Below are 128,840 nucleotides of genomic sequence, written 5' to 3' on the forward strand. Positions count from 1 at the left end.
GGAAAGTTTACTTCTCATACTTTTTCTACTTTTTCTCTCATCTTTCATATTTTGCCCATCTTTTATTCTTTATCCACATTTTCTTACTTTATCCACTTTTTCTTCTCTCTCTAACTTTAACAATTTCTTATTAAAACTCGTTCCGTCTACAAATAGGACCATTTTTTGTGGACGGAGAGGTAATAAATTAACAGTGAAATCATTTATCTTAACCATTTTTTATGCATTTAATCTCTTTATTTTTTGTGATATTTTTTTCATTTATTATTTTTTCTTGGCTTGTATTTTATTGTTAAATAACCAAAAATATATTCAATATTTTTTAAATATTTTATAAATGAATAATTTTATATTGAGAAAACATTAATCATTATCTCTTACAGTACTTGATTAAAATGGAGGGTGATTAAGTAAATTGAAAAATTCAATTTAAATATATAAATTTTACCTTTTTAATTAATGAAAAATTACAAAATTATCCCAGTTATACGTAGAACTACGTAAATTTATCGCAATCCTAAAAAAACTAATGAGTTGTACTTGTTTTTTATATATATATTGAATTTTCCAATGATAGATAGTCTAACATGGGTTAAAATTGTGCAGAGTTTGAAATTTAGAAAAAAAAATGAAGTCCGAAATTTGGAGCTTACTCCCTCCGTCTCTTAAATTTTGTCACATTTTTTCATTTCTGCATGTTCTACAAACATTTTACTTTTTATCATTTTTGGTAATAGGATCTCATATTTCACTAACTCATTCCAACTCACATTTTATTATAAAACTAATAGTATATAAAAATAGGACACACTTTCCAAATAACTTTTTCATCTCACTTCCATTATACTTCTTAAAATCCATACCCAATCAAAGTGTGACAAAATTTAAGGGACGGGAGGGAGGGAGTATTCGACAAAATATGTGGTCCGATTAATGAGATGACATCAAATTTCATAGCCTCAACTTGACTTACACTGGAACTGGAATTCAAACTCTTTATCTGTAACAATTAGGCCATCCACAACGCGGTCACTAAACAGTCCATTAACCATCCCTCATCAGCAGTGGGGCGCCCTAAGGCACGCCCTAAGGTGCGCCACGTCATCAGTTTTATCCTCCTTCCCCCCACCTGCAGTGGGGCGCCCTATGGCGCGCCACATCATCATTTTATTGTTTTGTTTAATTAATTTAAATGTTTTCAAATAACAAGTAACGAGTAAATAAAAAACGTCTAAATAACAAATGGCGATGCATTAATTAAAAAAATTACACCATTCAACTTACAAAAAAAAACAACTAAGTCAGTGCAATTCCCAACTTCCGACGCAGCTCATCGATTAACGCCCGGAGATATTCGGCTTCGTCGGGGTCGGTACACTTCTTGAGGGCCTTGTGCGTCTGCAATAACGTCCTCGCCATCGACGCTGTTGCCAACGACTCAAACGCGGTGGCCGTCTGGGTCGGGAGCGTTTCCGGGAACGGAGATGGGTTTGCAGCGGTCGAGGATGAGGTCGCGGCCGCCTTCCCCTCGGCCTTCGCAGCCTTGACGCCGGGAGGACACCGGTGTGCCGGAACTCCCTTCATCCACGTACGTCCGGTTGAGATCAACCGGGTGATTGCCGCTGCTCGTGTAATCACCAGCTTCGGTGGTCTTCGTCCTCTTCGGCGCACCAGTGTGCAGAATTCCACCTTGGAACTTCTGCTTGTCCCTCAAGAGCACCCAGATGGCCTCGTGCTTGAAGTCACCGTACATTGACCGCTACGACAACAGCGCTTTAGCGCGCACGTCGCTCAAGCTCTCGCCGCTCCCCTGTGCCCCCGTGAACTTCTCGAACTCCGCCGCGTACAAGTTCACTTGCTTCTTCACTTGATCCCAGTGCTGCGGAGTTGCTCACGTTTGCGCTTGTACGCGGTCGGCGGCTTGGCCTCATTGTAGAGGCCGGCGATGCACTCCCAGTACGCGACCTGCCTCTGGTTGTTCGCGAAAATCGGGTCTTCCGATATATCTACCCAACACCGGGCCAAAATGAGGGTTTCGTCGTCGGTGTAGTTCGTACAGCCGGGGGCGTACTCATCGCAATTTCCGGGAGGCGGCAACTTCTGCGCCCGCTGCCGGTTCCGCTTCTTTTTGGCTAGGGCGGAAGCGGTCGCGGCGGGTTCGGGATCTGCCGCTGCGGCGTCACGGCGGGAGGGAGCGCTTGGTCGGTTTGGAGACGGCTCCATGTCAGACAACCAGTACGATTCCGTACTGAAATCGGGATCGTACTGGGTGTCGGCGTCGAACGAACGATATTCGCCGGGTTCTGTACCCGGCCAACGCGCATCTCCGCTAAACATAGGACTATTGGGACTTGAATACATTTCGTAGTAATTATGTAAATGTAATAAGTTTCAAAAGTGAAATCGTGAAATGAAATTACAAATGAACTCTATTTATAAAAAAAGAAACCGCGTGCCATCGTCCGCGTAGCCCACAGTGGGCGGACGATGGCCTATCGTCCGCGGCCATCGTCCGCATAGGCCGCAATGGGGCGGACGATGGGCATCGTCCGCGCTATACTCCGCGCCCTTAATATAGGGCGCGACAATCGTCCGCGGCCTATGTCACGCACCCGCAATGGGGCCGACGATGGAGGGCACGGACGATGCACGCCATCGGGCGTGCCATCGTCCGCCCCATTGCGGATGGCCTAAATTACTATTCGCTGACCCCACTGTACTTTTTTACTTCATCCCTTAACTAAGGGACGGAACCTGCAACCCTCCGTCCCTTAACCGTCCCTTAAATTACTATTCATTAAATTTTATTTTTTATTTTTATTTCCAACCAAATTCAATTAAAAAAAACACACTTCATTAAAAATAAAATAAAATTACAACATAAAATAAAAATACAACTTAAAATTTAAAAAAATAAAAAAGACATAATTAAAATCCTAAAAAAATAAAAATGACATAATTTAAAATATAATTTTATAGAAAATTAAAAAAAACTACTTTGCCAGCGAATCATCCCCCGAAGGCGGTGGAGGTGCACTGAAGCCGTGAGGAGGCGGAATGCCAAGTTGTGCTGCCATAAACGTAATTTCGTTAAGTCAGGCTTGGTATTGGGTGGGCTTCATGCGGGAAGTGTCCGCCATTATGGTGGTCATGTACATGGCCATAGGGGAGTTGGGGAGTCCCCCCGAGCCCGAGCCCGCCTGGCTTGATTCGGCTCGGCCCCTCCTCGCTCTAGCCTCCTTCGCCGCATTTCTCCCTTGCGGCCGACGGCGCCCACGGGAGGATCCTCCGGCATTGTCTGCCGGGGTCTCAACCTCGTGCGAGGCAAACTCTTGTGGCCCACTGCCCGAACCGCCCTCTTCAGACGAGTATTGGCCACTCGCCGTGTGCTTCGTGCGCTTCGAGGCCGAGCCCGTGCTGGACCGTACAATGCCGGCCCACCTTTCCTCGTCCTTGACGACCTCCCAAACATCGACATATTTGAATTGTTTGCCGGTGTCGTCGAAGCAGACCCGCAAAGCCGACCTCAGAATGTCGGCTCCCGTGGCTCCGCTTTGGTAATGAGCCGCTTCATTCTTGTGGATGGCGCAGAATCGTTTGACCTCTCTGTTGACTCGGTCAGAGTGAGCGCGGATCATTTATATGTGCGGCGGCGGGACCCCTTCGGCTTAATCTGGTGGTAGGCCTCGGTGACCTTTTCCCAGAAGCACTTCCGGGATTGTTGATTCCCGACGATGGGATCGTACGAGACGCTGATCCAGGCGTTGTACACCGCCAGCGTTTCTTTGGGGCCGTACGGATGCCGGCCTAGATCCTCCTCCTCGTCTGCCTCCGCCTCCGCCTCCGCCCTGGAGCTTCCACCGCCTCGGCCTCCTCGTCCGCCTCAGCCTCCTTCCGGAGTGGGTTCAACGGAATAATTCTCCCGAATCTGGGATAATCCCTGCGAATAACGCAGGGCGGAGGGATGGGCGTATGCATCCACGTCAAAATTGGGTGGTTTGTACCCCCCGGCGTCGACAAACCCTGGGTGCCAGGCGTCGACGAACCGGAACCACCCAATGTGTTGTACATGCTCTCCCAGTCGCCGAACGCGTTGAGATCCCACCCGCTAGAGCCGCCACCGGCGGAGTTTCCGTCGTCGGACATTTTGTGATGAGATGTTAGATGAAAATTGGAGAGGAAATAAAGATGATTTGGGAAGAATAGATGTGTAGTTGTGTGTGAAATGAGGATGAATTAGGAGTATTTATAGAGTAAAAAAAATGGAAAACGGCTATAACCGGTAATATTACCGTTTTCCACTTTTTAATTTTTTTTATTCGAATTTTAAAAAAAATTATTGCGTCTGCGTGATGATGTCCACTCGCGGGCCGGCGAGTGGGCGTCACGCATGGCGCCGAGGCGCGCCACCTCGCCTCGGTGCGTGGCGAGACGTCTCGCCATTCGTCGCACCGTGACGGAACACGGAACGGACTGGGGACGAGACGGTGCGCCGTAATGCATCACGCCACCGTCTCGTTCGTTCGTGACGGAATATGGGCCACCCGCGTGACGCGTTGCGGGTGGCCTTAGAGCATCGGTAACGCTAGGGGCCGGGCCGCAAATCGCGAGTCCCGGCCCGTCCCATGCGTTACACGGAGGCGAGTCACGGCCCAGGCCGCTCCCGGGGCCGCGTTCCCGGCCTGGTGAGCATCCCGCGGCCCGGCCCGGCCTAGGGTTACACGGTGCGGGACGGGCCGCAAACCCCCAAAATGTATTTTTTTTTTATTTTTTTGTCCATTTATACCCATTTCTTCAATATTCTTCCACCAATTTCTCCATTTCTATCCTCTAAATTATTTCAATATTTTTTCTAGGACGTGTAATTTTTATTTTTTAGGATTTAATATTTTTTTTTAGGATTTGTAATTTTTTTTCTCTAGGATTTGTATTTTTTTTCTAGGATTTGTAATTTTCTTTTTTCGACTGAACAATGTATTTTCCCGGTTTGAATTGTTCAACGTATTGCATTTACGAATAAAATAGGTTGAAGTTGTGAATAGTGTCATTTATTAGTTGCGGCCCGGGCCGCAACCTGCAGGGTTACAGCAGTTGGGGCCTGGGCCGCAACTGTAGAGGAATGATGACGTGGAGGGGACTTGGGGCCGGAAATGGGGACGGGGTTAATGATGCCCTTACAACTGCAAAAGACACGCGGGTGGCCTGCAAAAGAGTTGATTCGTACTACTACTACTATATATATCTCTCACAATTGAATAAAAGTAATTTGTGGGGATGAGAAAGAGTAGAGTAGAGTAGAGTAGAGTAGAGTAGAGTAGAGTAGAGTAGAGTTGAGTAGAGTAGGTGGTGAATAACTCATGCAGTAAATGAGAACAACTCTGCACTGACCATTTCCTGATGTATTGAAATAACGGTATATCTTCAAAAATTCGTAAGTACACTATTACTCACAGCAATTATTTATGGATGCTCAGAATCAAATCAATTGAGTTATTTTTTGAGCTGTATAAGCAATTAATGATTGAATTGAATTCGTAAACTGAAATACTTAATCGCGTTTAGTTTAGTACTCACTACTCTGGATCGAGTGTATATTTTGGGTTTTTAATTGGTTGATTGCATTAATCCCGGAACTATTTCCAAAATGAACTTATATTAGTATTAAGTACATTTCGTCCACAAGAAATAACAAAATTAAATTTAAAACCATGGTTTGGTTATTAAACTGAAGTTGGCAACTTTTATGCTACTGGAAGGCATTATGTTATACTTGCTCTCTTTCTTTGTCATAGTTGAATCATTTTTTTTTATAAATCTCAGGCATGTCAAAATGAATATCTGGTATTGAATACCCTTATCTAAATCCAAAAAAGTCAGATAATTGAATATCCGAAATCCGATTTTTCGGGCATCGGATGGGGATCGGGTAGTGAGAATTTTGGATTATCGGGTATCGGGTTACCCGAATGATCCGATTTGTTTTCTAAAATTAATAAATTATGTTTTTATTATAATGAAATGTCTTAACTAAATTTTAATTAATACTTAATAGTTAGCTTATAAGATGTATAATTTAATTTTTAATTACATTTTAATTTCATTGACTTGTGATATTTAGAATCTTTGATGATGTTATTGTTAGATCTTGATTCTTATGAATTATTGAATTGTGATGTTTATAAGGGATGGATGTTTGAACTAATGAATTTTGATGGTCATTGACTTATTGTGGATGGATGAAAGATGTTCATATGTACTCCATCCGTCCCTGAAAATTTGTCACTTATTTCCATTTTCGTCCGTCCCTAAAAATTAGGGCTGGCAATTCTCGACACGACACGATAATCTGACACGAATCCGCACGAAATTATTGGATTGGGGTCAAGTCTTATTGGATCCGTGTCCTTATCGGGTTGACCCATTAAGAACCCGATAATTTCGGGTTGGGTTCGGGTCGGATGCGGGTTGGATACGGGTAACCCATTAAGTAATAATAATATTATTTTTATTATTATTTAAAAATATATATATATATATTACTTTAATTTTTTAATTTCTTATAAATTAGGTTTAAATAGTATAAAACGAATTTTAATTGCGTAAATTAGGTTAAAAATTAAGGTTTAATCGTGTAATATTAGGTTTTAATCGTGTAATATCAGGTTCGGGTTGTTATCGTGTCGTGTCAATCCATATTATATCGTGTCGATAACGGGTTCGTGTCGGGTGCGGGTCGTGTTCGAATTTGAAGGTAGCAGGTCGGGTTCGTGTTCGGATTTACAGTTTCCTTAACAGGTCGGGTTCAGGTTAGGCCTTATTGGGTTGGGTCATTATCAGGTTGACCTGATAACGACCCAATCCGCACGATTTGCCAGCCCTACTAAAAATTTGTCACCTTTCACTTTTACTATTTTTAGTAGTGGACCTCACATTCCACTAACTCATTCCCACTCACATTTTATTATAAAACTATATATAAAAGTAAGCCCCACATGCCACTAACTTTTTCAACCTACTTTTTATTACATTTCTTAAAACCCGTGCCGGGTCAAATAATGACGAATTATTAGGGACGGGGGAGTATAACTTATGAATTTTGTATTTTTAAAAGTTTGCAGCTATTTTCTTTTAAATTCGAATTACTATAAAAATTTTGTATTCCTAAAAGTTTGTAGTTATTTTCTCTTAAATTTGAACTACTACAAGAATTTTATATTTCTAAAAGCTTGTAGTTATTTTCTCTTGAATACTACTTCAACTTTGTATTAAAATTAAATTAAATAATATTAAATAAATTCTAAAAGTTTACAGTAAATTTCCAAAAATAAAAATAAAAAAAATAAAAATCACAATCGGGATTGGATACCCGTTTTTTGGGTACCCTAAATCAAATTCGGGCCGGGTATTGGATTTTGGGATCTGGTATCCATGGGTATCCAATTTGAAAGGCATAATAAATCTAATCAAATATATTAATCTATTATTTTTTTAAAATTTTCTTACTATTATTTATTTCTATAGTACTTTATTCTCACTCAACTTACTAAATATTTATTCCTTTAACTACATAGTAAAAAATGCCTTAAAACTAATAGGAAAGAGAAAATAATAAAATGAGAGATGGGTACGAATCCATCCATTCCTATGCAGTGCCTATAGGGCCTTATTTTTTTAGGTATTTATAAAGCCCAATAATCTTAAATCTGATTGCCCTTGGCAGATGTGTTTTCTTCAAATAATCAACAATCATGTTTCCACTGTGAAGGATTTGGACGGTGCATACAATCTTTTTTAAGTCTTATTTTGAAATACATTTCCATCTAAATAAGCAATATAATTCATTTAAGTTGGGATGTATTACATAAAAGGGAAATGCTATGCAGCCACATTATGGCTGGCCATAAAATGGTATTTTAGTAAATTTAGATAGTATGACTATTAATGTTTCAAGTAAGTCATTTAATGCTCAAATAATTTTACACTATTACCCTTTTACTTAATTCTAGTTATTTTTATTTCATTTCTCTAATCCTAATTTTACACTTTTATACGTATTTCTTTTATTAGATTCATTCATTTTTTTAATTTTATGTTTTCAATAATTTATTTTTACACTATTTTTTAATTTAAGATTAAAATTTTGTCCTTTAAAAAATGTTTTCCTATTATACCAAGTTGGAATCAATAAAGTTTTGTACTCGTTATGAAATAAATTTATTTGGAACTAATTTGATACATGCTCTGTAGTTTAGTGATCATTTATAATATTAACCCATGATTATTAATATAAATAAGTATATTGATCAAAGGTCAATTTTACTTATTTGTAAATATACAAACATTTAGAGTATTTTAAGTAAATATGAAAAATAAAAGTATTACCACGATGCGTTGGTATTATAAATATAAGAAATAATTAAATTAATTATCATGTAACCTTAATAAATATTAATTTTTATTTATATAAATTTCATGCAACATGAGTTAACTAATGATCCAATTGAATAAATTCTAGTCTCTTCATATTTATATTTCATAACTAAGGGTACAATTGTACAAATAAAATTGATACTTTTTAGAAGTATTGATTTCAATGAAATGGCATTAAATACACTATCTTTTATTATTTTTTTATTTTTATGGCTGACCATAATGTGGCCATTTAGCACTACTCTTACATAAATAGATACCTTTGCAGATTCAATCTTGTTGTCATGTTCTTAAATAATCAAATACCGATCCACCAATTCCTCTTTCAACAATTTTTAAAATTCTTACATTCTGGGATCTGCTATTAATTAACTATTTCCGGGGTCAACCCTTTATTTAATCCTTAGGGAAGCCAACTATTATGATCCTATGGTTAGCAGCTATAAAATACACCCAAATTGATTGGATTGTAATTATGTTCAACGCTTTTAACAAATTGTTGCAATAAATAATGACACCTATTTTTATTTTTATTTTGGCAAAATAACCAGTTGATTACATTTCTACCTTGTCATTTGAAATCCAGTTTCCATACGATGTCGTTTTTGTATCAGTGATATGTGGCCTATTCTGGTCATAAATAAATAAAATATTGCTATTATTGCAACATTTTATAGAATGAGTTGACAATCAAAATCAAGTCAAAGTTTTTTAATCGATTAACCCTAATCCTAAATAAAATACCTATAACAAAGCACCCAAATGCTAGCTAAGATTCCTGTTACAGGCCAGCATTTGACTTTGAACACAAGTTATTACAGCTAAAAAACTTAAGTATTGGACAAAGCAGATATCTAGGGATTCTCTGTTGATTGAGAATTTTCAATCCTATTTGACTAATGACAGGATTAAAAATATAATTGTTCTTAATCATCCCTGTCTTATTTCAGATGTCCAGTTTTTGGTACGCTTTATATTAATCAAAGAAGGTAAACATGGGAAGTTATTAATGATTGCATGATTCGCCGACCTTTTTCCTTCCATAAGTTGACCTAATTATTATAATCTTTATTAATTTTCTATCATGTCTGTGTGTGTATAAATACCAGATTTGGTTTGGATCAAGGCATAGTAAGCTCACATTTTCTTCTGATTTTGTTGTATAAATAGTAGATTTCCATTTGGGATTCACATTTGCAATGAATCCTTTGTCTTTCTGGGTTATTGGTGTTGTTATTGTTGGTGTTGCTTCATTGGCGTTTGTGATGAAAAATTGCAAAAGCAAAAATGAGAGGAAACTGCCTCCGGGGAAGATGGGTTGGCCTTGGGTAGGTGAAACCATAGATTTCTACAAAGCTCAAAAGAAAAATAGGCTTTACCAAGACTTCATCCAAGCCCGCATCCGAAAGCACGGCCTCACCTTCAAGACGAGGCTGATGGGCCACCCAACTGTGGTGGTGAGTGGGGCCGAGGCCAACAAGTTCTTCCTCTCCAACGAGTTCAAGCTAGTTGTGAGCTCGTGGCCCTCCTCCTCCGTGCAGTTGATGGGAGTGAACTCGATCATGGAGAAACAAGGGGAGGCGCACCGCTGCCTACGTGGCATCGTGGCCACCAGCCTCAGCTCGTCCGGCCTTGACAATCTGGTGCCTAGGATTTGCAACACTGTGACAATGCACTTGGAAAGATATTGGAGTGGTGGGGACAAAACTATTAGTCTCTATGGGCTAACAAAACTTTTGACATTCACTATTGTTGTAGAATGCTTGTTGGGGATTGAGGTGAAACCCGGGATGTTGGAGATGTTCGAGAAGGTTCTTGAAGGGGTGTTCGCGGTCCCTTTTAGCTTCCCAGGGTCCAAATTCTCGAGGGCGAAAAGGGTGAGGAAGGAGATAGAGGAGATGCTGGTGGAGATTATAAGGGATAGGAGAAGAGAAATGGAAGAAGAGAGTGATGGGGGAGGGATTCTCCTGTCCAAGTTTGTTGCTGCCCTGATTCGAGGTGAGATTACTGAGGCGGAGGTGGCTGATAACATTGTGTTGCTCGTGTTTGCAGCCCACGACACCACCTCCTTTGCCATTGCCATGACCTTCAGGATGCTGGCTCATCATCCAAACTGCTATGCTCTCCTTCAAAAAGGTATTTGCAAGTTTCAATTTTTATTTCAGTAATACTACGCCTTGCAATTAACTACATTTCAAACTTCTGCCTCACTTCTTTCTCTCACGTCATCATTCAAACACAAAACAGAACACGAAAATATCGTACCACGCGAAGCTCTCACGTACGAGGATGTGAAGAAGATGAACTACACATGGCAAGTGGCAAGCGAGAGCATCAGGATTTTCCCTCCAATTTTCGGCTCTTTTAGAAAAGCAATCCAAGATATTGAATTCGATGGATACACGATTCCCAAGGGCTGGAAGGTAACTAAATCCTGGAAACAACAAATAAAATAAAAATGAAAAACATCAACATTATGAATATCTCCTTACAAAGAATTCGTAATCTGCAGGTGTTGTGGACAGCATACGGAACACATTACGATTCCAACTACTTTGAAGATCCGTTGAGATTCGAACCAGGTAGGTTCGACGACCCGGTCCAGCCCTTCTCGTACGTTCCGTTTGGCGGAGGGCCTAGATTGTGTGCAGGATACCAATTAGCAAAGCTAAACATACTTATATTTGTACATTATGTTGTGACTAGGTATAATTGGACATTAGAGAATCTTGATGAGCCAATTACAGTAGATCCTCTCCCATTCCCTTTTCAAGGAATGCCAATTAGGATCTCTCCCAAGTCGCAATAACAGAGTATATACGTGATTTATTTCATCACTGCATTACTAAATTTAATTTGATTGATCACAATATGTCTCAGGCTTTTCAATTATTTCAAATCGATGCACATAGAACAAATCAATCAAGAAAATAGGATCCCACCATAACAACCAACGAGCAATTCAACTTCTTCATCCCTACAATTTCAATACACTACAATAGTTGATAATGGCAAAGTATATATCATACCCAAACAGCATTATCATCATGTAGTTTAACCTATCAACTGCAACAGTGCCTATATTCAAGAGAGAGAAAAAATCAATGCTTACCGAGCCCTATCACTTTTGATCCCAATCGAATCCTCGGGAGACCTTTGTACCCATCACGCCTTTAATCCCCTTTTCTTGAGTTCTGCCCAATCGATATACCTTATGTGAGGCACAATGAGATGCGGGATCGCCAAATGCTGGTCTTTCGACCAAATTTCATCGGCGCAAGCGATGTCTTCTGGTGCGGTATTGAGGTCACCGGAGATAGGAACGGCAACCGGAATAGCACCTACACGAATCGAGCTACTTGACAGAGAAGAGAGAGTAGAAGAAGAAATTTGCATTAAGTCATAATATGCGCATTACAAAGAATAAGATCAACTTATATAGCTGTGACTAAGCTAACAGCTCAGATTCCCAATCTAACAACCTCTAACCGCCTCCTACGGCTTCCTAACTTCTTAACTTCCAACACTCACACGTGTGTGACGATTTGTTCCTATCATTCCACGTGTGCATGCACCATTGCACACTCTTATTTAGCTCACCTTTCGCGTTTATTCTTTACTTCTCTCTTTCATGTACCAAATGAATCAGAACCTGTGTCGCCGGCCGATTACCCCTCTTCACTAAACGACGGTCAAGGATTTGCACCGGTTCAAGGAAGGTAGAGTTTCCCATGACAGGCAGAGTACCATGCTGTTGTGATAAGGGTCTTCTTCTTCAATTGGGACACATGAAAGACGGGGTGAATCTTGCTACTCGCCGGAAGCTGCAGCTTGTAGGCGACTTCTCCATACTTATCCACGACCTTAAAAGGTCCAAAATACCGAGGACTCAATTTTTGAAACTGGTGACCGCGTAGGGTGTTTTGCCGGTAGGGTTGCAGCTTTAAGTAAACCCAATCACCTATCGCGAACATCCACTCCGAGCGATGTTTATCGTGTTGTTGCTTCATACGGTGTTGTGCCTTACCCAAATGGTGTTTCAATACCTCCATCATAGCATCTCTAGCCATCAAGCTCTCATTCACATCATGCACAGCCGAATCACCTTTGAAGTAAGGAATGTGGATAGGAGCCGGGTAGCCAAACAAAGCCTCAAAAGGAGTCGATTCAATAGCCGAATGGAATGATGTGTTGTACCAAAATTCAGCCGAACTCAACCACTTGCTCCAGTTAGACGGTTGATCACCACACATGCACCTCAAGTAAGTTTCCAAGCATCGATTGACCACCTGAGTTTGGCCATCCCTTGCAATTTGAAAAAATCAGACCAAAAATTGCTGAGGAATACCCTGTCTCGATCACTTATAAATAGTTGGTAATTCATGCAATTTAAACACATGATCCAAGAACGATTGAGCAACTGTCAAGGCTGTGTAGGGATGAGTAAGGCTCATGAAGTGAGCATACTTGGTGAGTCTATCAACCACCACCAGTATAGTAGATTTACCATGGGACAAAGGAAGCCCTTCAATGAAATCAAGGCTGACCTGAGACCAAGCCTCCTCTGGAATTGGCAATGGCTGCAGTAGCCCAGGGTAGGCAGTGTGATCATATTTATATCTCTGGCAGATGTCACATTCTCTAATGTAGTTTATTGTCTGTTTTTCCATGTTAGGCCAATAGAACAAAGAGGATAATATTTTGTAAGTAGCTAGTGTCCCCCTGAGCTAGTGTTATGGAACAAATTGATGATCTTCAACCTGAAATCCTGATCATCACCGACAACCAAACGACATTTTCTCCTTAGCTCCTCACCTGTCCATGAGTACTTAGATTTGGTGTTAAGGTTCTACTTCAACTCACTGATCAAGGTTTTCAGAGAAGAATCAGTATCCCAAGTTGCTTGTATCAGTGGGTAAATATCAGTGGAAACTGAGGTAATGGCCATACAAAAGTTCTCAGAAGAGTGCACTCTAGAAAGTGCATCCACAACCACATTTTCTACTCTTTTCTTGTAGGTGATCTCAAAATCAAAAGCCATTAGTTTAGATAACCATTTAAGCTGACAAGGGGTAGTTAACTTCTGTTTCATCAAATGAGCAAGAGTTTTGTGATCTGTCCTGACTTCAAAAGATTGATTCCCTAAGTAGTGGCCCCAGTGTGTAACAGCAAAGACAATAGCAAGAAGCTCTTTGTCATAAACATATAGACTCATATGCTTTGGTGATATAGATTTGCTAATAAAAGCCAAAGGGTGACTGTTCTGCATCAATACAACACCAATCTCATAGCTGAAAGCATCTATCTCCACAACTAAAGGCAAAGAGAAATTGAGTAGAGCCAATACAGGAGAGGACATCATAGCTTGTTTAAGCTCTACAAATGCCTTATCAGCTGCTTCATTCCAGATAAAAGCATCTTTTCTCAACAAATCAGTAAGAGGCTTGCAAATAATACCATAGTTTTTATGAACTTTCTGTAGTAGCAAGTGAGGCCTAAAAATCCCCTCAACTTAGATACATCAACCGGGACAGGCCAATCCTGCATTGCTTGCAGCTTTTTGGGATCAGTAGAAACCCCCCTCTCAGAGATAATATACCCCAGACATTCAATCTTATTCTGGGAAAATTCACACTTACTTCTTTTAGCAAAAAGTGAATTTTCTTGCAGCTTCTCAAAAACTAACTTCAGATGATTTAAGTGAGCATCCATATCACTGTTGTATATTAATATATCATCGAAGAAAATCAACACAAACTTCCTTAAGAAGGGCCTAAACACATCGTTCATCAATCCTTGAAAGGTTGTTGGAGCATTGGTGAGACCAAATGGCATCACTGCAAACTCATAGTGCCATCATGGGTCCTAAAAGCATTTTTGTGTATATCCTCAACTTCCATTCTGATTTGATGGTAGCTGGCTCTCAAATCAATTTTAGAAAAAATAGTAGCACACATTTTCTATGTTCCATCCTTTTTCTTCACTAACACCACTGGAGAGGAAAAAGGACTTGAGCTAGGTTGGATCAAACCTTGTTGTAGCAGATCATTGACTTGCTTTTCTATAATATTCTTTTGCATAGCATAATGCCTCTAAGGCTATGAGTTTAATGGGGAAGCACCATGAATCAGAGTGATTTTGTGGTTGTGTGATCCCATTGGAGGCAACGAACTAGGTTCTGCAAATACCATACTCTGGTCCTCCAAAAATTTCTGAATATTCTGGGGAATATCTAGCTCTTCTCCAGCAGCCTTCTCCATCAAGAGTAATTCAGAGCTACCTTCCCCATCCACTTTGATACAACAAAGTTGAACTCCATCACAGTGAGTGAGAAGTTTGTCCATTTCTTTTTCTGTAACAGTTTGAACCTTCTGCCCTTGTTGGCTTCCCCTCAGCATGTGCCTTCTTCCATCCAATGTAAAATTCATACTAAGGTTCTTAAAATCCCAGTGAATTACTCCCAAAGTTTCCAACCATTGAACCCCAACACCATATAACAATTCCCTAAAGGCAGTAGTAGCACATCAATTAAGAAGGTTGTGCCCCTCAACATCCATTTCAAGCTCTTGCACACATAATTGCATTCTAATCTGTTTCCATCTGCTACATCCACATATACAGGGTTCATAGGTGAAATATGAAGTCCCAAACGTTTTGCCACATGTAAGTCTAGGAAGTTGTGAGTACTTCCTGAATCAATAAGAATGTGTACAACTTTCTTTCCCACTTTTCCAGTTACTCTCATGGTTCTAAATCCTCTTGAAGATGAACCACTGATGGCATAAATTGATATAAGAGGATTTTCATCATCCACAAAATCATCCTCCTTACTTTCAGCATCAGGTTTAGGATCCTGATGCCCTCCATCATCAATTTCTAACAGATACAACTGCTTCCTTCCACAACGATGACCCCTATCAAACTTCTCATTACAGCCATAACATAATCCCTTAGCTCTTCTATCTGCCATGAAGAACTTCCTCAGTTAAAAGTCTACGAGATTTCACAGCAGGCATTATAGGAGTAGGCAGTAGAGGTGTAGTGTTATGAGATGGTTTAGATTCATTATTACTAAACCTCTTAGAGCCTTGCGAAAAGCCCTCCCTCCCTAACTGGAGTAGAAGACTCTTGCAATCTAGCTAAAGCATATGCATGTACTAGAGTTTGAGGCATCAACATCCTAACAGCCTTTTGCACAAACGGTCTCAGTTCATTAATGAAGTGATTGATAACATAAGATTCAGAGAGGCAAACACGACCTAGCAACAATTCAAATCGATCGTGGTATTCAGTGAATGAACCGGTTTGTTTCAGCGCCAGTAATTCAGTCATTGGATCACCCAACAATTGATCCCCAAATCTCCCTTCCAAAGCTTGCAGAAATAGAGGCCATAGAGTCGACCTCGCATGATCTTGATACTTCACCCAATTTTGAAACAACTGAAGTGCTCTGCCTTTGAAGTTAATCACCGCTAGACGCACTTTAGACTCCTCCGGTGTCAGATCCACCGTGAAGAAATGATCGCATCGAAGTATCCATCCGGCCAGATCCTCCCCAGCAAAAATAGGAAATCCGACCTTCGATTGTCTTGTTGCAAAGTACTGAGGCCGAGGCGGAGCACCGCCAGCCATTGCGCCTACATGTCCGCCGGAGTTCACCACAAAACGAGACATGATCACGTTCTGCTGCATCTGCAGAGCGAGGAGTTCCTCACGAAGCTCCTTCAGCGTTAGATCTCGCACTCCATCCGAGTGATCGCGCAGCTTATCCAGCTCTTCACGCCGACGATCAGGGTCATCGACCTTCGCTGTGAAGTCAGCCATGGCAGCGGCAAACATTTCCTGATTCCTCCGGTCGGCGCATATCACCAGAGCGGGTGTCCACCATTGCAGGCACCGGATCGGAGAGGCTGATACCACTTGGTGCGGTATTGAGGTCACCGGAGATAGGAACGACAACCAGAATAGCACCTACACGAATCGAGCTACTTGACGGAGAAGAGAGAGTGGAAGAAGAACTTTGCATTAAGTCATAATATGCGCATTACAAAGAATAAGATCAGCTTATATAGCTGTTCGTTCTTCTTTTATGGAGTATTCATAGCTGGTTTTTTATAAGCGGAAATCGGCAGCTTTCTTTTTGTGGAAACCGCGGTCAAGCTCACTTCCAGCTGTCCCCACCAACAGCTCTTTTCTGGAGTACTATAAATATCACTGCCAAGTGCAAAGCAAACACTTCAACACTACATTATCTTCCTTTCCTGTCTCACTTGAACAAGAAGAATCAACAATGGGTGCTGCATTTTGTGAATCGGCAATCCTTGTAGTCTCTATTCTGTTTGGTGGTGTTGTTCTGAGCTTACCGCGATGCGGAGATCAGGTGGTGGAAGGTGGGCGGCAGCTCACGCTCTCGCTAGACCAATACTCTGGCTCCGGTTTCCAATCGAAGAATGAATACTTATTTGGAAGATTCGATATGCAGATGAAGCTCGTCCCCGGAGTTGAAACTCCGCTGGAACCGTCACTACTTTCTTCGTAATTTGCTTTACCTTTTCTAATTCTAATTTGGAACTGCAGTTGTCGTCACAAGGAGCAGGACTTGGAATTTCTGGGGAATATACCTTTTCATTTATTATAAAATGTCTCATTAAAGTTCGATACAAATTTTAAAAAATTAATAAATTAGGAATATATATCTTACTTTTAAAAGTGAAATGAACATACTTATCAAAGTCTGGTATAATAATAATAAAATAAGATACTCCATATGGTAAGATTATAGTACATCAATAAACCGCACTGGAAAGCTTGAAAATAAGTAAATTTAATGAAACAATATGTAAAATTATTACCTTTTGAATATTTATATTTGCATAAATGAAAATTGTGATGAAGATTGATGAGCGATACCCTCGGCCTTTTAAATAGACAGCATTTCGTTTCTTGACTGAAAATTCCATAAACCCTACAATCTTCCGCACACCCAACGCAGGTTATATCATTTCTTTCTTGATATGTTTTCTCTTCACGGAATCAATCTGAGAACAAATTAAATCGTAAAATTCCGTTTTTCAATACGTCTTTTTTCTCTGTTTTTTTTGTTGTTGTGCAATTCCTCGATTTGAGCATCTGCTTGTTTTTTGGGATCAAATCTGTGTTATTATTATTTTCAATGCGTTCTATTTTTTTGTGTTTATAGGAATCTTCAATGGCGGACGAGCCGTCGTTCCACGAAGAATTCGCTGATGCTGACAATGCGGATTCCTATGAGATTGCGGAGCTCAATCAAAGGATCAATGATCTCGAGGAGGAGAACACTAAGAACGTTAAGGAAATAGATGAGCTGAAGGCATCTATTGAGAAATTGGAATCCGAGAATGCGGATTTGAAGAATCAAACGGAGAACGCGCAATCGGACAACAAGGCGTTTGGTGCTGTGGCTGCGCGCGCCGCGGATCTCGAAAGCGAGGTGTCGAGGCTGCATCACGGTTTGGCGACCGCGATGATCGATTTGCAGGAATTGCCTGGATTGAAGAGCGAATTGGAGGGGATGAAAGGGAGGGCGATGGAGAAAGATGTGAAACTGGATGCGGCGGAGAGGGAGAAGGCGTTGCTGGTGGTGGAACTGGATGCTAGGGATAAGCAAATCCAGGTTTTCAAGAAGAATGTGGAGGAATTGGAAGCTGTGGTGGGCAAGGGCAAGGGTTATGCGGAGAAGGATGGTTTGGCGATGAAGGTGGAGAAGATGAAGGCTGAAATCAGCGTTCTGCAAAGCTGTTTGGATGATAAGCAGATTTTGATCAAGGAGCTCGAGCGTGGTGGCATCTATGGCGATGATAGCCTTGGAAAGAGAGGGTTGATTTGTGGTCTGAGGCAAAGGGAGTGGATGATTGTGGGTGGCTCAGCCATTGCTACTGCTGCTGTAATGGTGGGGTACATACATGCTGCAAGAAAACATTGATTTGTGCTTATTCAATGCTAGCAGTAAGGTAGAGATTAGGAGGATTTCTATATTTCCTTTTCTTCTTGGCCGAATTGGGAGAGTTGTGGTTTAGTTTTGGATAATTGTTGCTTTTGGTTTGTGCTTGATGCTATAAGTTTTGGGGACTTAGTTGACAGATCGGTTAAGGCTAAATAATGCACTTATTGTTCTTTTATTATTATGAGAATATGTGTTACTCTTGATTCACATCATTTTCTTGATCATTTCTTTGATTGTTTTGAATCTTCATATGGCATTTATTCGTTTGTGATCTTGTACAGTTTTTATGTGCCAATATGAGCTTCTCTGCATGTAAGAAGTGTAGAGTGTCCGCCTATTTTTCCATTTCCAGCATTCTACAATTCCTTTCTAGGAGTATTATTGATACAATAATCAATTGTACCCAACATCTATCTACACAACATTTGTGTTCGAGTTCTTAGCATGGTATGGCTATGGCTATGTTCATCACTTGTAAATTTCTCCACTGATACTGACAAACCTCTTTATTTAATTTTCAATCAATAAAGTTTGCCCTTTTACGAAGCCCATTTCGTATAGGCCCATTATACCTTCTTGAGTCGAGGCAATATTTTAATAATTAATTGAGTCGAAACTTGAGAGCGAGTAAAAAAAGAGTGTGGTAAAAGTAAAAGGTATAGGGGCGCCACTTTTGAAGGCAGAAATTTAAGGCATTTTACCTCTGTTTTTAAAATTCTTCCTGTGTTGGCATTTCAGCTCCTCGTGATTCGTGCTATTTTCAACCAAAAGACCTCCCTCTCTCACACTCAGAGACAGACCAGTTACAATACAGAATACAGATGGTAGTGAACCCTGTTGCTCTCCAAACAACACAAAATAAAAGAGGAAAAGTGAATAAAGAGTCTGTCTCACTCTGAAAATCCCTTTGAACAAAATGCTGTTTTCCTACTTCCAACTCACTGCTCAGTGCTGTGCTGCATTTCCCCCCTCCCTCTCTCTCTCTGTGAACCAAACACCCCTTACGCTATTTGGGTTTTTCTTCAAACTAGTGTCTTTGCTCATGGCGGCAGTGGCACCACATTTTCTCGGAGCATGGCCTCTCCTCTCTAAAGGTCACTCTTTCTTTACTTCTTTCTTTCCTTACGCTATTTGGGTTTTCTTTTTTTAGCTGCCCTCGATTTGTTATTCATATTTTTTGTGTGTTCATACAGCTACATTTTCTTTACAAGTTGTGAGCATTTGCACTTACAATTTTGTCTATTTCTCTTTTTTGCTTTCTTTATTCTCTGTATTGTTTCATACTCCTACAATTTTGTCCATGGGAGATCAAATCTACAAGAAAACGTTGCTATTTAAGTTCCCATGAACTGATTATGCTAATAGAAATGTTGCTGCATGTGTATACAATTAGAGATTTTAGTGTGCATTCAGGAACTAGATGATGTATCGAATTAAAGCAATGTACTATGAATTAGTCTTTTAACCACAGTTAAAAAAAAGCCAAAGTTTGGGATTGTCACTAACCTTTTTTTGTTAACTCAACCCTCCCTCAATAAAGTAATTCAAATCTTGAGAACAGCATAAGGTTTCATTTGACCTTTGATGCCAATCTTGAATGTTGTAATACTCAGGTGTCCTCTGTTTCTGCTAATTGAGGCCCTCTTCGTTCACAAATGTCGAATTGAATTTGGCATAAAAGATGTACTATGAGGAAAAGTTGAACTTGATGAAAGTAGCCTAATCTCTGTATGGTGTTTGCAAATAAATCCAAGTTTTCTGTTTGTTTCCTCAAAGGTAACATAGCCTTTTCCATTGATGACAATGTTCAGATCGATGATAACTCTAGTTTCACATGGTCGTTGGCTGATACTCGATCCACAAAAACTTAAATTCAATTAAGGTGTTTGAATGTCTACAGATATCTACTAAGCACTAATCTGAGTTATAGCGCTTAACTAGTGTTGGTACTTGGTAGAGGGAGGGGAAACTTATTGGTCTTCTCATAATCTTCGGACATAAAGAATTATGATCCTGTGCAGATTTAAATTCTACACTGCTTGAGTTTGAAAAATCTTGCCTTTCTTGATTATGTTTTTCATCCCCATTAAAGACTTACATATCCAAAACTAGAAGCATTGTTCTGTTCCACATTGAATACAAGGCCAGAATAGTACTGTGTTGTGAGATAACACAGAAAAGTATACACAGAATGTTGCTGTCATAACATGAAGATTTTTGTTGCCTATGCTAAAAAGAACAATTAGTGATTGTTCTTTCTTGTTGCATTTCTTACTTTCTAATATTGCATTATGGACCGTTGATGTTTGTGTTGACTATGGAAGTTCGATTAGGTTTTCTTGTTTTTATACGACTTGTAAGGTTGATTGTTTCGACTTGTTTGTGCAGGTCTCGAAACAGCTGAGCGGATGCTCACTTCAGAGATCTGGAGGAGCAGATCACTACATTCGTTTAGTGAAGATGTAGATTGAGAAATTCACAGAGATCTAAGGTAGGGAATGAAGCCTTTGGTCCGCAAAATGCACAACAAATATTGTAACATGTTGATAATTCCAATAGTGTGATTCGAATGAAACGAATCATCTTTCATGTCTGAGATTTCTGCTATTCTAAAATTGTCCATTTTTTCAACTCTCACATTTGTTGTATCATTATCATATATGTACTCCTTCACTTGCTTGATTCGTATGCATTGTTAGTTTTTTGGTTTTACATCTAATGTGGGAAAGCTACGTATTAGGAGTAGTAGGACAAAGTAGAGGTAAACACTAGTAGAAATTTAGTCCCATTAATACTAATTCTATAACAATATATCCACTAAACAACAAAAAAAAGAGCATGAATGAAAGAATGAATATTAAGGGAAATTTAAAGGGTAAAAATGTGGAGCGGTTGAACTCGGGCGGAAATCGTTGAGCAAAGTGGTTAGAATGAGAGCAGTAGTTGTAGATCATATAGTTTTGCTGCACCCATCTTAGCAGCCTCTTTCTGCCATTCCTGCGTCTGCCACGTGGCCGCATTGTTGGCGGAATCACCAACGGCGGGCGGAGTTAATAATGTTGAAGTCGCGGTAGGCGGCGAGGAACGGCGCCTTGCTCCAATCCGCCTTCACACGGCCGCCCAGTCGTTGGCGTTCCACAAGCTGCAGTAAACTCTCATCGCCTGCGTTTTGTTGAACACTCTGATCGGAGTGTTGTCCACCATAAATCTGAACATTCAATTCAATTGCACCATTAATTTCACTCAACAATTCAAAAATCAAACTAATTAAGATCAACAATTTTAATTGGACTGCGTTGGGGATTCCAGACGATGGAATAGGTGTGGAAAGACGAAGTCGGATCGAATTGCTGTTCCTTATCGCCTTTGCCGCCGGCAAAAACGTTGGTGTGGACGGTGTAGGGCTCACCCGATGAATTCCCCAGAAATTCCAAGTCCTGCTCCTTGTGACGACAACTGCAGTTCCAAATTAGAATTAGAAAAGGTAAAGCAAATTACGAAGAAAGTAGTGACGGTTCCAGCGGAGTTTCAACTCCGGGGACGAGCTTCATCTGCATATCGAATCTTCCAAATAAGTATTCATTCTTCGATTGGAAACCGGAACCATAGTATTGGTCTAGCGAGAGCGTGAGCTGCCGCCCACCTTCCACCACCTGATCTCCGCATCGCGGTACCGGAACCGGAGCTCAGAACAACAGCACCAAACAGAATAGAGACTACGAGGATTGCCGATTCACAAAATGCAGCACCCATTGTTGATTGTTCTTGTTCAAGTGAGACAGGAAAGGAAGAGAGTGAAGTATAGTGTAGTGCAGTGTAGACGTGTAGTTTGATTGGGTAGGATTGAAGTTGTTGGAAGGAAAGATCTCACGATGGAAGGGAAGATTTCCCGCAGCTGATTTCCTGTGATCACAAATAATTAGAATTGATATTTACCTTGTATAGAAGATTAGGGTTAGGGAAATCAATCTTATCTTATTTGTATTCTTGGAGGCCTATAAAGAGGCATGTAAATCTTGTGATTATCAATGAGAAAGAGTGATATGAATTCCCCCAAACCTGTTTCAACATGGCATCAGAGCCTTGTTTAAACAAGGGCTCAGAATTACTTTCATCACTGCCCAAACCAATCTCGGCCAAAATAACCAAAAACCAGTGAGCAAACAAGATCCAAATCAGTATCCAAAATGTCAGACGACGAAAAGAAACCAACAACAGAACCGTCGTCAAGCAACAAGATTCGAGCAAGTAAGAATGTAACTGTTGCATTCAAACTTAATGGAGGAAATTACCCACTTTGGTCACGACTGATGAAAGTCGCGATAGGAAGTAAAGGAGGATACTCCCACATAACCGGGAAACCAGCACCATCGTTACCAGGGAGCAAGGAATACGATGACTGGGAGGAAACGAATTTAATCGTATTCTCATGGATCGTGGACAACATTGAGAACGGCATCATAGCCGATTTCGCCCATCATCAATCGGCCAAGGCGATATGGGATAGCCTAGCCACCTCATACGAGAGCGAAGCTGGCCTTTACCTTGTATACGACCTGGAAGACAAGGCAAACACAATCAAACAGATGAGTATGGATCTGGAGACATACTATCACAAAATCCACGGAATGTGGATCAATATCGACCGGTGTCAGAAACAACCGGTTGATTGTTGCGAAAAGGGAGTGAATCAATTCAGAGTATACACAAACACCAAGAGGCTGCTTCGATTTCTGGCAGGACTAAACGAAGAACACGAAGGTGTCCGACGTGATATCCTCAAAGAGGTAACACCTCCCCCACTGGAAACCGCATATGGGTGGATCAAAAAGGAGGCGGCCCGACGGAGATTAGGGCCACCGGAATCCTCAAACCCTATTACCCACGGCAGAACAGAGTCGCAAGGATCGGCCATGGACTTGCGGCTCAGGGGAAACGCCAAGGTAACCGGAGCGGAACCTGGCGTCAAGCCACCGCCGTTCACCGCCCGGGAAGCAAACCGATTGACAAATCCAAGCTTTGGTGTTCTCATTGTGGAATGCAAAAGCACACCCGAGAGACGTGCTTCCAGTTGCACGGGTATCCGGAATGGTGGGAGGAAATACAGACTGCAAAGGCCAAGAATGCCATGGGAGTCTCCGCCGGCAGCGAAGCGGCGAAAGCCATATTGGGCAATCGAGAAATGGTAACTGGTCGAGGAAAGCAAAAGGAAGAACCGGAAGCTTCCGGCATAAGCGGGAACGGCAGCGGGGTGGTAGGCGCCGGCAATTTCGCCGGCAAGATGTGGAATCAAAATGGGGGAGGCGGCGCACGGACTGACGGAGGTAAAGGGTTGGGGTGTATTAACCCTAACCCTATTTTTCATTTTACACCCCCATACTTTAATTACTCACAAAAACCCCCCTCCCAGAATTCCATTAAATACCGCCACACACCCCACTTATTGCATGATAGTCCTCAACCTGTTAATAAATTGCATCATGAACCCCAGCTTATACATTATTGTGACAAACCCCCAGATTTTCGGCCAAATACACAATTTAGTCCAATTCCACTAAAAAATCGTTTTGAGCCCTTGGACTGTATTTCCGCTGCATTTACTGTTAAGAGAGATAATGGTGGTGAAAAAAGGGGATGAATATTTGATTGTAGAGCTACCGACACCATGACCCCAAATAAAAATGATTTTATTAGTTTTAGTGATATTACTAAAACCTATATACAGACTACTAGTGGTGAATTGATTACTGTGGCCGGGGCAGGCACGATTGAGATATCCCCAACCTTGAGACTGTCAAACTGTCTTTATGTTCCAACTTTGTCCCAAAGATTGATGTCTATAAGCCATGTAACACTGTACCTTACTGATGCATCCGGACTTCTGTATTTTGCAGGATATTCGGACGAGGAAGATACTTGGGCGTGGCACTGAGAGCCAAGGACTCTACTACGTGGATGAGATAGCTCAACAAGGCAGTGTGATGCTGGCTCACGGGTCCACGGAACGGGAGACTTGGCTTTGGCACCAACGGCTGGGACACCCTTCCCCTGGTTATTTTAGTTTACTTTTTCCTAAACTACTATTCCAAAAGACTTTTATTGTGAGACATGTGTTTTGGCCAAGAGCCACAGACAATTATTCAAATCTACAAACACTCGTATGAATTCTATTTTTTCCCTTGTTCATGCTGATGTGTGGGGTCCTGCACCTATTGTTGGGGGTAATGAGTTAAGATACTTTGTGATTTTTGTAGATGATTGCACTAGGATGACATGGATATATTTTTTGAAACACAAGTCTGAGTTAGTTGACAAATTTATCCCTTTCTTTAATCTTATCCAAACCCAATTCCAGACCATAATAAAAACCCTTCGATCCGACAATAGGAGGGAATTCGTGAACCAGAAACTAACAGACTTCTTTACCCAGAAAGGCCTGATACATCAAACCTCCTGCCCTTACACACCAGAATCATCCTTGAAATTACCCGAGCCTTGATGCTAGAATCAAAAGTCCCAACCTACTTTTGGCCCGAAGCTGTTGCCACCTCTATTTACCTCATAAACCGACTCCCTACTAAAATCCTACACAAAAAACGCCTCTTGATACCCTCTCCAAACTCACCAAAATACCCGAACATCTCTATCTTAAACCCAAAGTTTTTGGATATACCGTATACGTCCATATCCCAAAGCATGAAAGAACTAAACCGTCACCTTGTGCTACCAAATGTGTGTTTGTAGGGTACGGGATTAACCAGAAAGGGTATAGGTGCTATGACCCAACCACAAAAAGGGTAGTAACCACAATGAATTGTAATTTTTTGGAAACCGAGTTTTATTACCAAACCAACCTTAGTAGTCAGGGGGAGAGTGAGTCATACAACACTTTGGACTACCTAAGTTGGTTTGTGCTGAGCCAAATCCCTCCAACGAGAACTCAACAGAAAAGGTTAGCACTGTCGCCGAGCATGTCTCAAACACTACAGAGTACTCTCAACCAAGCTCGAGTGTCTCTCCTCAGCCGGTATCCCAGGCACCTGAGGTAATTCCCGATTCACCTCAAGAAAATACTACTGCTACTGACTCTGCTGATGCAGAAATTACGGACGAGAGCACGACTCTCGATGAGAATACAGGTCGCTATATACTCCCACCACGAAGTAATCGTGGAATCCCTCCAAAGAGGTTCTCCCCAGAGAAATAAGGCAGAAAGAGTCAGTATGCGGTGGTAAACTTTGCGAAAGGAAACTTAGCCAAAATGGCTAGGGCATTCAAAGCTGCCCTATACGAAGAAGAAGATATCCCTTGTACAGCAGAAGAGACATGGAAAGTTAAACATTGGAGAGATGTTATGTTTGTAGAGATGGACGCTCTGTTGAAAAACAAGACTTGGGAAGTTAGCAAGCTACCCGAGGGAGCAACTATCGTGGGGTGTAGATGGGTGTTTACAATTAAAAGAAGGCCCAATGGATCCATTGACCGATATAAGGCGAGACTAGTTGCGAAGGGATATCCGCAAACTTATGGTGTTGACTATGCGGAGACCTTTTCTCCTGTCGCCAAGATCAATACAGTGAGAGTGTTATTTTCAGTGGCGGCTAACCGAGACTGGCCACTACATCAGTTTGACGTGACCAATGCTTTCCTACATAGAGAGCTGACCAAACCCGTCTATATGGTTCCCCCACCTGGGTTTACTGGAGATTTTCAGAATGGAGACGTCTGCAAGCTCAAGAAGACACTATATGGCCTCAAGCAATCTCCTAGAGCATGGTTCGGGAGATTCACTGAAGTGATGAAGAAGTATGACTATCATCAAAGCAACTCAGACCACACCCTGTTTCTCAAGGAAAGAAATGGTAAGATCACTTGTCTTATTATTTATGTTGATGATATGTGATAAGGCTAATTTCATGCATGGGTCTAGGGACTTAATTCGTGATTTTATTGGGGCTAACGCACGTTTTAAGCCAGGTGTGTGAAGGAATTCGCCAGATCCAGGAAAGAAGACCAAAAAATCACAGGGTCGAGGAAATGGCGATTTAGTGAACGATTATGAAGAGAATTGCTCGACGGAGGAAGCTCTAGAGTTTAAGGGTAGAATAGGGATTTCTACGAAGACTCGAGGGCTATGTCCGCATCTATAAAAGGCAGAAGCATGCAAGCTGGAGGGATCTTCTCGGTGGAGACCTCACCACAGCCTGTTGCTTAGTTCATTTTTCCATACACACACTTGGTACTAATTTACGGAGATTTCAGTTCACACGTCCGGGGTTTCATCTTAGCTTTCGATAGTGTGTAACACCGCTCTTATTTGGGGCGAAGAAACAATTTCTCTTTCGCTTTCCGGATTTTACTTACTCTGCCGAGCTTCGTTGTTCGAAGCTCGGTTCGCTGTTTTTACCGAAGAATCTCTGGTTTTAATGCAAGTTTGATTTTCTGTTATGGCAATTGTGTTGATTTCTAGTTTGATTGTTTCGTTGTTGAGATTTTGGTGTTTTAAATTGTCTGAGTTGGATGCGTTTCGCAGCTGTTTTTGAGTCATTGCAGGTTAATGGTCAGATCTGGGAGATTGGAGTTGGATTGTAGAGGAATCCGTGTTTGATCTGCTGAATTTGTTTGTTGTTGAGATCGGATGTCTTGGATCCGGAGTGGATCAAGTATTCAGGCGTGAATCTGAAGTAGTTTCGATCTGATTTTTATGCCTAGTTTACGTGTTTTTCTTTCATTCCGTCTAGTGTACGCAGATCTGATGTGTTTCCATTTTGTGGCAAGTTTCCGACGAGCAAATTTCTATATTCTATTCGAATCTCGCTTTGTGTTCTGTTTTGTTCATCTGCAAGTTTAATCCAGCTGAGAGGATGCATTGTGCTACGAGCTAGCGTCAAAGTTTGTTGTCTGCAGTCCTTTCTGTACTTGCCACTTTTTGAATGATGGTCCCCACTTTCAGTTATATTCTGTTTAGCTAGATTAGGTAGTTGTTTACATTGTCCAGGAAGTGGTTATGTTTCTTGCTGTCGAAGTCTGAATTTACAAGTTAACATGTCCTAGGTCTAGCATTTACATTTCCTGCCTAGGTCTAGAGTTAGTTTAAAATTCTCAACCCTTTTGCGTGGCAGCAGCCATTTGTTTGTCCAAAGCCTCTGAGCACTACTTTGCGAGTCCATCTCTGTGGGATCGACCCCACTTCCCTATACTAATTCATAGTATTCGGGTTGAGGGATTTATATTATTTTTTGAAAGGGGAGTTGAGAGTGTCCAACGACTAAAGCACTGTATGTTCTCTTGAGTTCCTGGACCCTGTGCTCCAGTGGACTTAAGAAGCATGGTGTCTTGACCGAGCGCTTGCATTGATCAATTTCTGTGCATACGTACGAAAGAGCGTCTCTCTGAATTTCTCTCCCCCCCCTTCCAATATGATTATCACGGGCGATGATGAAGAAGAAATAGATCAATTGAGGAAAAAGCTGTCCAAGGAATTCGAGATGAAAGATCTTGGCCTCTTAAAGTACTTTTTGGGGATAGAGGTACTTAGGTCAAAACAGGGGATCTTTATCAATCAAAGGAAGTATATACTCGATATTCTAGCAGAAACAGGGATGATGGATTGCAAGCCAGTAGACACCCTGATGGTCTAGAATCATGGACTACAGATCCGGGAAGGAGCCAAACTTGTTGATCGAGGAAGATACCAACGGCTGGTCGGGAAACTTATCTACTGATCTCACACCAGGCCAGATCTCGCCTACGCCGTTGGAGTAGTAAGTCAATTCATGCACGCACCACAAGAAGAACATTGGGACGCGGTATTGAGGATTGTACGATACTTGAAGAGTACACCGGGACATGGGGTGCTGTTTAAGAAGCATGGACACTTAGAAATACACGGTTACACTGATGCAGATTGGGCAGGAAATCCTAATGACAGAAAGTCTACATCGGGATATTTTACCCTTGTAGGAGGGAATCTGGTAACATGGAGAAGTAAGAAACAGAAGGTAGTTGCGCTATCAAGTGCCGAGGCAGAATTTCGAGGAATCAAGAGTGGATTAACAGAAATATTATGGCTCAGGAGACTCATGACAGAGCTTGATCTCAAGTCCACACAGCCGTGCCGATTGTTGTGCGATAATAAGGCGGCCATTAGTATCTCGGAGAATCCAGTTCAGCATGATCGAACCAAACATGTGGAGGTTGATCGACACTTCATAAAGGATACAATTGATGCAAGAATAGTTGAGTTGCCCTACGTCAAGTCAGAAGATCAACTGGCGGATATCTTGACAAAGGCAGTAAGTTCCCATTCATTTCGAGATGTATTGGAAAAGTTAAGTATCGGTGATCCCGTTACTTAACCTGAGGGGGAGTGTTGGAAGGAAAGATCTCACGATGGAAGGGAAGATTTCCCGCAGCTGATTTCCTGTGATCACAAATAATTAGAATTGATATTTACCTTGTATAGATGATTAGGGTTAGGGAAATCAATCTTACCTTATTTGTATTCTTGGAGGCCTATAAAGAGACATGTAAATCTTGTGATTATCAATGAGAAAGAGTGAAATGAGAAAGAGTGATATGAATTCCCAAAACCTGTTTCAATAGAAGTGTTTGCATTTTTTGTGATACTTATATAGTTAGTTTTGCAGATCCAACGGTGGGACAGCTGGAGTTGAGCTTGACCGCTGTTTCCTGAAGATGAAAGCTGTCTGATTTCCGCGTAAAACTTAAAAAACTACTCCAGCTATAAGTTTATAAAAAAGTAAAGCCAGACACTTTTATTTTGCCAGTTACTATAAGTTTAATTAATTGATCCACCGTCAATTAATTTCCCAGAAACTGAATCTAGTTGGCAATTGCAAGCTGCAAAAGTATCATGATAAAGCTAGAATGGCTTGAATTTCTTTAAGCATGAGGTCATCCGTATTCAAAATAAACTTCTCTTTTTATGAATTTAAAGACACCAAACTAGCATGGAACAGAAATAAAAGAGGATTCAAACTAGCATGGCAAATCGAAATTTACATATGATTGAGCTTGACCGTCTTACACCCAAATTTTATATACATGCTAATATGTTAAAAGAGATCTCCATTCCAAAATCAGCAGAAGCAGAAACTCATCTTTTACCAAAGTAAAAATGATGAGTAACATAAGTAAAAGGTAACATTAGCTAAGGGATTCACCACCAAAATAAGGTGATGCTATCAAACATGTTACAATCGTATTAGGGCTGCTCCAGCTGCCCTACAAGCCCCCCTGTTACTGTACACGACGGCCATCCCCTCGAGCAACAATAATATACTCGAATGTGTATTGCCTTAAATAAGTGTGCTAATACATCCTCGCCATGCCATACTGAACACTACCTACCTTTCTGTGTGCAGCTGCATTGGCGTTTGTAGCTGCGTGAGTCGGAGCTCTGGTCTGCTGAAGGTTCGTGCCAACCCCGACTCTGTCATGAGTGTGATCAACCTTCATCACTGCAGCCCGACTCACACAGAAAGGATTGCTTCCTGTGTTAACTGCTGTATCCGGAGCTAGTTTAGCAGCCATCCCACAGTTGGGCATTTGCTTCATCATCTGAGGTGGCAAGGTTTTCTGAGTCTCGGCTGCTGGCCTCTCCAGCCTGTCTTTGCTGCTTCTATAGTAACAACTTGTCGGTGGGATAGGGGGAGGAGCAACACCCGTTCGTGCCAGAGTTCTTCCCTCATAACCATCTCTTGTGGCATTCCCACTCTCGTATGGAAAAACTGGACCGACTACTTTACCTGGCTTAGCTGTGTAGGGTTTGAGATATTAGACATCAGTTCTTGAGAAAACGTATGGTAAATATGGAACGAGAGAGGTTTTTCGTCATATCGAACAACCTTGTAGGATCCTCTGCGGTGGCTGCAATGTTCTAGGCAAACTACTATGGATCCCATTGAAATCTCTTGAATTCCGGCCGCATGATTCTTCACCATTTTGCCGATCTTTGGGATGAACGGTAGCTTGTTCCTTAGGTGCTACTGCACCAGAATGTACAACGGTAGACCTGCATCATGCAAAAGATTGCTGGTGAGTGCACGAAATAGACTAATAGCCGATTGCCACAAATATCAATAATGATTAGCAAACATATAATCAAGAACACGAATATAGGGAATAACTTCGAATTACTAGCACGTAAATAATGGACTTTCACATCCAAAGTCGGAGACAGAAATTCATTAAATGCAGCCACGGTCAAGGTTGAATTTAATAGTACTACCTAGGAAGGGAGGCATGCTTTCTTTCGAGAGGAATCGCTGGTGAGCTTTTGCCAATATTTTCTTCCAAATGAGCAAATTGTTTCTTGAACTGATCAAGGGCACTGGGTAAAAGATAATTCCCACTATTAGCAACATGCATTTTGAAAAGTGAAGAGATTGAGTAAAAAGAATATCACCTCGGATAGACAAAGGTAGTTCTCTCGATTCCATTGATGTAGTCCTTCAACAGCTGAGGATGGTACTCTAGTATCTCGCGGAATATTAACTCCCGAATGTCCTCTTTTGTCACCTTCCGCCTCTCAAATTCAAATTCCATCTTCGAAATTGGCTGACAGGATGGTTCTCTGTCGACTTTGGCCAATCCCTTAAAGTACGGATCAGCTAGTGCCTAAAGGCAAACAAGAGAGATGCAGCATTTAATCATCCCGAGCTTTCAAATAATATCCGATCAGAAAGGGATTCAGGCCAAAGCAAACCTCTTGAGCTGTAGGCCGGTCCCTTGGATCAAAAGCAAGCAGCTTCTCCAAGAGCCGAAGGGCTAATGGATCAGCATTTGGAAATTTCTGTGAAAAAGGAACCGGCGGCTTCTTTCTCATGCTTGTGAGATATCTCCTAGCCTTATCATTACGCACCTAAAAAGAAGAATACAAGAAACATACTCCCAAAACTAAGTATGGTCTCATATGCAACAAGAACCCCTCAAATTTATTTAAAAAATGGCAAAAAATGCATACTCGAGAAATCGTATCCATTGAAGGAGTGCCGAGTAGATCGGTTATCATGTCCAGCTGATGAACAACATTCTTTCCAGCAAAAAGTGGTCTCCCCGTTAACACCTCAGCAAAAATGCAGCCGATACTCCATATGTCAATAGCTGGAGTATACTGAATTGTACAGTAAAAAATTCAAGATGGAACGACGGCCAAAAATGTTGATGCCATGGCACAAGAAGAACAAACTAAACCTATAAATGAGCTTCACACACCAATGCTCCCGATGAGGCATTGAAGAGAACCACACACGAGGCACTTCACCATTTGATGACACGTGTACGGATGTACCCAACTGTTATAAAACTCTCATGCCCTTATCATCCTATTCACAATCTCTCTATACGACAATATACCAAGCCAATATTGAGAATACAGCGACATGGAAACAATGAAGAGGGAGATAAACGCAAAAACATACCTTTGAGAAAAACGAGCCACACAATTCTGGAGCCCTGTACCATCTAGTAGCAACATAATCCTGTGTTTTATGACAAGAGTGCATACAACTCTCAGAAAGAGGCATAAATAAAAGCAGCTCTTCTAATTGTTTATAATCATAATGACAATAATACATGTTCATACCGTCCAAAATATAGTCGTCGGTGTGTCACTGAATGCAACTCTAGCCAATCCAAAATCACATATTTTCAGTTTACAATTTGCATTTGCCAGGATGTTCTTTGGTTTCAAATCACGGTGGTAAACATTAGCTGCAGCATATATACGTAATAATGATCAAATAAAAGATTTACTCTCTATCTGATTATACAAGTAGAAGGATTACCTGTGTGAATATATTTAAGGGCACGAAGCAATTGGTAAAGAAAAAATTGGTAATGTTCCCGTGTCAAGTCATCATTTGCTTTGATAACTTGATGTAGATCAGTCTCCATTAGCTCAAAAACTACGTAAATATCTTTGAATTCCCTCCTTGAAGGGGGAAGCATGATATGCTTGATCTCGACAACATCTGGATGCTGCAAAAGCCTGAGAAGCTTTACCTCTCGGAGAATCCGAGCAGCATCAGATATGTGCTCGAAGATGCCATGGATTTTCTTTATTGCAACCTTGTCACCAGTACGAGTGTCGATCGCAGAACAAACAACACCATAACTTCCTTTTCCTACAACCTCCTGGATTATATACCTGCTTGCCTCGCCATACTCAGAAAAGAAGTCCATTTCCTTTGAACCCTGATCCAATCAAAGAGATTTGATAAACAGTGTATGGAGCATATGATTTACAGTCACAATTTATTAAACAACGAAATAAACTGTAACTGCAGACAACAATTGCACTACATATACTACAGCACTACAACGAAAAAAAGGAGAGTAGGTACAGAGTTGCAGGAGATTGGCCACAGTATAAGAATGAAGATAGCTCATTTTCTCGACAAACAAGCACACAAACACAAAGAAACATCTATAGAAGACGTCATTTCACATATAATCCTAGTCAAGGAAATGCAACAATGTAACATTTTGAGTTAAGCTTCATTGGATCTTGATCAGTCATATAAAATAACTACATCGTTTTCGTTTCTTGAACTTGAACAAGATAACTCATGGTCAAGAACACTAACAAGCAAGAGCTTCTGCAGTAGACAAGTACCACTACACAACATTGTAAGCCATGTAAAGCTAACACTTGTTCAAATCATGGTTTTAAAGAATCAGACAAAATGAAACATAAAAATTGAGATAGAGAAGATAGTATCAGTTAGTTTAAGCGTTCAATCAGAGATGATGAGAAAATATGCAGTGTAACAAATATATCAAAAACATTCGGTTATTCATTTCTTTGAAAGAATCTACTGAATTCAAATGCAGAAATTCCAATCATCATCCATCCATCACCAGTCTAATCAAACATCAAAACTAGCCTTCAAACGTCTGATCAATCAATGTATTTCATAGTTTACCAAAATTGATGTATTTTAAACAAATCAAGAACAACCCGATTTGAAACTCGTCATAAAAGAAAAGTCTTTCTTTCTTTTTCTTTATTTCCTGAAGACGAATAGTACAAAACAAGTAAAACTGATAATCAAGAACAGCCAAATCTATAAGAAGAAATCTTCTTGTTTTTGTAATACGTAAATCATAAACCTCAAAAAAAACTTTTCTTTTTTCAATCACAATCGCGAGAGAGACAGAGAGAGGGAGAGGACGAGCTGACCTTCTTTTTTAGGTTATCAGACTGCATTGTTCCAAAACCCAAGAAAAGAATCTTCAGCAGCTCTCCAAATGCGAAAATTGAAATAAGCAATTCCCCCACGAATTTCAAGGAAATTTAAACAGAAAACGCAGCCGCATTTGGGCCATCCAAGTCGAAAGAGCAGTTCCACCTGGAATCACAGTAGAAAAAAGAGAAACCGATCCCTCATACTTATCTCCGTTTTCACCAGCAATCCTAGAACAAGCTTATTCACACGAGTGCGTGAATGTGTGGATCTTAAGGAACGTTGCGGTTGCTCTGACGATGGGGTTGCTTCTGACACCGACACTAACTGTAGGAGAGAGAATGTGTATATCTATATGTATAGAGACAAAGTGTTGTGTACTATATTAGAGCTGTACATCTCTGCTTCCGAGTTGTACCATTTCTAACTTTGTGGTTCGGATAAGATTATGTTGGGAAAAAATAATACTACTACTTTGTATTCATTAAATATATAATTGGGCTTGGTTGACGTGAATCTCATAATTTAGTTCTGGATGGATAATCATATAATAATTAGTCATTGCTAATTCTTTCTAATTAAAATAATTTCATAAACCAGTGATAAATTATACTCCCTCCGTCCCAGTTCAAGTAATTGATTTCTTTTTGGCAGTTGTTTTGCAACGATGATGATAAATAGTTAAAGTGAAGATAAAGTAAAGTAAGGGAGAATAATATAGAAGAGAATCATATCTACATTATTGTCTTACTTACTTTGTTTTTTCTCCAATTTAACCAAACACTACCCTAGTAGTCACATGGCATATTCGACGCATGGATTGCTAGAAAATCTTGAACACAATATCTCTCACAACAGTTAAAAGAGTACTCCCTCCGTCCCCAAAGAATATGAACTTTGGTTTCGGAACGAGTTTTAATGGAAAATTGATAAAGTAAGAGAGATGTTGAGAGAAAAAGTAATTAAAGTGTTATTAGTAAATAATGGGTCCCACCTCATTAGAGAGAAAATAGTTTCTAAAATTAGAAAATGCATATTTTTATGGAATCGACTAAAAAAAAGAATACATATTTTTGTGGAATGGGATGGAGTACCAGTTTAAGTTTTAATAGAATTTTCTGATTGCATTACTTGACAGATAGACATGAACATATAATGGGTATTTATGTTTGTACTTTGATTAATTATTTGACATGTTACATATAGATATACTATTAAAGTTTTATCATAAGAGATCATATTTCACTATGAGATACATAATGATTCAAATTAAAATTCTTATTACATTTTTTAATATTTATAGAATATAACACCCAATATCAAAATTTGATCCAAAACAAACAAATTTTTTTTGCCATGAGACAATCTCATGCAAGACTATATATACCAACAAATGTGCCGAAAGTACTATGTTTGTGCTTGACATTTAAAGAGTGCAATAATGTAGAACTTTGTAATAAAGAAAAAGTAGATTTAGTGTCATATCATCCAACAAAGCAGTTTCTTTGCTGGTAAGGATTGTTTGAACTTGAAAAACATACTGCTATAAATTTTCTGTCGTCTTTACCATTATTATTTGATGCCCTTAACATCTTTCCCCTTTTAATGTGTTTTCAAGTTACATCAACATAGTTTTACACTTTAAGTTATGAATAAAACAAGAGATAGCAATTCAATTACAAAATACATAAGAATAATAATAATGCTAGCTAGTTATATATACAGAACAAATATTAGTAGTATATAGTATGTACGTAGTAGTACTACTACTAGTTACACAATTCTTCTCTTGTCTCATAGCTCTTGTACTTGAGCAAATGATCTATTAATTGAAAAATCATTTGGCATGAATACACCCACACATGCATGAAAAAGATATAGTAGTAATTCATTGGTTTTGCATATTTTTAATATGTTTTTATATGGAGAGTACATAATCACATAACATTAATGCTTGTTGAGTTATGCGATCTATCGCTTGCAGTATTATTTTCATAATTTCATGTGTAAAAATTCCACAACACGGGGTCTTAATTAATTTTAAAATCTAGTAGAAAGAACACAAGATCAAGTTTGTAATAAAATATAGGTTACGTGCAAATTACAATATAGTTTTGAGGCCATCTATCACTATTATGAAAAAAGTTGTTTTAGTTGTGCGATGGAAAAAGTAGATGACTTATACTAGTAGTATATAATTACAATCATGCATATTTTACATAAATAATATTTAAACCACATATTTTTGTGATTAGGACCCATTGCATGTCTCGTGCTTTATATATAAACATATTGTCAATTCTGTGAACCACTCATTCTATAAATAAATATGTAAAGCAGGCAAGAAAATATTGTTGTAAAGCAAAATCTACGAAAAGAGGAACAAAAGACAAGTCGAATCGTCTCGATCTCTCATCTAATAATGCATTAATATATATTCCAACGTATATATATACCACTTCATCCTTTATTTATGTTTATTTATGTTGTGATTTCTTAACTGTTAGCACTAGCGATAGTATATGTGATAGCTGGATAGGAACAATTCTACTTTTGTTCTAGAGAATTAATGGAATTCCATTTTAATGAAGGAGATTATATTTATTCCGATTGGGGGAGTGACGCACAAGGGTTATGCGTCGTTATTATTGAACGACGCACAACCCTTATGCGTCGTTAAAAGACGCATAAGGGTTATACGTCTTACCCTAATGACGCATAACCCTTATGTGTCACACTGGTAAGCATTCCCGCCTGTCACCTTGGTGACTAGGGTTCGATCCCCGGCAACGGCGTATTTTTTTAAGTGATTAGTATTTGATAAAAATGAGTTATTCTAAATATTTGTTTTTGGCAAATAGATATTACTCTTATAAAAGAATTAATTAAAGAAGTTAAGAATAAATGCCCAATCTAATTGGTCTCCCAAAACGAATACATGTACATTGACAAATTAATTTATACTTCTATTATCTATGACCACTGTTTATTTTATTTTATATATTAAGTTTATTTTTGAATATCTTAAAAATTACTATTGTTTATGCCGTTAATGGTATAATAACATAAAAATCAAAACTTTATTCACTCATAGATTACGCTTATATAAAATACATGGCATAATATTATATACTATTAATTAAATAATCCAAGTCTTTATGTTATAAGAAAATAAAATAATGCTTATTATAAAATAATTTTCAAAAGTCTTTGCTGCAATATTGATTAATGAATGTTCTACCCACTATTATAAGAAAATAAAATAATGCTTATTATAATAGCGGTGACTATATTCTAATAAATAATAGTAATAATAATAGTAAAAATGAGCCGTTGCCAGGGATCAAACCCGGGTCACCCGGGTGACAGGCGGGAATGCTTACCAGTGTGACGCATAAGGGTTATGCGCCATTAGGGTAAGACGCATAACCCTTATGCGTCTTTTAACGACGCATAATCCTTGTGCGTCGTTACCCACGCATAAGGGTTGTGCGTCGGTCAATAATAACGACGCATAACCCTTGTGCGTCACTCCCCCAATCGGAATAAATCTAATCTCCTTCATTAAAATGGAATTCCATTAATTCTCTAGAACAAAAGTAGAATTGTCTCTAGCTGGATATAATATTGTGAAAGAGGAACAAAAGAGATGTCGGGAGCCTCTCTCATCTTAGTCATCTAATAATACATGTACGGTTCTGTTCGTTTAGCATGACTCATTATCATATGATTATCCATCTAAAATAAAATTATGGTATTATTTTAGTTGGAGATCTATCTAGAGTTAAGTTGTGAGACTATCTTATGAACCAAAGATAAGTACTCCATATTTAATCATGAAATATGTAAGCTGAACGACCCCGTAATTAACGTAAATATATATTCTTGTACTACGTAGCAATATATCATGTTTAGTAAGACTATAAGGAATGCAAAAATGTTTATTAGAAAACTAAAAACAGTCATAGTATTGATCTGGATTATTTGAATGTTATTGACCCGACAATATTATCAATTTGATTGAATTAAAAATTTATAATATTCTCATACGTTGTTGAACTGTGGAAGTTTGATCAATATAGCTTATCGATCTAATTAACTAAGTAGTTCTATAATCTTGAAGAATAAGATAAAACACAAACTTAAAATTGATAAAATAATTTATACTTGCTGGTAAAATTATAAGAGAGACTATTTGATTTATATATAAAGTAATTAATTATATTTTTGGCCTATAAATAAATAAAACACTACTCCTATAATATAAGCATGGATACACAGCATAAATCCAAATCTGCGAGATTCTACACTAGCGCCAAAAGCTGGGATTAGATCAACTATTTTTTATGAGAAAAGAAAATTGAACAAAAAAAAGTTACCAAAAAAGTTGAAATTCCACTCTAGCTAAATCGAGACATTGTGGAAGCTGATTGAACGAAAATTTGCCTGCCATTAAAGTATTAATGCTTTTGTTAAAAGGACTTATAATACTGTGTTCGGACGCTGAAATACATAAAAACGGCTAGAATTAAATTTAACACGAGAAAATAATATTTTTGTCCAGAAAAAGGTATTTTAAATTTCAATTTTAATTTTATCATGTTTACTTGATATTTTATTCAACAAAGAAAGTAATAGGAATTCATAAAACAAGAAAAGTTGTGCGACTTACCAGGTTTCTTCTTTCCTAGTTTTCTTAAGTAGATATATTTCTTAACTCTTACATATTCTTATATATGATATTTTTTTATTAAAATATGAATAATAGAACTACCTTCCTCTATCGATTGTTAGATAATATTTTTTTTTTCAAGATTTAAGAAAATGATGTTTAATTAATTATAAGAAAAAATTATTAATAAAATAGAGAGAATATAATATGAGTGAGAACAAAGTAAGAGTGTTGATTTTCTCTGGAAAAAGGAAATGATGAATCATTTAACAAGGAACAGAGCGACTAATAATTATAATAAAAATAACAATTATATTTATTAGTTATTTCTTCTTCTTCTTATTATTATTATTATTATTATTATTATCAAAAATATAACTATTAAATAAATCTTAATATAATTGTTGGAAATTTGAATGCACTTAATTTTTGAAATCATAATGTAACTTTTACTTGTGGATCATACTTAATTAATAACTATAAGAGCATCCACAACCGTGCTCTTGCCAGCGGCACGGTTGTGGGCCCGACCCCACTTTTTTTGCCTGCTCTCTGGCAAGAGCACAACACCCACAGTTGTGCTCTTCCGCAAGGACGAGCACAATTCAATTTAAAATTCAATTAAACAAAAACATTTCCATAATATGAAAATTCATTAAAAAACCAAAATAACATTACAAATTACAAATAAATTTAAAAAGACATAATTAAAAGCTTAAAAATTTAAAATTACATAATTAAAATCCTAAAAATTAAAATTTACATAATTAAAATCCTAAAATTTAAAAAACCACTACGCGTTGCCGAATTTCGCCCACATGTGTTTGATTAGGTCTTCTTGTAGCTCAATGTGGGTTCGGGTATCGCGCATTGTGTGTCTTGTCTCGATCCTCTGGCCCACCGTCGTATGCACACCTCGGCGTGGGGGAGACCTCGCGGTTGAGCTTCCGGCTTCATCCTCGTCGTAGAAGCTAGCTTCGTCGGCTATAATCATGTTGTGTAAGATAATACACGCGAACATGATGTCGGCGATATTATTGACGTACCACAGCCGAGCCGGGGCCTTCACAATGTTGAATCGGGCTTGAAGGACCCCGAAGGCTCTTTCGACGTCTTTCCGCGCGGACTCTTGACGCTGCGCAAAAAGAACCCGTCTCGGGTCGTGCGGGTTGCTGAGCGTCTTCACGAAAGTCGACCACCTTGGGTAGATACCATCGGCGAGATAGTAACACATGTGGTATACATTTCCGTTGACGGTGAAGTCGATCGCCGGTGTTACACCATTCATCATATCATTGAAGAGTGGTGAAGAATAGAGCACGTTCAAGTCGTTGTTGGATCTGGAAACACCGAAATATGCATGCCAAATCCATAGGAGGTAGTCGGCGACCGCCTCAAGGATAAGTGTTGGGCCGCCGCCTTTGTGACCGCTTAAGTGTTGCCCCCTCCAAGCAGTCGGGCAATTCTTCCACCTCCAATGCATGCAGTTAATGTTGCCAAGCATGCCGGGAAAGCCATGGACTGATTCGTGAAGATGAAGCAACCTTTGGCAATCATCGGTGGTGGGTACCCGAAGGAATTCATCACCGAAGGCAGAACGAATGCCATCGCAAAAAAATTTTAGACAAAGAATTCCAGTGGACTCACCGATATGCAAATACTCATCGAAGAGGTCGGCCGTTTGCCAGTAGCGAGTTGTCGGATGGCACACGTACACTACTGCAACGGCGTGATACTTTGTCGGCCGGTTGCATCTGGACCTGTTTGGAAGAATTCAACACGTGCGGACAATGTGTTGGCAGTTCGCATAAACAAGCGCTTTGACATGCGAAAACGGCGCCTGAAGTAATCTTCCGGAAACCGCGGCTGGTCGGCAAAATAGTCGGCAATGAGCCTTTTGTGGGCTCCCTCCCGGTCAACGAGCTATTTTTTATCATTTTTAAAAATTAAATACCATTTTTAATTAAAAAAAATTCAAAGGCAACGGCTATGCCTTTGCCCAATCGCGTGCCGCCACGTCGCCTGCTCGCTGGCACGGACGTGCTCTTCGCCGCGGGCATCGCCGTGCCAGCGGCGCGAGCGCAGCGGCGGTGGAGCTTGTCCGTGCCAGCAGCACGGACGGACGCCGTCCGTCCACTGCTGCGCATGCTCTAATACGTCCGTCCGTGCTGTGCATGCTCTAATACTTATACTAATTAAGTGCACATATGATAGGAAAGATAAACAAACAAAACATGATAATAACATACTACTCCCCCCGTCCCACATAATTTGGGACACTTTGACCGGGCACGGGTTTTAAGAAATGTAATGAAAAGTGAGTTGAAAAAGTGAGTGGAATGTGAGTCCTACTTTTATATATTAGTTTTATAATTAAATGTGAGTAGGAATGAGTTAGTGGAATGTGAGGTCCACTACCAAAAATGGTAAAAGTGAAATGGGTCAAATTATGTGGGACGTCCCGAAATGGAAAACTGGGTCAAATTATGTGGGACGGATGGAGTACTACATTTTAAGTTATTTTTAGTTATATAAATTTAACATCTATCCTACCAAACTGCCCTTGATTATAATTATTTATGTATTAGTTATTAGTTATTATTATTATTATTATTATTATTATTATTATTATTATTATTATTATTATTATTGCTTTTGTTATATCCTCGGTTCATAATTTATTAAGTAAATTTTGATGTAATATTTGAAATTACGGATCATATTGTATGTTGTACTATTTTAATTTGCAATTTAAAAGAGTAAAATTTGTAATATAATGGTCGGTTTTTTTACCCGAATCGGCTGTTGTTTTCCACTATAGCCCGCCACGCCTGACACCTAGCCCTGCACACCTTGACTCCCATGAAACCACTGGTTAAGTGGCAGACCCGTAACTAGATCGCCAGAATTGTTAAAACGTTCTGTTTGAACCTTCATATGTTAGTTCTGGTTGTGAATCGTAGTCGGCGATTCCAAACCAGTGGTCTGATTAAAACCACCCATCTTTATATGCATGTGGTAGAGTATAGGAGTTTTACGTGTATTACAGTGCAAAATGTATTGTATCAGGTATAATACTACTACCTCCGTCCCACATTTAGTGTGAGCACGTGTTTTAAGAAATATAAAGAAAAGTGGGTTGAATAAGTTAGTGGATTATGAGTCTCACTCATATATATTAGTTTTATAATAAAATGTCAATATAATTAGTTGGTGGAATGTGAGGTCTACTTACCATTTATGGTAAAAGTGAAATGTGACTCTTATTGTGGAACAGATCAAAATAGTAAAATATGATATTTATTGTGGGACAGAGGTAGCATATAGTACTAGTAAAAAATACATTGATTCCTTTTATCATGCTTTTGGTAAGGGGAATATAATTTTCTTGGTCACAGATATTTCAATTTCAACCAAGTCTTCTTTGCTTGTTTACATGGGTGTGTATAAATTTCAATAAAGTTGATGGAGCCATTAACATAAGTGGTTTTCCTTTTCCAACAATAGACTGAAAAGGAAGTATCAATGTTGATTTTATTTACTTTGCGACATTTTGAAAGCTAGCTAGTCTCTAAATAGCTTAAGATTTATTTATGGATTTCACAATAGAAAATATTTCCAATAGCAATAGGGCATTTTACAAATTACTAATGTTGTAGTAGTTGTTTCATTTCTTGTGATCGATGTCACTGATTATAGATTATAATTGTGGATATATTCACTCACTGTTCACATAATTAAGTGAAATACATGGCCTTAAGTTTTTTTTAACTCGTTATAAGGATATTGGCTACGTTTACGAGCACAACACAAATTACACAATAGTAATTTGTCCAACCACACCCATAAGCATGAAACACAATATATACACCAAGTACAATTTTAAAGTTTTAATTTTTTCTGATTCATTATTAATTCATTTAATTAGTAATTCTATTTTTTCACTAAATAAATATACGATATAACAAGGAAAATTACACATTTTAAATTCAAAAACCAATTAATTAAAATAAAAATTATATACTTAAAATCATAAAATTATTTAATAAAAATTGAAAAGTTACATAATTAAAATCCTAAATCTACTTAAATAAAATTAAATAAAAAAATGATTTCAAATTAAAATAAATAAATAAATGTACAAAAACGATGCCCAGTCATTGGCCGCAACACAAAAGTGGTGCGTGCACTCTTGTCCATGGGCGGGTGACGTGCGTGTGCGTGTGATCACAATGAATACTGCTAGGAGCATCTTCAAGGAAAAAATGTAAACTGAGAAGATATATTTCTCATTTACCTTCTCAAAAAAAGTAATTATACATTCTTAAAAAGTTACGGACTCCAAGGAAAGAAGGTAAATTGAAAAAACAAATTTTTTTTTTTACCTTTTGTCTTTTGTACCAATAAGAGGTAAAGATACTTTTTAAAAATAAAATAAGGTATAATACCTCCCCAAATACTTTTTCCATTGAAATATGAAATTTTATGAAAAATAGATAAATATGATAGTTATTCTCTTTACCTCTTAATTTACTCTCTCGAACATGCTCGGGTGGATGCGTAGATGGTTAACTCTTAAACTAATTCAATAAGATTTTGGGCTTCATTTGTTTTGTGGCAAAATATAAGGCGCAGAAACATGCAATAGAATAATTTTGGTTTCTTTGCTGGACTAGCGGACCCAAAAATGGTAAGGCCCAATTAGGATGGATAATAAGGTTGACCAATATAAAAATTACTAGTAATTCTTAAAAAAAATATGTGGTCTTGAATTTTATAATTATAGCAAATTTTGGTAATTAATATTAGTATATCCTTCATATAAATTGCAAGTAGAAAATATTATGAACTTTGTAACAAATTAATAATATTGGAATTATATTACTATTTGTTGATTCCAAATAAACAAAGACCTTAACCTTGATTAATTGGTTTGATTATCCTATATTGATAGATTTGAGGATTGATTCTTTTCGTAACTTGGATTTTGCGTATTATAGCATCATCTATAACGTGTTATACGTATAAAAATATTTATACACTATTATATCATCTTAAAACAACAAGTTCCTTCACTTTCTTACTCATCCTCTTCCACCACATTTTGCCTATTCTTTTCAAAAAAAAAAAATTCAGTAGACTACCTTAGATTTTCCTGCACTCCTGCTATACATTTTAAATATCCTCATGATTTCATCTGCGGTATACGAAACACAGAGATTGGGTTGGGAATCTCCGCTTTACCAAATATTTGTATAATTGCAGAAAAAAGGCGATTCCGTCGGCTTGGCAGCTCCCACACTTCGGCCCGACATTATATGGGGGGTTCAATCAGGGTATGCAGTAGCCCGTTAAGGGGAAGACCTTAACTCACTGGCTGCCAGAAGCCCATCTCCCAAGACCTCACACTTATGCCTGAGAGATAGAAGCAACTACACGACAGCAGTATGATTCAAACCAGGCTCATTGCAGCAAGATCTGCCCCTCCGTTGCCAACTGCGCTACGCCCCAGTGGGCACTAAATATTTGTATAATGTTAAGACATGTGGTAGACGACGAGCTGAGACAAGAAGAATATGAGTGTGTCAGTTGAGCCAACTCCAATATTTGACATATTGTTTGGGTCAAATACATAACTACTATTTAAATCTACTCATTGTCCTATACAATATGGAACATATTGCTGGAGGGACATATTGTAACGCCCCACTTTTTGGAACACTAATTTTCGAACCCTAAAGTACTTGCATTTAATGCTTTTAATGTCGCGAAGTCCAGGGATTTATTTGTCGAGTGGAACTGTTGTTGGATACTTTTCGTGACTTAATTTTTGAGTTGGAATTTTGACTGGGTCAACTTTGTTGAATATGTGACGTGGCTGATTTGAATAATTGATGTGGGGTGAAATTAAATGTTTGTGAATAATTGATAATTTATTAGAGCTAGAAATTGTGAAGTAAATCACAATGCGGATTTGAATAATTCCTTTCCGTGAGGAATATCTATTGGACTCGATTCCGTGTTGGATCCGATAAATCAAATAATATAAGAATCCAGTCCGTGATAAATAAATTGTGGGCTGCATAATTTAATTAAAATACAAAGAACCGTGAACTAAACAAATCAATCCTCTTCCTGTTGACTTGGTCACCAAGTCGATAATTCAATTTAATTAAAGATTTCTCGGAGATTTTCCTCCTCCGTGATGAGATATTCCTCCTCCGTGATCTGCAAATAAAATATTAAACAAATTCAATTTTAAAAAAAAGGAATTTCGAAATTTCCCCTCAATCCACGATGATATGAGGTCTTTCTTCTTTTGTGCTAAGAGAGTAATGGAATTCCAATTTAATGAAGGAGAATAGATTCATTCTAATTGAGGGAGTGACGCATAATGATTGTGCGTCGTTCTTAATGAAACGCATAACCATTATGCGTCGTTAAATAATGACGCATAAGGATTATGCGTCGCTTAACGACGCATAAGGGTTGTGCGTCGCTCATGAACGACGCACATTGGTTATGCGTCGTTAAGGCGGCTTTTATCTGCCTCCAGTCACACGCAGATCACAGAACGCACCTTCATACACTTTCAATTCCTCTATCTCGGCGATTTCCGGCGTTTTCTGGCAATTTCCGGCGATTTCTCCATAAGATCCGGTAATTTGTTCATCAATTTAGCTACATTCATCATTATTCATGTTTATTGTGCTTTCATTTGTTAGTTTTACCCAATTTATACAAATTAGGGCTTGTAGGAAAATGTCCATAATTGTCGTTGGTTTATATGTTTTTGATGCAGAAATCATGCAAGTATTTGTGAGTTTGTATTGGGGTGGTAGAGTAGTTCAACTACCACATATGGGTATTGGTTATGACCCACCTCGTGCGAGGAGCTCCATTATATTAAATTCATGTGTTTCCTATTATGAGTTGGTAGCAATGATTTGTGATGCGATGGGAATAGATATGAACCAACACACAATTGAATTATTATGGAGACAATGTATAGTCTATGGTTCCGGTATGAGTTATACATGTTCTGTGATTCGCAATGATGATAGTGTAATGTTTATGTTCAACAATGCTCAAAATTCAAGTGGGTGTATTGAATTATTTGTTGAGTATTCACCTGTGAGGAGTGAAGAAATCCCACCAGTTGTTGATTATGGTATTGGAGCATCTGCGAGGTTTGAACAAATGAGTTTTGAGTGTGGTATTGGATCATCTGCGAGGGTGGACCAAATGAATGAGCAGAGAGATGTTGTAGATGTTGTAGATGTTGTAGATGTTGCTGATGTTGGTGTTGGATTGAATGATGAGGTAGATGATGCAGATGATCTTGATGAGCCAAGGCCACTATCCGAGACAGAGCCAGACCCCGATCTCAGTGATGGTGATGGTGCTGATGATGTCGGTGCTAGTTCTGATGATGAGATAGTACCATGTAAACCTGTTATGCAAGGTGAACAACCACTTCCGGAATACAATCCTAATGGGTTTAGATTCTTTCGTGAATTACCAAGTCGTCCTTCTGGAGTATCGGATGATGTGGGAGGTAATGAACACAGCCTTTTGTATTGGAATGAGAATGAGCCGCATCGGATTGTGTTGGGAACAAAATTTGATTCCAAGCTACACGTGAAAACTGCTATAACTATGTGGAGTTTATGGAATGAAAAACAGTTTAAGGTTGTCGAGAGCAAATTAAGAAGGTGGCATGCTGTATGCAAATTTCCAGCAGGAACGACAGTCACAGGGGCAGGCATCATCAGCACCACCGATGCTGAAAAGGCGAGGGAATGTAAGTGGGAGGTTTCAGTTACACAAAGGTCGCATGACGATATGTGGGAAGTTAGGAAGTGGAAGAATCGACATACCTGTATAGGCCATCGTGCTAATAGAGATCATGCTAACTTTTCAGCCCCAATGATAGCTCTGTTGATTCGACATCATGTGCGACAATGTGCCGATTTCAAGGTCTTCTCAATAATAGCTGATATTCAAGACAGATTTGGTGTGTTAATCAGTTATAAGAAGGCGTGGTATGCAAAGAGAAAGGCTATAGAGTTTGTATACGGTGGATGGGAGGAGTCGTTTAGGCAGTTGCCAAGCTACATGTTTGAACTCCAGTCACAGAATATGGGCACAATTGTTGAGTGGAAGCATAACGATCTGTTGAGTCAGAGGCGTACAATGGTGTTCAACTATGTTTTCTGGGCATTTGGGCCTGCAATACATGCGTTCCAGAAGGCCGCACCGGTGTTAACAGTGGACGGGACTCACCTTCGAGGAAGATTTAAAGGTAAGTTGCTTGTTGCTTGTGGTTTTGATGCTAACAAGACATGCTTGCCTATTGCATATGCTGTGGTGGATGAAGAAACCAATGACAGTTGGTCGTGGTTTTTGGATCATGTCAGAACTCATGTAGTGAAATACGAGAGGGAGGTGTGCATTATATCAGATAGGCATAAAGGACTCTTGAATGCAATGGAGTCTGAAATCATGACTAGGGCCCCGCAGATACACCACAAATTTTGTTTGCTTCATGTGAGGGCAAATGTGTTGAAGAAGCACAAGGGCCCCAATGTGAAGGCCATTATATGGAAGTTGGGGGTCAGTTCTCAGGAACGTAAATTTGCCAGAAGACGTCGAGCACTATATGATGTCAACAGTGGTGCGGTTCGAATGCTGAATAGGATTACAAAAGAATGTTGGTCACTGTGCTACGATGGTGGACTTAGGTGGGGGGTGGCCACCACAAACATGTCGGAGTGCTACAATAACGTCTTGAGGGGTGTGAGAGAGTTGCCGATTAGAGCGTTGGTTGATTTGACATTTTGGAGGACGGTAAAATGGTGGGCGGAGAAGAAGACAACAATAGAACACACCGAAGGTGAATTAACCCCATGGGCGAGGGACAGACTTGCTAAGAATGACTCAAAGGGGCGAAAACATTACATCACTGTCATTGACCGAGATCTAGGGAAGTACCATGTCCGAACTCGAGGAAGAATCGTACAAGGAGTGTCAAAGGGCAACAATGTTCAAATAGTCAGGTATTTGGAATCGAGTTGCAGTTGTGGTAAGTGGCAGATGTGGAGAATCCCTTGTTCGCATGCTTGTGCGGTTGCTAGAGACAGAGGTCATGTTATGATTGACCTGATAGATGAGAAGTACTACCTAGGTACATGGAGATCACAGTACTATAGTGAAGTTTCATTTGATGCACCAAGACATGAAGAGTATTGGGTTGCACCTTCATGGAAATTGTGCATCACCCCTCAGCAGTTGATTCCTAGAACGCGTGGCCGAGTTAGAAGAAGGAGGATACTTAATCAAATGGATGTCCAGGAGGAGGATGAACCGAGAGCTCCCCGTCGTTGCAGAAATTGCGGGATAGAGGGGCATGACCGAAGAAATTGCTCAGCCGGTGCCGTTCAGTAAAGTCATGGTAGCCATTTGCATCTGAACTTGTGTATTTGAGATGTTATGTATGTATCAACATTTGTGAGATGTTGTCGACATTTATGATGTGTTTTATTATGTCTAGACTAAAAATTTTGTAACATTATGTGTTTCAAAAAGCCACACACAACCCGGAAAAAATGTTCAAAAATGTGAATTCAGTGTAGAAACGAAATTCACTTGGTGACGCATAAGCATTATGCGTCACCAATAAACGACGCATAACACTTATGCGTTACCAAGTAACGACGCATAAGAGTTATGCGTCACCAAATAGAGACGCATAATAGTTATGCGTCACAAAAGCAATTTCGTTCAGCACTGTTTAGTCCAGAAACTTCGCCCGGTCGGGCGATTTACGTGCCTAAAATGCCCGATCGGGCGATTTTATGATTCAAAATTTGTTATTTGTTTCATAATACGGTTTATATTTGGTATTCGTTTATATTTGTAACCGAATTTTATATCAAAATCATAATACTGATTTATCAAAATCATAATACTTCGCTCGGTCATATGTTGATATTCGTTTATATTTGTTTATCAAAATCATAATACTGTTCATTCAACCATAGCAAAATAATATTTGTTGATCCTATTTTTCATCACATAAAAAATAATCAACCACAACCTGTTTCAATAGACACAAATACTGACATATGCCCGAAATCTATCTAGATGGAGGCGTGAACTTTGTCGGAGCCTTCCCTTTGTTCTTCCTTGTTGAGAAGCCCCTGAATACATTCTGCATAGCCCGGCCAATCGTACTTGATGATCGTGAGGATCCCGCGGTCGGTGGTCGGAATATTACTTCGTCATGTTCCTCCCCGCCCTCTTCTTCCGGACCCTCTTCTTCCTGACCCTCTTCTTCCCCTCCCTCTTCTTCCGGACCCTCTTCTTCCTGACCCTCTTCTTCCCCCACACGATCCATAAATTGATAATTCTGAAAGTACGTGTCACGTCCTTGTTGAGATGCATCCCAATCAGACACACCTCCAAAGAATGAATCACATGACGCGCGTGCTCCCCATTGCGAGGGCTCAATGCTTGCACCACTCAACTGAGACCATCCTGGGGGATCGTACTCCGGACTCAAGGGCTCTGGTACCGCATACTCAGGTTGCGGTTGCTGCTGCTGCGCCAACCTATGCTGTCGTGTAATCCCGTGCCCACCCGTCCGGACACCCGGCAGTCCATGACGAAGAGAAGTTGGTGGGCGTGGCGGCACGACCACATTTTGCCGTTGAGAAGATGGATACTCCATCGCATCAGCATGGTTCATCGCACGAAGTGCCGAAGCAGCCATGTCTCGAATCTGAATGAACCGAGGGTCTGTGTCATGCTCAGAGGTCAAATGCCATATCCCCTGAAGGGTCTCAACCTAGATAACAAAAATACAAATGACATCATACCACTTGGAGCAATACAAACTTTAAACTAAACTAAAGACGTTTTTATATACAAAAACATCACATACCGCCAATAAATTAGAAGAGGCTGCCTCGTTCATCCCGTCAGTTGACTGTGTCCCAGGTTGAACTAGGTACGACACGGTGATCCTATTGTACCACGCCATATAACCCGGATTAATGCGACCACCTAGTGTCGCCGTTGCGTGGTCAAAAGTTGCTTGGAACCTGTCGTGGCGCAAGTCCCATTCATCAATGAAGAACTTATGTACCTTAGCCCAATCAGCGCCCTTCCTCCCACGGCGATGACTTTTACTCAAATGGCCGGAGCTATGTAGCATCCTATCACAGTACTGAGGAATACGCTGGTAGCGGTTAAATTGTCGACAAACGCGTCCAGCCTCGTGTGCCTCGACAAATGACCAGCACACCAAATAAGTATCGCACAAGTAGGATGCAGTCGAATCAATGCAGTACTCAGGGAGGATACAGTCTGCATAGGGTGTCCACAGAAACTACAAACAAATAAAATAAAAAACACAATTAATTTCATACTATAGTAAGTAAATTCATTAATTAAGACAACACAAATAAATTTCACCTGGCCAGGACGGATCAGTGATAACTGATCACGATAATGAGCTACTGAATGTCGGGGCGCATTTCCAATTTCAGTAACTCCGTGCCACCTATACATAATATTAATGTCAAAAGTTATCAACAAAACACATAATTATGTGAGTTAATTTAAACAAAAACATTACTTGGCTCCGCACGGGGTATACGGCGTGTGCATAGGCGATATCAAGAAGGCTGGCCTCAATGTAGGCATTCTTTCCCAGGCCCACAGCTGCAAGAGAACCATAGGTCCACCGACATCTCTTCTCTGTCTGCCTACAGAAGCCTCGCACAAATAATGATACAGGTATGCTAACGCAGCACTACCCCAACTGATATTAGCCACATCTTCCGGATCGTCTAAGGCATTTAACCACATAAAGGGGACCTTGCACCCTGTGGTGTCCGGTAAAATAAGCCCCCCTAACAGGATCAGAGCATGTATGCGTGCTCTTTGAATGTATGCATACACAGGCAGCCCATCACCCAACGGCATCGTCGCTTGGTGGATCAGAGACGTCATCAACAAACCACCGTGCTTCGTTTCGGTTTCTGAGTCAGGTATCCATCCCAACAAATCTCTACACTTGCTGGACCAATCTTCAAATCCAACAGGGTAGTCACGGCCAGTGAAAGCACGACCGTCTGCTCTCAAACCCCACAGGCTTTGCACATCCTGTAAGGTAACAGTAACTTCCCCAACTGGAAGGTGGAAACAGTGTGTCTCAGGCCTCCAGCGCTCGATCAAGGCAGTTATTAGCTCATTGTCCATCCTCATCGGTCTTCCACATTCAACCACGCCTCTGAACCCCCATACACCTAGCCAATACATCACATTTTCATGTATAGGCAATGCCCACACCTTACTCTCCGTCCTACGACTTCTCAACACATTTGTTGTGCCATTCGCCAACAACGAGCTTGAAATGTGTTCGCTCTGATGAAACAGTAGTGATGGATCCTCAGGTCCATAGCATAACTGTTGTTCGGAACTTGCAGATGCCATCTACTTCAAAACATTCACCCATGCTTCAAATTTTTTCATAACAACTCAACAATCAACAAGCTAACTAAATTGCAACTTAGGGGCACAATATATGCATAAAATCGCCCACCAAAAGGGGCACAATTACAAAAACTTAATCAATTGCTACTACCCATTCAATTATATGCATATGAAATACCCAAATTACGGAAAATCGACCAACAAATCCAACAATTTCATCATAAACGCTAATTTTGCTAAATTAAATCCAGATGAAATACACAAATTACGGAAAGTCGTCCAAAAATTCCATCAATTTCATCATAACCCATAATTTCATCATAATCGCTACTTATATGCAACAAAACAACACAAAAATACCAAAAATCCATCAATTTAATCAAAAACCCTACTTTTACTAAATAACGGAAAACCTGCCCAAATTAAACATTAAAGGATGTATTTAGCCAAATTGAAGAACAATTACCGGAAAATGGTTGCAAAATGGTGGTAATTCGCCGGATTTTGCTCGGATTCGTCGGAAATCGCCTGCCTCGCCTGCTTCGCCTCTTTCGTCGCGTTTCTGCCTGATTCTGCCTTCTGCCCGTTTTAAAACTCAACTAACGACGCATAAGTATTATGCGTCGCTAACTAAAGACGCATAAGAGTTATGCGTCGCTATTAAACGACGCATAAGTATTATGCGTCTCTAATAAACGACGCATAAGTGTTATGCGTCTCTAATAAACGACGCACAATGGTTATGCGTCATTAACTAACGACGCACAATGATTATGCGTCGTTTAATAGCGACGCATAAGGATTATGCGTCTTTTTGTTAGTGACGCATAAGAGTTATGCGTCACTCCCTGAAGCGGAATACGACTAATGCTCTTCATTAAAATGGAATTCCATTAAAATCCTTTACCAAAAAAAGAATTGATCCTCTATATCATTCACTCGAAGTCAGTTTCTTTCTCCTATTCGTTCTCTACATCAGGAAAACAAGCTTCAATCTTTCAAGGTAATCTCACAAACTTCTCTCCATGTCACGTGATTCGAAACCAACTCATTTAATTTTCTGGCAGAAATCGAGAACCAAATTCGAGAGAGGGAGATACCTGTTGTTCTTTCGAAATCTGTTCAAGGTATACTTCCTACCCAATTTTAAACGTGATTAAACGCATTATCAATAATTGAGTTTCTACCATACTTTAACAAGTGTTCATGAAGACTGCTCCGTAGCTTCGGTTGCCGACCAAATTCTCTCTTAGTTTAGGATAATGTAATTGCAGAACTTCACATAAAACGTAATCGAAGCAACCAAATTAAAGATCGAACCTGTAAAGAATTGAAATTAAGTTAAGAACTTACCTTGGGGTGTTCGGGCGAATCGGAGCTGACCGACGGGGACCGCTGACGAATCGGCGGAGAAGCCGACGACCGACGGCAGCAGAAATCAGTGGCGACGGTGGCAGCAGCCCGGCTCTGTGCAGCGGCGACAGCAACGTCTTCCCGACGAGACAGCAGCGGCGTCGCGTCTCCCAGCAGCGACGGCGGCGGATCCCAGCGACGAGCAGCAGCAGCGGCGGTTCAGGCGGAGCAGCCATGGCTGGTGGAACCGCGCCTTCCATCTCCCGGCTGTGGAATCATCGGACATTGCTGCCATGGTTGTGCAGTAATATTAGAGATGGAGACGGCGACGGAGAATTTTGGGGGAATTTCTTCAATTTCTGTCGAGATAGGGAGAATTAAAGAGTTGAGAGAGAAGAAGTTTGGGGCGTGAAGGAGGGAGGAGGATAAGTGGGCCTCTTTTGTTTTTTTTGAAATGGGCCTCACTAATTTAAATTGGGGTAATTTATTTAAGTTTGGGCTCCCTTTTATTTTTGTTTGGGCTTTAAGTTTTAATTGGAGATATAAGGTGGGGAAATAATTAAGCTTTGGGGCTTTTAAATAAATCTTTGGGGCCGATAATTAATCGTGATGAAATTATTTAATTAAATCCCAAATTAATTATGAAGTATGAATAATTTATCTCAAGCCCGGAATATATACATAATTTTCTTAACAAAGAGAAATGGTTGCAATAATCCAGTTATGCGCATAAATAAATTTTGGGAATTTATATGACATCGTGGTAGAAAGTACGAGGAGCCAACGGAGGAATTAGGGGCGTAAGTGGCCGCCGAATAATAAAAAAAACGGGAAAAAAACGAGATAAACAACTTTAATTAGGAAGCATGCATTTTTATTTGAAAAGTGTGTTGATTTATGTATTATCTAAATGTTAAAGGTGAATCATCGCAAGTGAAACGTGATACCAAGGGGAAGAAAGTGCTTGTGAATTAAGCAGTCGAGGTTGGCTTTCTTTTACTAAACTCTTTTACGTTTTCAAAAGTATGATTATGGTGGAATAAGGGTGGTTTAAATTGTTATGTCATGCCATGTTTGTTTTGATGATGAGATTGTTGCCTGATGCCTAGTTTGTGAGTTCGCTCCATTAGGCTATAGAGCTATGTTGAGATTGTTGCCTGATGCCTAGTTTGTGAGTTCGCTCCATTAGGCTATAGGGCTATGTTAAACGAATTCGGGTCTGAGTAGGGCCGCAAACCCTATCAGGCTAGTGTACACAGGTGAGATCGTGAGCCGTCCTTGCTAGTCGGCCGGTCTCGTGGGCGAATAGTGTGGCCACACTTTCGTCGCACCATGGAAAGAGGATGTGATTAAATGATGGAAAGAGGATGTGATTGAATGATTGATGAGAAAGTGGGGAGATTGTTTTGACTGGCCAGTCTATGAAATTGTTTGTGATACTCGATGATATTTCTTTTCTAAATGTAAAACTCGAGTTCACTATGGTATGGATGACATAACTTTCATCAAATGTTTTCGGCATGAGCCCACTGAGTATATTTCATAGTACTCAGCCCTGCATGTGTTTTCCCTATGTGCAGGTTGAGCGGCGACGAGGATGTGGTGGTGTTGAGCAAGTGAATTTAAGAGATTATTATTGTCTTTGAACCTTGAGTGCCGTTGTGTCTTCACACATGACGTCACTCTTTCTCTTGGTCGTTTCCGCAGTGTCGTTTCGTTTAATTATGTTATATTTGGGCCGACAACTTTAATTATTAGGATAATGGATATTCTTGGTTATTTATTGGGATATTAATTGTTGGTCCAACTTGTGATTGAAACCCTAATTCTTTTCGTCTGTTCATTTAATACTTTTAATCACGAGCGCCCGTATTTATTAACCCTAAAAGGGCGGTCGTGACACATATTGTTCATGACTTCATGAGAGTAGGAGAGTTCGACATGTTGACATTTGAAAAAAAAATTGAAGTCGGAAAAGAGAAATTGGAAGATAAATTTGAGAAGAACATGGAGAAAAAGAGATTCGGCGGTGCGAATGAAATGACAAGGGGAGGAAGAAGATAAGTTATAAAAGTGGTTGGAAAGAGGAGAAAAACGGTAACATGACCTTTCCCAATTGATACAACCAATTTTTATTTATTTATATTTTTTTAACTTTAATATAAAATAAATTAAATGTAAATTAAAGATTAGCAAAAGGACATGAGTGGGCACACAGAATGATTGATTGAGACAGCGCGCAACCATTTTCGGCCCACATGCCAAGTACACGATATTTCCCCCGACTTCTTTCGCTATATTGAGGGTCGCCAGTGGTAGCCCTCAAGTCGACATAATGGTTGCGGATGCTAATGGCGACCCTATGGAGGGCATAATAGGACACCGGATGCTCTAATGATCTCATAATATCGTAATATGATAATAATAACTTATTTATTGAACCCCTAACCCCATCCAAATTCCAAACAGAACTTACGAAATCAAATATTGAAAGCAATTATTTTCCAATCTTTCGCCATTGAATACTTTACAAAAGATCTAATAAACAATTACTGCTTGGAACCAGACAGTACGATACCCACCTTTTCCATCCAATCATTCTCCATTTCGTTCTCTCTCAAAATTGTTCCGTTTCTCTCTCTAAACGACTCCACTGGTTTCCCGGCGGGAGAGGAGGAAGTGAAAGAGTAGAAGAAAACAATTCATCTGCTTCTACGAAACTCTCACTCTGTCTCTCATACACACATCTTCTTTTTAGGCAGTTAGCAGTCTTGTTTGTGAGGTACTATCTTTCGTCTCTCTGTAAGATTTTCGGGAATTTGTCACTTATTGATGTGGGTTTTTATTCTATTGTGATTCTCTATTATTTTCGCGATTTAAGGTGTGAGCTTGTGCGCAAAATTTATAATTAGATTGATTTCTGGCAAAGCTTCCATTTTTATGTGGTTTACAGTACTAAACCTAGGATCCTTTATTCGATTCCATTAGGTTTTTGCATGTGGTGGAGTGGTAAGTCGTCAATTTCAAGGGGACTGCATGAATTGTTATTCTATGTTTTCGTGATTTGGGGAATTTATCATTTTTGCATATTTCCGTTTTGGGCTTTAATTTTACTGTACGGAGTTGATCTTCATGCATATTAGTTGCTTCAGTTTGATTTGTAAATGCTGTTAATCCCTGTTCAAAGAATTTAGTGTCTTGATCCAAGTGAAAATTTTAATTTGGCTGGGATCATAGTTTCATTTTTTCTTATTTTCTACTCCATATTTTTTTATTTTTTACTAAATTGTTTTTGAGTCGTCGATATAGTTGATAATTGATTTTCCTGCTTCCTGTTGTTATTTTTGTGTTTCGCTTAGTAGGTCATTGAATTTGCTTTATGTGCATGTGCTACTTTATTGCCTGCATGTTTGTCAAGTTTGTTTCTAAAACAAGTTTCTTTATTTGATTCTTATGTTAGTAGATTAAATGCAAAGTTTCGTTTTGATGTTTAGGTTTAAACAGATATCCATTACTTCTATTTTGGTTGGTGCACTTAGTGTGATTGACCATGTTGATCATTTCTAATTTCTATTTTGTTTATGGAAATTTCTAATCCAGAGCCGACACCATACTTTGTTTCCAGTTAGTTGTTTTTGCATAGAGTGAATTCAATGGAGCAATCCAAAAATCCTTTTGCTGGTAAGTGTAAAGTTATATGTATTTGATTTTAATGCATTCGTCCCACCATTGCTTCAATATTTATTTGTAGGCCCTTCTAAAACTCCTTTCGTGAGTGTTTCTGATAAAGAGAAAACTGCATGGAAACTTCCGAATGATACCAGAGCGTATCACACATCTACCGATGCTAGTTTGTTTTCTACCTCGTTGCCTGTCTTCCCACACATGAAATGTGAGCAAAAGCAATTATGTTGTTAACAAGTTGTGCCTTTTCAATTACTTTTGTAATAAGCTCTTAGCTTGGGCCTTTTGATCTTCAGTTAATTTTAGTGAATCTGAACGAGTAAGGTCCATTGATGATGCCTTCCCTAGCCTTACCAAAGGTCGTGTAGCTGATGAAATTAAGGATCCGCTTGAAGATATTGAACCACATACCATGGGCAATCTTCTTCCTGGTGATGAAGATGAACTTTTTGCTGGCATAATGGATGATTTCGATCTTAGTGGGTTACCAACTCAACTTGAGGAATTGGATGACGACTTTTTTGGAAGCGGAGGGGGTCTGGAAATTGAATCTGAAAGTCATGAGAATCTGGTTAATGGTATATCGAGGTTAAGCATGTCGGATGGTATTAGTGGAAGTGCCATTTCTCCTTTTGGTTTCACAAATGGTGTTGCAGCTGTTAGTGGCGAACACCCATATGGAGAGCACCCGTCAAGGACGTTATTTGTTCGCAATATCAACAGTAATGTGGAGGACTCTGAGCTGAAGTCTCTCTTTGAGGTATTGAATGCTAATCTTAAAGATTATTTATATGTGCTAGCACCCCATCTGTCTAAAATTGACACTGACCATTTTCATACTGTGCTTGCTTTTTGCCTAAGTTATTTTTCTGCTATATTCGCCCAGATATGTATCTTGTGTGCTGTTGTGTACTGCCTTTTACTTCTGTCATCTGGCTAATTAATAGAAGATCTAAATGGTAATTTGTATCGCTTATATGCATGGGAGAGCGTGACGCTCAAATCCTTTTATAGTAGCTGGTTGCCATCCAAAATACTTAAGATTTGTGGAGTTTTCATTTCGTACAGGTTTAAACGATAATGTCATGAAGGGTTTCAATTTCTAATACATCATGTAAATAAGATGATAGATAGTGTAGGAAAACATAATCAACAGCTTTTGGCCTATGGAGATGGGTGAAATATTTGTTTCTGGTAGTTTTTAAAAGAATTAGTTGAGTGGTCATCTATGGTAATTCTAAGTAGTATTAGATAATTCATAGAGCTCTCCAGTGCCTTTTTTTTGTGCTACTATTTATACCTTATGCTCCCATATAAATGAAAGAGCAACTCCTTCATAAATATAGTTGTTTATTTTACCATCATAATCTTGATGAAGGAGCTCTTAAATGTTTGAAGCTGCTGATAGCTATCAGCGCTCTCGTAAATACCATAATTGATTGAAAACTTTTGTTACTGATAAGACTGAAGCAGTCTTATCATTCCTGTTCCTGTTCCTGTTTCTGTTCCTGGTCCATCATTCCATGTTGCCCAATCATATTTCTGGATCCAACTTTGATACTTCTTCTTAATGTCCGAAGCACAAAATAACTACTTTCTATGAATCTTAATGCGCTACCGATTTAGCGCTATATATCTCAGTTTGATTGCTTTTTTTATCGGGGTTTCGACATTTAAGGTAGGTTTGCAGCCACTGTCGAGACAGATTTTACGAAATTAAGTGAAACCTTCCTGATTAGACCAATGTAGTTTGGCTCCTAATTTTATCTTTTACTTCTGTTCCAAGTTGTTTTTTATTTATTTTTGATTTACAATAGATTTCTTCTTTTCTTTTAAAATTCTTATTCATTTATGATATTGAATTTTCTTTATCTGTTATTCTGACATGTTACAACCTTTTCTTTTCTTTCTTTCTTGTTTTTCCTTTCCTTCAAATAGCAATTTGGAGATATCAGAACTCTTTACACTGCATGTAAACACAGGGGATTTGTGATGATATCATACTATGATATCAGAGCTGCCCGAACTGCAATGCGTGCACTACAGAGCAAGCCTTTGAGAAGAAGAAAACTTGATATTCATTTTTCGATTCCTAAGGTATGGATTTGAATACCATTTCATTTTATCAACGCAACACGTTGCTGAGCGAATATCCTTCTATCAACAATCATTTCCTGCTCTTTTCAGGATAACCCATCGGAAAAGGATGTTAATCAAGGCACTTTGGTGGTGTTCAATTTGGATGCATCCGTATCCAATGATGACCTTCGCCAAATATTTGGAGCTTATGGCGAAGTTAAGGAGGTACGACATTTCCAAGAAATTTCTGCTCTGCTTGAGCTCATTACATGTTTTTTTTTCCTCATGGGAGCTCCTCAACTTATGTTTACTGAACTATTCGTGTGTTGCATTAAATGCAGATAAGAGAGACGCCTCATAAATGGCACCATAAATTTATCGAGTTTTATGATGTTCGAGCTGCAGACGCAGCTCTGAAGGCTTTAAACAGAAGTGATATAGCTGGAAAACGCATAAAGCTTGAACCTAGCCGGCCTGGTGGTGCCAGACGGAGGTGCACCCTCTATTCATTAAGAAAAAAAGATACTATGAGTCATTAAAGAGTTTTGGATCTTTTAGTTTTTGTTAGCACTTATGGAAATCCATCACAATCTAGTAAAGGGGTACTGTTTCCTTTTTTTGCACAGCTTAATGCAGCAGCTTAGTCTGGAACAGGATCAAGATGAAGCCCGAGCTTTCCTTCACCAAGTCGGTTCTCCTTTAGCTGATTCTCCTCCAGGCATGTCTTTGGTGCACACACTCTGATCAATCTCTTGTTTCTTGTTTCCATCACCTTTTTTTTGTTTTGTGTGAATCAAATGATAAAAAAGATCTTTGCAGGTAGCTGGACCAATTATGGTAGTCCAGTCGAGCGAAATTCACTGCATGGTTATAGTACGACGCCAAAATTAGGAAGTCTGAGCCCTGTGGGGAGCAGCCACTTAACGGGGTTGGCTTCTATTCTCCCGTCCCATGCATCAAATCCCGTGAAAATTGCACCAATTGGTAAAGATCCAGGAAGGATGACCCAAAATCAGGTCGTCAATAAGGCTAGCAATGGTCAAGGAGTGGCTTTTCAGGATCATTATTCGATTCCTGATCCAACCTTAAGCACCAGTCCCGGGCCCGTCTCACCGTTTGACTATTCCAAGCCGTCTAGCATCGGTACACTTTCTGGTCCTCAGTTTCTCTGGGGAAGTCCCTCTGTCCAGTCCGAGCATGCCAATTCATCGGCATGGTCGTCTTCTTTGAAGGCCCATCCTTTTCAATCCAGTGGTCAGGGAATCGGTTTCCCCTATCCTAGTCAGCGTGGTTCGTTTCTTGGGTCACATCACCACGTTGGATCTGCTCCATCTGGTATTCAACTGGAAAGGCATCTTGGCTTTTTTCCCGATTCTCCAGAAACTTCATACATAAACCAGGCAGCTTTTGGAGTAACAAATTTTGGACGCAATGATGGGAGCCATGGCATGAATATCGGGGTCCCTGGGGCTGTGAACGTAGGAGTTACTTTTGCCAGAAACTACACTGATAGTGGTTCTCCTGGTTCCCGAGTGATGTCTATGACAAGAAATGGCCCTTTATATTACGGGAACAGTTCTTTCGGCGCCACCAGCAATGATGGGATGATTGATCGTGCTCGTAGTAGAAGGGTCGAGAGTGGAGGCCAGATGGATAACAAGAAGCAGTATCAACTAGATTTGGAGAAGATTATGAGTGGTGAAGATAGCCGAACTACATTGATGATTAAGAACATACCAAACAAGTAAGAACTTGAGATTTGTTCTTTGGTATGTCCGGCGTCTTTTTTCTTAATGTTTTCTTCTATCTGATCTTAGGTATACTTCGAAGATGCTACTGGCTGCTATTGATGAAACCCATAAGGGCACATACGATTTTCTCTATTTGCCAATCGATTTTAAGGTAATGTTGTGGTGGATTAGGGTTTTTCCCCCTATTTTAGTAATCTTGAAAATGGAAATTAATTTATTTTGTTTCAACCAGAATAAATGCAATGTTGGGTATGCCTTCATCAATATGGTATCGCCTTCACACATCATCACCTTTTATGAGGTTCGTGTTTGGTCTAATTGTTCCATGGTCACTTAATGGTGACATTTAATAGGGTGTGCCTAATTTCAAGTTGTTGATCATTGCAGGCATTCAACGGAAAGAAATGGGAAAAATTCAATAGTGAAAAGGTCGCATCTTTGGCGTATGCAAGAATTCAGGGAAAGATTGCTCTCGTGTCTCACTTTCAGAATTCGAGTTTGATGAATGAGGACAAGCGTTGCCGGCCCATCGTCTTCCAATCGGAGAGCCAAGGGACTGGTGATCTGGTACGTTACAACATCAACTTTGGTGCTTGATTTCTTTGAAGTTGCTATATCAAATCTATCCCAAACTATCACCATTTTTCCACATCTATCCCAAACTATTACCATTTTTCCAAATTGATCCCAAACTATCGACCTTGACCAATTAATACTCAAACTATGGAAAACTAATCAGATAGGTTTTTGGGTACTTGAAAGCCATGCAGAATAGCTGTGGATTTAAAGCAGTTGACACATAAATTATTGGAATTGAAATTTATTGGTGGTGAAAATTCTCAAGGGTCTTACTAAGTTATTAAACACTGAGAAATTCATTCTGGTGATAGATTTCCGTAGTTTCCAATACTTTTGAGTATCAGTTGGTAAAAGTCCATAGTCTGGGATAGATTTGAGAAATAGTGATAGTTTGGGATAGATTTGAATCTTTAGCCTTTTACAATTTTGTTTGCCCATCTTTTTGTGATATCTATTGCTTTTGCGAGAGCCTGATATAAAGTCGTGTTTGGGACGCTCAGGAACTGCTCCCGTCTGGCAATCTTAACATCTTTATCCGTCAGCCAGATGGATCCTACTTAGGAGATTCTCTCGACAGTCCGAGGGGAGATTCAGACATCTTCGGAAGCTGAACTGAGCTGTGAAGGTCACCAACTCCTGATAGGAATTCAGGGAAAATAGGCGCTAACTCTGTATATTTTTTAATATAAAACATGTTTCTATTGATAGTCAAGGTCAATTGTGCATATGACTACACTTCTACTAGGGCAGTGTCCTCTGATTTTTGCAGTGGATACTCGTTTTTTTTATCTCGTGGAAGAATATATTTAATGAGGCAGCACCACCATTTTGTCTGTATGTATTCCGGTAGCTGGAGGAAGACGAAGCAGTGCACGAGGATAGGCTCTGCTCTGCATTTCTTCATCCTTAAATATATTGTCTCTTCCCCTTTCTAGACTTTTAGCATTCTTTTCTTGTTTTTCTGCTCGATTTTCAACTGATTTCGTCATTGTATAGTAGTAGTTTAGAGAGTCGGAGGTATGTAGGCATGGTGCTGTTTCGACCAAGTGTACAGTAGGGGGCGTCAACGCTTTTCTTGTTTACTGTGGGCTTTAACTTATGCTTATAATGCACGCTTTTAATGATATTTTTGTATCGTCTTTGACGTTTTTTACAACAGCTGTTGTACTGTGTTTTTGTGTACTAATTGTCTATTAATGCATCAACTTTTACTCAGTTAAAAAGGGAATTTGCTTTGCTAAATTACATCACATGTTACATGTAATGCATTCTAAACACACAAATTATACACCAAACTAATTCTGTATATTTTAAACTAATTAGGCAGGTATTCCACAATCATGGGAAGAAAAACTAGGCAAAACTGACAACAGTAGAGCCAAGAATTGCAGTACATGTATACAAGAGTTAGGCAGGGCAGCTGCAGTAGGAGAGGGAGGGACTGGTCCAGCCCCGAAAACATGGGATCCAGTCGAGCTAGTTGTGTTCAACACCGATGAACTTGTGCTGCGAGTTTGATGTGTTAGCTTATGAGTATTTTCACATCTTAAAGAAAAAACAAGGAAAATAGTAGTAGAATTTCACCTTAAAGATGGATAGTGGCATGTCACATAACCTGCATTAGCATATCATCAAAGATTCAAAATCATCATTTTAAATTATACGTTTGTGTATTTATATAAATAAATGAATGTGGGTAGTGTGAGTGACTTGGATCAGTGCTTGTTGTAACAGCTGAGCCAGCGAAGTTGCAGCTGCTGGGGATTGGATTCCTCTGGTAGTAGGTGTTGAAGGCGTAGGAGGCGTGGTGGCGGAGGTTGATTGGGGCGAAGCAGCCTCCCCCGGGCTGGATGGGGGAGCAGTCTGCACCACCGTGGCCACAGGCATAGTCCAGTGCAGCCTGCAATGCTGCCGGTGTGGCGGATATGCTGGCGACACACCAGCTCCCTGCGGCCGTAGATGGAGGAGTGGTGATGGTGGGAGAATCTTGCTGTGGATCCAGCAATGGATTTAAAGATGAAGGATATCTCAAAGGAACTGTTGTCATTGGAGTTGTCACATCTTTTTGCTCTGCTGCTGCCTCTGTTTCTTGGACAATTGAACCTGCAAATTGAGAAGTAGAGTCTTGTTTATAGTATATGTTTTTGGAGAGAGAGAGAGAGGCACCTGAGCAGAGTAGAAGAACAAAGAGAAGGATGGATGGAAGGTTTGACAGAACATTTTTAGCCATTGTAGTGTTTTGGGGTTTGAAACTTTCTAGTAGCTAAATTGATGTGTCCTTATATTTAGGAGATTCAGCAGAAGTCTTATTGTGTGCTTGAAATAGAGGACAGCATGTTAATCCAAAGAAGCATCATTACTCTTTGAAAAGCATAAACTTTTATCATATTATATGCAAATGTATGAGAGAGGGACTGTGTGTTGTGTGTGTATGACAATTTGAGACATTCTTACTACTACATTATAAGGAAAATAATGAGTAAAACCAAACCCAAAAATGAATAAGTTCACATTCACTGTGATGGAGAAAGGTGGTGAAGAGGGAAAAGGTATGAGAAAAGAAATGTTTGGATTTTAACTTTTTGGTGTGCTGTGATCACTCTAATCATCTCTACACACACACACGAGTGCCTTTTTCTCTTTTTGAACTTTTGATCAATGGTTTTACATGCATCAGAGCTATTATGCTATTTTTATTAGTACTTAAATTTTCAGAAATGAAATTAAATTTAACATCGAATTTGAGTAGTTATATCTTCGACTTGGTCTTCAAATTTTATGGTGTTTCTAAAGTGCTACAAGTTCTTCATAATAGTAGTATTAGAGAATTCCTAGGATAATATTAGTAATTACTAGTAAGTAGATGCTTCATGTCACGTAACTTTGTAACAACAATACTGTCCACAAAATTTTTCTAATTGACCAAAGTATTGCTAAATTGTTTTTTGAAAGAACTAACGGCGTTCAGATATTGGCCTTTTTAGGTCCTAGGCCTAAATATTTCAATGCTATTTTAATTTATCCAAGAGAACAACATAAATTTACTAATTAACCATGATTTAGATAGCAAATCACTACTTCTATTATTGTAAAATGCAACACTTTTAACAAAATTGTCGGTAAACTTTGGAATTAAAAATAAAAAAGAGGGAAAATAGAGAGAAAAGGAACAATTATTTATTTAAAAAAGAGATTCTTGACAGATCTTAATAATTGCAGCTATACTTTATCTGAATAAAAGCCTAAGGACGTGTATTAACTTTGGTAAAAGCTACATTTGGTGACAATTAGATATTTCAAAATCCTAACCTAATTATGAACTTTTTGACTAATTGATGTAATAATTTCTACAAGCTAATTCTTCCAATGTTGTATTTTTTGTGCATTTGTTAATTGTTAGTATTATGCTTAGGGACAAAAGGTGATTCGCTCACCCCAGGCGCCCCCATAACCCGGCCCGACATCGCTATGGAGGGGTTCAAACACGGTACCTCAGCGGCCCATTAGGAGGGAGGAACTTACACTGGTAACCAGCACACAAGGAGCCACCACAGTGGTGAAACTCCCACACTGCGGCTGCCAGCATTCGATCCTGTCTGCTTAGGGACAATTTACCACCCAGGAACCAACTGAGTTAAGCCCGTGCGGGCATTGTTAGTATTATGCTTCTTTTTATGCTAGGGGATTAAAATGGGATCTTGACTTTTGGATCCACTTGGGATTTCAAATTGATAAAGCAAATGGTGCTAAAAAGAGACTTCAGAAATCAGAATATAAAAATTAATGGTGTTACTTAGTTTGAGATAAGATAGAAAAATAGCTTCTAATTTCCTTCACATTACCAGAATATATGCTGATAGTGTTTTAATTTACTTATGCCTTTTGATTTTATTATTCATCATCATCATCATCATCATCATCTCTTTGTATTTGAAATTTATAAGTGCAAAAATCTTATTTCAAAACATATAAATATTTTATTGCATCAGTACTTCCAAATACCCCATAGTTTTCATGACAATACACAGAATTCATTTGAAAGATCATTGATTTCTTGATTAGAACCCAAGCAAATTCCTCCAATCTCTGGTATGAAAATCAATACAAAGTTTATATCGGAAAAAGCTGCCTTTATTTACTATACTGTGTTATGCTGCTGATATGCTCACTAATTAATTATGATTGATTCTTGTGGTGGTAATGTTTTTGAATCTTGGATCATAATTGAGTTCGTCATATAGTTAGTGAATATCCCTGCAATTTTTCTTAAGCTGTATCTCGATGTTATGAATCCATTGAACAATTTAATCTTTCGATGGGCGAATTCAGTTAAGGCATGGATGGAATCAATTCACTTATGATGTAGCATATGCTCATTTAATAGTTGCAATTTCACTTGTAATTGGTTGATTGGTTTCATATCTGTTGAAAGGGAGGGATGTGTAGAAGAATCATTAGAGTAGGGAAAGAGTGAGGGAGTGTTGTCGTTTCTCTCTTGCTGTAGACTTCGAAAATGTACTTCTTTGTGAATTTTACGTTTATTCTGATGCTCTGTCACAGTGTAAGTTGTGATAAGTTCGTGTTTATGGGTAAATGTCTGCCTAATTGCTCAACTAGTCACATCTTCAATGTCTAAGAATTGGCTATCTTTTTCTGAAAGACTTTCAAGATAAGTAGACAGAGTAACCTTCTCTGATGATGATGGCTGCTTCCTGTTTGAGTTCATGAATTATGATGCTTTATTTTCTGCATTTACTTTTCATAATGTGGCAGCAATGAGCAATGATCCTAAGAAACAAGAAAGTCACCAACAGCAGTCGTGTAGGGATGTTTCGTTGGGTAATGAGTTATGGACGGATGGACTAATATGTGCTTTTGAGTTCATACGAGGTAATAAAAAACCTCATCATTCAGGGACTGGCTTGAAAGTCGAGTCTTCGCAAGCTAGTGCTGTCGACAAGTCACAGAATGGTATATACGGAGATACAGACGCTTATGATGTTGATGCTCTAGATGAGCAATCTCAGAGACACGAGCATCATTTAGGCTGTTTTCATGCGCGTGAGAGATCTTTTGGGAATTACTGGATACCAATCGGGTGGAAAAGGATATCTCAGCTACTTCAGACATTGCAAGTTGATGCTGTTTGGGCGTCCCAATCTGTTGAGCTAGATGATGAGGATGACGTGGCTGTAGCAGATGTTGCAACTCCTTACTGGGAGCGTCCTGTGGGCCCCACGTGGTGGTGCCATGTGGATGCAGGCTGCCCTTTTATCAGTTCATGGTTGAGCAACGCTCAGTGGCTGCATCCTGCGATCAGCACTGCATTGAGAGATGAAAGCAAGCTAATAAGCGAACGGATGAAGCACCTTTTATACGAGGTATTATTGGCTTACTTGCACACTGATCAATCACATATCCCTTTAATCGTCATTCATTTCTGTTTTTAAAATATGTTATGTTTCTGTGTGTAGTAGTACTAAATAATCTGGAAACTTACCTCAATTTTTTAGGTTCCTGTTAGAGTTGCCGGAGGGCTTCTGTTTGAGCTGTTAGGGCAGTCAGTCGGGGATCCTAATGCTGATGAAGATGACATCCCCGTTGTCATACGATCTTGGCAAGCACAGAACTTCTTGTTGACTGCATTGCATGTCAAAGGCTCGTCTTCAAACATTAACGTGTTGGGTGTTTCCGAAGTTCAGGTCTGTCTGTCAATGCTTCATTTCAATGTTAAAACTCCAACCTTCCCTGAATCATCTCATGGTTAAATGCTATTGTTGAATCAGGAACTCCTTGCAGCTGGAGGTAGCAACACACCACGAACGAGTCATGAAGTTATAGCTCTACTTGCTTGCCGCCTTGCTCGCTGGGATGACAGGTCGATGTCTTCTCCTTGTTGCTAAATGATGCCATCTTTACTTTTTATAATTTCAGCATCGCATGTACTTCTCTTATGGCTCAATCTTATATGGCTAGAGGTAAATGTGTTACATGTCTCGCTTTGATGATTGCAATATGTGTTGATCTTTCTAGATTGTTTCGCAAATACATTTTTGGGGCCGCCGATGAGATTGAATTGAAGTTCATGAATAGGTAATATCTTTATTTGATAGTGTAGCAAGATTTTGCTTTTACTTGGAAAGAACTACTTTTGGTAAAGAAGAAACACTGTCAATTTTTAACAGGAGAACTTATGAAGACATGCATATGTTCAGCATAATTCTAAACCAAGAAATTCGAAGACTTTCAACACAGGTATACTGCAGGCAACATGAAAATCCCCGTTGTACTATACTACTATCTTGATAAAAAATTTGGTCAAAAGAGATGACCAAATAACCTTAACAGGTAATCAGAGTAAAATGGTCTTTACATGCGAGGGAGGAGATTCTGTTCGAGCTTCTCCAACACATTTGTGGCAATGCTGCAACAACTTTGCTCGAGGGCATGAGAAAAAGCACAAGGCAAATGATTCAGGAACAAGAAGCAGTTCGGGGTCGTTTGTTTACAATACAAGATGTGATGCAGAGCACTGTTCGTGCATGTTTGCAGGTTCTAGTCTTTGAACTCAATATGAAGCCTTCAGATACATGATTAAGTTTATCCCTCATGGAAAAATATGCTATTGCAATGTTCTTCAAATATGATGATGAATTTTCAGGATCAGAGCCTCCACGTGCAGCATAACCTTGGAGTTTTCGGAGGCTGCGGCCTAGTTCTCAGCATCATCACCGGGCTGTTTGGAATAAATGTGGATGGAATTCCAGGATCTGGGGGTGCACCTTATGCATTTTCCGTGTTCTCTGGTGGTCTTGTCTTGTTAGGAGCGTTGCTGATAGGAATCGGGCTGATCTATCTGGGACTGAAACGGCCGTTGACTGAAGGTAAGGCAGAGGTGAGGAAGCTGGAGCTTCAAGAACTGGTAAAGATGTTTCAGAAGGAAGCTGAATCTCATGCTCAAGTGAGAAAGAACTCCAAAACATCTTCTACTGCTGCAGATATATTTGTTGATGGTGAGAATTTTGTTCTCCTTGACTAATAGTATGCATGCAAGGTCTCTCCTTAATGCATAGATTACATTTTTCTGGTGATGTTTCAGTTACTACATTATAATCGGAAAATGTGTTAAAAGAGATAAATTTTACCATGGGAGTGCAAATTCAAAGATTCAATTTTATCGAAAAAAAGAACAAACTGCAAATAAATACATCAGCGAAATGCTAGTGACTAAAAAGCTATATACATCCCCCAGGCACGAGCTTGCCAGAAGAGGAGCCGATGACATTCGAACAAAGGGATGTGGCCCGTCTCCCTGGGCCGTCGTAGGCAAGGTCGATGTTGATGAGCTTCACATTCTTGCACGGCATAGCCTTGCTGCATTGCAAATTCACCGCCACTTCTGTGCTTGACACCCCAAATATATTCTTGAATGTCACATCTTGTATTTGGACAGCTGAGCTCGAATGCCCCTACACACACAAATAAATAATCAAATACAAAATTGATTCTTTTTTTAAAAAAAAGAAGAGGAAATATAATTTAGGTTACCTGCAAATAGCAATGTGGTGAGGGGCAGTAATACTGATCAATAACAACTGGATTTTTGGTATTTTTCATAATAATATTTTCAAAAACTAAGCCAGAAGCCAAACTATATGAAGAGGGTGACCATGTTTTTATCCTAACACCATTATCGGAGCCAATAAAGGTGCAGTTTCTGACAGTTATCCCCTTGACATACTCATGCTCATGGCCTCTCCCCAAGCTCCCAATACTAATGCCATGGCCAGGCCCACAAGCGACGCCATTCACCTCAATAGATTGGCTGCCGGACACCATGGACACGCAGTCATCTCCCGTGCCAATGACGGACTTGGATATCTTGATGTTGCGCGAGGTCCCAATATGGATGCCATCGGTGTTGGGGCTGTCTGCAGGCGCCGAGAGCTTAACATGGCTTATGCTCATGTTTTCGCAGGCGAAAATGTTGAAATGGGAGCTCTTGCTGTTGATGGATTCGATGTTTTCAACCTTGGAGTTCCTCACAAAGTCGAATCTCAATGTCTGCACACAAACCCTAAACCCTAAATCAAGATAGATAACAAAATGGAGAGAGCAAAAGAGAGACTAACCACTGGGAGAGGCTTGCATTTAGAGTTGGTTTTGCAGTCGTTGTAATGCCACGCTGATTGGCCTTGGCCGTCAAGGGTGCCGCCACCTTTCACAATGAGGCCGGATACATACCGGAAGGCGATCCACGTGTCAGTGAAGAAGGAATCGGTGGGGGCCACGAGGGTCCCTTTGATCAGAAAGGCCATTGAGCCATTGCACGAGCCTTCAAATGAGGCCTTTCGTAGCAAGAATTTTCCATTTGGGATCCAAAACCTACTCCTTCCATTGTATGCACATGCATCTTTCCATGCTTTGAGAAATGCCTACAAACATTTCACACAATATTAAAACAATTGAAAAATCAATTTTGTTCAAGTAGCTAGATCGAACCTGAGAGTTGTCGGTGGTGCCATCGGAGATGGCACCGTAGCGAACGACGTTGAAGAATTTTGGCGGGACGGCTATTGCAATGCACGAGAACAAGAGAAACACTAGTGATGAAAAAATGTTGAAAATTGCCATTTTCAAGAGATATTGCAACAATGGAAAGTATGTGTCACTTTAGAATGTATATATGTATATGAGAAACGCAAATGAAAAGTCACTCATCAAACCTTAATGCATCTTAAATGTGGACAAAGGTTTGCTCATTTCCTTAGTTAGAATGATGATTTTCGATAGGTGTAAGGAGACTCGGAAAGACATCAATTTATTCCTTATGTGAATGTTGATGGAGTTAGTTTTATGTGGTGTTATTAATTATATTAATTTTTTTTCCTGTATAACGGAAGAAAAATACGGTTAAGATACTCGTGGTCAAAGTACCACTTAAAAAGAGTAGTTATTTTATATTTTCTAATTTAAAGCAATTATTAATAAATTTTGTTCATGAAAATTGATCCAGTAATATTTTTTAGAGGAAAATTCACTAACCTAAATGCATGGTGTTCGCAATAAAATTTTAATATTGTAGAAAATATTGAACTTTGATATGAGTAATATTTATAATTTTAGGGATTTATAGCATAGTAAATGGAGTATATATCAATAAATAATAGTTATAATTAATAAGATAACGCTTTTGTTAGACGTGGGCAGAAAGACTAATGCAAAAGTGTCCACTACAAAAACCGTTTATAAAATTCATGGAATGCTGGACTTCAAGAAATAATAAAATCCATTATTGAATTAAATATTTATTCGGGTAAAGGATTTTCTAGATACTCCATTGTGTCATCAAAATTGGTTGAATATCCGAAAAGCTTTTAATATCCACATAAATGAAAGGTATATTGTTACATTTGCTGTTGGAATACTTAGCTACTATATATATTATGGGACGATCCAATTAATATTTAATATTCACAACTAAGTTGTATCCTCTTGAAAACTATATAAACTAGTAAAATAATCAGAGTCCTATTATATTCATAAATATTTGTTTTTCTTCTGCATATATAAATAAAGAATTATAACTGTAATTATTATCATAATTTCGAGTTCCAAAACTCCTCAAGTTAATAAGAATTACATGCGTTCTCTAGTTAGACGTGGATGGAAAATATTAATGACCATATTAAGGATTTAATTAAATGTAATCAAATTGTAATTTATTAATAAGAGTATGCTTGACCATCTTCCTTCGAGGATAGACGCTATCAATTATACATTAATCGATTTACTTCAACTCAATTTGACGTATGCAAAATTTATAAAACCAAAATGTAGCAAACTTTTTAAAGTTGGAAAAGGATATATAATTCATACTAGTTTGGAGGACACTAGCTAGTTTAAGAGAACTTTATAATATAATTCATGATCAAATTCGATGTGTATCTATTATTGAACCTATAATTTCAATATACTAGTATTATTTTTAAAGTGAAATGTGTAAGAGTATTTACAGTAATCACTCTATTTCTAAAGTGAATTTTATGCTGTTATAAAGTATCATGTTCATATAATCATATTCAACATATACAATTTTTTAGTATTATGAAAAAGAAAATTAAAACCACTTAATTTGCCGGAGTTGGTGAACCGTTAACAGGCAATATATCCACAATAATTCCCAACCCCATTCTATCTTTTCGTAAGTAAATTTCCTTTCCTATCGTAATTAGAATTTAACTATTCTAAGTGCTTCTAATTAGGATGTGAACTCTATAAATACTAAATAGAGACTCTCAACAACAATTTATTATGAAAAAAATAAAATTTATCCTTCTCAAAGCCTAAACTCTTCAATTATTCTCCCCCTTTATTGATCGTGAATGTATGTCAATTATCCTTTAATTTGTATCAACAGCCTTTTCCGTTCCGATCAACCGATCAAATTATTTATGTAAATACAATACATTTATTTTGTGTTCAAACCTCTTCCAAACAAAATATCACGCGCTAAAGAATATTGTGTTGTGTTATTGGACATATATTCTAGTTGATATTAATTGGCCTCGAATTATTGTCTTTAAATAAAGAGAACCCAACAAAAAAAATCAGTGGTCAATATTGGATTGATTTGAATTGAAACATGTAGCATGCGCACTTTCAGTCTTCTTTTTTTGTTGTTCTTATCACTTTATTTTGAATTAATTTTTGTGGGATCGATTCTAGCGGATTTCTGATGAGATTGTTCCAAACATTTTACCCAAACGCAGCCCTTAGCGGAAACGAAGCTGTAATTGACTGATTTGATTGAGACAATTTAGCTGCCAGAATATATATATGCAACATTAAATTATATTCATGCCCACACAAAATATCGAGTATATAAGGTCAAGAATATCAAGCTCCTCGTACCAAAAAGGAAGCACGCTACATTACTCATCACATCATATTGTAGTGCAATCAATCATTCACCTAGGTTATTAATCTAAATTCCTGCAACCATATATAATTAAACCAATCTAAAGAAAGAAGAACTATAGTATCTTTCATGGTTATATGTCACAATAATTTTAAACTCAATTACACTTTTGCGCCTTTTCCATATAATTGTCGGGCCTAGCCAGAATATTATATTGGAATACATATTGGAGGGGATAAATAAGGATGATTTGATATCATTTTAGAGTTACAATTAATGTGTCAAAATCAATACATCATCAACACATAGTGTAATTGTTCATTACTAGTTAGCTAAAATTATCCCTAAAATAAAGAGTTATAGACCTTTTGCTTTTTGATTGCATATTCTATAATCTATAATTCGGATTATCAAATGAGAGTTAGGATTTTAAAATTGGGAAAAGAATTTTAGAAAATTAAACTAAAGGGAAATAATCATTTTTGAAATGATACGAATTTTAATATACAATTAGTAAATAAGAGAGATAAGGAGGAAAAAAAATACTATTGGAATATTACTAATAGAGAATGAGATCTACCTATAAAAATAAGTTTTCTAAAAATAGAATTGACTATGTTAAAAGGGCTAAGAAATGTTTTTGAAATAACTGAACTTAATAGTTAAATATGCTTGGGACTTATAGCTTGAAGAACAAAAAATAGTTGTTGCATGTGAATAGTTTACTTTTGGAGGAAATCTTTCAAGGATAAACCTGTTTTAGTGCATAGTATTCCCTTTGTCCCATAAAAATAATTCACTTTTATCCGTCCTTTTAACATAGTCAATTCTATTTTTAGAAAACTTATTTTTCTTGGTAGATCTCATTCTCTATTAGTAATATTTCAATATTTTTTTTCTCTTTATCTCTCTTATTTACTAATTGTAAATTAAAATTCGGATCATTTAAAAAATGTTCATTTTTATGTGACGAAGAGAGTATCATATAGTATAAAAAAAACAATATGGTACGAACACGAGCTCAATCTCTAAGTTTCGAAGAAATTTTGAACTTGATGATATACTCCACTCAAGTCTCAACAAATTAAGTAGCCCCACAAAGGTCTAATACTCCTTATTATGCTTTTAATGTTTAGCATGTGATTCCTTTGTAGAATGAAATCAAGAATTGAACTACTTTATTTCGTGATTTGTTCACGTAGACATGACATGAGGGACATAGCAGCAAACACATTTTTTTTGGAAAAGGTCGGTGGCAACTTATAGTATTTTGGATTGTTTAAATATACGATTCAAACATGTTACAACTTATGAGGTGTTATATTCAAGCTGAGCTGTCAAAAAAAATATTCAAGCTGAGCTGTCATATGGAGTAAAATAATTAAATTTTGACCAAGTCACCAAATCTATGAATACAAAGGCTTTCATCAACGTAATCAAGAACATACCCTCCAGCAAGAATCGTCGTCAATTAATTCATTAAATCCTTTGAAAAGAGGAAGCAAATTGACAAAATATAAATTTACAAATCGAGTCTACTATATGTCCATACCAACGAAACCGGTTTAAGCAAATTAATGAACAAGAAGTCAGAAATGGATACCTTAATTAACATAAAGCAAGAATAGAATGCCGTTGGTTTCCACTTAGTAATTAAGAAGACAATTAAAGTTTTGACTTACATACTAATCGTTTGGCAAGTTTACATTTGTATACATCCAAAACTCGATCATTCTCATTCCGAACTAGTAATCTTTTATTGAATTAGATATAGCCTATACACCTTTCATGTCCTAGCTAATTAATTAAATCGACGAAACGAATATAGAGAACGGGACACACAAACACACCTATAAGTACCCAATTGGAAATAACAAATCATATATTGTGATTTAATCTCCCTTGAAAAAAGAATTTTGCCATTAATTTATTTAGTGTAGGAAATCACAAAATTTTCTTAAACCAATCTATAGAGATAATTAACAGATAGAATACATTATATACACAAAAAGTTGCTTCAATAAATATCAAATAGTGTATAAAATCCAGCAACACATAAAATTAGGCAAGAAAAAGTACGTACAACCATTGATCTAGGGCTGTTGAAGAAAAGATGAATCCATGTTGAATTGATCAGCTAGAAATTGGGAATTGATCTCGAGCTGTGGAAAATTTGAATTATGATGGTGATTAATAGCAGTGAAGTGGTTTTCAGGGAAGCCATGGAATCCGAACTGCGGCTGCGACAGCAGAAGGGGAGCCGGCAGCGCGGTGGCTCTGCCCCGGAGAGTGGCGGGGCTGTGGTGGTTGTGTCTCCCCAAATAGGTGGTGATCACCATTGATGAATCTTCATATGATCTCTCAATAAGCTTCTTCACACCACACTTTTGGCTAGTGCACTTGTAGTAGCTCCTATATAGATTACATTTTACATCTATAAGTCCAAACTCCAACTCAAAATCCAATTAATCTTTTAGCATGATTGAGATCTTAATACTAATCACACATAATAAAAATGGCAGGCACTACATAATTATATTTCAAAATTGAATTACCTTGGAAAAGGGCTATTCTTCACAGCTTTCTGGCCATACTTTCTCCATCTATATCCATCTTCAAGATTATCTATCTCGCTTTTAGTCACAAAGGCAAATCGTGCTTCTCTTTCCTTTTTCTCCCCTTTCTTTTTCTCTTTGATGCTAAAAAATATTTGTAATCAAGTTAGCCCTCAATTTAATTATATTTTTGGCTAAATTTTAGATCTTTTACATTTTTTCTTCATATATATAGAGAATTAGGGTTTTCTTTCTCGTTTCCGACTAAGATTTCTAAAAATCTATACACACAAAATTATATTGCTCAACGACCTCAAGAAAGCCAAAATCTCTATTTTTCTATCTTTATATGTATGAATGATGTATAGCCTCAGCAAGCAATAGGAAAATACGAAAAAAAAATTAAAATTTTCCTATTTTGAAACAAGAAAACTACTATTGAGAAAACATAGAGTGGGGATCAAAACATAGAATTAAAGAATTAGTACAAAAACCTACACTTTTTTAGGCTTCAAACCTCCACCTTCACACACTTTCGCCTGCTTGCTTTTGCAAGAATCTGCTTCTTCAACTCCGGCCTCCATGGAAGGGAACGACACCGAAGAATTCTGAGCTGCTGCAGCGCTGGAGCTAGTCTCTCCAAGATCAAGATTATTGTTAGAAGAGCTATCACCAAAAACAGGTGCAGCATCAGATGATGAGTCAAAAGCTGGTGCTGATGGGGTGTTGTACCCTCCATGAAAGAAGCTCAGATCAAAGATTTCAGCAGGGTTTTGCATAGGCTGCTGCTGCTTCGGGTGGTTGTACACAAAAGGTGTGGGAGAATTGTGATCGGTTAAGAAGGAAAAGTGAAACCCTTGTTGTGATCCCATGTTGTAAGGATATGAGTTGTTGACTGCATCAGGCATGGGAGATGGATCTTGAATACAGACTGATAAAAGAGAATTGGGGTTTTTTTGTAGGAGAAAGTTGGAGAAAGATTAAATTAGGCTTCTTTTAATGTGTGATCGAGGATCTGAGGCATTCTTAGCTTGTGCTTTTTCACATACTCTTGTGCCCCCTTTAGAGAGAGAGAGAGGATCGGTCATATAAGTCATGATCATGAAAGTGATGTTTTCAATAAATACCACTCTATGGTTTGAATTATTTTTTGTTGTAGGCTTGAGATTGTATTTCAAACCATCTTTTTCTTCTCATTTTCGGATTTAAATTAAATCATACTCCGTATAGTATACTATATGTGAAACGCGTTTGAACGTGTGTGTTTTTTTGTACTCCCTCCGTCTCTCTGTAGTAGAGGCATTTCTTTTCGGCACAGAATTTAAGAAATTATGTTAAAAGTGAGTTAAGTGAATGGAGAATAAAGTAGAAAATGAAAAAGGTAGAAAGATGAAGAAAGAGTACAGTAAGAGAGAAGAAAAGTTAGGGCTTTTTGCCAAAATAGAAAATGACTCAGCTACAGTGAGATAACTAAAAAAAGAATACGATTCAGCTACATAGGGACGGAGGGAGTATAATACTTCTGTGTTACTATTATAGATATATCTAGGATCTTGATCTAAGAACAGTTTAATATGACTAGATTTATGTACTTTGCATTGCTTGTGTTCTTCACTAAATCTTAAAGTTATTGAAGTTTTCGGTCATCAGAAATTGTGCACTTTTTAAATTGAATTTACTTTTCAAAAAAATTACATAGAATGAGAGACATCATATATTTGAGTATGTTTTTTTAAATCTGTCACCTGTACGATTTAGAGATTTTAGTGATGATTTGAAGACTACCCTTAAAATGAGGCCTAATACAAGGAAAATAGTATATTGTACATATAGGGACTCGAAGTAAAGGAGATGGCATTATCCATTACATTGGTATGTTACATTATTATATAATTCAATTCTATCACGTGTAAGTATATACTAGTTGATTGCATTAAAACGTTGGTTTTAAACTAATCTCCTACAATTTCATTGGGGTGTGAATACGAAGCGGAAACCTTCATGATAAAAGAAGAGAAGAGAAGAAAAGAAAAGGAATAAATTCTAGTATATCTTGGAGTAGCTTTCACAATTTGATGGCAAAAAATAAAACCAATAAATTAAGATAAGGCGTTATTTAATTGTGTTTATCTAGCGGATTGTCAATATAGAGAATATGATCATGTGAAATTGGTTTTGGTTTCTTCTCTTTCATGGGTAATTAACATAATGTGACGCTATATAGTAATAGTTTCATTCAATATATACACGAATAAAAATCTTATACTCAAATGATCTAATACAGTAAAAAGTTAAATTAGCTGCTGATTGTGCACAAAGCACAGGATATGATCACATTATGCACACATGATTAACTAATTTGGACAGTACTATTATTTTTGAAGTACATCTAGCTAGACAATACATATCCGATTATTATCCCACCAATTATTTTCGGAACAGTTTTGCATTACTATTAATCTAATCTAATCTAATTGTATAATGAATTGAGCATAGTCTCATTTACTTTTCGTTAATGTGTTAAAACTGGACAAATAAGTGAACTGATGAAACTATTGATTCATGCATGATTTTAATCAGTCGGATCGATGAGACTAATAATCTTGTTGCTGAAACACAATGTATAGGTACTTCTTTTATAATCAATTTGATATACTGTGGAGTATAATTTTTGAAAAGTAAATTGCTAAAAAAAACTCGAAAATTTGACAAAAATTATCAACTAGTAGAACCAACTTTTCTAAACATTTTTTGAAAAATACAATTCGAGTTAGTAGAACCAACTAGCTAGTCCAATCTGATTTTTAAAACAATGCTTTTAATGTATACATAGTCAACTAAAAAAATTCAAATTTTCAGTCTTTAGAGTGATATCTGCTTTTTTATTTATTTATATTTAAATCAATCATTTACTAATATCGATCCGCGGGAAGAAGATATATGCCTAACTAATAGTAAGTGATTAAGATGTTTAGTTCAATATAATAAAAAAAATACAAGTAGAGTAGAAGAAACCATCATATACAAGTATTTGAATAAATATTTTGACGTTTTGATATTTGTTAGTGGCTAACTCATAGTAATAAAATTGCATGTGGCCATTAAAATGGGTTGTAGGAGAAATAAAGCCAAGATCACGGCCTTCTTTTTCGGAGAAAAAAAGGTCTCGTCGTGTCACGTGCACCGTCATCTGTCACTCGAATTGGCACGTGCCAGAAGTCCACATTACCGGCTTCGGAATTCTTCATTATTAAATTAAATTAAATTAAATTAAATTAAATTAAATTAAATTAAATTAAATTAAATTAAATTAAATTAAATTAAATTAAATTAAATTAAATTAAATTAAATTAAATTAAATTAAATTAAATTAAATTAAATTAAATTAAATTAAATTAAATTAAATATGTTAATTAACTACTATATTAATATATCAATTATCAACGTGCTAGATTAGTATCATGTATCGATGTTAATGGTACACCAGCCATATATATCTAGAATTTCACAAAGATTAATGTCAAACGGTGGTGATGTTTGTAATTGTGTATGCATTGAAACTCATGTAGTAATAACTAGTATTAGTTGAAGCTTAGCCTTAATTAGAAAAGTCCAGGCACCAGAATCTGTTTGAGTTAAATTATTTGGACCACGACATCAACGTGCAACCACAAGTTTTTTTTCAGCATTTATGGGTGGCACTGTAACTGGCACACGAAAAAGTCACCAAAATCAACAAGTTTGTTTGTGAAACTTTGACCTCTGAGACACCCAACATTTCGTGTAAATTGAATGCCCCAAACAATCCTAAAACAACTGGCTTCCACCATTAACAAAAGCTACAAAAATGAGTGGTCGAGGAAGAAATTTTGCGCTGATCAAGTTATATGAAAAAATAACCGACCGGGTGGATCAGTTTGCAAATGTCGTTGCGACTTGATCAAGGCGCTTCTCTCTCTCACAAAAATATTTATAACCCCCTAACATGCAACCTACTTTTACGGTAAAGCAGCAGGTACATGATCGATCCCACAGAGAAACTGGTGCGTTGAGTGTGTGTTTAGTGAACAGGATTTGGCTGCGGCCACGCTTTAAGTTGGAAGTTTTAAACTACTGGATTAAACTAGGCAGAATGTAACTATCTACTTGATCAAGGAACATATCATGCTGAAAACTGTAAACTGATCAGGTAGCGACAGACTGAAAATAAATAACTTAGCTACTTTAACATGCTACAAATCTACAAACACTTTTCCATTCAACATAATGCAAGCTCAAACTTTGGATCTGGGTATTTAAGACTAAACTAAGCTCAAACATTCAACAAGATTTCCGAAAACAAACAACTTTGATTTAAAACAGAACTCAGAACAGATCTTGGAAAATGTGGAATACAAAACAAAAGCGATCGTTTTCAACTACTTTAACAAACACGAAAGTTAACTAGGTAACTAGAACTGAAATAGAAGAAAACTATAAATCCGAGAGGTCCTCGGTCGGAACTGAAACGGTGGCGAACAGTCTGGATCTCTCTGTCGCGCTCCCTTCTACTACTCTCTAGCTAAACATTCTAACTCTCTACTGGAAAACGGAACTAAAAACTACTCATAAAAGAAAATAAAGGGGAGAAGAAAGAAAAAGCCGAAGAACCAGCGTCCCGAGCTATGGTGATGCGCCCTCTATTTATAGGCTTTTCGTAACAACCTCCAGCTGTGATAGCAAATTTGGCAACGAATCTTCGTCCTTGCTGGAATTGCGCGTCTCATCTGTCGATACATGTCCCCCTTTTCTGTTTCGCCGTGGTCCTTGGATAATTGATTGAGGATCGCTTTCCAGCGCATCAGCTATATGTGCCATCTTTCTGTTTTGCAGTGGTCCCCGGCTAACTGATTGACCACCAACTTGTTTAACCCACGCTGTTTGCCTTTTCTGCCTTTTGCGCCAGCATGATCAGTTTGACCTTGCTGCCCTTGGTCAAGCGGCATTCCTGTACAATTAACACTCGTTTTCTGCATAAAATTGATCAAGTAGCATATATTTTACCTTTTAAACCAATGCATAAAAAAGTCATTATCAATGAGCAAGCTGGTGTGGTATTAGCTATTAACAGCTACAAAAAGAATGATGGATACAACACAAACACATGGACATATATCTCTGTCTCTCAGTGTGGATTATCCAACCGTGGTTTCATATCCAAAGCCGCCGGCCGGTAAGGTAAAACTGATGATTTTGGCTTGAAATCAGCAAAATGCCGTAATTAAGAAACCCAGCATAACCAGCTAAAAATGCCAAGTGGAACCAAATTCGGAATCGCCGATCTTCGATTTAAATTAGAAACCACGATTTAGCTCGTTTGTCCAGTTACAGTTTCACTCCCTTTGAAACTGGAGCGGCAGCTCGTGTCTATTATTTTAAATTACTCCATAATATTGCATCTATATAGTATGTCTGATTCCAACCGAAAATCATGAAATAGAATATTTTTGACCTATAATTGGTGGCAATGATTTCACTTTGTATATGGTCTTTGTTTTTGTATATTCATACAGTACTTATTACATAATACCATACTAGTAATTTTCTTTAAATTTTTAAACGAATACTAGAGATACAAATCGATACAATGACTTATACCCTAAATAAATTCACCTATTTTATTGAGCTGGAAGGCATCGCTTTGTCAATTGTTCCATTAAAGTAGCATAACTTGTGTTAGAGCTAATGTTTGTGATTAATTCTAAAAATTAACAATCAACCATGTATTTATGTTTATAGTATATACATAAAACTGGATGTTGCATAGTAGGAGTAGTAGTTTTCTTTTAAAAAAGGCAAGGAAATAAAGCAAAAGGGGCGGGAAAAGGGTAGTTACAGTATGTGATATGCGACACTTCTTCGTCTCCTTCTACAAAGTGGAAATCTAATTCACAAGGCAGCCAAATGCCCATTCCACTTCGATTCACACACTTGAAAAGCGACCGATTTTCGAATTATTGCGCCTAAATTCCTTTCTTCCTTGCAGAGAAACCCAAGAAAAAGAGAAAAAGATTTGCCCCACTTCTTCATCAAAGCATCAATCCTTGTCGCCTTTGTATATATGGACTCTTTAATCAGAATGATGTTCAGCTGCAACCACAAGGATTCTGGAACCGGAGGCGATTTCTGGAGAACTGAGAGTGATAGAAAGGGGGGGAAATTGGAGGGTTTGCGGAGTACAAGTAGGGGAAGGGGAGTGGCGTTAGGAATAGCATGGCGAGTAGTAGTGGGACCAAGGGCGATATGGGCCCGCCGCGGTCGATGTCCAAGCGGCTCACGAGGGCTCTCACGGTGATGGACCCTTCCGACGAGAATTCCGCCGTGGACAGTGAGCTGGTGCCGTCGTCGCTGGCCTTCATTGCCCCAATTCTCCGTGTGGCTAATGAAATTGAGCAAGATAATCCCCGCGTTGCTTATTTGTGTAAGATTTTTAGTTAAAGCAATATCTCATTTTCATTTATTGCGAGTGTTGTTTTTGGCATGTTATGCTTCGTCTCTCTCTTTCCACTTTTGAAGCCAGTTTTTTCTCTACTTTTATCAGTTATCTCAGTTTTGCATCAAGTGTTTATTATGTTACCGTCAAGAATTCTCACCTCCTAGTTTCTTCATTGGGTCAATGAATCTTATCGAAGAAGTTAGAAGTAATAGTTTTAGAAATAAAAGACCTGGTCCAATGCTACAGCTCTGATATCCAGTTCCTCCTTGTTAAATTTGATGTTGTAGACCGATGTCATATCTAAATGAAAATATGGAATCTAAGCTTTTTTTATATAAGTTCTTCTGCTTTATTTTTTTCTTGTTGTGCTTCAGAGTTAGTAATTTGTTACTTTTGCTGTCTCTTTCTTTTCGGAAAAAATGGACCAGGCCGATTTCATGCATTCGAGCAAGCGCACAAGGCAGATCCAACATCCACTGGGCGTGGTGTTAGGCAATTTAAGACATACTTACTTCACAGACTTGTAAAGGTTGGCTTGTTGTGGATTTCAGTTTCCTAGAAATTTGTTTTGATATCTATAGGCATTATGTTCCATTGTTCCTGAGATTTTGGTCTTTGAGCTTTACCTCCTGACTCCTTACATCTTTGTTTAGTTTTTTGCTATATACCGTCTCCTAGATTTGTTCCTAGGTTCATTGTATGCTTGCCAAGAAATTAGAAACGGTAACGGACAGAGAGAGAGCAATATATAATAACTTACTGTGTGTACAATTCTTTAATTGTTAGTGTCAGCTGCTGGCATTTGTGACGCAGCCTAGGAACATGACAACTGAAGGTCAATGCGATTATTAGAGATGATTGTCGAATATACTATAGGATTGCAGAAAGAGGAAAAAGATTCTTTTACCTTTCATCACTGCTCACCAGTGTACCAAGAAAAAGATATGATTAATCAATGGTCCTTCTGCCATGAGCGCAGCGTTGTGTTGATAGAGGAAGATGCAGTGCTGTGTTCTAGACAAATACTTGAATTGTATCTAGTTTCCACAAGTAGCCACTTCTATTTAAACTTTTAAATGGATCATAACTCATAATCTGTTGCTTGCCTTGGTTTTTTATTAATCCAGTGCATCTAGTCTTGTTTGTGTTTAAAAATTAATGGTTGCAGGAAGAAGCAGAGACAGTACCTAAGCTTGCAGGTAACGATCCCAGAGAAATCCAGAAATATTATCAGATGTTCTATGAGCACAATATCAAAAGGGGGGAACATACAAAAACACCGTGAGGCTTAATCCCAAATCTTTGTTATTATTAGATCAATAAAATACAGAATTTACTTGATAGTTTAATGGTGTTAATTTTTCCTATAAGGGAGGAGATGGCAAAGATCTATCAGATTGCTACTGTCTTGTATGATGTGCTGAGGACGGTTGTGCCGACAGCAAAAGTTGATAGTGAGGTTTGGTTATGTTTCTTATACTAGTGAATTGTACTATCCTGGGGTAAAAGAATTTCTAATTCAATTATTATGATGTAATAAATGCAGACCCAGAAATATGCTAAAGATGTTCAAGAGAAAAAAGAACAATATGAGCACTTCAACATTCTTCCCTTGCATGCTGTTGGTGTTAAACCAGCAATTATGGAGCTCCCTGAGGTTATTATATATGCGATGTATCTATACTTGATTCATGTCCCCATGCATTCAGAACTTTTGTCTTCCCTCCACCTTATAGTGAATATTTCTTTATTAAATATTTTAGATCAAAGCAGCACTTCAAGCTATTCGTTATGTATATCATCTTCCAACATTTCAAATGCCTGAAGAAAGAGAGAGGCCAGTCAATGACATTCTTGAATGGCTTGCTTTACGTTTTGGATTTCAGGTATGCATACTACTTTGTGGGTGTTATTGTTGCTTTTGCTACTTGACTACTGCTAGTCCTATAGGGTAAATATTTATGTTGATTTTCCTTGGCTCCTTTGTGACACACACACACACACACACACACACACTTACACTTCGTTTGATTCGTTGACTGCATTGCAAATCCTTTCTTGTTTACTACTGTTATTTTCCTGAAATTTGATGCTTAATATTGCTCACCTCAATGTATTTGTATTCTTCTATGGTGTTGAAGAAAGGAAATGTTGCTAATCAGAGGGAACACTTGATATTGCTTCTTGCTAACATGGACATAAGAAACAAGAATCTTCAGACTTACACACATGTAAGTATGTCGTTTGTTCTCCATGGAAACAATCAGAGAATACAAAGTAAATCCATTTTTTCCTTGATCCCCTCTTTTAATAGACTAATGGTTTTGATGAAAAACTGTTATCCAGTTGGAAGGCAAGACGGTTCAGGATTTAATGGACATGATTTTTAAAAATTATCAGTCGTGGTGTAAATATCTACACCTTAAACAAAACCTGGAGTAAGTTGACTAAATTATGATTGCACTATTACCGAAATTTCCTTATTAGAATGTCATGTAGCTATCTCATTTTCATGCTTACAGCTGTCCACGGGATGAAAGGAAACAACAATTGCAGCTTCTGTACATTGGACTTTATCTCCTTATTTGGGGTGAAGCTTCCAACATTCGATTTATGCCAGAGTGCTTATGCTATATTTTTCACTGTGTACGTTCACTTCTATTATTTTATAACATCTTACTTGATATGCTATTATATGTGCTATTTGTTTTAGTATAAGAAAAAAAAGAAAGTTCTTCGTGTTTCTCTGTTTAGTGTTCAAGTACATCACTGATAATTATTCTTATATATGTATTCAAAAGAATAACTTGTTCTGTTTGGGAAAACAAGATGGCAAAGGAGATGCATGAAACTCTGTTCAATAATGCTCAACACGTTACTGGAGCTGCTACCCAACTAGTACCACTAGGTGAGGAATCATTTTTGAAGAAGATAGTGACCCCTATTTATGAAGTTCTGGAAAAGGTAAATCAGTCTTTGAATCTAGTATTTGATAGTTATTTAATTATTCATTTTATATTAACTCAGTTATCTTCTAAATAAAGGAAGCCAGGAGAAACAAAGAAGGAAAAGCAAGCCATTCAGCATGGAGAAACTATGATGATCTGAATGAATACTTTTGGTAACTCATTTATCATAACTCTATGTTTTATCATTAACTTTTCAGAACATTTAATGAACTTATCATAACACAGATTCTACATATTGAGACCTTCAAAAGATACTTTTATTGGTATAAATCTAATTTGGTGAAGTCACTGTTAAAATTATTCCTCTTGCACCTAAATGTTGAATTTTTTATGTATATTATTTGTTCATTTATGTACTAATTCTGTTTTTTTTTTTCGTTTGTTGACTTGCATTTCCTACCTTATCAGGACTAAGAGGTGTTTTAAGTTGAAATGGCCACTGGATCTAAAAGCTGATTTTTTTGTGCATTCGGAAGTGATAAAGTCCAGGCACAAGGTATTGAGTCCTATAACATGGTTATATCTACATTCATTGTGTTGATAAACACAAATATATGGACCTCTCTAGTCACACTTCTTTCTTGTTTATTCTGTGTAATAAGATAAATAATTCATCTCATAAGTCACTATTTCTTAAATTATTGCAAAGGTATATGCTTGAACCCAAGTTGCATTCCACTTGCAATGTGGGTTGGCTATCACTAACAAAGGGGAAACTGAGTCAGGTAAACCAAGATGAAATAGATGTTTCATTTTAAAATCCTTTTATCTAGAAAAGCAGATATGTTGGTGAAATATAAGTTAAACCATAAACAAAAAGGAAGAAGAAAGTAAAAGGAAAATACAGCCAAGGGATAGTCCTGAAGTCACTCTACTAACTCATTCATGAAGAAAATATTAAACTCACTGAAATTAGAGATGTTTGCTTGAAGTTGTGAACTGTAAATTTAATTGTCTTGTATGTACCCAGGTTTTCTAGAGGTATTTCTCAATTCATGTTTTTAACTAAGAAATATGGGTACTAAATCAGTTTTGTTGACAGAGAAATAACCAGACTGTTGGAAAGAGAAAGCCCAAGACTAATTTTGTAGAAGTGCGTACCTTTTGGCACCTTTACAGGAGTTTTGACAGAATGTGGATTTTCTTTATATTGGTGCTCCAGGTACTTCATTTATACTCACTTTGTTCTGTGATGTTCTGTATATATATTCATCTTGTGTTGTTTTATGGCTCTTATTAGAGTTGGAGGGTTTTCAGAAAATATTTATCTAGAAACAACATTTTAGAACCTCATGTGTCTTACATAAAATCAAATCTCAAAATGTGTCATCATTTTCTAATCATCTTATCTTAAGCCAATCCAAAAAGATTTTCAAGATTCATGCACTAGAATAGGAGGAGATTATGTGCATATTCTCGTGTTAGAATGGTAGTGACAATATACTGCTTATTAGTTATTACTTCGAACTGGCCCAAATTTAATGTCCAGATATACTGTCATATTTTAGTTTCAGTCTAGATATACTGCTATATCAATTAAATTTGACTCATGGTCGGCAACCTCGACAACCTTCTCTCTGCTCTCTGATACTATGATAGAAACCCAATTGGTTTTAGGATGGAGCCTTATGAATGTCTATCGTGGTATCAGAGTAGGTTGTCGACTCTGGGCCAAATTTAACTGACCCTATATCTGGACTGAAACTAAGAAAATGACTGATCCAGCTTATTCGGCCAGTTCGATAGTGGACTGGTCCAACCTGATTAAAAGAAGTCCAACCCTTCCAAGGTTCACCTTGAAGGGTTTGAGGGAGGGTGTTGGCAATTGAAACTAAAAGTAACATATAACTATCCCAATCGGTGTCAAAAGAGAACTGAAACCACTATATATGTCTCATGGGTCCTCCTATCACCAATTGGTTTTAGGGTGGAACCCCATGGATTTCTATCATTTATTGTTTAATTTTTTTGCACCTTTTCTTTTAACTATCTGTTCCTCGATATATATCAGGCTATGATTATAATTGCATGGCATCAACGTGTATCCTCAAATGTTCTTTTTGACGAGGATGTATTCAGAAGTGTTTTGAGCATTTTTATCACTGCTGCCATTTTGAATTTTTTGAGAGGTACCTGTTAGTCTTTTTTCTTTCTGTTTTCAAAATTGTATGTTTTTCTTTGTGCCGGTGTGGGCGTGTCAGTACATCATTTGCAGTATTCTCACAATTTTGTTACTCGAGGCAGAGCCTTGTTTTATATCATTCTTAATATAAAAATAACATGTCAACCATCCCTCTGTAGCTGTCCTCGACATTGTCCTCAGTTTCCATGCCTGGAGGAGCCTGAAAGTTACCCAGATACTCCGATATCTCCTGAAATTGGCAACTGCTACATTTTGGCTTATAGTCATGCCACTGACATATTCCAGATCTATTCAGAACCCAACTGGGATAATGAGATTAATTGACAATTTGGGAGCAGAATGGCAGAACCAAGACCTTTATTATTACTGCATTGCAATCTACTTTTTACCAAATATTCTAGCTTCCTTCCTCTTTCTGTTTCCTTTTATGCGGAGAGTCATGGAACGCTCAAATTGGCGCATTATTGTTCTTCTTATGTGGTGGGCTCAGGTTAGTTGATCTAAAGATGCATTTCTGACGTATATGATAATTATGGTTTAATGTATCCTTTTTCTGTTCCAGCCAAAGCTGTATGTTGGAAGAGGAATGCATGAAGATATGTTCTCCCTTTTCAAGTAAAATTTCGTTTTCACCATTAAAAAATGCATAAATCTGTGTATACTATATAAGAGAGCGATCAACTTAGTTCCCTTTTTACTGTTAGTACATTTTTCCACTACACCAAACATATAAAATTACTAAAAGGTTTAAGTTTCAGAGTTCAAAAGCTAATTATGAGCATGACATCTGATTTATTTCTTATATGAAATGATAATATCTCATTTTTTGGTCCCCATTTTGCTACTTGTCTCTAGTTCGATGTGATAAGTGTCTCAAATGAGTTACTAGAGTATCTCTTAGACCCTTCTTGGTATGATGGAATGGAATGAGAGTGGAATGGAATGAAGGTAGGAATGAATGAAGATAGGAATGGAATGGCAATTCCTTTGAATTTCCATTCCATTCTCTCCTCTGTGCCATTACATGAGCATTCCATTCCATTATACCAAGCAAAGGAATGGAAGTAGGAATCACCATTCCATTCGCTCCTCCATTCCATCATACCAAGAAGTAGTTTCTTACCTACTTTTTTTTTAACATTCTTTCCAGGTACACGCTTTTTTGGATTACCCTGCTAATAAGCAAGATAGCATTCAGCTACTATGTCGAGGTAACCTTGTTCTCTTTGACGAGAAATATATATGTATGTATGTATGGGACTATGGGTGTATGCATGTCTATTCGTCTTGGGGACTTTGAGGAAACACTTAAAGAGATATATGCTATAGAGTAACTATAGCATTCTAATCTGTTGTCACGGTGCATGATTTTGTGCTCTTCTGACAATAAGCTGCTGTGTCTGACAGAATGATCCCAAAAAGATATTAATTCATCTGGACATAACTATAGAAACTTGGTCTTTTATATTCAGTTTTTTCTATGATCATAGACGTGATTCCTCTATTTTTAAAAGTTTGGCGTATTTGCATGAGCTTTCTGCTCTCTAATAAATTCTCATATGACTTTAATTTTTGTCTTAAATCAGATATTGCCGTTAATTGAACCAACAAGGACGATCATGAATATCACTGTCAGTAATTATGATTGGCATGATTTCTTTCCAAATGGTAATATTTTCTCGATTTAACAGTTTGGGTTTTGTTCTAATTACTTCTGTGGTTGGCGATCTAACCATTATGCATATGGAATTCAGCAACTCATAACATGGGCGTGGTTATTTCTATCTGGGCTCCAGTCATTCTGGTACGTGACCAGATACACTCTTGCAATGAAATGTTTCTACCAATTTTCTTCTTAATATTCATGAAAAATTTATCTGCCTATAGGTATATTTCATGGACACACAAATATGGTATGCTATATATGGAACTATCATTGGTGGAATCTATGGTGCATTTAGCCACCTTGGAGAGGTTAGTGATTTTGACCCTGTCAAGTGGCGAGATAGTGACGTACGAAACCTTTTCAACTTGTGGGTGTGCTTAAGTAATATGTTTCAAGAATCTTTCCTGACCCATTATTTCCTTTTGTTAGATTAGAACCCTTGGCATGTTAAGGGCAAGGTTTGAAAATGTTCCTTTAGCATTCAGCAAGCGTCTTGTTCCATATTCCAAAGGGGAAGCCAAACGGCATAGAGGGGTACTACATCTCTTGATGATGATTTGACAGTTGGGAAACATTTTTCGAATATTCAAATGAACTATCATATTAAAATGTTTGCACACTTTACCGATGTATGTCTGAAAGCCTTTAGCATTCTTATTTCTCTGAACTGTTATGGCAGGATGACATGTATGATAGAATAAACATCGCAAAGTTCTCTCAGATGTGGAATGAGTTTATATCATCTCTCAGAAATGAGGACTTGATCAGTCACTGGTATCTCTCTCTCTTAGATGGGAAAGCATATGCTTTTCCTTCAGAGTTCGGTTGTCCTGATGACAGTAGTTTTTATCGATAAAATGATTATATGGGACCCATTTTCAGGGAGAGAGATCTGCTTCTTGTGCCTTACTCATCAAGTGATGTCCCTGTTGTCCAGTGGCCTCCTTTCTTGCTTGCCAGTAAGGTGATAACTTATCACATTTTTTAATTGCTATTAATATTCCTTCTTGAGTGAATGTCTTCATGTTGATATCAGATTCCAATAGTACTGGACATGGCAAAAGATTTCAAGGAAAACGATGATGCTGAACTCTTCAGGAAAATCAAGAGCGATGATTTCATGAAGTCTGCGGTAATTGAATGCTATGAGATATTGAAGCAAGTTCTAATTGGCCTTCTGCTAGATGAAGGAGATAAGGAGTAAGAGACCTATATCTGGCTTGTCATGCTGAGTTTATCTTAATTGCTAATTATGAAGAAAGAAGCAGATGTTGTTTCGTCTTACTATGTTACTGAGATGAGTTACTTCTTGAACTCTTGCTCCAACTTTCAGAATTATCAGGCAGATCTGCAACAAAGTTGACAGCAGCATACGTGATCGTAGATTCTTGAGGGAATTTGACATGACTGGGCTGCCTTTATTAAATGAAAAATTGGATAGATTTTTCAAACTTCTTGTAAGATCCAAATTTTGAATGTTCAGAATCTAACTCTTCAGTAAATCTAGATGTTGAATGTCTCTTGTGATATCAATATGGAGTTAGTTGTTGAATGACAGATGGAAGATTATGAAGACCTAGAGTTATACAAATCTCAGATCATAAACAAGCTCCAGGATATCATAGAGATTATCATTCAAGATGTAATGCTTGATGGCCATAAGTAAGTTTCGTATTGTTTGTAACAGCTAGGCTGTGATGTTATATTTTCAGTATTTTGAAATGTAACTTTTTCTCTTTTCTTCAGGATTTTGGAAAATTTCAATCAAGGAAACGAGAAAGAACAGCAGAAGTTTGAGAAGGTCAATATCAATCTCTTGGAGAGCAGCTCCTGGAAGGAAAAGGTATTGGAAACTTGAAAGTTTGTTAGATTTTGTCTTCTACTGTTCTACGTCCTCTCTATAACTGACCTAATGTTGTTAATCCTAAATTTAGTTTATTTTTCTATTGTGCAGGTCGTTCGACTTCATTTGCTTTTGACTGTGAAAGAGTCGGCAATTAATGTCCCAATGAATTTAGAAGCTCGGCGACGCATTACTTTCTTTGCCAACTCTTTATTTATGACAATGCCTCCTGCTCCTAAAGTCCGTAACATGCTGTCTTTTAGGTATGATCTAACGTTGAAAGTCTGGGGTTGCTTGTCTGCTGGCTCGTGGCTGTAGTTATGCTCATCTCACTTCCAAAAATAAATAAAAATATTTCCCATCTGGAAAGATATAAATTGAAAAGCGGACAGGAGCATATTCTAGTTCAACTCTGAAATCTTACCCTTTTGAAATCATTCCATTGATCATCGTAATCGAAAAACATGTAGCCAATGCTTCATTTCTTTTTGTTCCTCCCTCCCTTAAAAATGTTCCCAACTTTTCGGCACGAGTTTTAATAAATGTTAGGTAAGTGTTTAGAGATGACCACATTTATTATAGGGTATTGCACTTTATTGCAGATGTTAGGTAAGTGTTTAGATGAGCTGTGGGCGATGCTTGGTTTTGATGTAAATAAGTTGATATAGTGAGGGGAAAATTTAAGGGGTTTGTGGTGGGTAATTCCAAAGGTGGAATGGGAACACTTGTGAGGGACAAACTAAAATGGTAAAATGAGAACACTAATAAGGGACAGATGGAGTATTACTTTTTTTGTTACATGTTTTGTCTTTGCTAGCTTTTCTAAAATGGCTCTGTTTCTTATCTGTCTTGTCTATACTTTGCACGTTAATATGACCCCCAGGCATGATAGTTGAGCTGAGTCTCTTGCAACTCTATCGCAATTTTGAATCTGTTATATTTTTCAGCGTTTTGACGCCATACTATAGAGAAGATGTTCTATACTCACCGGAGGAGCTTAAAAAGGAAAATGAGGATGGCATTTCAACTTTATTTTACCTTCAGCAAATTTATCCAGGTGAGTTCTAAATCCATCTTGTATTGCAATTACTGTGATAATTCAGGCATTTATTAAACTGTCGCGCTGTTCTGTTTTTAAACAAAAAAGATGAATGGAATAATTATATGGAGCGGATCACAGACCCCAAACTCAGTTATTTCAAAAGAGACAATAATGAAATGGATCGTTATTGGGTATCTTACAGGGGGCAGACACTTGCTCGAACAGGTTAGATATACAAGCATATATTTGAGAAAATCAATGTGAATATACATTTCTGACGGACATTTCCTTTTTTTATTTTTCTTGCTGGGTATCCAGTGAGGGGTATGATGTATTACAGGGAGGCCCTAGAACTTCAATGCTTTCTGGACTTTGCTGATGATGATGGTTGGCCTCTCTCTTAATATTTCTCTCACACATACATTTCAATGCTTTTCTGTAGCAAATCACTTATCTTTATTTGGAGCTATCTGTTGATTTTGGCATTCAATGTTCCCCTTGCAGCTATATTTGGTGGCTATCGGGCCATTGATACGACTCACCATAACTACAAAACTCTTAAGGACAGAGCACAAGCTTTAGCAGATATGAAGTTCACTTATGTTGTGTCTTGCCAGGTCTATGGTGCACAAAAGATGTCTAGCGATCCTCGAGAGCGTGGCCACTATCTCAATATTCTGAGCCTCATGTTGGAGTAAGTGAAAGTAAGCACTTAGTTTTATAGATCGATCTTACACTGACTAAGTTCAAAATCTGTAATGGATCTTCCAGGCATCCAACGCTGCGTGTTGCTTATATTGATGAGAGGGAGGAGACAGTAGAAAAGAAAACTGAGAAGGTTTATTATTCTGTCTTGGTCAAGGGAGGGGATAAGCTGGACGAGGTACTAGAAAAGACTACCTCCGTGTTCTGTTGCAAATGATTCATACCTGATTTCTTCTTTTTGGCCTGTGATTGTTAATGACATCATTTTATTGCAACCCCAGGAAATATACCGTATCAAGCTTCCAGGTCCTCCAGCTAAAATCGGGGAGGGGAAACCCGAGAATCAAAACCATGCTATCATTTTTACCCGTGGAGAAGCCTTACAAACAATAGACATGAATCAGGTTTGTCTAAAATGTTCTCTATAAATTTCATCTTTGCTTGTTTTCATCATCATATTAATGGTTATTTTCCCTCAGGACAATTATTTTGAGGAAGCTTTCAAGATGCGCAATGTTTTGGAGGAATTCTTAAAACGTCAGCGGAGAAGACCGACAATTCTGGGATTAAGGGAGCATATCTTCACAGGAAGGTTTGTCATTCCATTTGAAGAGCTAACGGATACTATTATTATTTTTATTATTAGACAACTAATCTCCCATGATACAATGCTGTGCATTCACTGATCTTTTCTTTTCTATAATAGTGTCTCATCACTTGCTTGGTTCATGTCCAATCAAGAAACTAGTTTTGTGACTATTGGGCAAAGGATTTTGGCAAACCCTTTGAGGTAATGTTATCTTTCTGGTCTATCCTCCTATATTTTATGTGTCCTAATATCATGATGTGATGTTTCAAATTCTTCTATACTTACAGGGTAAGGTTCCACTACGGGCATCCTGATATTTTTGACAGAATCTTTCATTTGACAAGAGGTGGCTTGAGCAAAGCTTCAAAAACAATTAACTTAAGTGAAGATATATTTTCTGGTATAAATATCTAAAATCTCTTCAATAGTAATATTCTCTTATTCTTCATCTTATCTTTTGACTGAGTTAATACCTTCAGGATACAATTCAACACTGAGGAACGGCTATGTAACGCATAATGAATACATCCAAGTGGGTAAGGGACGGGATGTTGGTATGAATCAGATATCTCTGTTTGAGGCGAAGGTTGCAAATGGAAACGGAGAGCAGACTCTTAGCAGAGACGTCTATCGGCTTGGACGTAGGTTTGATTTCTACAGAATGCTGTCCTTCTACTTCACCACAGTCGGATTTTACTTCAGTAGCATGGTATGCGAGATTACACCTATTTCTTATACTTATAGTTTCTTTGCAAATTAGAAGAGTGGATAAGATGTTATTTGTCGCCAGGTTACCGTGCTTATCGTATACGTCTTCTTATACGGACGACTATACATGGTCTTGAGTGGTTTGGAAAAGCGAATTCTGGATGATCCTTATATTCGTCAGAGTAAAGCTCTTGAGGAGGCTTTGGCAACTCAATCTCTTTTTCAGCTAGGCCTGTTGCTGGTGCTACCAATGGTGATGGAAATCGGCCTTGAACGAGGCTTTCGAACTGCCATTGGCGATTTGATCATCATGCAGTTGCAGCTGGCATCTGTCTTCTTCACATTTCAGCTTGGAACAAAAGCTCACTATTATGGTAGAACACTGTTACATGGAGGGTCGAAATACCGAGCCACAGGTCGTGGTTTTGTCGTCTTTCATGCCAAGTTTGCCGATAACTACAGAATGTATTCTCGCAGTCACTTTGTCAAAGGTTTGGAGCTTTTGATGCTTTTGATCGTGTATGAGGTATATGGGCATTCCTACCGCAGTTCATCACTGTACTTCTTCATTACCTTTTCAATGTGGTTCCTTGTTGCTTCCTGGTTGTTTGCTCCTTTCGTTTTCAACCCATCCGGGTTTCACTGGCAAAAGACCGTGGATGATTGGACGGACTGGAAGAAGTGGATGGGAAACCGCGGAGGTATTGGGATTGCACAGGATAAAAGTTGGGAATCTTGGTGGAATGGAGAGCAGGAACACTTCAAATACACTAACTTAAGGGGTAGAGTTCTCGAGATCATCCTTGCATCTCGCTTTTTCATATACCAGTATGGCATTGTCTATCGCCTCAAAATATCACACGGAAGCAAGGATATCCTGGTACGCCCTAAAGCAACCATCTTTTTCTTTCACCATACCTTCATGTCACCACTCTTGCTCAAAATCATCCACCTTGTAGGTCTATGGCTTGTCTTGGTTCGTGATGCTCACAGTTCTTCTTGTCTTAAAGGTATAAATGTTCGGATTTCCCCTTATCTCTCTCTGCATATGGTCAATCTCATGATTGAGTTGTTTCCACCGCAGATGGTGTCGATGGGGAGACGAAAGTTTAGTACAGACTTTCAGCTCATGTTTAGGATTCTGAAAGCACTTCTATTCCTTGGGTTTGCATCAGTGATGACTGTGCTATTCGTCGTTGCTGGCCTTGCTGTCAGTGATATATTTGCTGCTACACTGGCCTTCTTGCCCACCGGGTGGGCCCTCATCCTCGTAAGCATTTGGGGTTTATCGTTTTTCTTCCTCCATTCTGTGGTATACATGTGTTGCTTCTTTATCTGAATAATACCACTAACTGGCAGATTGCCCAAGCATGCGCGCCTTGTTTGAAGGGAATTGGGCTTTGGGTGTCTGTGATGGAACTGTCCAGGGCCTATGAAGCCATAATGGGACTCGTGATCTTCATGCCCGTTGTTGTGCTGTCATGGTTCCCGTTCTTGTCTGAATTCCAGACTCGTCTTCTCTTCAACCAAGCCTTCAGTCGGGGCCTCCAGATATCGATGATTTTGTCCGGGAGGAAGGAGGAGAAGTCGTCAACCTCTTGAACCTCTTATTATACCGCAGCTGTTGCCAAATATAGGTTGCGTAGTTAGTGAAAACGAAGTAGCAAAAATAGCAAATGGTATTAACATCGTTTTCCATTGCAGTTGGATTGTCACACTTGTAGTAGCCTTTTGCTATACCATACATGTTGATTTATTTATATGAAATACATCATTTTGTAACATTTATAGCTTATTTTTAAAAATTTCTACGGTGTCCTTTTGGTATTGTGAAATTGTAATTATGTTGGAATTGGAATTGAAATGCTCTGAAATAGTGAAATTTAATTTGAAAGAATTGTATTCCAATTAATTTCATCGTTTGTCTAGTAAAAATTAGGTTGATAAGAAATCGCATTCTAATTCCAAATTCCATTCCTTATTTTATGGTATATCAAAAAATCAATCCAAATTTGACATTAACTTTTAGAGTGAACTACACAAATGGTCCCTGAACTATGACTTTTGCACACCAATGGTCCCTGAACTTTAAAAATATCGTGGGTAGTCCCTGAACTAATGTGTAATCACATTTATGGTACTTTTTCACTATTCATTACAATTTTACACCCAAAATACCCCCAAGGCATGAAGGGTATCTTAGGACTTTCGTATATAGGTACTGAATTTGATATTTTCTTTATCTCTTTCTCTAATACTGAATATGATATATTCGAGTACTAAATTTGATATTTTCTTTATCACTTTTTCAAACACCTTTCAAAAGTAAAAAAATTAAAACAAAAAAGTTTTAGATAAGCATCAAAATATACTCTGCTGAAACTGTACCAAATATTTGGGCCTATATTATTGTTTATCTTTCAAATAATTTTATTCAAATCAAATGGATTTGCAATTGTATCGTAATCGAAGTTTTATATTAATAAATTGTAATATAGTAATATTTTGGTTCTGTTCCAAAACCTTTTGTTTAATTAAATTAAGAATTGATAGTATAAAATTGTAATTCTAAACTTGAAAACAAAGGAAATATGTCATTTGAATTATTTTAAAGAGAATGAAAAATTACAAAAACTGTACTACATAAATTTAACAGTATAAAAGTGAAAAATATGAATTATTTCAAAAAACTAAAAACAAAAGTAGCTAGAAAAATAGAGTACGTAGTAGGGTTTCGAACGGGTAGCAAAATAGAGAGAATTATAATTTAATGTCTAATTATAAATATATTTATTTTTATAATTAATATATTTTAAGAATTTCATATTATTTTTTATAATTTAATGTCTAATTATAAATATATTTTAATGTCAAATGATATTTATTTTTATAATTATATTATTTTTTGTTTTAATTTTTTACTTTCTAAAAGTGTTTGAAAAAGTGATAAAGAAAATATCAAATTCAGTACGTAGATATGAAAGTCCCAAAATGCCCTTCATGCCTTGGGGGCATTTTGGGTGTAAAATTGTGATAAATAGTGAAAAAGTATCATAAATGTGATTACACCTTAGTTCAGGGACTACACACGATATTTTTAAAGTTCAGGGACCATTAGTGTGCAAAAGGCATAGTTCAGGGACCATTTGCGTAGTTCACTCTAACTTTTAATAGAATATTTGTTTTAATTTTTATTTATCTATATTATGTACCATGCTACACACAATACACACACTGGACACCCATACACAACACGCACACACTTCAAATACAAATACAAATACAAATACAAATACAAATACAAATACAAATACAAATACAAATACAAATACATTACATGCACATTGCATGTGTCGCACTCGCAAATAATACACGCTGCAAACACATATTCAGTGTGTATTGTGTGTGAACGCGCGTGTGTGCATGTGCTGTTTGCAATGTGGCGTTGTGTGTGTTGCGTTTCTTACCGTTAAATTATGTGTCCAATGTTGGAGTAGCAATCGAATTACATGTATTTTCTTCTTTTCTTATGTGCTATCATCGTTGTTTATTAGCACAACTTTAGATTATAAAAAAAATATGGAAGAAATTAAGCAAGAAGAAAAAAATATGGAAGAGAGGTAGACAGTTTTTTTGAATTTTGCAAAGAGGCAAATGTGCACATAGAATTTTTTGTCTAGTTTTTGCGAGGAGGCGGTTTGTGAGAGGAGAAGAAAAACCTGGAAGAGAGACAAAGATATAACATAAGAAAAACAAAAAAGAGAGGTGACGTGGAAGGGCGCTCACCTGTCGCTCCTTAGAGCATTCACTATGGGAATCCGATCAATTGATCGGCTCCCCCATCGGCTTCTCATTGTGGAAGAGTGGCCGATCATCGGCCTTTTCACCTTCACCCCAAAGAGCCGTTGTATCGGCTTTGGCTGATCCCATAGGGCATTTGTTCGGCCATTCCTTGTGGAGATATATATGGCCGATGATCGGCCATATCTTTTTTTTTTAAATTTTATTTTTAACCCTCTATATATACCTCCATACCCCATTATTCACATTTCCCCTCTTCTCACTCTATACTTCTTTTCATCTCTATACTTTTTTTTAAATGTAGGGTTTATTTTTTTAATTAAGTATATTTTCTATAATTTATTTGTCTTGAATTTATTCTTATTCACCATTTTATCGCATTTTAGTTGAGTGAAACAATTAAAATTGAAATATCCAAATATTGATGACGTGGAAATAAAATGGAAAGTGAGATGAACCCTTGATATGTCCTTCCATTGCAGAGAGATAAACTCTTAAGAATAAGTGAGATAAAATAATAATGTTGAAATAATAATAAAAAAAGAAGAACCCTCTGGGATGGCCTTCTATAATGAATGCTCTTAAAAGAACACTCATCATATCAAATCCATTTGGTAAACTAGTATTAAACGAGCCAATTTCCAATTAAAATAAAATTTTGGCTGGTCTGGCTGAATAGCACAACCCGTGTTATAAATCTATATATCATAGATTCATAGTGATATTATTTTGCACATATCTATGAAACTATACCAAACGTAATTAATGGAGTAGTATATATATATTCATTAGTTGTGGCAGTCGAGCATATGTCTAATCTGATTGCAGAAATATCTATAAATTGAATGAGATTAGATCATCCCTCTCCATATAGCATAGTTATATACTCCAAAATATAACTAATAAAAATGAAACGCAATAAATGTGAGCATAATGGAGTAAAATCTAGGACTGCCGAAAACACAAACCCCTCACTCCCTTTCCTTTCATTTATTGCAAGTATCGCCGCCAAAGTTGCCATTAATATTTTTAATCACGCTAATAACCTGAGGGGGTTAGGCATCAACTAAACTCCGTTTCTGTATTATAACTTGGATATCATACATATATGAATAATTAGAGAATTATATATTTCAGTAGACTCGATCGAAAAAGTAGTAATGAAATTCGAATTTGAAATATTTTGGTCTAACGTAAAGTATAATAATCTTTAAGATCACATTGCTAAATATTAAGGAATTTCGATAAAACAAAATAAAATAGCTAAAAGTATTAAGACAAATACGGAGTACTATAATTCTTGGCATATTACACACTAGTGTCACACATTTTTTACATGAGTACTTACAGCAGTTTACAGTAGTTGGGTTTATTGTCAACATTAGTTTTTCTGTTCGATTTTTTTTCTTAACCCAATCGAATTAAAAATAAATTAAATCAAACCGAATTATTATAAAAGCCATATTCGAAAAATCAAGATTTAAAGTACAGAAACTTCTGACTGAATAAACCCAAAGTCTACTATACTACTATATCTTAAAAGACCGGGAAAAAACGAACTTGAGTTTACATAAAAATATTCATACTATAACAACAAAGTGGAAATGAAACACCCCATCATAACATTCATATAAGTATTCATATACAAGCAAATATAAATAAGATTTGTTATAGGATATAATATTACAATTTGAACTGAATCCAAAAACTGAAACTTACCAAAAAAATTAAATCGCATCGAATCAAAATAAAAAAAAATCAAATTTTAAGAATATATTTATTATTTTACCTCTTTAGTAGTGAATTTTAAGAAAAGAAAGTAAATTGGAAAAATATATACTACAAAAATAACTAAATTTACCTACACGGAGAAGAAGTAAGTATATCTTCTCAAATTAAAAGAAGGTAATGTATATTTTTTATGTTAGAGAATAAATTTTATAAAAAAAATGTAAATATGATAATTATTTTTATTTATTTATGTATTTCCTTAGGTAGAACTAGTTCCAGCACCTATAGGTAAGTGTGCACAAACCGAACCGGACCGGCAGTTAACCGCCGGTTCGGAACCGCCGGTTTGTGAACCGGACCCGGAACCGGCGGTTCATGAACCGTGTGCAAGCCTACCTATAGACTAGTATAGGCATGAATTCAATTAATTTTGCCACACTATTTAGTGTTCTCCAAAAAACTTGCTCTTCATAATCATAACTAAACACACCTCTCAAATTGTAAAAAATGGGAAAGAGGAAATCAAATGGATCAAGTCCAACAAAATCATCCAAGCATGAAAAGATGTTGCAGCCAAAAGTGTACATCGCAGACACGTACAACTTCAAAAGCCTCGTCCAACAACTCACCGGAAACGGAAAATACCCTGCGCCGGAGAGTTTTCCGGCGGCAGGGTTGGAAGCTCCCTTGGTTGAGAGCGTGAGCTGCGGAAGCGTGGGTGCGTCGCCGGAGCTGGAAATTTATAAGGGTTTGGAGGCGATGCTGATGGAGATGGACTCGGATTCGTCTCATAATTTTGATATTGCATCTAATTGTCATCAGCAAGATCATCAGCATCAGGCGGCGTCTCTGTATGAGTATCACTATGATTTTAGTGGGATCATTTAATTAATTCAATCATTTCTGTAACAAATTCACGTCTCCTAATAATCTATGACATAATTCTGTTAATTAATATATTTTCAGAAAACATGCATATATCAAGATTATGAATTTTTCATCATCTCGGCAGTATGTGCATATATTCCTCGTCTCCTCCTTTTCCCATGAGTATACAAATAGTTAAAGCCAAGAACTGATGAACAATTTTATCAACAATGTTGGCAATCTATAAAATACAAAATCAACTAATATTAATTATGATCATATCAAATGATCAATAACGCAAAAGCTAGCAAAAGATAATACTCCATCAATATATGATCAATAATGCAAAAGCTAGCAAAAGATAATACTCCATCAACTAATGAATCTATACATCTATAAAAAGGCGAGTTTTGGCCTTAAATGTAAATATTTATGAGTTATAGGTATGAATTTGAATATTTATAAACTTTATGCAAGAATTCCAATAAATCTAAATATTTTATTAATTTTGATAGTTAAATACACTATTAATGCATTTATTACCAAAATTTGTAACCGGCACTAAAAGCATCTCCATCCGTGCTCTTGCCAACGAGCACGGATGTGGGCCCGGACCCACTTTTACTCCCTGCTCTTAGGCAAGAGCACAACACTCACATCCGTGCTCTTTCGAAAGGACAAACTCAAGGGTCCCACCATTTTATTATTCAATTTAAATAAAAACATTTCCACAAAATTAAAATGCATTAAAAATATCCGGAATACTATTACAAATTACAAAAAAATTAAAAATTACATAATTAAAATCCTAAAAATTTAAAATTACATAATTAAATTCATAAAATTTAAAAAACCCACTACTCGTTGCCGAATTTTGCCCAAATGTGTTTGATTAGGTCTTCTTGTAGCTCAATGTGGGCTCAGGTATCGCGCATTGTGTTCCTTGTTTCGATCCTCTCGCCCACCGTCGTATACATACCTCGACGTGGGGGAGACCTCGCGGTTGAGCTTCCGCCTTCATCCTCGTCGTAAAAGCTAGTCGCCATCGGTCCTTCGTCAGCTATAATCATGTTGTGCAAGATAATACACGTGTACATGATGTCGGCGATATTTTTCACGTACCACAGCCGAGACGGGGCCTTCACAATATTAAATCGGGCTTGAATGACCCCAAAAGCTCTTTCGACGTCTTTCCGAGCGGACTCTTGACGCTGCGCAAAAAGAACCCATCTCGGGTCTTGCGGGTTGCTGAGCGTCTTCATGAAAGTCGACCACCTTAGGTAGATACCATCGGCGAGATAGTAACCCATGTGGTATGCATTTCCGTTGACGGTGAAGTCGATCGCCGGTGCTACACCATTCAAAACATCATTGAAGAGTGGTGAGAAATAGAGCACGTTCAAGTCGTTGTTGGATCCGGCAATACCAAAATATGCATGCTAAATCCATAGGCGATAGTCGGCGACCGTTTCCGCAATGAGATTAGTGAAATCCATTTGAGAGGGTTTGAGTGAGGGATGAAGATGTAGATAAGTTGTATGAAAAAATATGAATGAGAGATGAATGAGAGATGATTTGATGTGAAAAATGGATGATAAATGTGTGTATTTATAGACGATTTTGGGAATAAAAAACTAAAAAAATAAAAAAAAATCCAGAAAAACGGTAAAAAATGGCCATATTTTTGGGAATCTGAATTTTTTTTTTATTTTTGGTATTATTTTTTATTTAAAAAAAAAATGAATATCCAACGGAAATACTGTTGGCTAATCAGAACGCGCCACGTCAGCTGCTTGCTGGCAGGAACGTGCAAGCGGCAAGAGCGCAGCGGCGAGCAGGCGGTGCCGCGCCGCTGGCACGGACGGACGGACGGGTGTCCACTCACCGCTGCGGATGCTCTAACGAGCACTCAATCTTCAAATTAGCCAATGACAACAATTTCTCCCATGTATGATTGAAATTAATGGCTAAATTTTTAAACCGGCTAATCTCACTAAATTTAATCAAGGATTGGTAAGAAAAAACAAAATCTCAATTAATACTCTTCACAAATAAATTTTGTAAATCAAAGTTCCAAAATTCCTTGACAACAATGGGGAATTGTAAAAAAGTTCACAAAAATGTCATTTTAGAACATCAAATGAATAATTAACTTATCTCTAATAATTAGAAAAGCGGTAACGTTTTTCTCCATAATTTAATCTAATTAAATAATAATTGAAATGTAATTCAATTGGATCGAAATTCTAACAGTTTTTTCGTGACAAAAATTTGTGAGACAATTTAATGTTAATTTAATTAATTATTATAAATTAAATTGTGCTCACTAAAAGTCAATAGAGAAGAATGTGAAAGGAGAAGAATACCAAAAGCTACCAAATCTTCTATAAATACCAATTCTATTAATCAAAAGTGTCATGAACGTGGTGGAAAAAAGAGTGTTGCCGGCGATGATTCTCATGTGTCAACCGTGTAGCATTCCGTACAACATGGCTATCGACAACTGAGTACACTACACATCATCCTAAATGTCTAGCATCCGTTGATGATAGTTCTACTGAAGTGGTAAAGGGAGACAGAGGAAATAGTCTGAGATCGTGCGAGATAGTGAAAGTTGAAGAGCGGACCGGAGGTGCTGGTAAATAGAGGCGCATAGCAAAAATCAACAAAAAAGCTTCAAAAGAGGAGTGTGAAAGAAAATAGAGAGCGCTAAACTCTTCTCAAGATTAGGGTTTACAGATGTAATAGAAATAGGAGATATATAAAATACATCTTTCTAAATTGTAAAAATATCCTGCCAATTGTATAAAAAAATATAAAAATACGCTATTTCATTGCATCCATATTATGCGTATGGTATAGATTTTCTAGGGTTCATTTATTACCCAAAATTTGTGCCAAGTAGATTATGAGATTGGTAAGTTACTTGAAGAACAATGGGGGAAATTGTTGCCATTTTAATTGTTTCATTAAGATGTAAAACTGCTGATTTGAAGATTGAGTGATCGTTAGTGTCAGTTACAAATTTTGTTATTAATCTATTCCATTGAAATCAATGGCTAAAATTTTAAACCAGCTAATTTCACTAAATGATGACTTAATTCATTTTAATTGTTATTATTAGCTGGATAAATGCATTTTCATTTGCATGATGTATGGTAAAACTTGAGAAGTTTTAAAAATTTTCATTATATTTTTATGGCGATATCATTGTCATCCTAAAATTTTTATTTGTATATTAAATCTTTTATATCAATTTTATATTGATAGGATTTTAATAGTAGTATTAAAGAGTGTATGTTGATAAGAACAATATTTTTCTGTTTTTAGTGATCTATATAAGTGTTGTAGTAATTAAAAGTTATTTTCATGTTGATTTAATTTCAAGCTTATTTAATTTTATATTATAATTATTCAACATATGTTTAGTATATACAGTACATTTTTTTATTATTTAAACATGATATTGTTGTTATTTATTTAATTAAATTTATTCACAATGTCATATTAACAGAATTAATTTATTTTAAGCTGCACATAGCGCATGAGTTAACACTAGTTATATTAAAAGCACACATAAATATCAGGTCCGCCTATCTTCTTTAACAAATATATCAATCTCACGTAACATATCCATCACCCACAACATATAACACAATCTCCTCAAACAAAGCAATCATAAAATACTCTGACAACCACAAAAATGTAGAATGACAACAACATGATATATAACTAACTAAACCACAACCCTAAATTGTGTCAATTAACCGTTTTCAATTATTTAAATACGACATATGTGGCACCAATCAAGAATTGAATGATAAGGAATTTAAAGTGACAAGTATTTAGCCAACTAGAGATATCATCTTATTTGGAGTGGACTAACTCTATAATTTAAGGAGACGGTGTAAAAACAAAATTTGAAAAATTAAATAAGGAGTATAAAAAATTAGTAAAATTCATTATATTAACTTTAAAATTAATTAAAATATAACCACATTGATTAAATAATAGTAGTAAGTAATTTGTAAATTAATTGTCGTTCAGCGGGGCAGACAGGGGAAATCCCCATCTGTGATAGGTATTTCACTTGATCAAAATATAAACAGGCAGTAGTAGATATAGTTGTTGAGAAAACTGGGTAATTTTCTCTCAAATAGTGAAATGAACCGATTTCAGAGTTAACCCAATGAGGTCTACTCGATAAAACTACTTCTCCAAATAAATTCTTTGGAAAGACTGGCGGGGACACTGTCTCTCTTAAATACCAGATTCCTAACAGAATTTATCAGTCGGTGTATTTATCACAATATAAAAACACCCAAAAGAACCGTACAAAACACTACTACCAAACCCACAAATAATATTGAATACAATATCCCAACAAAAAATAAACCCAAAAATAAATGCGGAACAAAATAAATAATAAAGAAAGAACACACCCGAAACTTTGATAACAGAGTTCGGCCAAATTGCCTACGTCTCCGAGCACCCTCTGCAGAGCCCGCTTATATATAGACGGAGAAGAGAATACAATATTTGGGGATAGATTACAAAATGGGGGGTGAGCTCCTTTTATAGGCAGCCAACCCCCCCCCCCCCCACCATATTTCCTACTTCCCACCGATGTGGGATGGCAAAATCTTGCCAATAACCAAAAGTCCACAATTGTGGGCTACAAATTAACAAATCTCCACCTTGGCAAAATTTCAAATCTCACTGAACACAAATCTTCCCCATCCAAACAAACGACTCGCAGTGCTTTCATATTGGCGCAGTCAAGCGCCACCTCCAAATCGCAGAATATTAACCAAGTCCAAACAATATTCAAACTTGACCCTTGTCACCACCTTGGTCAACATATCTGCAGGATTCTCCAAAGTCGGAACCTTTCGGATGATAATTTCCTCTTCTTCGAGAATTTCCAGCACAAAATGATATCGAACATCAATGTGCTTCGTCCTTGCATGAAAGACCTGATTCTTTGCTAAATGAATAGCACTCTGGCTGTCAGAATATACTTCAAGTTGTTTCTGACCAACACCCAATTCTTTCAGCAACCCATGAAGCCAAATTGCCTCATTCACAGCTTCAGTAATGGCCATGTACTCTGCCTCTGTCGTAGACAAAGCTACCGTTGACTGCAAGGTAGACTTCCACCTAATTGGCGCACTCGCTAAAGTGAACAAATAGCCCGTAGTAGATCTTCGCTTATCCAAATCACCAGCATAGTCGGAATCACAATATCCAACTGCAAAATGACCAAGTGATTTATCCTGCTTAAACAACAAACCAATATCTACAGTATCTTTGATATACCGTAGAATCCATTTCACAGCTTGCCAATGACCCTTTCCTGGATCATGCATGTATCTGCTCACAATACCAACGGCCTGTGAAATGTCTGGTTGTGTACACACCATTGCATACATCAAGCTTCCAACTGCGTTAGCATAGGGAACTTTTGCCATATATTCTCGCTCATCTTCCGTTTTTGAGATAACTGAGAACTAAGTTTCAAATGGGGAGCAAGTGGGGTACTTACAGATTTGGAATCATCATTCACACCAAAACGCTGTTGTACTTTGATCAAATACTGTTTCTGTGTCAGCCAAAGCTTGCCTCCCTTTCTATCCCTTGTAATCTCCATACCGAGAATCTTCTTGGCTTCCCCCAAATCCTTCATCTCGAACTCTTTACTCAATTGAGCCTTCAATCTGTCAATTTCAACTTGGCTCTTTGATGCTATCAGCATATCATCAACGTATAAGAGTAGGTAGATGTAGGAACCATCTTGAAGTCTACGCAAATACACACAGTGGTCGTATTTGCTTCTTGTGTACATCTGATCCTTCATAAACTTGTCAAACCGTTTGTACCACTGTCTTGAAGACTGCTTCAATCCGTACAACGATTTGTTCAACTTGCAAACCCAATTTTCTTTACCAGCAACCTTGAATCCCTCCGGTTGGGTCATATAGATTTCCTCCTTCAAATCACTGTGTAAAAACGCGGTCTTCACATCAAGTTGAGCTAGCTCCAAATTCAACTGCGCTACCAAAGCCAACAAAATTCTAATGGAGGAATGTTTAACAACATGAGAAAATACCTCATTGTAATCAATTCCCTCCTTCTGGGCGTAGCCTTTAGCTACCAATCTTGCTTTGTAGCGAACATCATCTTTGTTAGGAAATCCATCTTTCTTTGCAAAAACCCATTTACATCCAATTACCTTCCTGTCTTTCGGCAATGGCATCAGCTTCCACGTCTTGTTCTTCTGAAGAGATTGCATCTCTTCTTCCAAAGCACCTTTCCAACCATCGCTTTCTGAACTTTCAATAGCTTTCAAAAAGATACATGGAACATCATCAACAACTAGAAGCGTATATGCTACCATATCCGCAAATCGAGCAGGTTTCTTATTTTCCGGCCTCGTTCGCCTGACTGCAATTGGCTCTGATTGCTGCGAAGGTTCTTGGGGTGGAACCTCTTCATCATCTGACTCTTCTTCTTCCTTAGGAGAGTCATTTGTAGTGTTCGTAGTTGGGATCACAACTGCTTCTTCGAACTCCACCTGCTTCGGTGTATACTCCACCTGCTTCGTTGTATACTCCACTATTTGGATTTACCTTATTCAACATGGAAGATTCATCAAAGGTAACATCCCTACTTACAATCGTCTTCTTAGACTCCAAACACCATAACCGATATCCTTTAACACCAACACTAAAACCCATAAACAAAGCCTTCTTTGCACGTGTATCCAACTTTGATTCAGTCACATGATAATATGCAATAGAACCAAAAATATGCAAAGAATCATAATCAGTTGCAGGTTTACCAGACCATACCTCTAAAGGAGTCTTGCCATCAATGGCAGAACATGGCAAACGATTGACAATGTGTTGAGCGTATGTGATGGCCTCAGCCCAAAATTTTCTGTCTAGCCCAGCATTAGACAGCATACAATGAACTTTCTCCACTAGTGTTTGATTCATATGCTCTGACACTTCATTCTGCTGTGGTGTATTTCTCACTGTGAAGTGCCGAACTATGCCACACTCCTGGCATACATCTTGGAAAGGATCACTCTTGTATTCTCCACCGTTGTCAGATCGGAGAACCTTGATCTTCCTTTCCATCTGATTTTCAACTTGAGCTTTCCATTTCAGAAAAATCCCAAGGACTTCATTTTTGCTCTTCATAGTGTACACCCAAACTCTCCTGGAAAAATCATCAACAAAAGTGACAAAATAGTATCTACCTCCAAGTGACGGAGTCTTGGCAGGTCCCCACACATCCGAGTGCACGTAATCCAGAATTCCCTTCGTATTATGGATTGTAGTGCCAAATTTCACTCTTCGCTGTTTTCCCAGAACACAATGCTCGCAAAACTCTAATTTGTAAGACTTCGTACCTTTCAATAATCCTTGCTTTGCGAGAATTTGCAATGATCTCTCACCAGCATGTCCCAATCGCAAACGCCAAAGCTTCGTCGCCTCTGCATCCTTCTTGTTACTCGAAGTTGCAGTTGCTACTGTCCCAACAACTGTACTACCTTGATAGTAATACAAATTGTTCTTCCTCACGCCTTTCAACATCACCAATGCTCCTGAAGTTGCTTTAAGAATTCCATCTCGCATCATTACGACTAGGCCTTTAGATTCTAAGGCCCCCAATGAGATGAGATTCTTCTTCAACTGGGGCACGTACCGCACATCCTTCAAAATTCTGGTGGATCCATCCTGATTCCGTAGCTTGATTGAGCCTATCCCGACTGTCTTACATGGACTGTCGTTTCCCATGTAAACAAGTCTGCCATTGAGTTCTTCAAAATCAAAGAACCACTCCCTGATGGGACACATATGATAGGTGCAACCTAATTCCAATATCCACTCGTCTGGATGCGATGTTGAAGGTGAAACCGTCAAAGAACAATCTGACTCCGCATCATTTTTGCATTCAGCAACATTTGCATCTTGCGAAGCCTTTTCTTTCTTCTTCAACTTTGGGCAGTCTTTCTTCCAATGTCATTTCTCATAACAGAAAGCACACTCATCTTTGGCAACTCGCCTTTTCGATTTGGACCTTCCTCTTCTCTCCTTTGATCGGCCTTGTTGACGACCTCTTGCCACTAATGCTTCATCTGTAACTGCTTTGCCTTTCATTTTATCTGTCTTTAGCAATTCATGACTATACAAAGCAGAACATACAGTATCTAAAGACACATTCTCTTTACCGTGAAGTAATGTGGTCTCCAGATGTTCAAATTCATCAGGTAGAGACGACAACAACATCAATGCCAGATCCCCATCCTCAAATTTCACATCTAAATTTAGCAGGTCTGCTACTAATTGGTTAAACAAAGTAATGTGTTCATTCATAGTGGTACCTGGTCGGTATTCAAATCGGAACAACCTTTTCTTCATAAGGAGCTTATTCTAACCACTCTTCTTTAGAAATTTATCCTCCAGTGTCTTCCATAATCTCTGTGCAGAAGTCTCATTCTTGACAGCATACTTCTGCTCCCTGGACAGACACGAATGAATTGTTCCACAAGCTAACCGATTTATGGTACTCCAATCTTTATCATCTATATCTTCTGGTTTCTTTTCTTCAATGGCAATGTCAAGACCCTGCTGGAAAAGAGAGTCTAGAACCTCCCCCTGCCACATACAAAAATGGCCAGTACCGTCAAATATCTCCACCGTCAATTTCATATTTGACAGTAGAAACCTCGACCACGATGGCAAAGAACTAGCCTTGTTTTCTTGATCATTACCCGTCATTACAGACTCAAAATAAAGTATTCAATATTACAAACAAATAGAAACAAGGACGAACCTTGGCTCTGGTACCACTTGTTGAGAAAACCGGTTAATTTTCTCTCAAATAGTGAAATGAACCGATTCAGTAATTTCAGAGTTAACCCAATGGGGTCTACTCGATAAAACTACTTCTCCAAATAAATTATTTGGAAAGACTGGCGGGGACACTGTCCCTCTTAAATACCAGATTCCTAACAGAATTTATCAGTCGGTGTATTTATCACAGTATAAAAACACCCAAAAGAACCATACAAAACAATACTACCAAATCCTCAAATAATATTGAATACAATATCACAATAAAAAATAAACCCAGAAATAAATACGGAACAAAATAAATAATAAAAAAAAACACACCCGAAACTTTGATAACGGAGTTCGGCCAAATTGCTTACGTCTCCGAGCACCCTCTGCAGAGCCCACTTATATATAGACGGAGAAGTGAATATAATATTTGGGGATAGATTACAAAATGGGGGGTGAGCTCTTTTATAGGCAGCCAACCCCCATATTTCCTACTCCCCACCGATGTGGGATGGCAAAATCTTGCCGATAACCAAAAGTCCACTATTGTGGGCTACAAATTAACAATAGTAGTACATTGTTCAAATAGATACATATTGAAAACTGTATAACAAATGACTCTGTGGCCCAATGGATACGGAACCAGAGATTCATTCTGGGTTCGATATGAACGCATTTTTGCGAAGATATCGTCTCAAGAAGGTGAGAGGTTATACAAAGATTGAAGCTGCCTACTAATAAGCTTACTATTATTAATGGCCATCTCCACCTCCAAGTCATCGGACCACCACTGCTCCAGCCCATGCGCCTCCACAAAGCTCTGCTTCCCCTTGCTCCCCACAAACATCTTTGCTGCACCAGTACCACTCACCTCCGCCCCACCTCCATCACTACTATAATAGCAGCAAATATAGTCACTGTTGTTGACATACAAAAGTGGCATCCACACCTCCGTCTCCACCGATCTCGCCGCTTCAACATCCCCACCACCACCTCTCATCGGAATCACTGACTTAAGCATTCTCCACGCCACACCCGCCCTCTCCCCCACACTCTTCAAGCTCGAAGCCAACGAAACCGACGGCGGATTGAACAGATGCGCTTCCACACAAACCCCTCGCTTGGCCAACTCCTTCCCTACCTGCAGAGCAAATCCAGCACCCAACGAATGCCCCGCGATGACCACGTTAGCGGCGCCATGCTTTTGAGAGAGGCAAGTCAAAGCGGTGAGGGCTGTGGTGAATCTCACTGAGCCTTTCAAGCTCTCCCAAGCTAAGAAGCGGAGATCATCCTGGATGTCGCGCCTCATGGTGGGAGCCTTGAGGAGAGTGCCTCTGAGAGCAAGCACGGCCTTAGGCGCGCCGCTGGGCTTCATGAACACTAGGTCTTGGAGGGCGGCGGCTCGATCCCATTCGAAGACAGCGCCGAAGATGGAGGCGTCTCGGTCGTCTATAAGGGGTTGGACGAGTTTGTACTTGAAGGGCTTCCACCATTTGGGAGCGAGGGTTCTGTTTTCTTGGCGGTCGAGCTCCAGTAGGTACACTGCTTGTATGAAGCATGCCATCACTGTCCTCTTGTAGTTTGCATCCTTCCTGTTTGTCCATCAATTAGAAATACGTCACCCACCCCTTTAAAGCATTGGACAAGACAAGAGATAAAAATAGGTCGATCACCTCTTAAAGGCCTTTTATATAAATGAGATATGATCATCACGCGATGTTGGTTGGACAGATTTAAAGAGATTTATAACAAAGTAAGCAATGAAGTTAAAGGGATATTATGAGACAGAGACGGACCAGGTGGAGTTGATGAGGTCTCTCCAATTGATGGAAGGGACGTTGCGAGGGCCGGAGACGTTGAACGCATAAGGGTGCTGGATTTCATGCTCCACCGCCTGCGCCGCGACGTTTTTGGTCTCCACTGCGCCCCGCCGCCACATTTCTTCCAGAAATTAACAATTACAGTAATGGGGAGTGGAAATATTGGCGTGATGCTTTATGGGTGAAAGGAAGAATAAAGGGGGTGGGATGCCATTGTTTTTGCATCGGATTCCATGAGAACAAATTTAAGTGATTTCAGAGCGTAGGATTACGATAGAATAGATGTAATCAGCCGGAGACACCCATATGGGTTCTTTTTAAAAATATTATGGGTAGTGGCATGATCAGGAAAAAAAATATCACCTTTTCTAATATAATTATTTTTTACAATCAAATATGCATAACCATATTAGAAATCATATTATTTATATATATATATATATATATATATATATATATATATATATATATATATATAGTACTACCTCCATCTTTTAAAAATAGGAACTTTTGAAACGGCATGGATTTTAATGCAGAATTGATAAAATAAGAGAGAGAAGAAGATAAAATGTGGCGGGATTGGCAAAAATAAGAGAGAAGAAGATAAAATATGGTGGGAGTAGTGTTAGTGGATTATGAAGTCTACATTATTATAAATGGTGTTTTAAGGGTCTTGTAAATAAATTGATGTGTAGTAATAATATATAGATTAAAAATTTACTACAATAGAAAATTTCTATTTTTTTAAGGGACGAACCAAACTGAAAATAGTTTCTATTTTTAAGGAACGAGTTATTTTAATTAAATTTGTACAATGTAAGATTTTTTTATTCTATATTCCTGATTTTGACATTTTATTGTTACTTTCTCAGACTAATATTTACAATAAATTATCTTTATTTACTTCTCTAATTTTAGTCCCTGTTAACATTTGATAATTGGTTTTTATTCACGTCAGTTTAATGGCTAAGCGATTTTGGACAATTTTAATAAAATTAACAAAAAGAAAAGAACAATCAATAGGGAGTTAAGGTCATGTGTCCGCCCATATAGGCCGCGAATTTATCAAGAATATAGGTATTAAATAAAAATAAAATTCATAGTGTAACTATAATTGTTCTGTTATAGATTAACTGGCATATGAGCCCTGTGCTAATATGTTTATTTTCTTTTGTATGATTTAATTGATTCATAGTTTAATTAGCTATAACTATTCGACCTAGTTTGTTTTGCACGTTCCATCCATAAGTTTGTGCAGTGTGACAAACAATTGCATATTCATTTATGATATGAGACGTCGTGTCTGGTTATAATTTACAGAATAATGAAACCAAATCCAATATCAATGCAAATATGACTATGTTACTACTAAGAAAAAATCACATCTATCTATATCAGCAATGTTCGCTTGTTGTTTCTTTCTGCTGGGACGCCGGGATCATCTCTCGATCGCTGGTGCACCGGCTTATTCCCGAGTATTGCCCCTTGTTTGCGAATATAGTGCCATTTTTCTTGTAGGAGATAGACAAAGAGTGTGAGAGAGACCTGAATTGTGAAAAGGATTGTCCAAATCCTCACATTCTTTAAACTTCTCTTGTGGTAGGCTTTTAGGCCAGTGTATATGTTGATAACTCCCAGTAAAGATACAACTATTCCAACTAGCCAGTGACAAATAAACCAAATATTTCTGCTTTTGCTTCCCCTGCAATAAAAAAAATATCACAATAAGTTTGCATATTTATTGAGTGCATTTGAAGGTTAAATCTTTACCGGTGCGGCCTGCAGATGCCGGCCAGTGCTTGTAACCACATGATAACATAAAAGGCGAGGCCTATTCTCTGGTGATCGTTGTTGAACGAGTTGTCGAAGTATTTTAATGACATTACTGCTGCTGCTGAAGCGAGTAGGACCGAGACTACCTGGGTGACAAATATTAGTATTACTAGTTAAATTGTGATCAGAGTGAACAAAAATTGGTCTCATTACTTTGAACTCGTTAGGAGTACTTAATTAAAAGGGATTTGAGATTTATTTGTTATATTACATGATTGTTAGAATAGTTCAATACAAGCAACTTTGAACTGTTCAGTCATGTGAAAGAATTAATGAGTCTTTTCCTTTCCCCCCCAAGAATTCATAATGATTATTAGCACCAATTAAAGATCACAAATTTAGATTATCTTTGAGTCATTAAAGATGGTTGTGGGGTACCCTGCCAAGCTACCAAAATGATATTGTTGAGTTGATTTCATCACATAGGTAAATATAGGCAATTGTATCATTAATTAGTAGTAGTGGAAAAGATCAGAATAATGGGCTTGCCTGTGTAATAGCATGTATATAGAATATGATTCTCAGCCTCTTCCCTGATTCCTCTCTGTTAGTCATTCTCTTTACCAGTATGGCAGCCGGCATTAGCAAGCCGACTGAAGCCCAGAGGAGAAACCCGTGGAGCTTGATCTCGAATGACAGTTCACGAGTCACCTGACACATACACACACAGTTGGCTCCTGTTCTTGAAAATTAAACATGGATAAGATACAGGAAGATTCTATTACATGAAACATGTACTACCTTGTATCTGCTGCTAGAATCCATCGTTGGATGCTCTTGCAACGAGGCGATTGATGGTCGAAGATTGAGAATGTTGAGGCCTACGGGTAGAGCAAGGGCCACGAGCTTATGAGAAGAAGGCATTCTTCGAATGAAGAGGATTTCAACACCTAAAAAAAGTGAGAAAAAGCAGCATATATACATAATATATGTCATGCTATTGTGAAAGAGAAAGCCATCTATTGCTACTTAGATTTGTCACCACTACTTAGCAGGAAAGAAAAAGTAGTTGCTCATTTACTCTTTTTGTGTGTAAAAGAAAAGTTGGATGATTGTAACAAATTTGTTATGTGTATATATGTTTGAGGAATGGGGAAATTTGAATAGATTTTAGAATGGGGGTGGGGCCATTTAATGGAAGGAATGTAGAATTTAGGAGATGGATTTGGATTGTTAGTCAGAATTGGTATTGGTGGAGATTAGAAATTTGAGATATTGTATTTGTAGTGGTCTGCAAAAGTTTATGCTGTGACACTATCTTCTGCTACCCCCCACAATATATGTGCAGACAATTATAGAAACTATATACTATAAAGTAGAAGATGCTTTTTTAAAAGTTTACATGAGCTTTCATTATCTCTACGTGTTCATTCGTTATCATAAAAGGTTTCTATTTTCTAATTAAGATAGTAGTATAATCTATAGTATTAACTTTGAAAACGATAATTATTTAATTTCATATATATATGTGTTTGAAATACAACATGAATCAACGTATATATGTAGTTCCTACTTTCCCTCAAAATTATATTCAAACTATAATATGATGTGTTTTATTCGTCTTTGCTTTTTTATTTTTATTTTTATGATGAATGATTCAGTTATGGGTTCACTGTTATAATGGTTGCTAACAGAAACAGCTCACAAAAGCATAAATAAATTAAATGTAGAATTTGTGGAGACAGATGATGCAAACTTTAGTTGTGGGAAATCTAAGTAATTGATTGCATAAATTAAAAAAAGGTGAGGAAAATGGTCCCTCCCATTATCATATATAGAGCACTGCGCAGTTGGGTCTCGTTTGTCAACATGCAGAATTGGATTCGCATTATTCATGCATGAATTCATTTATTAGAACGTGTATAGTTTGATTAATTTGAAAACAACGTTACATAAATGCAAATATTCAAGAAGGGATAGCTTGATTTTGATGGAAAATGACTGTGAAAACATTCTAAGTTGGTTTATTGACATGTTTTGCATATCCATAAATCAAACAAGATTATGAATTTTGGCAGTCCAAATACTCTAATTTTAAATACAAAAAGGCAAATATTAGTATACTACTCCAAGAATAAATATCGTGCATTTCGAATTTTGGAAATGAAACATATATATGGCCCTGCATATTGTCCTAATTTCAAAATTAAAATGGGAGAAGCAAGATCATATGTCAAATATTTCAAATGACTTGACTTTTGGTCACATGGAAAGTGATGAATAAGCTCTAATTGTCAAGTAATAATAATGATGCCTAATTGACAATCTATTGGTAGCAGGTCTTTTCTTTTCATAACAACCAATTTTGTTTTAGGTAAACGACACAACTTTTAAGAAGTTATAAATGTGAATGAAAAAAAAGGTGATAATTAATTGGGTAATCAACTCATTTAAGTGTATGTGGATTGTAACTATTAAGTTTTGATTGAACTACTATAACAAATGTTTAATTTATTTTATACTCCAGTCGATTCATAATAAAATGTTAGTATAATTGAAAACTTAATAAAGTTGTGATTAATTTAAAATTACTCGAAAAAAGATTGTAAATGCCTTAACCCACAAAATAACGTCCTTTTAATAGGGAAATATATATATATTTACGTACACAAATTCAACATTGTGTCATTAATATATGGATGTAAATTTCTCTAGTTTGCAACTTGATTCAGCGACTGATTCAATTTTTGGTGCAAGTTATCCTATTAAAAAGAAACAATTTTTGGCAATCCCTTAGCTTCTTTTTTTGCAACCGTAATGTCATAAGTAATTAATCACCACTGACAAACGAAACTATTGATAAATACATGTGATTATTTAAATAGAACGTACGTAGACTAATAATTCAAAGACAAATGCCTAATAGATCCTTATCTAACAAATGGGAAAAAATATTTTCAAAATTATACTATCAATTTTTGAATTGAAAAAAAATCCAACTCTGCGTTTTATTTTAAAAAATATATTCTTCAATTGTTTTGACGTCGATACTGTCATCATATGTATCTTTAATTCATATTGCTCATTCTCAAATTATTTATCTTTCCCAGTTATGTACTGTTTATATCGGGACTATTTCGGGCGTTGTTAACACTAAAAATAAGCAACAATTGTTAATAATAGTAGCCCTCAAATATCAAAATCTCGGCCAACCATTGATTGCAAACTCCTCGATGCGAATATAAATATCCCCGACTACGAGCCTGAGCCAACACTTGCAGCTAAAATCCATAACTCTCTAAAGTCTAAACTCAGGGTGATTTCTTTGTCGTTGCCAGCCATAACCAGGGTAAAAAGGCTGTAATTAAATGCACTTCCTATTAGAAGATAAATGCTTTCTTCATAATGTAAGTAAAATTTTACTGAAATCTTCCTGCTTGAAAAGGGAATTGGAATCCTAAAACAATTGTAGGGATCAGATCACTTAGGTTCACTAATTACCGGGACCTCTTTTTATTAGGCAAGAGTTGAGATGGCTAATCTCAGAAGGAACAAGCCAGTTTACAGAACCAAATATTACAATCAAGAAATAACAGAGATCATTTGCAAGAATCACAGAAAACCCTAATCTATTGCAATGCCTCGACCGCTTGCAATAGCACCGGACTTCACACAGTAATTCACCTGCACACTCACAAGACTTGTTAGTAATAAAGGAAACAGATCCTAACGGATCTTAAGCAAGAATACACCACAAACAAGAAAACTTGGAACACCAAGAACAGAGGATGGCTCAGGTCGCACACACGACTTCACAAGGGCCAAATACCTCCTCTGTCTTATCCAACAAGTCACAAGGGAGCACCGTCGAAATAATCTAACCCCGAGCTAGGGTTACCCCATTACTACCACACAAAGTCACCCCACACGACCAATCACTCACAAACACAACCACAACCACAATGCCTCAAGAACCCTCGGAACTCACAGATCTATGAAATCCACCGAATATCTTCCCAGAAACAACAAGAGGACGAACTCAACCGTTTGAACTCACACAAATCTCCAGATCAACTCAGAGGTTGAGAGATATCACTTGATCCTCACTATAAAACAGAGAAAGGAGTCATCGGAGAAGAAAAAACGGCCGGAGTTTCAGAAAGAGAGAGAGAGGTTTCTAGAGAGAAGTCAGAGAATCGACTCAAGGAGAGAGAGAGAGTGTGCATTGGATAGAATTAAGAGAGTGAAGAGTCAAAGAGTTGCACATAGACTCAGAGGAAACACACCTCAAATCCAACGGCTCAGCGCCATGATCCGAGTGGAGGTGACACGTGGCAGCCATCGGGATAACTCTCATAAGTAATTGGCCAAGTCCAGAAAGAATCAAGGCACCAATGTAAATGGGCCCTCAGATTAAACAGCCCAGCTGAATTAATCAATAAGCCCAAATGGTTAGTCCATTATTCCACATACTCCACCTTGGACTACATTTGGTAAACAGAGGAGAGCCATGGTAATCGTGTTGCTTCATCACAGCCTACAAGGTTAGAACAAGACACCAAAGAGACAGAGCTCATAAGTCAAGAACTAACCAAGTTGCCTAACAAGACACCAAAGAGACAAAGCTCATTAGTCAAGTAGGTCTTTTGTCTTGCCTTGAGATTTCAGTAGACCAAGGTCTAGAGAATCAACAAGGTCTTCCCCCGGGACATGCATATGCACATGCTAACCACAATTAAAATGCAATCTTTTAATGCAAGTAAGCAGTTTATCAGCAGGCAAACACTTTGTTCCCATATCAGCAGGGTTATTATCAGTATGCACTTTATGCAACATAATTTCTTGTTTTTCAACCACATCTCTAAGAAAATGGAACCTAACATCTATATGCTTAGTTCTATCATGTAAAACAGGATTTTTGCATAATTGAATAGCAGACTGACTATCAGAATACAAAGCAGGAACATGTTTTAAGAATTTAAGTTCAGAAAGAACTCCCTTTGACCAAATTGCTTCCTTCATAGCCTCTGTGATGGCTATATATTCTGATTGTGTAGTGGAGAGAGCTACTATGTGCTGCAGTTGAGACTTCCAGCTTATACAAGAACCACAAACAGTAAACACATAAGAAGTGGTGGACTTTCTCTTGTCCCTATCATTTGCATAATTGGAATCCACAAAACCACATAGATTTATACCATCATCACTTTTCAAAAAACACAGACCATACTTAGAAGTATGTTTCAGATATCTCAAAAGCCATTTCAAGGCCTCCCAGTGCACAGGTCCAGGGTTTGACATGTATCTACTCAGGCAAGAGACAACATAAGCAATGTCTGGCCTAGTACTAACCATTAAGTACATCACAGAACCTATAGCATTGGTATAAGGAACCTTTTTCATAGCATGGATATCAGATTAAGACTATGGGCACAAATCCTTACTCAACAGAAAATGAGCAGCTAAAGGCACAGAGGCAGTTTTAGCAGCAGACATATTAAACTTATGCAAGACTTTAAGCACATATGGTTCTTGGTGAAGCACAAGTACAGAATCATTTCTGTTCCTATGGATATTAATACCCAAAATCTTTTGAGCATCACCAAGATCATTCATATCAAAGTTATCACATAAAACAGTTTGCACAGACTTGATGGATTTGAGGCATGGTCCCATAATCAGCATATCATCAACATATAGCAATAAGAACACAGGAACCTTGTCAAGATTTTTCACATACAGGCAAGCATCAAATGTACTTCTCACAAACCCAAGTTTTTGCATGCATGAATTAAACTTGATATTCCATTGTCTGGGAGATTGCTTCAAGCCATACAAAGCCTTTTTTAACAGGCAAACATGATTGGGATACTTGGGATCTACAAATCCTTCAGGCTGTTTCATATAGATAGGTTTATCTAAGTCACCATACAGGAAAGCAGTTTTTACATCCATCTGTTTCAGTTCCCAATCAAAGTGAGCACACAAAGCAAGCATAAGTCTAACAGTTATAAATTTCACCACAGGAGCAAATATTTTCGTATAATCTACCCCCTCTTGTTGAGTAAACCCTTTGGCCACAAGTCTGGCCTTATACATGAGTCCATCTACCTCATTCTTAATTTTATATAACCATCTGCAATCAACAACAGAAGCACCAGCAGGTAGAGAAACAAGTAACCAGGTACAGTTAACTTTCAAAGACAACATCTCATCTTCCATGGCTTGTTGCCATTCATTCCAAAACTTAGATTTTAAGGCCTGTTTGTAAGACTGGGGCTCATCACCATCAGATTCATGCACATTAAAAGCTAAGGCTATCAAGTTTACCAAACCAGAAGGTTCATTAATGTGCCTCCTGACTCTGTCTCTAGCCAGAAGATAATCACTCAAGTCTGGACTAGGGTTAACAACTTGATCATCATGATTGTCAGGTAAAACAGGTTCAGGCTCAGGCTCAGGCTCAGGCTCAGGGGTGATAGGATTTGGAATCCAGAATTGCTCCACCTCACTTGGAGTATCCTCAGATACCTCCACTTCAGTGAGATTATCAGTGGACTCCACCTCACTAGGAGGCTCATTGTCCACACTTAGAGGAGTGGGGTCAGGGGCAGGTCTAAGACAGGGAAATTCATCTTCATTGAAGATGACATCTCTGCTTATAATGACCCTGAAACCAGGCTCACTTCTATTCCAAATCTTATAGCCCTTGACACCCTCAGGGTATCCAAGAAACACCCCTTTCTATGATCTGGGGTCCAACTTGTCAGTTTTGGTATGGACAAAGGCACTACAGCCAAACACTCTTAGATGAGATAAAGACAATTTTCTACCAGTGAAAACAGACTCATGATACTTTCCCTTTAGAGGAACTAATGGAGATCTATTTACAAGGTAGGCTGAGGTCAGAAGGGCTTCACCCCAAAACTTTTTGGACAAACCGCTCTTTGACAAAAGACATCTTACTTTTTCTAGGAGGGTTCTGTTCATCCTTTCAGCAACTCCATTTTGCTGAGGGGTATAAGAGGTAGTCTTGTGTCTCTTAATCCCAAACTGAGAACACATGGAATCCATTTGGGAATTGCAAAACTCAAGACCATTGTCTGTCCTAATCACTTTAATAGATTTTCCAGTTTGATTTTCAATAAAAAAAATTCCATGCTGAAAACTTTTCACTGACCTCAGACTTATGTTTCATTAAAAAACACCAAACTTTTCTGGAAAAATCATCAATTATGGACAGAAAATAAACAGACCCTGAATGAGTTGAAACAGAGGCTGGACCCCACACATCCATATGCAGGTATTCAATCACACTGTGACTGATATTTTCAGTAACAGGTGTAGGGAAGGACACTCTATGTTGTTTGCCCAAAACACAAGTGTCACAGAAATGGAGGTTATTTTGAAAATCATTTTCAGAAAGCAACTCATTTTTCTTCAAAATATTTAGACCTTTCTCACTCATATGACCAAGTCTATTATGCCACAACATGACTTTATTAACCCTAACCAGGTTTGAGATATTATTCACACAGGCCACAGCTTGAGCAGAACACACATAGAGATTACACATTTTTTCAGCTTTAAACAAGCACATAGCACCCTTACAGATCTTCATAATTCTCTGCCCCCATTTACCCTCTAGCCCATCAAGCTCTAAACAGGTACATGAAAGTAAGTTGTAACACAGATCAGGCACATATCTCACATTGTTCAAGTTTAGCACATAGCCATTACTGAATTTCAAACACACAGTACCAATGTCAAGGATTTGGCACTTCTTATTATTTGCCATAGAAACAAAAGTATTTTCAACAGGTTTGAAATCAGAAAACACAGATTTGAAGGGAGATATGTGATAGGTGCATCCAGAATCAATTAGCCAATCATTCTTAGTAAAAGAGCAACCCAGGGAAGAGTTAACAGACAGAATATCATGGGTCATGAAGCAAACTCCTTCAGGATCATTATTCTTAGCTAGGTTAGCAATAGACTCCAGATTATTATTACCATGTTTCTGCTTCTTAGGGTTAGGACACTCCTTCTTGTAGTGACCAACCTCACCATAGTTAAAACACTTTCTATTGGCCTTAGGATTCTTACTGTTAGACCTAGATCTTCCCTTTCTCTTCTTCTTTCCATGATCATTGGATTTATTATTATCATTCCCCCTCTAGTTTGAGATCTGCCCCTAACATTAAGGGCCTTAGACTGAGCAGATTTAAAGGCATTATGTTCTTTAATTTCAATTTCCTTAGATTTTAAAGAGCTGATGATCAGGTCCAGAGGGGCACTATCCCTACCATACTTTATAGCAGCTTTAACATCATTATAGGAGTCAGGGATAGCATTTATCAAAGCAATACTAGTATATTCATCAATAGTTTTGTCTCCAGACCTTTTGATGTCTTGAACAAGTTTCTGAAAAATGTCAATGTTGTCATCAATGTCCTTTGAAAGATCAAGTTTAAATTTGAAATTTTTTTCAAGCAAATACATTCTGGAGGACATTGAAGTTTCAGTATACAAAGTATCAAGTTTTGCCCAAAGCTCAGAAGCAGACTCAATAGATCCAACTTTTCTAATCACAGAATCAGAAAGATTTAGAATAATAGTTGATATGGCCAATTCATTCATTTCAGCACTTTTATCAGCAGGTTCAGTATTAGGAATGGTTCCCTCTACAGCCTTGAAAACTTTTTGCTGAATCAAAATACATTTGAGTTTCTGTTTCCAGATAACAAAATCATTTTTCCCATTAAAGGGTACAATACCAACTGGTTGAGTCATTTTGAGAAAGATTTTGACACACACAATGACCCCAGCAACACAGAAGGCACATCACACAACCCTACTGTCACAGAGAGTGGGCTTAAACACCAACACTTTGAGAGTCCACTTAAAACAGATATGTAGGGATTTCTCATGCAGAGAACACAGATGCAAGAAAAAAAAACAGAACAAGGCACACACTCACAGGAAAGCAAACTTTACACAATTCAAAGTGATTCCAGACACAAGAATTGGACATAACCGAGTTCCTCCCTATCTGTCACGTGTACCCCGGCAGGAGGATTTCCCAGTTCGCAATCACCCATTGTATGGGGGCGCAGGGGGTCACTCAAGGCGGTTAAGGCACAGGGTGGATAGGTAATTCACTCAAGACACAGTGATCAAGCTCTGGAACACACACTTTGAACCAAACAAAGAAGAAGCAGTTTCAGAGAGAACAACGGAAGCAAGTTAAGCAGTAATTGCATCAAGAAACATATCATAAGACAAGAGCACATAGACCTAGGCCACGGCCAGTGGCAACTACCAGAAACAGCTGCCCAAACCTAGTCTAGAAAAGCAGTAAAAGTTTTAGGTTTCAGCCAATATACCAGAGCGGATACCCTTCGTTAAGGAATATCCGACTTACCTCAGGGCCTATACCGGAGGCCAAGCTTTACTCTGACGAGCCCACCTCATTAGGTTTAGCGACCCGGCGTGCCCAAGTGATCCCCCCGTGGCTCTGATACCACTGTAGGGATCAGATCACTTAGGTTCACTAATTACCGGGACCTCTTTTTATTAGGCAAGAGCTGAGATGGCTAATCTCAGAAGGAACAAGCCAGTTTACAAAACCAAATATTACAATCAAGAAATAACATAGATCACTTGCAAGAATCACAGAAAACCCTAATCTATTGCAATGCCTCAACCGCTTGCAATAGCACCGGACTTCACACAGTAATTCACCTGCACACTCACAAGACTTGTTAATAATAAAGGAAACAGATCCTAACGGATCTTAAACAAGAATACACCGTAAACAAGAAAACTTGGAACACCAAGAACAGAGGATGGCTCAGGTCGCACACACGACTTCACAAGGGCCAAAGACCTCCTTCGTCTTATCCAACAATTCACAAGGGAGCACCGTGGAAACAACCACAAAGTCCCCACACGACCAATCACTCACAAACACAACCACAATGCCTCAAGAACTCTCGGAACTCACGGATCTATGAAATCCACCGAATATCTTCCCAGAAACAACAAGAGGACGAACTCAACCGTTCGAACTCACACAAATCTCCAGATCAACTCAGAGGTTGAGAGATATCACTCGATCCTCACTATAAAATAGAGAAATGAGTCATCGGAGAAGAAAAAAACGGTCGGAGTTTCAGAGAGTGAGAGAGGTTTCTAGAGAGAAGTCAGAGAATCGACTCAAGGAGAGATAGAGAGTGTGCATTGGATAGAATTAAGAGAGTGAAGAGTCAAAGAGTCGCACATAGACTCAGAGGAAACACACCTCAAATCCAACGGCTCAGCGCCATGATCCGAGTGGAGGTGACACGTGGCAGCCATCGGGATAACTCTCATAAGTAATGGGCCAAGTCCAGAAAGAATCAAGGCACCAATGTAAATGGGCCCTCGGATTAAACAGCCTAGCTAAATTAATCAATAAGCCCAAATGGTTAGTCCATTATTCCACAACAATGATCTTTATTTTGAAAATAATCTTATCTGCTTGAAAATTTTCTTTCTAGAAAAGGACGACGCAAATTATAGGCATGGCCAGGGTTATGTGTGTAAAGGTATTCGCTGATTGAGTTAAACCATGATATGAGCCTTGAAATTAGGAATTATGTCAATTTTGTAACTACCACTTATTATTGCTCAAATGGACGTCAAATTATCGGCCAGTTTTTCCCTCACGGCGTCTAAAATATTAGTAAATGTCATAATATTTCAAATGGAATTTAATACCACCAAGTTTAGTCATTTTTTAGTCTATATGGCACCTTATCTGATTTGAACGAGAAATCACGTAAAATAGTCTTACAATGAATTTTGCAGAGCAAATGTGATGGTAAGTTAGACATACATTTGTATAATTTTGGTGATCTGGATGAATACTGCCATAAATGTGATTAACTTTTAAAAAGAGTAATAAAATAAAATAAGAAAAAGCAAAATAAAAACGATTATCACCATATTTTGTCTTTAATTTTAATAATAAAATGATGCGGTGCAATTGATTCAAAATAAGTTTGTGATTTAGTCTTTGAATTTATTAAATGCCCCATAAGCATTGATATGTCATATATCGTCATTTCTGATGCTAAATTTGTGTCATTTAACTTTTATTACTAATATACTGTATAGGGGTTGCATCGGCTACAAAAACTTCGATCCTACTATCAAATTGTGGAGTCCATAAGAAAAAATGTAGGCATTGCTGATGTGGCGAGTTAAGGATAAATTATCAGTAAAAGACTGATATTATGGAATACTCCTCCGTCCACGAAAAATATGACACATTGTGAATGACACGAGTTTTAATGTGGAATTGGTAAAGTAAGAGAGAAGTAGCGTTAGTTGAATGTAGGATCCATACTATTAGTAAGAGATAAGAGGAAAAAAATAAGAGAGGAGTAGTGTTAGTGGAATGTGAGGTCCATTTATTAGTAAGAGGGAAGGGGGAAAAATAAGAGAGAAGTTGTTGAAAACTTTCTTTTTTTAAATGTGCTCTATTTTTCATGGAAAAAGAAGTAGTATATAATTTCATTGTCAAAGTCATTCCTAGGGGTGGGGAATTATACCGAAATACCATAATACAGGACTTATCGTACCGAAAAAATACCGAAAATACCGATTTTTAGGTATATAGTAGTTTTCGATACTGAAAGATTTGGTACGGTAACGGTATTAGATTTCCTATACCGCGGTATACCAGTATAGCGAATCGTCGATATATACCTACGCTTCGGTATACCGATTGATTTTTACATATAGGGAGATGATCAAAACAAGAATGCATTTAAATCCAGAAATGCAGCTCAAATCTTGGCCCTAGGATTAGATGATCTAATGGTCAATAATTAACCAAAAACTCGGAAGGTTATAATTAAGTAATTTTAGTTCATATTATAAGATTTGGGTTTAATGTCATGTTAAGATCATGCTTTGTTAGCATGACCTAAAAATAAACTAACTATGACTGAAAAATGTCCTACGTATGATTTTGTTCTGCGTTTCTGTATTTAAATCTAGTTTTCATAGATCAAAACCACACACATATATATATATATATATATATATATATATATATATATATATATATGGATGTATTCATATCATTTTTCTATCTTTTGTTCTATTGTCCTTCTTAATCTCGGCCATTTAATTTCCAGATCTGATGGTTGATTTTGATGCCACTTGTAATTAGTTTAATTATTAAAAAAAACTGAAAAGGTCAAGAATGGAAGATAAATTTCACGCCAGTTATTCCCTTCCCATATTTCACGCTATATTTTTGTTTGTGGGATTTATTTTTCTTAATTACGACATATTCACGGCGATCACTTATGGGATCCATTCTGAGCTGATTCTGCAGTCTACGAATCAAGGTTCTCGGCAAGGGTATGTTGCCGGATAATCTCCCTGTAGTCGTCAAGGCCAAGCTCATCTCCAAAATGGCGGAGAAGATGATCAAGGAAGCCGACGGCGCGGTGCTTCTCACTGCTTAAGGTTATTGATTCTATTTCTGTTTTATTGTTTAACTTTTAGAAATATTCGAATTTCAGTGGTTTATGATCGAGTTTTGGACTTTTAGGGTTTTTGCGATCGATGGATGTTGTTGAATTGGTTTCCGTAATGATCTTCTTTAGTTTATTACTCTAGATCTGATCTGATTTACTTCCGTATCTAATAGTACTATTTGATTGATAGATTTAAAATTGTAGAATTGCATAACTGATCTAGGAGTATTAATTAGGATGAATCAATCCAAACGAAACGATCCTGAATGGTAAATGAACAATTTAAGTCATCCATCTAAGGTTTAGAAAGCATATCGGCCAGGTAGTAGTTTTTAACTGATACACATAATGTACATATTATATTATATTATATAATGGTTGTTTTAGGTTCTGTAATGGATGATTTGTGATATGTAATGTACATTTTTACTGACCAGTTTAATTTAAATTTGGCCGTGTTTGATAGATCGGTGCACGTTTCTTGTTTTCCCCAAGGGTTTATCAATCATTGGGGGTAGGGTATAGTATGTACTAAGTCTTCAAACCATCGCCAAAGTACACGAGTTTCAGTCATTCATCTAGGGTTTAGAAATCATATCGGGTAGGTAGTAGTTTTTTACTTATACACATAATGTACATATTATATTATATAATGGTTGTTTTAGTTTCTGTAATGCACGATTTGTGAACTGTAATGTACATTTTTACTGACCAGTTTAATTTAAGTTTGGCCGTGTTTGCTTGTTAGACACACGTTTCTTGTTTTCCCAAAGAGTTTAACAATCCTTGGGGCTAGGGTGTAGTATGTACTAAGTAACAAACTCATTACCAAAATTCCACTAGTTTCAGTCATTCAACGAGGGTTTAGATATCATCTCGGTTAGGTAGTAGTTTTAACTGATTTACATAATGTACATATTATACTAAATAATGGTTGTTTTAGTTTCAGTAATGGACGAGACATGAGGTGTAATGTATATGAACTCGGATGAGGTTCGTCGACAATATAGATGGTCGACCTTTCTTCCCCTGGGTTTCTTCTGCCCACCCTGTTCTGGAGCTGTACTTGGGCCGGCCTCGGCCAATCTTTCCCTAAATTTTTGGGTTGGTGCTACTGGAATAACATTATCGACTGCTTCATCAATCAAATAGTACTATTAGATAAGGAAGTAAATCAGATCAGATCCAGTTTTAGGTTCTGTAATGCATGATTTGTGATATGTAATGTACATTTTTACTGACCAGTTTAATTTAAATTTGGCCGTGTTTGATAGATCGGCGCACGTTTCTTGTTTTCCCAAAGGGTTTAACAATCCTTGGGGGTAAGGTGTAGTATGTACTAAGTTTCAAAGTCATTACCAAAGTCCACGCGTTTCAGTCATTCAACGAGGGTTTAGAAAGCATATCGGCTAGGTAGTAGTTTTTAACTGACACACATAATGTACATATTATATTATATAATGGTTGTTTTAGGTTCTATAATGCATGATTTGTGATCTGTAATGTACATTTTTACTGACCAGTTTAATTTAAATTTGGCCGTGTTTGATAGATCGGCGCACGTTTCATCTTTTCCCCAAGGGTTTAACAATCCTTGGGGGTAGGGTGTAGTATGTACTAAGTCTTAAAACCGTCGTCAAAGTACACAAGTTTCAGTCATTCATCTAGGGTTTAGAAATCATATCGGCTAGGTAGTAGTTTTTTACTAATACACATAATGTATATTTTATATTATATAATGGTTGTTTTAGGTTCTGTAATGCACGATTTGTGATCTGTAATGTACATTTTTGCTGACCAGTTTAATTTAAGTTTGGTCGTGTTTGCTTGTTCGGCGCACGTTTCTTGTTTTCCCCAAGGGTTTAACAATCCTTGGGGCTAGGTTGTAGTATGTAGTAAGTATTAATACCGTCGTCAAAGTACACGAGTTTCAGTCATTCATCTAGGGTTTACAAATCATATCGGCTAGGTAGTAGTTTTTAACTGATACACGTAATGTACATATAATATTCTGTAATGGTTATTTTATCTTCTGTAATGCACGATTTGTGATCTTTAAAGTAAATGTTTACTGGCCAGTTTAATTTAAGTTTGCCGTGCTACTAGGACTCTTAGACGGTGTAAGGCGTGCGATGAGATGGGCCATCACGACTTTAGAAATGCTTAAATAGATGGCGATGGAGAAAGAGACGCGGAGGGGCAAAAGGCCAGCTTGATGTATTTTGTTCCACACATCATTATTGGGTTTTTTCGGATTAGTCTTGTGCTTCACTTAGTTGTCTTAGTAGTATTAGTATTCTCACTGTCAACATTTAATACATGTTATTATTAATCTGTGTTCGTTCATTATCGTTAATGAAGTTGTACATTATTGGATACTAGCACTTCACTTACTCTATATAGTTGTTCCGTTACAGTTCATTATTGGACACAATATGTACATTATATGTTGCATTACGAAACTGATAATGTACATTGTTGGCCTTGAAGTTTACCATTATTATCCAAACGCACTTAATGGAGTATACATTATATTTTTGCATTAGTAATCTGGTCTGGTTCATTATCGTTAATGAAGTTTTACATTATTGGATAGTAGCACTTTACTCTCTACATATTTATTCCATTACAGTTCATTACAGTTCATTATTAGACAGATTATGTACATTATACATTGCATTACAAAACTGATAATGTACATTGTTGGCCTTGAAGTTTTTCATTATTAGGCACACGCAATTAATGGAATGTACATGAATAATATACTACAGTTTAGAAACTCAGACGAGGTTCGTCGACAATAGAGAAGGTCGACCTTTCTCCCCCTGGGTTTCTTTTGGTCACCCTCTTCTGGAGCTGTGCTTGGCCCGGCCTCAGCCAATCTTTCCCTGAATTTCTGCACTAGTGCAACTGGAATTACATCATCAACTGCTTCGTCGATGTCCAGTCTTAGCTGCTTCTCTGCTGTGGAATCATCAACATACATCAGAAAATTATTCTAACGAACAAAATAATGCATAATATTTGATATATAATGTATACTACTACTGATTAAAGAATGCACAGATTCATTCAAATAATGCACAAAGGAAAATTATACAAGCATATTTGTAGGTTGTGCTTTTCACCATTTCACCTATGTACTCAAGCAGTCCCATAATGCCTAATACCTGGTAAATAATGTAAACTACTAGCTACATAATGTACAGATTCAATCAAATAATGCACATAGGTATATTGCATTCACCATTTCACCCACATCACTCAGCAAGCAGTCAAATAATGGCAAAAACTTGACAAATAATGTATACTACCAGATATATAATGTACATATTCAATCAAATAATGTAAAATGTACGTGTAAGGTGTGGTATTCGCCATTTCACCCATGTACACAAGGAGTCCCATAATGCCTAATATCTGGTAAATAATATAAACCACTAGCTACACAACGTACAAATTCAATCAAATAATGCATATATGTATATTGCATTCACCATTTCACCCACATCACTCAGGAAGCCGTCAAATAATGTATACCACTACATAAATAATGTATACCACTACATAAATAATGGAAATAGATTCGTTACCTGCAGCCTGGGTAGGCTGAGATCTTGATGGTCGGCCTCATTTCATCATTGTTAATCTGCGAGACGAACAACAAATCAAATTTCGAAACCATTTCATCTAAATAATCGAACAATCCACCATCGTAAACCATTAACTAATTACGTGTTCCATATAAGACAAAACACTAACCAAGACAGAAACACATTTGTGATTACACAAAATCGCGACAAATGCCAGTTTAAAAACACTGAATTTTTGGATGAAAATCCCGGAATCGATTTCTAGACGGAGAATATCGGCGTTTAAAGGTTGCTATTCCAAAAAAAAATAACTCTTTTCAACCCTACCTTTTCGACGACTTCAAGAATATGGTCTCGCGCTACTGGAATTCGATGTACACAGTGAAATCGACGAAAAATGAGAGATTTCTGGAGATGCTGGGTTACTTCCCTTGGCGGTTAGAGTTTGGAGAGTGGGTGGAATGTGGGGAGACGATTTGCAGAGAGAAGTGAATTGTGGGATTGACGTTTGGAGTGAGAGAGAGTGAATAGATGGAAGGTTGTATCATATCCCGCTTGATTTTCGCCAAATCCGTTTTGGGCGGTTTTCCATTTAGTTGTTTTACTACTTTACCCTTATAATGCACAAAATCCACCATATAATGCAACACGGGATATAAAAAAAGAGATTTCATCCGGTCCCTCCATCCACCAAATCCAACGGCCCAAATTAAGAAGAAAGTTTAATCTTAGGGATCAAAAGGAGATTAATGCTCCCCTATATATATATATATTAATATATATATAGGGTTTTGATCTATGCAAAACTAGATTTAAATACAGAAACGCAGAACAATATCATAATTAGGTCACTTTTAGGTCATAATTAGGTAATTTTTAGGTCATGCTAACAAAGCATGACCTAAAACGATCTCAGCATGACATTAAACCCAAATATTATAATATGACCTAAAATTACTTAATTATGACCTTCCGTGTTTTTGGTTAATTATTGACCATTAGATCATCTAATCCTAGGGCCAAGATTTGGTCTGCATTTCTGGATTTAAACACATACTTATTTTGATCATCTCCCTATATATATATATATATATATATATATATATATATATATATATATATATATATATATATATATAGGGGGGTGATGTATTCATTTTCAACATGTAAAACACTTGTTATCTAATGGATATTGTGATCTAACTGTTAGATTAATGTCACGTGTCATCTAATAAAGTAGATTATTAGTATAATAATATAACTTAACTAATACTGTACTATTTTAGTAAAATAATGTAGCATTTCAGTGTAATAATGTAACTTGACTAATAATGTAGCATTTTAGTCTAATATGTAGCTTATCACAACCATCAAATCCAATGATCCAATGGATGTAATCTGTTTGATGCTTAACACTAAGGAGGTAGTAGGACCTTAACGTTCTCCATATATATATTTATGTTATATTTATACTAAAATTTAAAAAGAATTACTGTATGAACAAGATTTGATTGTGGTGAAGTTTAATTGTTTTGGACTTTTTGAAGTAGTTGAACACAAGAATTGTTTTTTAAAATATTTTGGGTAAAATAGATTTTTTTTCTGGTATAATAGGTATAACGGTATGTCATACCGCATTTTGATATACCGCAAAAGTACGGTATACCAAAAACACGGTATGGTAACGGTATAAAAAAACTACCTTCCCGAATTTCCGATATACCGAAAAATTCGCTACGGTATTGGTATGGTGTTTTGTCATACCAAAACTTTCAATACAGTATACAGTATGACACTCACAGTACAATATACCGTACCGAATCATCCCTAGTCATTCCCCCATCGAAAAAAATTGTACTATGTCGAATATACAGAAGCACTGGCACATTTATTTTACCGAGGAAATTATATTAGTAGTACTTATCATAGTATTTGGGCCAATTTCGGGCTTCAAATTCGTGTTTCTAGTTAAACGGATTCAGGCCCAACTGTATGGGCCAATTTCGGG

General features: G+C 37.7%; 12 protein-coding genes, 2 long non-coding RNA genes and 1 pseudogene across 16 annotated transcripts; 5 read left to right on the forward strand and 10 right to left on the reverse strand.

Annotated features, from left to right (window-relative positions):
- The first annotated feature begins 9,360 nt into the window (after window positions 1–9,360).
- Window positions 9,361–11,273, forward strand: LOC121803214 (cytochrome P450 716B1-like). The gene is made up of 3 exons (XM_042202910.1): window positions 9,361–10,566; window positions 10,678–10,853; window positions 10,943–11,273. Exons 1-3 carry the CDS (start codon window positions 9,630–9,632, stop codon window positions 11,237–11,239), a joined length of 1,410 nt encoding a protein of 469 aa, XP_042058844.1. The 5' UTR covers window positions 9,361–9,629; the 3' UTR covers window positions 11,240–11,273.
- Window positions 11,274–17,307: 6,034 nt separating this feature from the next.
- Window positions 17,308–18,624, forward strand: LOC121805163 (peroxisomal and mitochondrial division factor 2-like). Of its 2 annotated transcripts, none has more exons than XM_042204951.1 (2): window positions 17,308–17,486; window positions 17,630–18,624. In XM_042204951.1, the coding sequence occupies exon 2, from the start codon at window positions 17,639–17,641 to the stop codon at window positions 18,389–18,391; it is 753 nt and encodes a 250-aa protein (XP_042060885.1). In that variant the 5' UTR covers window positions 17,308–17,486; window positions 17,630–17,638; the 3' UTR covers window positions 18,392–18,624. The 2 variants fall into 2 exon arrangements, with proteins under 2 accessions (XP_042060885.1, XP_042060884.1); XM_042204950.1 differs by having other exon boundaries at window positions 17,308–17,422.
- Window positions 18,625–21,155: 2,531 nt separating this feature from the next.
- On the reverse strand, window positions 21,156–22,396 carry LOC121805164. The gene is made up of 2 exons (XR_006051308.1): window positions 21,911–22,396; window positions 21,156–21,620 (listed from the first exon to the last, which is right to left on the reverse strand). It is a non-coding gene; the product is annotated as an uncharacterized LOC121805164 (long non-coding RNA).
- A 7,018-nt stretch (window positions 22,397–29,414) lies between these two features.
- LOC121804584 (mitogen-activated protein kinase 20-like) lies at window positions 29,415–34,026 on the reverse strand. Its single transcript, XM_042204189.1, has 10 exons — window positions 33,621–34,026; window positions 32,224–32,632; window positions 32,022–32,149; window positions 31,858–31,917; window positions 31,401–31,550; window positions 31,143–31,298; window positions 30,843–31,054; window positions 30,666–30,767; window positions 30,283–30,449; window positions 29,415–30,192 (listed from the first exon to the last, which is right to left on the reverse strand). The coding sequence occupies exons 1-10, from the start codon at window positions 33,645–33,647 to the stop codon at window positions 29,747–29,749; spliced, it is 1,857 nt and encodes a 618-aa protein (XP_042060123.1). The 5' UTR covers window positions 33,648–34,026; the 3' UTR covers window positions 29,415–29,746.
- Window positions 34,027–46,025: 11,999 nt separating this feature from the next.
- On the reverse strand, window positions 46,026–46,410 carry LOC121802653. The gene is made up of 3 exons (XR_006050828.1): window positions 46,376–46,410; window positions 46,177–46,292; window positions 46,026–46,082 (listed from the first exon to the last, which is right to left on the reverse strand). It is a non-coding gene; the product is annotated as an uncharacterized LOC121802653 (long non-coding RNA).
- A 507-nt stretch (window positions 46,411–46,917) lies between these two features.
- On the reverse strand, window positions 46,918–49,971 carry LOC121802651 (serine/threonine-protein phosphatase 7 long form homolog). Its single transcript, XM_042202331.1, has 5 exons — window positions 49,938–49,971; window positions 49,775–49,862; window positions 49,242–49,688; window positions 48,908–49,145; window positions 46,918–47,054 (listed from the first exon to the last, which is right to left on the reverse strand). The coding sequence occupies exons 1-5, from the start codon at window positions 49,967–49,969 to the stop codon at window positions 47,023–47,025; spliced, it is 837 nt and encodes a 278-aa protein (XP_042058265.1). The 5' UTR covers window positions 49,970–49,971; the 3' UTR covers window positions 46,918–47,022.
- A 4,659-nt stretch (window positions 49,972–54,630) lies between these two features.
- On the forward strand, window positions 54,631–61,177 carry LOC121804585 (protein MEI2-like 2). Its single transcript, XM_042204190.1, has 13 exons — window positions 54,631–54,932; window positions 55,751–55,831; window positions 55,902–56,042; window positions 56,131–56,594; window positions 57,773–57,931; window positions 58,022–58,138; window positions 58,255–58,406; window positions 58,540–58,631; window positions 58,733–59,657; window positions 59,731–59,815; window positions 59,897–59,965; window positions 60,052–60,231; window positions 60,744–61,177. Exons 2-13 carry the CDS (start codon window positions 55,804–55,806, stop codon window positions 60,852–60,854), a joined length of 2,523 nt encoding a protein of 840 aa, XP_042060124.1. The 5' UTR covers window positions 54,631–54,932; window positions 55,751–55,803; the 3' UTR covers window positions 60,855–61,177.
- Window positions 61,178–61,449: 272 nt separating this feature from the next.
- LOC121804586 (glucan endo-1,3-beta-glucosidase 12-like) lies at window positions 61,450–62,681 on the reverse strand. Its single transcript, XM_042204191.1, has 3 exons — window positions 61,954–62,681; window positions 61,828–61,858; window positions 61,450–61,749 (listed from the first exon to the last, which is right to left on the reverse strand). Exons 1-3 carry the CDS (start codon window positions 62,471–62,473, stop codon window positions 61,563–61,565), a joined length of 738 nt encoding a protein of 245 aa, XP_042060125.1. The 5' UTR covers window positions 62,474–62,681; the 3' UTR covers window positions 61,450–61,562.
- Window positions 62,682–64,003: 1,322 nt separating this feature from the next.
- On the forward strand, window positions 64,004–67,695 carry LOC121804829. Of its 2 annotated transcripts, XM_042204521.1 has the most exons (9): window positions 64,004–64,332; window positions 65,017–65,624; window positions 65,757–65,945; window positions 66,030–66,121; window positions 66,277–66,336; window positions 66,429–66,498; window positions 66,592–66,795; window positions 66,905–67,256; window positions 67,496–67,695. In XM_042204521.1, the coding sequence occupies exons 2-9, from the start codon at window positions 65,019–65,021 to the stop codon at window positions 67,567–67,569; spliced, it is 1,647 nt and encodes a 548-aa protein (XP_042060455.1). In that variant the 5' UTR covers window positions 64,004–64,332; window positions 65,017–65,018; the 3' UTR covers window positions 67,570–67,695. The 2 variants fall into 2 exon arrangements, with proteins under 2 accessions (XP_042060455.1, XP_042060454.1); XM_042204520.1 differs by having other exon boundaries at window positions 64,004–65,624.
- Window positions 67,696–67,771: 76 nt separating this feature from the next.
- LOC121803775 (exopolygalacturonase-like) lies at window positions 67,772–68,877 on the reverse strand. The gene is made up of 3 exons (XM_042203384.1): window positions 68,746–68,877; window positions 68,469–68,678; window positions 67,772–68,370 (listed from the first exon to the last, which is right to left on the reverse strand). The coding sequence occupies exons 1-3, from the start codon at window positions 68,875–68,877 to the stop codon at window positions 67,783–67,785; spliced, it is 930 nt and encodes a 309-aa protein (XP_042059318.1). The 3' UTR covers window positions 67,772–67,782.
- Window positions 68,878–73,165: 4,288 nt separating this feature from the next.
- On the reverse strand, window positions 73,166–74,760 carry LOC121803121 (WRKY transcription factor 71-like). The gene is made up of 3 exons (XM_042202825.1): window positions 74,218–74,760; window positions 73,720–73,863; window positions 73,166–73,576 (listed from the first exon to the last, which is right to left on the reverse strand). The coding sequence occupies exons 1-3, from the start codon at window positions 74,625–74,627 to the stop codon at window positions 73,258–73,260; spliced, it is 873 nt and encodes a 290-aa protein (XP_042058759.1). The 5' UTR covers window positions 74,628–74,760; the 3' UTR covers window positions 73,166–73,257.
- A 4,803-nt stretch (window positions 74,761–79,563) lies between these two features.
- LOC121804587 (callose synthase 7-like) lies at window positions 79,564–93,643 on the forward strand. The gene is made up of 42 exons (XM_042204192.1): window positions 79,564–80,179; window positions 80,623–80,723; window positions 81,363–81,475; window positions 81,566–81,653; window positions 81,741–81,851; window positions 81,958–82,080; window positions 82,336–82,425; window positions 82,541–82,632; window positions 82,717–82,840; window positions 83,024–83,158; window positions 83,239–83,315; window positions 83,572–83,659; window positions 84,206–84,325; window positions 85,175–85,292; window positions 85,465–85,796; window positions 85,869–85,921; window positions 86,457–86,517; window positions 86,893–86,974; window positions 87,061–87,110; window positions 87,194–87,280; window positions 87,402–87,506; window positions 87,652–87,746; window positions 87,855–87,936; window positions 88,009–88,172; window positions 88,306–88,429; window positions 88,531–88,634; window positions 88,719–88,815; window positions 88,927–89,078; window positions 89,763–89,872; window positions 89,963–90,082; window positions 90,176–90,244; window positions 90,362–90,551; window positions 90,629–90,740; window positions 90,844–90,966; window positions 91,042–91,154; window positions 91,269–91,352; window positions 91,439–91,551; window positions 91,631–91,860; window positions 91,942–92,739; window positions 92,819–92,869; window positions 92,944–93,129; window positions 93,219–93,643. The coding sequence occupies exons 1-42, from the start codon at window positions 79,972–79,974 to the stop codon at window positions 93,459–93,461; spliced, it is 5,718 nt and encodes a 1,905-aa protein (XP_042060126.1). The 5' UTR covers window positions 79,564–79,971; the 3' UTR covers window positions 93,462–93,643.
- Window positions 93,644–107,570: 13,927 nt separating this feature from the next.
- Window positions 107,571–109,197, reverse strand: LOC121805860 (GDSL esterase/lipase At4g10955-like). The gene is made up of 2 exons (XM_042205886.1): window positions 108,907–109,197; window positions 107,571–108,702 (listed from the first exon to the last, which is right to left on the reverse strand). Exons 1-2 carry the CDS (start codon window positions 109,047–109,049, stop codon window positions 107,805–107,807), a joined length of 1,041 nt encoding a protein of 346 aa, XP_042061820.1. The 5' UTR covers window positions 109,050–109,197; the 3' UTR covers window positions 107,571–107,804.
- A 993-nt stretch (window positions 109,198–110,190) lies between these two features.
- LOC121802306 lies at window positions 110,191–111,954 on the reverse strand (annotated as a pseudogene).
- Window positions 111,955–115,428: 3,474 nt separating this feature from the next.
- Window positions 115,429–116,106, reverse strand: LOC121803776 (secreted RxLR effector protein 161-like). Its single transcript, XM_042203385.1, has one exon. The coding sequence runs from the start codon at window positions 116,104–116,106 to the stop codon at window positions 115,429–115,431; it is 678 nt and encodes a 225-aa protein (XP_042059319.1).
- Between the last annotated feature and the right edge of the window lie 12,734 nt (window positions 116,107–128,840).

Source organism: Salvia splendens, chromosome 5 (genome assembly GCF_004379255.2).
Source record: "Salvia splendens isolate huo1 chromosome 5, SspV2, whole genome shotgun sequence".
In the NCBI taxonomy this organism is placed as follows: Eukaryota; Viridiplantae; Streptophyta; class Magnoliopsida; order Lamiales; family Lamiaceae; genus Salvia; species Salvia splendens.

Bases quoted from the DNA above. Each gene is read 5' to 3' on its own strand.
- LOC121804586 (XM_042204191.1), bottom strand. From the start codon at position 62,473: ATGGCTAAAAATGTTCTGTCAAACCTTCCATCCATCCTTCTCTTTGTT. The intron at 61,859-61,953 runs GTCACTCACACT...ATGCTAATGCAG, and splicing joins TACAACAAGCACTGATCCAA to GTTATGTGACATGCCACTAT. The intron at 61,750-61,827 runs GTGAAATTCTAC...TCAAACTCGCAG, and splicing joins TGCCACTATCCATCTTTAAG to CACAAGTTCATCGGTGTTGA.
- LOC121804584 (XM_042204189.1), bottom strand. From the start codon at position 33,647: ATGCAGTCTGATAACCTAAAAAAGAAG. The intron at 30,768-30,842 runs GTGATATTCTTT...TCTTTTACCCAG, and splicing joins ACTACCTTTGTCTATCCGAG to TGCCCTTGATCAGTTCAAGA. The intron at 30,193-30,282 runs GTTGTTCGATAT...AACCCTACACAG, and splicing joins ACCGCAGAGGATCCTACAAG to CTAAGCCAGGTAAAGTAGTC.
- LOC121803776 (XM_042203385.1), bottom strand. From the start codon at position 116,106: ATGAAAAAGGTTCCTTATACCAATGCTATAGGTTCTGTGATGTACTTA.
- LOC121805163 (XM_042204951.1), top strand. From the start codon at position 17,639: ATGGCGGACGAGCCGTCGTTCCACGAAGAATTCGCTGATGCTGACAAT.
- LOC121802651 (XM_042202331.1), bottom strand. From the start codon at position 49,969: ATGCACACGCCGTATACCCCGTGCGGAGCCAA. The intron at 49,863-49,937 runs GTAATGTTTTTG...TATTATGTATAG, and splicing joins TATACCCCGTGCGGAGCCAA to GTGGCACGGAGTTACTGAAA. The intron at 49,689-49,774 runs GTGAAATTTATT...ATTTGTTTGTAG, and splicing joins CACTGATCCGTCCTGGCCAG to TTTCTGTGGACACCCTATGC.
- LOC121804587 (XM_042204192.1), top strand. From the start codon at position 79,972: ATGGCGAGTAGTAGTGGGACCAAGGGCGATATGGGCCCGCCGCGGTCG. The intron at 81,852-81,957 runs GTTATTATATAT...TAAATATTTTAG, and splicing joins CAATTATGGAGCTCCCTGAG to ATCAAAGCAGCACTTCAAGC. The intron at 86,975-87,060 runs GTAATATTTTCT...TATGGAATTCAG, and splicing joins GCATGATTTCTTTCCAAATG to CAACTCATAACATGGGCGTG.
- LOC121805860 (XM_042205886.1), bottom strand. From the start codon at position 109,049: ATGTGGCGGCGGGGCGCAGTGGAGACCAAAAACGTCGCGGCGCAGGCG. The intron at 108,703-108,906 runs GTCCGTCTCTGT...ATGGACAAACAG, and splicing joins GACCTCATCAACTCCACCTG to GAAGGATGCAAACTACAAGA.
- LOC121803121 (XM_042202825.1), bottom strand. From the start codon at position 74,627: ATGCCTGATGCAGTCAACAACTCATATCCTTACAACATGGGATCACAA. The intron at 73,864-74,217 runs GTAGGTTTTTGT...AATATTTTTTAG, and splicing joins GGTTTGAAGCCTAAAAAAGT to CATCAAAGAGAAAAAGAAAG. The intron at 73,577-73,719 runs GTAATTCAATTT...TAATCTATATAG, and splicing joins AAGAATAGCCCTTTTCCAAG to GAGCTACTACAAGTGCACTA.
- LOC121803775 (XM_042203384.1), bottom strand. From the start codon at position 68,877: ATGGCAATTTTCAACATTTTTTCATCACTAGTGTTTCTCTTGTTCTCG. The intron at 68,679-68,745 runs GTTCGATCTAGC...AAATGTTTGTAG, and splicing joins GCACCACCGACAACTCTCAG to GCATTTCTCAAAGCATGGAA. The intron at 68,371-68,468 runs GTGAAAGGTGGC...CCCAGTGGTTAG, and splicing joins GGTATGTATCCGGCCTCATT to TCTCTCTTTTGCTCTCTCCA.
- LOC121803214 (XM_042202910.1), top strand. From the start codon at position 9,630: ATGAATCCTTTGTCTTTCTGGGTTATTGGTGTTGTTATTGTTGGTGTT. The intron at 10,567-10,677 runs GTATTTGCAAGT...AACACAAAACAG, and splicing joins CTATGCTCTCCTTCAAAAAG to AACACGAAAATATCGTACCA. The intron at 10,854-10,942 runs GTAACTAAATCC...CGTAATCTGCAG, and splicing joins CGATTCCCAAGGGCTGGAAG to GTGTTGTGGACAGCATACGG.
- LOC121804585 (XM_042204190.1), top strand. From the start codon at position 55,804: ATGGAGCAATCCAAAAATCCTTTTGCTG. The intron at 56,043-56,130 runs GTGAGCAAAAGC...TTTGATCTTCAG, and splicing joins TGTCTTCCCACACATGAAAT to TTAATTTTAGTGAATCTGAA. The intron at 56,595-57,772 runs GTATTGAATGCT...TCCTTCAAATAG, and splicing joins AGCTGAAGTCTCTCTTTGAG to CAATTTGGAGATATCAGAAC.
- LOC121804829 (XM_042204520.1), top strand. From the start codon at position 64,968: ATGAATTATGATGCTTTATTTTCTGCATTTACTTTTCATAATGTGGCA. The intron at 66,122-66,276 runs GTCGATGTCTTC...TGATCTTTCTAG, and splicing joins CTTGCTCGCTGGGATGACAG to ATTGTTTCGCAAATACATTT. The intron at 67,257-67,495 runs GTGAGAATTTTG...TACATCCCCCAG, and splicing joins TGCAGATATATTTGTTGATG to GCACGAGCTTGCCAGAAGAG.